Below are 144,179 nucleotides of genomic sequence, written 5' to 3'. Positions count from 1 at the left end.
TTGTATTTAAAACTGATTGGTCCACACCAGAGACCGCCTTCTTTATGGCCCAGTGTCAAACAGTGTTATGAGTTGAGTTGAGCTTGGTTGACCTTAAAACGGCAAATTTAGAGGATTATTTAGGATTTTAGCTCCTAGCCTTCTGCTTTGCTGTCATCGAATTCCTCTGATCCATCGCGATATTTAAGGCACTCTACACACATCCTATAGGAGCTTGAGAGCTTATCATCTCCCGAGTGGCCGCAGGTAAGAGAGATACCGTTTGTGGGTGCCACTTCGCGGCGGATACTCGCGGGGAACAGGAGCGAGTGCTTGAGTGCGGACTGCTGTTCCATCATCAACATCATTATCACCAGTGGCATCAACACCATCACCGTAGTCATCATCGCCATCGTCGATCCGCTGCTTGATAGACTGTGGCCACGGATAAAAGGAGTCACGGATGGTAATGTCACAGATAAGAGGAGATCAACGCTGTCATTCATAGGGACGCATTCCACGCGGGTGGAAATATTGATAGTGCGAATCTGCAAGGAATTTCACTTCACTAACTCAGGTAGTACGATAAGCAAAACCTGCTGCCGGCGGCACTTTGCCACTTCCCACGGCCTCACAGTGCACCTAGCCTGGCACAGGCTCTGCGGTGACACCGCCGTCGCCCTAAGTGGCGAATGACGGCCGTTGGTGTTGCACTTTTGTGAGACTCGAGTCCGTTGATCACAGCCGCTGACGGCAGCGCGTCCGTCCCATTGTGCGTTGCCCAGCGCTGTACACGCGGGTGCGTGGGTGGCGCGTGGCACGTGCGTCGGTGGCACGTGCGTGGGTCGCGCGTGGGTGGCGCGTGCGTGAGTCGCGCGTGGGTGGCGCGTGCATGAGTCGCGCGTGAGTCGCGCATGCGACTCAGAGCGAACTTCGTGGATTTAACGTCGTTCGCTCGTCGCGACACCACCGCCACCCTCACCGCCACCCTCACCGCCACCGCCGTGCGGGCCGCCGCCGACCGTAACGCGACACCCAGCTGACTCCGCTAATCGCCCCGTTTCTCGACTATTTTTGGCACCGGAATGAAATGTAGTTTTGACAAAACTCCCTAATTAATTTACCACACCGCATGCGCTCCTCTTCTTTAGTAATTAGGGCGCGCTTGTTGCGTGCTGATAACTCATTTAGATGATTCGTTACCCGCCGCCCCGCCACTTTGGTTTCGTGCATTCTCGAGGTGGCCGCAAAGCCCAACGCGAGACCCACAAACCTTGCCGCAGGCGGGGCAGGTGGTACCTGGCGGGTCGGGTGGGTTACAGGGTCGGTTCAGCCGCAGCACGCAGCTCGCTCGCTCGCTCCTTGCGCTGCCCAAGTTTCGCTCTCCCCGCCGGAGACGCTCGGAGCGCTGCACGTCCTCGCAGGCCGCGTGGTCTCGAAGCCAACGACGCTGCTCCACGTAGGGCAGCGGCGTTACCCTCCGATACGAATGTTCCACTTTCTTACCTATTTGAGTGTCACGCAGCCCTCCTCCCTCCTGCGCGCGGCTCTTCACGTTGCTACCCCGCCGCAGGCGTGAAGAATGTCTGCTTCACGGATTGGCCTCATGCGTCATGATTATTATAATTGTCGTAACGACAAGAGTTGCACGTTGTTTAGTCACCCTGTGAGGGCAGGGCTGTGCTTCAACCTGCCATAGGAATGTGGAATACACCCACCCCCCCACAAACGGCTGAAGAGCACCAACAGAGATGATAATCATTCAGCACTTTTAAAATAAATCTAACATTTAACCTTTTAAAACTGGCTTTTAATCAGGATTTTCTTAACGTGTTATTTCATTACGTCTTTGCTGGAAATTTGTCACGTAATTTCATTTTGCGTACAATTTCACTTGTATTGTGCATGCCTGTAAAGCACTATGTATTGCAGGTTTTTTTGTTGCAGGAACAGTGCTATAGAAATAAAGTTTGATTGATTGATTGATGAGAATGGGCCAACACTGGTCGTAGTCAGGCGACACGCGCACCGTGTGTTGCAGTGCTCACCTTGTCCCTTGAGTTCTGGGTGCCACTGATGAATCCTAAGCCACCACCAGGAGTGATGAAGATTGTGCCATGATTGGTCAGTATGGGGATACCATTGCTACACTGGGTTGCAGCGAAGCATCAGGGATTGACTAAGTGCCAGGATGTTGATTTTGTACAAGAGGCCACCACTCTGTTGAGGTTTAATGCAGTGACGTCACAAGGGGGTGCGAACCGCACCGAGTGACACCGTCAGAGGGAGTGACACCAAAATTACTGTCTATAACATTTTTGTTGCAGTGTTTCAGCAGACATTTTTTTATTTTAAAAATATTCCTGTAGTTATCACAACAAAAACATTTTTCGTAAGCCCTGCTTACATGTACCGTATCAATATACCTACAAGGCTAAAACTCTAATTTACTTTTTGAACCTTCGAATGCGCTCCGGTCAGAGCCGCCATTGTTACCCAACTGCAGTGACGCTTCGAGTCACGTGGTTTCGTCTGCACGCGCTACAAGCACGCGCTGTTGTGTTCGTCGATGCTCGTGTTTTTATAGTCGCTGATCTTGTAAAAAAAATGGGTGTTTTAGCTACAATATTGTGGTAATTAGTATTTGTGAACCTATATCAATAACTTTATGAAGAATGAAGTAGTCATTAAAGAAAAAGGAGACAAATAAAAAACAGGCTTCCACTCCGTTACTAATAATGTTGTAATTCAATGTAGAAAGATTTTACAAAACAATTATGTTGTTAGTATTCATATAATCTAAGAAATATTACATTTAAGCAATTTACAACTATATCACATATTATTCCATGATTAAAATTGATAATAAACTTACATGTAGAACAATTGTCTCCATATATATAAGGCTGAGTTGTGATTGTGTGTGTCTGTTCAAAATGTTTAGCGTACCTCCCGACATGCAACAAACTGGAAATTTGCCATATGGGTACTTTCCAGACTGTACACCATGCAAAAATTATAAAAATACACTTTTTTTGGGGAGGGGGGGGGAGCTCAATAATGCATAGATTTTTTGCACGGCAAGTGAGCTGTGACGTCAAATCTGTCACGTGACCCGCGCATGTGGAAGCGTAACGCATTGTAGTGTAGTGGTTAGCGCGCCGTGCTACGAACCCGGCTACCCGAGTTCGATTCCCACTCACGGCCACCACTGGTGACGATTATTTCAACCGCTTCTGGGCCTCCCCTAGGTCGACTCAGCCTCAAACGAGTAACTGCTGTGGTGTGTGAACATCGCCACTGGAGAGACAAAGGCGGCTGGGCGTGGTGGATCCAAGTCCCGAGCGAAGTCGGGTAGTACAGCTAGTTGATTCTATAACTCTTTGATAACTAAATAGAGAAATTGACAATTTAAAACAAGAAGTGGGAGGAAATGCTATGTTTCTTGATACATGTTTAGAAATATAACTTAAATCTTAAATTCAGTTTTTTTTCATTTGAGTCTTTTTTATTTTCTTGAAAAACATCATTGTCTTGCAAACATATATAGCTGATTTAATGTTTAAAAAAAACCTGATTTGAAGCTTTCGTGACTGCAGGAATTACTCTTTGAGTAAGTTAATGTAGTTCTTCAATGTTTTGACATTTTTTTTACTTCGAATTCGATTGTTTTCTTACCGAATTTTCACTTTAACCATATGAAACTGTGTAAAAGTACATTTAAGCTGTACGTATGATATTGTAATTTAAAGGTGTAATTTAAAATTTTGCTAGTTGTTTATGTCACTACTATTGCCATTACATGCATTGAAATACGGGAATTACGATTTAGAGTAACATTAGTACAAAACACATTACTAAGGTGAAAGGAACAAACCTGTCGGGACGACAGCTCTGTCGTCCCGACAGGTTTGTTCCTTGAAGAAGGCCACTTGTGTTGTGGCCGAAACGTCGTGAGAATTTTATTGTTTTATTTTATTATTTTATTCTCATTCTACGTGACTTTACCGAAAGAACCAAAGAAGATGGATCCTTGCAGTCACGAAAGCTTTAAATCGAAACATTACTAAGGATTCTGTATGGTCTGGTACAGGAGGAGGTCTATGGGGGGGTGACACCCTGAGTTACCACACTGGGTGACACCAACCCTTGTGACGCCACCGGTTGAATGTACTGGCTATTGCACCACTCCTCTGTGCCCCCAAGGAGTTCGATAAGTTGTAAGTTGTCGGTTCGGTGTACAACATTGTTCGTTGCCTTGTGTACAAACAAAATATTTAACCTCGTTATTTTTTGCATGGTAAAGAAAAATCACGACACCCATTTAAGATGTTAGCGTATTGATAAGGACAAACACATTTCTATCCATCAGAATCTGGCCATACATGAGCAGTCTTTGGTTAAAGCTTTGCACGTCACTGCCACTACTAAGTTGTATTCTGATTTGAAATATTTTTTTTCATAGTATTATATTTTGTTAAGTTCGATCAAAAATAAACACTGGATAAATAGAACAGGAATATTGATATGTATATATAGCCCTTTGCCAATCCACTGCTGGATGAAGGCCCCTCCAAGCTGCGTCAGTGAGGTGGGTTGTTTGACCATACTTCACCAACACTCCTCAGCACTGGGAACCCAGGACAAGTTCAGATAAGACTCATCACTGATGCTAGCCACAGGCTGGAGTTGAACTCAGGTGCCCTGGTTCATCGTGCAGTGAATTATTAACAGCTGCGCGAACGCCTCCGCCCTTTTCCTTGACAGGTCCTCTCGTGCCATTGGGTATATACTCTGCTCATCGGCCTCACTCGATATCCCAACTGATACGCAGTCTCTGCTAATGACCACCGCATTCATAACGTCTCGCTCCGAGCCAGCGATCCCAATCCACGGCAGCAGCTGCCTAACATGGCAGCACTGTACATCATCATACATGATTTGAAGCTTTCGTCACTTCGGGAATCCATACTCTCTGGCTCTTTCGGTAAAGTCATATAGATAGATAGAAAGAAAAAAAAAGAAAACACGACGTTTCGGTCGCAACACAAGCGTCCGTCTTCAGGTGAGGGTAAGGTAAGGTCCCCGTGCATTCTAGCGTGGAGGGCTGGGAGCGCTCCGGCTAAAGGGGTCTCAACGCCGCCTGCCGATCGTTGGTTATGGACACCCGCGAGGACTCTGTGTCCGTGCCAGATACGCGAGGTAATAATAGCGGCACGAGAGAACAGGGACCGTGCCAGTGAGACGGGAGGGGGGCGCAATGGGTCAGAGCAGAAATACACTGGCAAGACATCGGCACGTAGCCACGCAAAAAGGCTGTGGCGGTCAGCACTTTCAATTTCACAAGCGCAGCAGCGCTCCGTTGTCACTCAGAGGCGCGAGCGCGCTTGCTTTGTCACACGCACGGAGCAGAGGAGTCGTGGTGGAGAGGGCTGATGAGCGGATTCAACGATGGGAGAAGTTGATGCGAGTGAGCGGAAAGTCGCTCCTGGGAGAAGCGAGTTGGGTGTTGCTCCCATTGGTTTTTTGTTACCACTCGGCCACGCGCTCCGCGAATATTTATGGCGTTCAACAGTGTGCGTTGCTCGTATAACAACAACAATAACTATAACCTAGTCACAGCCGCAGGCCTTTGCCACGCCACTGCTGGATGAATGTCTCGCCCGTGTAATTTCGGTCACGGGGCTAGTTTAATCAAACCTCGCCTCTGCCCGTGAAACACTGCGCCCGCCGATGGATCCTGAATCCCGGAAGGCTCTCAATGTGCTGTTAAAGGCAACCATAATATTAAAACAAACCTCAACGTGACGAATACAAAATTGATAAATGAATGAGCTAAAACACGAGTTGCACAGACTTTGATGGCGGTGCGACACGTGCGCTGTTTGAACGCGACAGCGTCTTTGTGTTACCACGTAGCGTGACCACACCTCCATAAATGGGAAATTAAAGACGCCAAAGCAGGGGCGGTGTGACGGTGGCCACGCGAGTCAACTTTGGACCGCACAGGGAACCCAATGTGGGCCGCGCACCTTCAACGGAGGAGGAGGAGGAGCAGGGGGGAACAGCAAAAAACAAAACTCCGCGAACTCTCTGGTGAAGCCCTCTCGTCGTGGCGAGGAAAGCCCGCCCGACAATTGGCAAACTGCTGCCGTCGCACTCAAGAATAACATCGAGCCGCGTGGCCACCTACGAAGACAGCGGTCCGCAAACAGCCCGCATTCGCCTCTGAGAGGGCCGCTTCGTGACGTTATTTTTGTTTACCGAATTACAAAACAAATGTCTCCTTTTTTTAAAATTCTGGTCGCCCGACCCTTGTCCAGGGAGGGTGAATGGCAGCAGCTCGAGTCCGCTCATTCGTTTTAGGAACGTCACCGCTGCCTTTCTTTCGAGTGGCAGGACGAGGTGGCCTGCAACGTGAGAGCATCCACTTGAGCTCATATCCACCAACACCACCACCACCCCCGCCTCTCTGCCAGACATTTAGAAGCTATAATTAATGATGATGTCAAGTGCAGAGCCAATCGTCAATCAGCAGAGGCAGCTCGCTCGCAAGGCTAACGGGGAGACGTGAACTCTGCTGCACGACCAGCGGCATCAGCTGGTGGCATGACAGGGCCCGTCACGCGTCCCTGAGGAATGTCGCATACCCGTTTGTGCGCCGTGCGGTTAATGTCCGTAGCAGGGTGCGACGCGTGGATCAAGGAAGACGTTCTGTAACTGTTCTCTGGGTAACACACGTGGGGGGGGGGGGGGGGGGTGATGCAGTGCTCCGCGAAAGTTGCAAACAGACTTCGTGTTTGGAATAAAAATGGAGAAGTAAAAGAAACACCTTAAAAGATCACGAAGCTAAATTGTCACAAGGAGAGACGGAGAATAGTGCTCTCGTGAACAGTGCCGGATTATGCTTGTGCGGGGCCCGTAGCAAATGTTATATAGCGGTCCTAAATTAATATATATAAATATTAAAACACACATTTTTAACTTGCATAGTAAAGTAATTTGATTTTTTCATTTGCTATACAGCCAGATAATACGACAAATCGCTAACCTTAAAGACCCGGTCGTTCAAACAAGTTGAAGGCGGTATAGTACTATGGTAATAGAGCAAGTGCAGAATCACTGAACCGGAATTGATAGCTTGAAAGCATTTAGCGCGGGGGCCCTTGAAACTGCGGAGCCCCGGGCACATGTCGTTACTTTCGTTACGAGCATAATCCGGCACTGCTTGTGAACGCTGTGCAGCCTCCCTCGAGAACGGGCAGGGGGGCTCCGTGACGTTCACCGCGACATCGCTGGCGCCGCGGGATGGACGTGGAGGTCGTGGGGGGGGGGGGAGCGGAGGGGGCGGTGCCGTCAGTGCGCACAGTCCTTGCACGAGTCCCGCTCAGCGACGGTGAACCTCGTGTGGACACACGCGGCTACCCTCCACGTTGCTCGTTCCACAGCCGCACGGCCTACTGGCGTCCATCGCTTTTGTCTGGCACACAGCCCCGGCTCGCCTGTGTGCCGAATTTTTTTTGTCACAATCATCAACTCTGTGCAACACCACACGGACACACCGAGACCCGCTGAATCGAATACAGTCACTGTGCAAGTATCCATTGAGCATCCTGAAAATAATAATATTGAGCTCTTTGTCATTTGTGTCTCGGTCTAATCGACGTGCTCTGGGATGGGTAACTTCTAAATAACTGATAGCTGTGTTTTAAGGGTCACCTAGGTCACTCTTCCTTGGGGATATATTTTCTAAATTTATGACCTCATTCCTTCAACGTCACGTGGCCTTATCAATGTCCTTCTTACCCCATGGTGCTTGCATCGCATCTTGTAGCTCGCAATGTTTTATTTACGATTCGTCAACATTACATGCAAATGATGCACCAACGTGCCTTTATTATTCGCCAGGTGCGATGTCTTATCACACTGGCATTGCTGTCCAGAGGTCACCGGCTCGATCTCCGAGCGCGGCAGTTGAAGCAGTGGTTCGAGTTTCTTAAACCCAACCACCTCTGCTGTACCCCCCTCCCCGCACAAGCGGTGTCAATGGGTTCGCCCACAGTCCGTGGGCAGGTGGCACACTGCTCAACCCAACCACCTATGTCCCCCCCCCCCACCCAGCGGTGTAAATGGGTTCGACCGAAGTCCGAAGGTAGGTGGGGACGCTCTTAAATTAAACCACCTCTGTACCCCCCCCCCCCTTCCTCCAGAGGTGTAGATGGGTTCAACCGCAGTCCTGTGGGCAGGTGGTGGTGTACTTGTTGTGTTAAGAGAGTGTGGGGCCTCCCGAGGCCTTCTTCCAAGGCACCCCTTGCAAGCGTGCAAGAGAATTCCAAATAGCCAAATGCCCTATAGAGGGCGCTCTATCGCTCTAGCGCTCCCTCTGGCGGGAGGCCCTGCTAATAGCAGTGGCACCTCCGATTAGCACGGTTGGTGCGTAATAAGTTCAACAGTCTACACACATATATACCTTTAGCTTAATGGGGCAGATAAGATAGCACGTGCGAGCCCGTTGAATCAACAGTACTGCGTGACAATTAAGAATACATTTCTGAATCAAGGCGTGACCGAATATCATGAACATTCATGGAATGCTCTTGGGGTTGACTTGTTACACCTATGGCCTTTGGCAGCAGATGGCTAAGTCGGATCATTTCCCCAAGGGAGTGACGGCTGGGTTGCATGCGGGATCAAAACTGTCACCGCCACCGTGAAAAACGACCCAGCCGAGAATGCGCTGACGGACTTGGCCATCCCGCGGCCCGGTTATTCGTGTCCCGGTGTCTGTCACACGCACTGTCGCGCGGTACCGTGCTCTGAGAATTCCACCGCTGGATGAGGGCATCTACACGCCACGTTGCCCGCGCGGTACTTTCCTTTATCACACCTTCACCACGCTGCTCAGGCGGGCAACATAAACGTGGGCGCATAGAAGTATGGTGGAACAAAGGATGTTGCAGCATTGCTCTCCGTTACTCACTCCGTAGCCTATAGCGCATTCTGGGTGATCGGGTAATTGGTTTTTAATATCGAGGAACCACCTCTTATTTTATTTACACTGAGCTCTGCTGACCCTTTCCCTGCTTTGCTTTGTTGAGCAAGTGTCGGGCAGCGCGGGCAGCTGATACCGCTAGCATTCGCTCGATTTGGAAAGCTTCCCCTCTCCCCTAAACCCGGTCCTACGTGCTACCTTCAAAGCAAAACTGATCAGTGAACAACAGTTATCCCCCACTCGCAGCACATCAATGCAAGTCATCTGCAATGAACGCGGGTGTGGTGATTCAGCAGATGGGACACGTGCCAGGCATAAGGATTCGATTTTTAGACTTCTCAACTATTCCATTGCACAATGTCAGTCTGGCCAAGGGGACGCCAGTGGCATGTGTTTCGACGTGGGGCGCCGTGTTGAATGCGCATGGATGTAGTCTGCCAGTAGGGGGCGTTGTAACCACAGTGCAGCCCTTTATTTGGGTTTTCCCGATGAAGTCATTTCCAAAGTACGTGTGATTTTTTTCAAATTTGTCCAAAATTAATTTTACGGTGACAATTATCCACAAGATTGCAAACCGTAATCTGGATCTACCTGTTGCAACCCTAGAAGGACTGAAGGGACACCTCAAGGTACAGAGTGGAGACTATCACTGTGGAGGTGAAGATCAGGACCGGGTTTATGTGTGGGAGAGAATATATTGGCTCAGTTGAGATATTGAAGCCACTACAGCGATGCCACCTCGTGTGGCAGCGCCGAGCCGAGTGTCTGCTCTGGGATCATGGCCTGTGTGTGTCCTGGTGTGTGTGAAAGCATTGAGCGTGTGTGCATGTTGAGTAAAAGCGTTGTGTCTCGGTGTGTGTACAACATTGGGTGTATGTACATGTTGTGATAAAGATGCACGTCTTTGGTGGGTTGGAGTGTAATTGTAATACGTCTGGCCTCATGTTATGAGGTGAGGAATCTATTTGTTAATATCATAAGAGCAGTGCACCTCGTGTCGCCCAGGAAAGCGGTGGCACATTTTTACACAAGTTCTGTTGTGAGATTATTTTTATTTAATAATCTCACAACAGAGCTTACACACTAATAATTATTGTGCGAGTCAAACCAATATCGTTTTTTTAGTCTCAAAGCTGGAATCCAGCGAAATCGATGTGCCAAATCCAATTTAATGTTATGGTTGTTTTTGTGCACAGTCATTGGGCGACTATGATGAGACAAATGAATCAACTCAATAAATCGAGAACTCAGTTTAACCACGGGCAAATGCCCTAATTTGCTCAGAGAACAGTCCATGGGCGAAGTGCCATAATGTGATGTGATTCACCCTCGCTAAACATTACCCCAAAGGTGAACACTAGAGTTGATACAATGTCATTAGCGTGTGCTTAACAGATAAATAGTCATATATTTACCTACAATTTCTTATTCCATTTATTAGCAATTACAGTTGGTGTCATGGAAATTTCATAACCCTCTCGACCATTCGTGAACCTCACCACATATCTCACCAATAGCCTGGTGCGCAATGGCATGCTTACAGAAAATAAAATATCATTTTTTTCTATATTTAACAAATGTAACTTTACACTGCGTTGCCATGTGACCAGTGGGCGCATGGTAGGGTGTGTGTGAGCGTGCGTTGCTCTGAATGTGTGGCTCTAAGTGTGAGTGTGTGTGTGGCTCTGAGTGTGTGTGTGGCTCTGAGTGTGTGTGTGTGTGGCTCTGAGTGTGTGTGTGGCTCTGAGTGTGTGTGTGGCTCTAAGTGTGTGAGTGTGTGTGTGGCTCTGAGTGTGTGTGGCTCTGAGTGTGAGTGTGTGTGTGGCTCTGAGTGTGTGTGTGTGGCTCTGAGTGTGTGTGTGTGGCTCTGAGTGTGTGTGTGTGAGTGTGTGTGTGTCTGAGTGTGTGTGTGTGTGTGGCTCTGAGTGTGTGTGTGTCTCTGAGTGTGTGTGTGAGTGTGTGTGAGTGAGTGTGTGTGTGTGAGTGTGTGTATGAGTGTGTGTGTGAGTGAGTGTGTGTGTGTGAGTGTGTGTGTGTGAGTGTGTGTGTGTGGCTCTGAGTGTGTGTGTGTGTGTGGCTCTGAGTGTGTGTGTGTGGCTCTGAGTGTGTGTGTGTGGCTCTGAGTGTGTGTGTGTGGCTCTGAGTGTGTGTGTGTGTGTGGCTCTGAGTGTGTGTGTGTGGCTCTGAGTGTGTGTGTGTGTCTCTGAGTGTGTGTGTGAGTGTGTGTGTCTCTGAGTGTGAGTGTGTGTGAGTATGTGTGTGAGTGTGTGTGTGTGGCTCTGAGTGTGTGTGTGTGGCTCTAAGTGTGTGTGTGTGTGTGGCTCTGAGTGTGTGTGTGTGTGGCTCTGAGTGTGTGTGTGTGTCTCTGAGTGTGTGTGGCTCTGAGTGTGTGTGTGGCTCTGAGTGTGTGTGTGTGTGTCTCTGAGTGTGTGTGTGTGGCTCTAAGTGTGTGTGTGTGGCTCTGAGTGTGTGTGTGTGAGTGTGTGTGTGTCTCTGAGTGTGTGTGTGAGTGTGTGTGAGTGTGTGTGTGTCTCTGAGTGTGTGTGTGTGTCTCTGAGTGTGTGTGTGAGTGTGTGTGTGTGGCTCTGAGTGTGTGTGCGCCTTGTGCCACGAACTCTGCGACCCAACTTCGATTCCCGCTCACGGCCACCACTAGTGGCGATTATTTTAACTGGTTCTGGGCCTCCCCTAGGTCGATTCAGCCTAAAATGAGTGCATCGCTACTAGGGGACAAAGGCGGCCGGGCGTGGTGCTGGCCACCCACCCCCTCGTGTGCAGTGTCGGACTTCATAGGTTGCTCGCGAACAGCACTTGCCACAACAGTCTGTTAAGGCTATACGGGGAGATCTTTGTCTTTGTGACTCTCAGCAAGTAAGCCCGATCTGTACTCGTATTTGCATGTTTAATAGGGAATTCTTGCGTACGAAGAAATGTGAACGTTTCTAACAACACAGAGGCTTTCTTAATGGATTGGCTTTGCAGATTGTTAAATATAATGTGCAGGTTGTACTGCAGTTGATATTGAAAGCAAATATAATTTTGAAACATTTCAATACCACTTGTAAAGTAACATTACTTTATTGTTTTAACATTTATAATTTACAACGATTGACACTTGACCATTTTGTGATGTTTATGTGCTGTGTCACCCACAGTTGTGCTTCTCACCATTTTTTTTCTACGTGGGAATTTCCCCTCCACCCTTCCAGGTGTGCTTTGCCATACGGTTCAACATTCGCGCAAGCAGCTCATTTCACCTGAATACATCCATTCGCATTCTCGACAACCACACCCAACACGGGACATGCAGAGCTGCCCTGAACACTTTATTTACGATGTTGACTTGACAAGCGCTTGCTTTGTGGTCGTGAACACATATTTGTTCTCCTGTAGATGTTACCGAGTGCCCACGAGGCATTTTGGCACAAATCAAAAGTTACCCTTTTCTGAGCTGGCACAATGTAACGGCAGTGAAGTTGGTGTGGTTGTATACGTCATCCTGAAACCGGTGGCATCAGCAACCGGGGTTGTTGCATGGGTTCACACAGACAAGAGAGGGACTCATCAGACGGGGATTACAGGGGAAGGGGGTTCTGGGGAAGAGTCGGTCCACGGTCCACCTGATCAAGACGCAGCGATGCCCTCCATCATCTTCAGGAACTCTGCAAGCACAAGGCCACGAGGGTCGTCAGTCCACGCGTCCATCCGCTGCCGAACAAAGGCCTCCCCGTACAGCGGCGTTTGACCATACTTCACAGCGCTGGTCGGCGCAGGTTGGTGAAGAGTGTCCTTGGACCGGTTTAGATATATCTCGCCGATCGTGTCGGTCATGGCCGGGAATCAAACGCAGGTGTCTGGGTTCATAGTACAGGGCACTCCACCCCAGTTTTGCCTCTTGTTGTTTGAATTGCTAATTGTGTTTAATTGCCAAACGTATGCGTGCAGTGTGGGTCAATTATCATTCGCGCGTGTGTAAATGATCGTGCAACCCAATCGATGCATATGCAGCATCCTTATCTTTTAGACGCCTAGCTCGGGCTGCGTCCTAGGGTGCCCGATAAAATCATAAAAGTGGGGCGAGAACCAAGATTGTACCCGCGTCCTCCCGCATTCGCAGGAGACCGCACGAGAGGGAACGCGAGTGGCACCCCCCCCGCCGATGTGGACTGGGGCACTTTGCGGGTTGCGGCTCATCGTCAAGGTCCTCGTTCTCGTTCACGGAGCGACAACGTGTTCTCGTCCCGGCAGGCCGAGACGCAGGCGGGCAACACGCCTACGCGATAAGAGACTCGAGAGTTGTGATCGGTGGCACGTGGCACGTGGCACGTGGGGTTCCCCCTAGCTAATTTGATTCGCGAATGAGCTGGCCAAATTCGTGTCGTTAGCCTTAGGCAGACCAACATTGAGGAAAAAAAAAACAATGTGGCCATCCCAACATCCTATGATTATAATTTTAAACAAATCCAACAACAACAACAACCTCCCACACTTCGTCAAATAACGCTCTCGCGAAGTGGGGGAGCGGTGCAGAGCATCTCGCTCTGCACTCACCATCAAAGTCCAGACGCCCGTCGCAGTTCTTGTCGCCATCCTTCATCAGCTCATCCATCTCAAGGTCCGTGACGTTCTCGCCCGTGTTCAGCAGGATGTCCTTCAACTCATCCCGATCGATGTAGCCATCGCCGTTCCTGGAAACACGTTCGGGTGTGTGAGGTGTGTGGGTCCTAATCCGGGATTCGTTCGACGAGCTGGGGAGCCTGCGCTGCCACCCCGTGCACGCGAGGGGTTGGCGCGGCACCAATTCGCATCGCGCCAGAAGGTTATCTGTGCGATGTATTAAAAGTTAAATGTTTGCCAACGATGAACAGTACAGCACTCTGAAGGCATCAGTGAGGGGGTTCCTTCCCGTGTGCATCGTGGTGCCATGCCCTGGCTCGCCGACGGAATGCAGTCCAGCAAGTGTGAACTGATATGGTCCGTCCCATCTGTATGGGATAGAGTGTTGCCCCTCGCATGCGTGGGGTTTTCTCCGGGTTCTCCGGATTCCTTCCACTGGTATACATGCTCACCGATTGGCTGAAAAACAACTTAATATGTGGAGAACTACAGAGAAATTGGTGGTGTCGGCTCACCGCCTAGCAGCAGCCTTCCAGTCTGGTCTGTGTTTTTTTATTCAGCGACTGTGATATGCAATTTGGATGCACGAGGACACTCTCTAAAATTAATCGTTAAATTTTGATTGATCCCTTGACCGGTCCACTGGCCTGGCTTTAACATGCAAGAATCCCTTATATGCAGCCCAAACCCACAGGCTTTGCGGTTGCGCAGAGACATTTAGAAAGACAAGATTTGTCTGTGTAAATGCTTGTTTTATCCCAACTCGTGTCAATGGGCCTTGTACCTTGTGGTTTGAAAGGCGCTCTATAAATAAGGTTAATTATTTCATTATCATCACGAGTATTGTTGTCTAGAAATTTCCCAAGGGGAAGTGGGAACTATATTATTGGACATTGAATTGTGTTTGTGCAGTGTTTTTAATTTCCCCTGTGACGATGCAGTTGGTTGTCTTCGTGCTCATTTCTCTTTGCTTCATTGCTGTACTTTTACTTTATTGCTCATTTTGCTTTTGTCATTTTGGTGACCCCCAGGGTGGTCACTCTCGCGAATCAGAATCAGTATCTATACTGGAGGAATCCGATGAACTATAAAGCTCTTTTTCACAGCTGTCCACTTTGTTTCACAGATGTCCAGTAGAGAGTTCACAACCCTTTTGGTTAGTGCCGGATTATCCCAGTAGCAAAAGTAGCTACATATGTAGTGGCTGCATATGTAGTAGCTGTATATGTAGCTACGGGCCCCGCACTTTCAAGGGCCCCGCGCTAAACGCTTTCAAGCTATCAATTCCGGTTCAGTGATTCTGCACTTGCTCTATTACTATAGTACTATACCGCCTTCAACTTGTATGAACGACCGGGTGTTTACGGTTAGCGATTTGTCGTATTATCTGGCTGTATAGCAAATGAAAAAATACAATTACTTTACTATGCAAGTGCAAAATTTCGTGTTTTAAATTTTTTTTTTTTTTATTTAGGGCCCCTTTATAACATCACGCTACAGGCCCCGCAACTAGCTTAATCCGGCACTGCTTTTGTTCAAACAACATCGACGACGTGAGACTTTTCCGAGACGCGTGCGCGCGTCAATCGATGGCCCAGGTCGCATGACGCTCTGCACTCACGTGTCAAGGATGCGGAACGCCTCCGCCAGCTCCTCCTCCGTCTGACCGGCGGACTCCTCCTTCATCTGCCGCACCATCATCACCAGGAACTCCTCGAAGTCGATCGTGCCGCTGCCTGCCAGGGCGCGCGCGTGGGGAGACGGGGAGGCCAGTGTGCGTTCACTCTGCAGCACACAACCGGTGCGCTGGACGCGTAAGCAATTGGCTTGTTTTTTTTTACGTGTACAAACCTTACTAATTGGCTGCGTCGGGTGGCGGCGGGTTTTATGACACATTTATATTCATGCGCTCTAAGCCCCCCCCCCCCCAAATCAACTTCTGTTATGGAAAGGCCTTTGGTTAACGAGGGGGGGGGGGACATTCAGTGGGGTGGCTTCTTCACTCGCCACGGGAGTTTGACGTTTTGAAGGTTGGAGGTGAATTGGGCCGTTCGAATAGTGGAGATATGACGAGCACATCAACTTGACCTCGACGAATCGTTAAATATTAACTCGATATTGACATACAAATCAGTTTAAGTACGTTACACGCTAATTCACTCTTACACAAATGCAGTCCCACACTCTTTGTCTCTGTGAGTGTGTAGGGTCGGGAGCGGTAGTATAGCGGTTAGCGCGCTGCGCTATGAACCCGAGTTCGATTCCCGCTCACGGCCAACACCAGTAACGATTATCTGAACCGGTCCTGGTCCTCCCCTAGGTCGACTCAGCCTCAAATGAGCACCTGGTGCGGTGTGTAAACATCGCCACTGGGGAGACAAAGGCGGTCGGGCGTGGTGCTGGCCACCCACCCCCTCTTGTACCGTTCAGGCCTTCATAGGTGCTCGCTAACAGCACTTGCCCCTACAGTCTGTTAAGGCTACACGGGCGATCTTTGTTTCGTGTGTGCACCGTGTATTCGGTGGATGCACGAGGAGCGGTGAGCGCCCTTGGAGGAGAGGGTTGGAGGTTCGCCACGATGGCCAGATGTTAACTATCTCGCCTGGTACGCAGGAGTAAGGGTTGTCACGTAAGGAGGTTGTGTGTTCGATGCCAACCCTGACGCCTGCTGTATATTTGGAGTTTGCGCGTCTCTTTCTCTCCTCGGGGTCACGTGGATTTTTTTTCTCCAGGACCTCCGGTTTTCCCCTCTCTATATTTCTAATCAACATCACGCGTTTAGAGTTACGTATTTGGCTGCTATAAATATCCACACGATGAGCCACTTCCTTGAGCTATAATTTGCGAAAAGCCAGGTCGCTTCTGAAACAACTCGCTGCTCCCGTGCAATGCGCCTGCTCATGGCCAACCCATCCACCTGGCGACAAGGGCCAATGCTCGTCTCGTACACTAAAGCCTAGGCAGCGTGCCTTCAAATATATACATCTCTCGCCCAGTGGCGGAGGCAGTAGCAGCAGCAGCAGCAGCAAGGGAATAACTCTGTAGGCCACGGGTGGGGAACCTTTTTTCTGCCAAGGGCCATTTGGATATTTATAACATCATTCGCGGGCCATGCAAAATTATCAACTTAAAAATGAGCCAGTTATATTTGGTCAAACATTTAATTAACTCGCTCCTAATATGATGGCTGGAACTGCTTCTCATTGGTGAGGCGTGTGATGACGTTAGCTGGTATTGACGATGTTGCTGCGACTCGCAACTGCTTTTCCAGGTTTGCTCCCTAGATTTATTGAATTTCGAGTCCCGCCTGCGGTTGCCTTGGCAGGGTCAGAGACCCAAATGATTTCGCGGGGCTTACACGGCCCGCGGGCCGGACGTTCCCCACCCTTGCTGTAGGCCGTGTGGTGCGCAAAGGGGGGAGGGGGTGTGCTTGGGAGTGGTAGACTGGCACCGCGGTCTGCAAGTCTGCAGCCGCGCCACGCTGAAGACGTCGTCAGCGTGAGAAGACATCGTTTGGCGTACCATCCTCGTCCACCTCCTCAATGATGGCGTCCAGTTCCTCCTTGGTGGGGGTCTGTCCCAGCAGCTTCATCACCTTGCCCAACTCGCTGGTGCTGATGTCACCGCCACCGTCCGCGTCGAACATGTCGAAGGCCGCCTTGAACTCTGCTCGCGGAGAGGGGCAACGTGAGGGCGGCCCCGGTTATCGACGCGTGGGTGCATGGCGCCTGCTGACCACCTCCTCCCCAGCCTCCACCCCTCCGCCCCCAATGCGACATCGATAGTAGCGTAACGAGCGGGGGGGGCATGGGTGCCTTGCCCCCCCCCCCCGCCTGGTGGCCAAAGCCACGTAGTTGTGGGCCCTCTTAACAACCACCACGAGATATTTCGATTTAAAGCTTTCGTGACTGCAAGGATTCGTCTTCTTTGGTTCTTTCGGTAAAGTCACGTAGAATGAGAATAAAATAATAAAATAAAATGATGAAGGCCACTTGTGTTGTGGCCGAAACGTCGTGAGAATTTTATTGTGTCATTTTATTATTTTATTCTCATTCTACGTGACTTTACCGAAAGAACCAAAGAACACCACGAGATATGTTTTCAACAACAGTGTAAAAGACCAGCAACGCTTATTTAAATCGCGGTTACAAATGATTTTTTTGTTTTAATAAAAATGCTTTCATTTACGTTTCCACTTTCATTGTTATTTTATTGGAGAAATATTAGGGGGCGCCCACCACCTGACCGATTGCCGCACCCACGTGAGCTGATAACGTCGTTACTACGACACTGCCAAGAGGGTGCCGATTGCAACTCAAGCGATGAATATGGGGGGGTCACTCGCCCACTGCTGTGCAATAATGCGCGTGCGCCTCTACACTCAGCCGCCTTCTTCACTGCAAGGTCTCTCTCTCTCGATGTCACCGACACAATGTGTACTACACAGGCCAAGCTTTCTAGGTTACTGAACTCGACATGTACGGGACGCGGTGCAATTACAATGTTGTATTCTAATTGCGTCTAGATGCGGCCACATTTCAAGATACTTAGGCGGTTGCAAGTTCAACTATTGAGCCTCAGTACTCTGTCATACTACATTGATATTAGAAGAAGAAACGTTTTGATGGCTGGAGGGATGGACGAACAGATGGAGGTAACGTCCAAAGGACGTGCGTTTTTAATAACATGTATACTCGTATTTTACGTGGAAATCAACAGTGTCTTTCCTGAGGTGGCCGGGTGGCTCAGAGGTCAGTGCACAGAGCTGGTACTTATGAGAACATGGGTTAGATTCTGGGTTTCAGCGATCCTGTGGTTAAACCGAGATCTCGAGTGTAGCGAGTCGATGGTTTCGTCTCGGTCACCAATGATTGCACACACAAATTTTTTTTTAAAAAAATCCGAAACGCTAATTTGATTCTGCACTTCATTTTGCTAAATTCCCCTCCTGTGTGGACCAAAGTGCCGCAGGTGGCCCGGTGATATCTACTTCCGCGGGTCGTCCCTAATTCAAAAGGTTGCCCTCTGTGAGATTTCCAAAATGGGCACTTAATCTCATGGCAAATGCGAATCACACCATCGGTGTAGAACTGGAGGGACACGTAATGTATAACGGTGATTTTCCTATGGATATACTGGTCCTCGCCATGGTAATGTAGAATTGTCATCCCTGGCTTCAGGCTGCCAGTGGAGATGGGCATCAACACCGCAGCACATTTTCAGAGATACACTTTTGACTTTTGAGGCTTTTATGAGTTTTGAGTTGCGTTTAGATAGGACTATGTATTCTCTATAAACAACTCATTGCTAAATTATACCACTGTTCTGTATGCAGTACTCACCTGAACTCGGGTGGCGGGGAAAGGGTAACTTAACAGACAACACTCCCTCCCAAAACTGAACCCAAAGCTCAATTATTGTTATGTATGTCAGACAACGGCGATGTCAACTATTGCCATTCTCCCAGTATCTTCTGCATTTCCCCCCCCATTATCCGCGACCTCAACACCCGCGTCTTGCCACGTGCGAGCGCCCCAGCCTTACCAGCGATCTGTTCTTCGTTGAGGTAGGCACGTGCGTCATGCTGTGCCTCTGTCTGCAGGACGCACGCACGCACACACACACATCGCGATCTTCATTCTGCTTGTGAATCAATAACTTTGGCTCTGGCAACAAGCTGGGGTCATCGATACAATAAATAACTCAGTCATGCTGGTTGTTGTAGCACGTGCATTGCCTGCCATTGCAGCATCGTCATTTCATTTGATGCGACGAACTTGAACAAAAAAAAAACACACTTCACAAACTTTGTCGTTAAAGCTGAAATGAATGCAAATGGACTGATCGGAATGGCGATAGCGCTCAGTATAACCGAACGTTTGAAGCCACGGCTTACAGAACCGGATAGTAATTGCGTTTAAATATTGCCTTCAACGATCAAATTAGTAACCGGTCCAAGTGTTGATGAACGCGGCTCTGTTCGGCGCTTGTAAATATTCGTTGTCTCAGCTAACAGCAGGAAAAGCTCCTCGTAAAAAAAATTGAATTTCAAATGCCATGATAATTCCTATACAAACCCCCCCCAACCCATATATTATAAGCGCTGAAAAAGTTGTGTCATTGGCGGTGAAGGTGATTGCTTATTGACAACTCAAATGTCAAATGGAGTTTCCTCCCGGTCAGTGAACGCGTGCATTCTGAACTGAGAAGGCTTGTAACCCATTTCCACAGCGTATATTAAAATCTAAAGACATGCATGGATTGGTATATATATACGTGTACACGAGAACACGTGTACACGTATATAACCCAATGCTGCGCCGAAGCACGCTTGAACGTATCCCTGCTCAAGTGAGCAATGTGTTTGCGAAACCCATTGCTCACTGGTCATTATAATTAGCATTGCTCAGCCTACATTAAAAAAAAAAATAGTTATTTTACTCATGAATATTTTAGGTTAAAGCAAATGTGGTGTGTGTTTGTTATTTCTGAAATGTGAAATAATCAACACAAATTGTTGTTTCATAGCAAAAGATCAAATTATGGCGATATCGCGCATGCGTTACTGACAGCACGTGCGTTATAATGATTTAAAGTCGTGTTGTTGCAGTGACGAGAAGACTCGTCACAGACTTAGTTTGAGTGAAATGCAGTTGTACTGGAAGTACGGCAAAGCATAATAACAACACTGCACAGTAGAGAAAACAATATGTACCACATATACAGCTGCAAAAGAATGGCAAAACCAAAATCGCGATGATCGTCCTCTCGCGGAAATTGATATCGTATCGTGAAAAATGATATCGCGGCAACCCAAGCAGAGGAGGCGTGGAATGAGCCCATAGAAGGCGCTCCTCCATCTCCCGTCCGCCTGGACTTGCCAAAACGCATAGAGCCACTCACCGAGCTCCCACACTGTGCACGCATTGGCCATGCAGTCGCATGCAAGGCAGTGTACTGCTGGGTGTGTGACAAACCGCGCCCTCGTCTCCCTGCACGAGAGAGAGAGAGAGAGAAAAGAGAGGGAGAGACAAAAGGGACGGGAAATTAACGTCGAGCAGCAGCTTCATGAACAGCCCTGAAGAGCCACGCAGGTGGCACTCGAAGAGCACGCCTCCGATGAGCGCAGTTGGCCTACGTACGGTGCGAATAAAGTTCAACATGTACACAACACACATGGCATCGGTATATTACACTCACAGTTTTTTTTTTAGGATTGCGTATGATCTATGTTCAGCTCTGAAGTGGGATTGAACCGGTTCCCTTTCTGTGTAGAATTTCCATCCGTCATCCACCTGTGACGTTTTGCACGAGAGAAGTGTTCTCGGCGTCTGCTATAAATAAATAAAAAACTCTTTCATCTATGATGATGGCTTATCCGCAAACTTGCACCTGACGGGAACAATTTAGCCTGTAGCTCGTATCCAATTAAAAGTGGAAAGCCTTTCCTGTAATCCGTCGTGGTATCTTGTTGACAGCAACACAGCCAATGTACAAGATGCTCAGGAGGTACTTGCAACACATTTTCCTATCGTTATCTACCTTGCAAAACAGACACGTCTATTATATCCTACTTGATGCCGTCTTATCTAAAATTCGCTATAAATCAAATGTCCGCCTGCACGCTGGCATGTCTTCCATTGGAAGCAGCTCCGTGAGCGGTGCAGTGTGATAACCTCAGGGTCTATTTGATTGCTGAAATCACCAACACTGACTTTCACTCTGAGCATGCGGAGAGATATCATGGACGTCGGGATAAGGGCGGCACGCGCTGCATTTGTGTGTGTGTGTGTTTTTATTTATTTAAAACAATGTCGTTCACATCATCTTAACTTCAGCTTCTGATCGTGGGAAAACCGATGCCAACGTCGCCCCCCCCGCCCCCCTACTGGCAGAGTGGAATGCCCCCACTCGCCGGCCGGACGGCATTCGCCTTGTCCCGCGCAGGGACAGCTGCCACCAGGGGATTTCCCCTCTGGGCTAAAACTACAACTGGGCATTTGTATGAGTGCGAAGATAGGTTGGTGCAAGGTGCTTTTGGTTGCCGAGGCATTTAAGTGCCCAATGAATACAAAGCCTCATATTGGGCGGCTGTTGATTAGACGATGAACAAACCGGGCTTGCAAGTAACCAGCAAGCAGCCTGTATCACGCAGTGTTCAGGAGGCCCTCTTGCTGTGCACGTGCGTGCACCAACCCGGGGGAGGCTCCGTTATCTCTAAAGCCGTCACCTCCAGCGGTTGCGTTGTGAACAATGACAGATAAAGGGATGGGTATATCATGCCAATGCCTTGTATCCGCGTTACACAGTGTCCTTCCACAGCCTTTCTATTATCCAACATTTTTCGGACGTTAAGGAGGGACAACTGTTCATTGAGAACATGATGGATTGTGGATTTGCTTAATTCTGTGGTCAACTGGAGATGTGTAATTAGAGAGTTATGGATAAGGAGCTTACTGCAACGAGCGTTTGAGATAACGGACAGTTTTTTTTGTGAAGCTTTCCTTCTCAAAAAAAATGCACGGCGTATGTATGTGTACGGGAATGGAGTGCACAGTACGGTAGAAGGTTCTAGTAGCTGTGAAATACACAAAAAGGAACGCGATGCCCGTGAAGAGACGGAGCGCATCAACCGGCAGCGAGCGCTTTCCACGTTTTGTCTGCTCCTCATGTAGAGGTGGCGAGCTCCCCCAGGCGGTCACGGCTCATCAGCCACCAACATCGCTCCACACGATGGGAAATACAGAGAGCCATCTCAATTTACATTATGAGACCTCCTTTGCCAGTAACAAGATATAGGAATAGGTTTTACCCTTTTTAACTGGCACAAAAACTGACACCTTTATTCAAGGCATCATGTTTGCAAAAACCACAACACAAATTCAAGGACAGTGCATATTATTATCAGAGTTGTCTTTTTTGTTTGCATTTTGACTGCTTGTGTTGTTGTTATTGCAAACATGATGTCTTGAATAAAGGTGCCAGTTTTTGTGCCAGTTAAAAAGGGTAAAACCTATTCCTATAGCCATCTCAATGTTTTAACTTCCTGTCGTGTAAGTTTTTAACGTCTGATTAGCACGGTTGGCTACGTACGGTGCGACATAAGTTCAACATACATACAACCTCAACTTGGCGAAATGTTAATGTTTAAATATCAAGGGACCTCCCTTGCCAGTATCAAAATAAACCTTTTGCAAAAGGTTTCTGTTTGGTGTTTTAACATCTTAACACCTTTTGATTTAAAGCTTTCGTGACTGCAGTAATTCATATTCTTAGTTTTTTCGGTAAAGTCACGTTGAAGGGAAACAGCAAAATAATAAAGTATATATAAAACAATAAAAAAATTATCACGACGTTTCGACCATAACTCAAACGGTCGTCTTCAGGTGTGTTGGTTCGCATAAATTTATTTTTAAACGGCGCATTTATTTATTTATAAAAAAATTAAAATACATTTATGCGAACCAACACACCTGAAGACGACCGTTTGAGTTATGGTCGAAACGTCGTGAGAATTTTTTATTGTTTAATATATATTTTATTATTTTGTTGTTTCCCTTCAACGTGACTTTACCGAAAAAACTAAGCATATATCTTAACACCTGTTTTATTTCCAGAAAGGGTAAAACCTATTCTTATATCAAAGAAAATTAACAGCGAAATTAATCCACGAATTATGGATTTGTGTAAAAACTTAGAAGTTATACGTTGTCTTGAATTTTTTTGTTTTGCTCGGTTGATGCATAAATAATATGCCATGATCAAGTGTCAAATACATATCGCTGGGAGAGCCAGGCTAGGTGACACGCGTTTGCCAAAGTTATTCACAGCAACATGGGAAGATGCTTTGTCAAAGATTTGAACAAATTAAACATTCGCCATCTCAGATTTTGCCGACGAAGTACTGTAGTCATTCTATAGTCAATGCGAAATAACTACAGAAAAAAAATGTTTAAAGAACATAATAAAGAAGGCTGCAGAGTTTGTGTCGCACGTGGGTTTAGGCAGCTCTGCGTCGTGGCCATTGGAAGGGCTGATGACCGCCGGTTGGGCGAGAAAGAGTAAACACGGAGTGCGAGCCAAAGGAGGCAACGCGCCCACGAGGACGACCACCGTGGAGATGCAGTGAGTGATGAGATCTCCTGATCATGACACGTGGTGGCGGATTGAGGGTGCAGGGGGGAGGGGAGAGTGCCTTCATCCAGCAGTGGAATGATCCGTGACTGATGAATCTCACCGTTGTCGACACGAATATTTACTGTGGTGACTCATGCTTTATACTATATCTGAATGTTTATATATATGGAAATACGTCTTCGTTTGGCCCAACACAACATTCACCACAGTCAACACTTTGAATCCGCGGGGCCTTTTTTTATACGAACGTGCATATCTGCCTGCGTGTGCACATGTTGTATTTTTAGTGGGCGAATATGGGACCGCCTAATAAGGAGGCGCTGAGGGCTGGACGGGGGCGATACGGCTGCTGTGACAGCGGATCGGGTGTCGTGCTGAGACTGTGGTGAAGCTTTACCCCCCAGCCCCCCCCCCCCCCCAGAGCCCCCATCCCCCCACGCGTCTCAGCTTAGAGCAGCAGCAGCAGCAGCGTGTTATTCAGAACACGCCACCGAGTAGAAAACGCCATAAAGCGAAGAAGACTCAACGTAAATAGATTCTAGCATGTGCATTTTAATTAGGGCCCAGAAATACCAAACATGCACCCGAAGGCAATTGTTAATTTGACGTCGTGCAAAGTGACACGTGTTAATAATTGGAGCGTTTTGCGAAGAAGTTAAAAGCAAATACTTGTAAAGGTGGCAAATCATATTCTGATGTTATTAATCGGTATCATTATGGAACTCGTGTAATACAATCGGCCACAATAAATTTCAGCGTGTGGGCTTTTGCCTTAAGACTGAAAGCTATAAATAAGATGTTGATTATCTACTTACGGTCTAAATTGATCCTTTTACACAAATTAGATGTTATATTTAAGGAATACTTTAACTTGCTTGGACACACTTAATTTTATCTATAAATGTCATAATTCAGCATAATTTTTACGAAATGTATAGTTTGTATATTAAGAGTCATGCATCTGAACCCTGATGCTTTGTGGAGGTGCGTCATTATTTTAAGAGAAACATCAACCGATAGAGTTCTAAACGCAATACATCATAATATATTCTCAAACGTAATCATAAATGCCTTTTAAAATTTTAATACAATCATAACACATTCGTACAATTAACAAAAATAGTCTTAGCCAATACCTTGAATCTCACGTGTGCATGCATTAACATTTCTGAACATTTAAAATCTAATTACATCTCATTTCAGTTACGTAACCATGAGTTCGAAACTATGTAATTCGTGTAACCTTAAACAGTCACTCTTAAAACACAAACTATGCACGTGTTGTAATACGATTACGCGATCACAGAAACGCGGATGGAGCACTCACCATGATACTTGGTAAGGGGTTGTCTTGATTTCTACCAACACTCAGGGCCACCTAGCTGCTCAAACCTTCTTGCCTGAGTGCCGAGTCCAAGGAGATTCGCTCTTAAGTAACCTCTGCCACCTCCTTAATTGGGCTGCCCAAGTTAGCGCAGCTCCCTGTCCTATTATAAAAGCATGAGCTTGCAAGAAGCGGAGGCACGTGGCCCAACGTTGATGGGAGGCGACGTGCACACAGCACTCGGGAGTCGGAGTTTCCGTAACATCGCACTTCACCCATTAAAATTATCTTACAACTTTAAAGACTCGGTGGAAGTTTGAGTAGCACGTAAGTAGGATGCTTTGTTGCCTTATTTTTTTGAAACAAATGGGCACACGTATACCACAGCCAACTCCACACCTCTCCATTTGACAAACGCACAATTTATTTAGAAAGAAGCAAAATCAGCCGTTTGTTCGACGCAACGACACTTGGAAAAATAAAAATATACCGATCATAAAGTGATAAAAAATACAAACCAGACTGAAAAAAACTCACGTATCTTTTAACGTTAAACAACCGCTCTAGGTTTGCAAACTGAACATGTCAGTGGTTACTCCATTTGCCACTGCGATGTTGACTTATTAAAACCACGCACGCTTTATCATGGGACCTTATTTGCCAGTACCAAAATATGAAACATTGCCAGAAAAAAGGGGAAAACCTATTCTCACGCACGCTTTGTCAAATGAAACATTGTTTAGCCAAATGAGCTGTAACCAAATGATGAATCAAAACTGATCAACCAAATTCCCTCCACGTGTCAGCTTCTCCCGCTAAAGCCTTCATAGATCCTGCGGCTCAGACTAAATATATCGAAATGTGTGGATTATGGGAAGTTACAGTGGACCTGGCAGTTAAAGCGTATTCGTGCCTATTTTGTGCATCGGCAGTCATGATTGTAATGCAAACTCTATATGAAAATCGTGGCAAAAGGAGATTATAACGTGAGTAGATTCCATGAAATCCTGAAAATGGCTTTCCTAGTAAAAATGCTGCTCGTCATGCGCTGAGAATACAACTCTGTATACAACTTTCTATTCTCAGCAGCATGGCACGGGAAAGTGGCGGCGCCGAGATAGCCGCGGAGGGAGTGGAGGGTGAGAGGGCCACTAGCTTGCCCGCCCCGCCAGCCAGCCAGCAAAACTTTAAGAATTATATAGTATGACATATACTGTATATAAAATGTATGGACATTTTCCGTGACCTTTCCACAAATAATAGTTTTGTCCCTGCACCTTGGACATGAATTTCACGAAATATTACCGTTCTAAAATCAAAACTTATTCATGATAATAATTTACGCCATACATTTTTCGATTTAAAGCTTTCGTGACTGCAAGGATTAATTTTCTTTGGATCTTTCGGTAAAGTCACGTAGAATGAGAATAAAATAATAAAATAAAACAATGAAATTCTCACGACGTTTCGGCCACAACACAAGTGGCCTTCTTGAGGTGAAAGGAACAAACCTGTCGGGACGACAGAGCTTCAATGAACGCTGCTAAGATTCGCAGCGTCTTTTAAGCTGGTTGAGAGAAGTGAGGCACCTTGACAAAGGGGTTTACATATCAAACAGGAGAATTTAGCATTGAAATAGCTGAGGGATTAGCTTGTGACTGGTCACAGAAATAGCTATGATAAAGTCAAAGCCTACACATCCACAGAGGCACCTCGTACATGGACGCCAAAGGGGCTGCAACAACTCAACTATCATACAGCAAACCGATGTGAAAAGAACCTAAGTCTAAATTACATCAAAGCTACCCATACAGATGCTTACTTGAAACCGGATTCCCACCACCATCCATCCCAGAAGAACTCCCTCATCAAGACTCTATACCATAGAGCCCAATGCATTTCCGACCAGGAACACATTACCAGTGAACTCAAACACGTACACCAGGCTCTCAGGGCTAATGGTTACTCCGACTACACAATCCACAAAGCCATCACTCCAGTCATGAAGAAGGATCCTCTTGTGGAGCCACTCAAAACCATCACCTTACCCTACATTGCAGGGGTCATTAAAAAGATCTCCAAAATCCTGAATAAACACAAGATCCAGGTCCGATTCAACACAGTACATAAAATCCGTGATCTGGTTCCATCTGTAAAAGATGCTGTTCCAGACATACAGTACCCGGGCGTTTACAAACTAAATTGCCTCTGTGGTAGTAGCTACATTGGAGAAACCAAACGACATCTCGGACCGCATCCGCGAACATAACGCAGACTTGAAACACGGTAGAACGAACTCCTCCGCCGTGGCAGATCACTGTTTTAATTCAGTGGGCTCGCATGACATTGACTTCTCCAAGGCGGAGGTTCTTTGCAAGCCAACCGGCTACCATGAGAGATTCGTTCGTGAGGCTATCCACATATACAAGCACAGAGACAATTTCAACCGAGAAGATGGATTCTGGCTTAGTAACCATTGGAAAGATGTTTTAAACCATTTCGGTTCTTAATTAATTATTTCATGGTGACCTTCAGACCGCAGCTCTTTCGCTGGCATTGACTCTTAATACTTCTCACACCACGGTTAATGGTATGGTTTATAACATGATTATAACAGCGCCTCGCAGCTGTTTCTCTCCTCTGTTCCGACCATGATGGACTCGTCCGTCTGAACGGGGCTCGTAGCGGTCCGTGGTGCTGATGTGGAGGGTAAGAATCTACCCATTTTTTCGCCATATAGCATCGTGATATATAACGACTTATTATTGGTAGCTCAGCTGATTGGAGAATATATAGAGTTTATTGATAACATTGAGGTAAATTTTGATTTAAAGCTTTCGTGACTGCAGTAATTCATATTCTTTGTTTTTTCGGTAAAGTCACGTTGAAGAGAAACAACAAAATAACAAAATATATATAAAACAATAAAAAATTCTCACGACGTTTCGACCATAACTCAAACGGTCATCATCAGGTGTGTCGGTTTGCATAAATTTATTTTGAAAACGGCATATTTATTTATATATATAAAAATAACGTTTGCGTCACGCGCAACGATGGCAGTTTGCCAGGACTAGTCCATCTATTTTTTGAAAAGAGGAGGGGGGAGACGAAATTTGTTTTTATGTATGCTGTCTGAAAGGCACTGTAAGCGTGAACAATCAATCAAGAACTGAAATGATTTATCAAATCTTTCCAATGATTGCTAAGATAGAATCCATCTTCTCGGTTGAAATTGTCTCTGTGTTTGTATATGTGGATAGCCTCATGAACGAATCTCTCATGGAAGCCAGATGGCTTACAAAGAACCTCCGTCTTGGAAAAGTCAATGGCATGTGAGCCTACTGAATTAGAACAATGATCTGCTACGGCCGAGGTGTTGGTCCTACCGTGTTTAAGGTCTGCTTTATGTTCACGAATGCGGTCCGAGATATGGCGTTTGGTTTCTCCAATGTAACTACTACCACAGAGGCAACTTAGTTTGTAGACACCAGGGTATTGTATGTCCGGAATCACATCTTTTACAGACGGAACCAGATCACGGATTTTATGTAATGTGTTGAAACGGACCTGGATCTTGTGTTTATTCAAGATTTTGGAGATCTTTTTTGTGATCCCAGCAATGTAGGGTAAAGTGATGGTTTTGAAAGGCTCCTCAAGAGGGTTCTTCTTCATGGTTTGAGTGATAGCTTTGCGGATTGTATAGTCGGAGTAACCATTAGCCCTAAGAGCTTGGTGTATGTGCTTGAGTTCACTGCTTATGTGTTCCTGGTCGGATATGCATTGGGCTCTATGATACAGAGTCTTGATGAGAGAATTCTTCTGTGATGGATGGTGGTGGGAATCCGGTTTCAGATAAGCATCCGTATGGGTAGCTTTCCTGTAGACAGAGTGGCTCATTGAACCATCAGGTCTCTTTTTAATTAGGACATCCAAAAAAGGTATCTTGCCATCTATTTCGACTTCCATGGTAAATCTGATGGCTGGGTGTATGGAATTGATGTGGTCGAAGAATTGGTCTAGAGCAGGCCGGCCATGTGGCCAGATGACAAAAGTGTCATCCACGTACCTCTTCCATAAGGTTGGGCGCAGAGTGGCAGTCTGGATGGCGTCAGTCTCAAATTTCTCCATGAAAATGTTAGCTATAACTGGAGAAAGGGGGGAGCCCATTGGGGTGCCCTCAGTTTGTTTGTAGAAAGTTCCATTCCAAGTGAAGTATGTATTGGTTAAACAGTGTCTCACCAGGGGGGGTACCTCAGTGTTTAGTCCTTGATGAACCAAGTCTTCAATGATTGCAATGGTGTCAGGTACAGGAACCTTGGTGAATAAGGAAACTACATCAAAACTGACAAGCAGGTCGTCTGGGGACAGGGAAATACCCTTGATTGTTGATACCAGGTGAGTAGAATTTTGTACCGCAGAGGTGGTCTTTCCAGTGAAAGGACGCAGGATTTCAGACAAAAAACGAGCTAGTTTGTAGGTGGGGGAGCTGATAGTAGAGACTATGGGACGAAGAGGTGTATCAACTTTATGTATTTTTGGTAAGCCGTATAATCTTGGTGGCCTGGCAGCAGAAGGTTTCAACGAAAACTGTTTAGATTGATCAATTAATGCGGTTGAATCAGAAATTATTTTGTTGGTTTGTGTGACGAGGCTGTTGGTGGGATCTCTTTTTATTTTTGTATAACTACCATCGTCGAGTAATTCTTTAATTTTGTTGTTGTATTCTATTTTATCCATGATAACAGTAGCATTGCCTTTGTCAGCTGAGAGAACTACAATATCATTCCTCTTTTTTAATTTATATAATTCAAAACGCTCATCTTTGCTGAGGTTGCTAGCTGGCATCTTAGCGTTTTTGAGGGTTGCAGCGATTTCAGATCTTGCTACGTCTGCAGCGATGTGACCCAGGCCCCTGAGAGCAACGTCTACTTGGGCAATTATATCATTAACTGGTATGTGTTTAGGTGTGACTGCAAAGTTTAGACCTTTAGCTAAAACGGATTTCAGACCATCGGAAATAGAACTGTTACTGCGATTAATTACGACTTTATTAACGTCTAACTTTTTGGTGTGTGGGTCCGGTCTTTTGTTGAAGAGGAGGTTAAATTTGGAAATCAGGTTTTCCTTACATTTGGTCGACATAGTAGCAGCTGAAGAGGCAGTCATATTGTCTACATGTTCCCAATCCGATGTGGACATTATTGCCGTCAATGATAAGTGTGATTTGTAGAGTGTCTTGTCTAACTGATCTAGTTCTGTGCGTATAAGTCTGATTTTTTCTGAGATAAGAGCTAAGCTAGTTTTGAAAAGAATTCGTTTCGCATTCTATCTTAGCAATCATTGGAAAGATTTGATAAATCATTTCAGTTCTTGATTGATTGTTCACGCTTACAGTGCCTTTCAGACAGCATACATAAAAACAAATTTCGTCTCCCCCCTCCTCTTTTCAAAAAATAGATGGACTAGTCCTGGCAAACTGCCATCGTTGCGCGTGACGCAAACGTTATTTATATATATATAAATAAATATGCCGTTTTCAAAATAAATTTATGCAAACCGACACACCTGATGATGACCGTTTGAGTTATGGTCGAAACGTCGTGAGAATTTTTTATTGTTTTATATATATTTTGTTATTTTGTTGTTTCTCTTCAACGTGACTTTACCGAAAAAACTAAGAACATTGAGGTAGTTTACATTTTAGTTTTTTTTATCTGTTTACTATATGGTATTCATTCTATAGTGTAGTGTATACCCAGTTGCTGTTAATAGCTCTGCTTATTGAAGAATATATTGAGTACATTTATTATATTGATGTAATTTAGACTTAGGTTTTTTTCACATCGGTTTCCTGTATGATAGTTGAGTTGTTGCAGCCCCTTTGGCGTCCATGTACGAGGTCCCTCTGTGGATGTGTAGGCTTTGACTTTAACATAGCTATTTCTGTGACCAGTCACAAGCTAATCCCTCAGCTATTTCAATGCTAAATTCTCCTGTTTGATATGTAAACCCCTTTGTCAAGGTGCCTCACTTCTCTCAACCAGCTTAAAAGACGCTGCGAATCTTAGCAGCGTTCATTGTAGCTCTGTCGTCCCGACAGGTTTGTTCCTTTCACCTGAAGAAGGCCACTTGTGTTGTGGCCGAATAGTCGTGAGAATTTTATTGTTTTATTATTTTATTCTCATTATACGTGACTTTACCGAAAGAACCAAAGAAGATTACGCCATACAGTTATTTTACTAAAATTTGATTTAAAGCTTTCGTGACTGCAGGAATTCATATTCTTGGTTCTTTCGGTAAAGTCACGTAGAGGGGAAACAATAAAATAATATTGTTTTATATTTTTATTATTTGATTGTTTCCCTTCTACGTGACTTTATCGAAAGAACCAAGAATATATAGTTATTTTACTCTTAACAAATGTTTACTTTTTTTTTAATGGCTTGTTGACGATTTATTTACCGTAATGTTTATCATGTATTTTACTGCAAGGTTCGGGTTCACTTGGAACAAACTTTTGTCTCATTGTGGTCAGACCAGTAGGCACCAAATATATGTAGAGGTAATTGATTATTACCTTCTTAGATCTATGTCTGGTATAAAAGTTCATTGAAGTAACAGCTATATCTCTATTCTGATGCAAACACATATACATTGATGTGACCACGAACGTGTCTCTCATATTTATTTGATGCCATCCCAGTCAGTCAACCCATGGCACCTGGGTATGTTCCATGACCTCCTGCCAGCGGGCCTTCGACACCTCACGTGGCCTCAAAGTGCACCTAGCATGGCACAAGCGCCGTGGTGACGTCGCCACGACTTAGTGGTGAACGGCGGTTTTTGTTGTCTGTCATACTGACTTTGACAGCACTGATGGCAGATGGAACTGTCTTGCAACATGTTTAATTAATATTCTTAGTTTTTTCGGTAAAGTCACGTTGAAGAGAAACAACAAAATAACAAAATATATATAAAACAATAAAAAATTCTCACGACGTTTCGACCATAACTCAAACGGTCATCATCAGGTGTGTTATTTTGTTGTTTCTCTTCAACGTGACTTTACCGAAAAAACTAAGAATATGAATTACTGCAGTCACGAAAGCTTTAAATCAAAATGTTTAATTAACTTTGAGCATGAGAAAGTTGCACTACAGAATGGAGTGATGTTTACAGATGGGTCGAACACATCAGGACAGAGATTGATGGCATATATTTCAGAGAGTGGTGGCATATCGTTCATCACACTCTCTATGCTGGTGTGCCTGACCCCATCAGTACAACATTCCCACTCAATTCTACAGTGCAACTCAAGGGCCATCAGCACAGACAAGTCCAAACCACATGGCTTCCAGTACTCACAACTTGCCACCCACTTATGCAGCTTTCCCCAAAGACTGCCTGTCAACCCCTTGCAACACTGGCTTTTATCCCAACAAACACATTACAGTTTACCAATACACAATGTCAGAAATACTCACAATCAGAAGTTCAAAACCCAGTAAGGAGTCAACTTATACCATCATCTCTCCTGCGCAGGTGGTTTATTGTGGAGAGACTGGACCCTGCCACGTGTATGTGGAACTTCCACAAATCACTCGCGAGTGCCAAAAGAAAGGAGCATTCATTTGAGCAGGGAGACACGTAGCCTTGATTTCCCTGTGATCTTTATTTAATCTACAGTTCTGTGCCTGACTATTCCCTCACTGAAACGTCCCCAGAAGACCCATTACCATCCACGGGAAGCAGTCGGTTACATTCCACCCATGTCCATCAGCTGTGCTGTCCACCGCTCTCCTTAGGCTTGTAAAGATGTGAGGGCGGTATCGAGTAACCAGAGGGGAATGGGGCCAGGCAAGGTTGTAACACGTTGCTGAGATGCCTCCACTGTTCAGAAGCCTCCTGCACCCCAAACTATAGTGAACCACTGTGGTCTGCGCTCCTTCAACGGAGGAGGAACAGCAAAAGTACACGAACTCCCTACTGAAGCCCTCTCGTGGCTCACAGAACTCGTCGTTAGCAGTCAGCTTCCGAGCATATTGCCATCAAACGCAAGAATAGAACAGTGTGGAACCCTATAGTGGCATACAGTAGATGTTCTCCAAAATCCCTTACATTTAGTTAAATAAAAACATTAAATATCATTAATGTACATTTACTTTTATAAGGGGTTTGGCCTGCTTACTTAAATTACTGGAAACATTAAAAGTACTCTACTTGTATATTAAAACACAATGCAGTAAAACATTTACTGATTGTAGGGGCATAAGGTGTTTTTGGATACTTGCGATCATTATTTTTCATCAGGGCTTCTCGAGCTGACCTCCCTGTAGCAGTTATATCCATAATGCAATGTGCCACCAACCATTAATATTTGACTTTTAACAACAAATTAGTTGGTTTATTTAGTAATAAATGGATTGGTTACTGAACGAGTCGTCTGATACTTAATAGCCACTTATCACCTCATATTATAAAGTGCAGTCTGAAACTCTTATCATTCTACAGAGTTTCATATTCTTGGTTCTTTCGGTAAAGTCACGTAGAAGGGAAACAATAAAATAATAAAAATATAAAACAATAGTTTCCCTTCTACGTGACTTTACCGAAAGAACCAGGAATATGAATCCCTGCAGTCACGAAAGCTTTAAATCAAAATTCTACAGGGTGTTTTAAAAAATGGACCCAATTTCAAAGCAGCATATTTCACGATGGCAACATGTTACAATTACACAAAAAGTTACACACGGTTTAATAAGCTATAGAGTTTTACTAACCATTTTATAAATGATCTATGTGCCCTCCACCTGCTGTACGAACAACATCGAGACGATGTTGAATTCGTCCCAAACGCCTCTCTTCTCACGATTTCCTCTGAGGTGCAAGGTCGCCCTGTGCTCTTCCCCTTACATCAACAGCCACGTTTCCTCAAACTGTCGGCACCAACGACGAACGCTCTTTGACATTGGCGGATCAATGCCAAAACGCCGTTGAAACGCACGCTGCACCGCAATTACGGATTCAGTCTTGCCGAACTGCAGAACGCAAAACGCCCCTTGTGTTGCGGGGTCACCATATTCTGAATGACTGAGGCTAGGGGCTGTTTGTGTGCTGGGAGAGGCATCTAGCGGTGATCATTTTAAACTCGATGCCCCGCCCTCTCTATGCACTGCCCTTTCAAGTGGTAAGAGTTTCATTCATGGGCGGTTCGTGGTTGCAGAGATATAGCGATTTCAAAACGGGTCCATCTTTTTAAAACACTCTGTATATCTCTGGCCTCTCTTTTTGTGTCTTATGGAGAAGGGCCATTGCCTAAAACGTCGCCTATCATAGACGTTTATTTTCAAAGCCAAAGTGTTATTGACGATCGTGTTGAGTTTTTTTATATTTTTCGACATGAGGTTTCTGCATTCCCAGAAGGCCCTGTGGCTGATGTGATGCGTGACGGATATGTGGGGGGACATTGTTACTTATATTCTCCACAACGACACAAGTTATTATTACTATTGTAACAAGATAAAACATCAGACAATACGTCTTCGCGTATCCATTTCCGCGTGAAAAAATACCGTATAGATGCGTTTTACACATCCCATTGGCCGCAGGGCCTTCTGGAAGTGCACCATTTCAGCAGCATTGATTCAGGACAAGCAAAAACACATTCTTGCGGAGGGAGCTGGTAGGAACGTTGGGTTGCTCGGTCAATGGCCAGGGTCAACGGCGGCGTGGTGTAAATATGCCTGACTGTGAGGGCGGGCACAAGCCGGCGTTAGTAGGTTAAACGTTGAGTTTTATAAGGGCACCACGGGGTGACCAGCCCCTCCCCAACCCCTCCCCACCCACCCCTCTCCACCCAGCCCCACCCTCCCCACCCAGCCCCTCCCCAACCCCTCCCTCCCCAGCCCCTCCCTCCCCACCCAGCCCCTCCCCACCCTCCCCTCTCCACCCAGCCCCACCCCTCCAATTTTTGGATGCACGACGGATGGACGGACACAATTATCCCCTGTGGACTGGTGTTAGCAGGAAGGTTCCTACCAGTACTAAGCACCGGTGTAGACACTCAAGTGTCTCATCGGCATCAAAAGTCAGGCTTTGCTCGGACCAATGCCGATGACCTGCCAATCTTATAGGCAAGGATTCCATATCTACCCTAGGGGAGGGGTCCTAGTTCTATTACTAATCTCCTTGGTGAAGTAATTTCTCAGACGATGCTGCCATCAGTGCCGGATTAAACTCGTGCGGGGCCTGTATCATATGTTTTAAAGGGGCCCTAAATAAAAAAAAACATGAATATTTAAACACAAAATTTTTACTTGCACAGTAAAGTAATTGCATTTTTTCATTTGCTATACAGCCAGATACTACGACAAATCGCTAACCTTAAACACCCAGTCGTTCATAAAAGTTGAAGGCAGTATAGTACTATAGTAATAGAGCAAGTGCAGAATCACTGAACCGGAATTGATAGCTTGAAAGCATTTAGCGCGGGGCCCCTTGAAAGTGCGGGGTTCCGTAGCTGCTACATAAATTATGTAACTACATATGCTGCTACGATATATAATCCGGCACTGGCTGCGATTACGGTATATGCTGCGCCCTCTTGTGACAATTCGCTGTGGGTGTTGTTCAAGTGTCTGCGTGCCCTTCTCTCATCTGCAACCACCTGGCACCATTGGGTTGGCATCCGTCACTGGCTTTGGGCCGTGGCGACGTCTTCGTGTCGAGCGTGTGTACACGTGCAGTTATTGCATTCGCAATGCGCACATGTGCAGCGTGTACACGGGACGCATACGCACTGCAGTGGACACGTGCAGTAAGCACAGTTGCGTGTGCGCGCGTTAGCAAGTCGTGTGTAAATGTCGTGGGGAGCGGTGGTGTAGCGGTTAGCGCGCTGCGCTACGAACCCAGGCCACCCGAGTTCGATTCTCGCTCACGGCCAACACCGGTGACGGTTATCTGAAGGGCCGTCCATAAATGACGTCACGCGATTTTGGACGATTTTCGACACCCCCCCCCCCTCGTCACACGGCGTCACAAAAAGTCAGACCCCCCCCTCATATATGACGTCACAAAGCTCTGCACCCCCCCCAAAAAAATATAAAACATGCTTCAAATCGCTTTAAACTATTGTCATTGTAGTGCGTATTTAATGTGGCGCTGCACTCTGATGTTGTAGGAGAAAAAATTTATTAAAATTATATTTAATTAAGTAGAACGTGTTGTCTATATTTATTCAAAGTTGCGCATTTTGATGTGACGTCACATTTCTCAAACCCCCCCCCCCCTTCGTCATACATCGTCACAAATATCTGACCCCCCCCCCCCCCACCAGGTGCGTGACGTCATTTATGGACAGCCCCTGAACCGGTCCCGAGCCCTCTCCCCTAGGTCGACTCAGCCTCAAATGAGTGCCTGTTGCGATGTGTAAACATCGCCACTTAGGGACACAAAGGCGGCCGGGCGTGGTGCTGGCCACCCCGCCTCCCCCCCTGTCTAAACAGCAGTTACACGGGTCGGGGGCTCCTTCGACAGGCAAGGCTGCGTTGGCTAGGTCAAGCAGCACACACGTGCCCGGCCACCGCACGTGGCCGGTCACCGCACGTGCCCGGCCACCGCACGTGCCCAACCAAAGCAGCTTCTGTTTGTCCGGATCGAGGGGGGCTAAACGGGCACGACACGGGCTGGACAAGAGATGGAGCTGGTGCGGTTCGGGAGGATGTGGCGTTGAGTGGTCTTGCTGATGACCGCTACCAGCGGTGTCAAGATCGGCCTCTGTGGAGGAGGCTCGTGAAGGACGCTGCTGCTGCTACTGGACATTTGGAGGCAGTCGCCCTCCAACAACAACGGAGGGCAGAGGAGCGACGCTCACAACAATGAGCGGAGCGCCTGGCGGATAAAATACAGCGAGTTGGCACGGTAGGGGGGCACAGCTGGTGCATTTCCCAGTCATCTCAGTCACCAGCTGGGTCTGGTTCCGTGACCTCCTGCCAGCAGCGAGCCTTTGACACTTCACGTGGTAGCCTCAAAGTGCACCTAGCCTGGCACAGGTCGCCGCGGTGACGTCCCCGGCACTTAAGTGGCGAATGGCGACTTGTTGGTACAATATTGCCAGACAGGATCAACCCTATTCTTATTTTTCATACTTTAGTACTGGCAAAAAGGTCCCATGATATTGCTGCTCACCCAGAGCTGTAAACGCTCTGATAGTGCATGGTCTTTGTACTGTTCGCCTTTTAGCATTGCTCACTACTCTGACACTGGTAGTGAGCCTAGGCCCTCAAGAAGGCTTCTGCCTCTGGTGTAGGCCAATCAGTTTCAAAGACCATAGATCATATATTATCAGAGCATGTTTGTTTGCATGTTCACAAGTACTGTGTGGCTAATGCAGACTCGATTCCTTGTAAAAGGGTATCTATTTGGTTGTTTGCACATCTTAAACACCTGTTTCATATATAAGAATAGGTTTTATTGCCAGGAAGGGCAAAAACTTATTTTTGTTTTTCATACTTTGATTTTGAAGTGTAATGGCAAAAAAGGTCCCATGAGAATGAGATAGATTAATAAATAGTAATTACATTTTATACAGCGTCATTCATGCAATTGCATCCCATAACGCTTGCACATCGATTAAGCCAGTTACTCACACAGATTATGCAAAAGCAACAAAACCCCCAAACTACTTAGCGAATCAAAAACTAAAATGAAAAAAATAATATAAGAATAGGTTTTACCCTTTCTGGCAATAAAACAGTTGTGTTAAGATGTTACAGCATCAAACAGAAACCTTTTAGCAAGGAATCATGTCTGCATTAACCACATATATACTTGTGGCGAACATGCAAATAAAAAACGTGCTCTGATAGTATGTGCACTGTCTCTGAAACGGATAGGGGGCCGTCCATAAATGACGTCACGCACCTAGGGGGGGTGGGTCAGACATTTGTGACGATGTGTGACAAAGGGAAGTGGGTTCAGAAATGTGACGTCACATCAAAATGCGCAACTTTAAACAAATATAGACAATACGTTCTATTTTATTAAATAAACTTTTTTTAATAAATGTATTCTCCTACAACATCAGAGTGCAGCGGCACATTAAATACGCACTACAATGACAATAGTTTAAAGCGATTTGAAGCATGTTTTATTTTTTTTGGGGGGGGGGAGGAAAGAGCTTTGTGACGTCATATTTGAGGGGGGGGTAACTTTTTGTGACGTCGTGTGACTTTGAGTTTTCTTTCAGTTTTCATTTATTTGGTATAGCCCTGTGAGCCATTCGGCTCTTGAATCGGGTGCAACCGCAACAAACAAAAAACATGAACAATAAAACATCTTAAAGTGACTGTGCAAACAGAAAATCCAGGAAAAAACAGCAAAATATTCCTGAAAAAGCACCATACACCAACGCTGTGTGCAAAAAACCCAGTGGGATACATGTCAAACAACAACCACAGGACAACTTAGATTAAGGGCATCAGTCTAACTCCGTACTACAACAAACAAACATGGCCAAACCAAAAAACTTTTCGACATCACAAAAATAAAGCCATAAAAGCAATGTAACAGTGATCATAGGAACTGTGACCGAATTTTCACAATGAACGACATAAACAACATGTAGCACCAAACCCTAGAGCCATAGCTGGCTGCATGAGTCACTCCACAACAACAGGAGCATCAGTCGGAGTATAAATTTTTTCAATGCACCTTTAAGATCAGCACACTAAATCTAAATACAGATCATACTTTGCAGCGGTCATTCGGAGCGAAACATTTTATTTTATTTTAGGCCACTGAATAGCAGTGGCAGCTAGGGGTGTACAACTCCTCTAGAGCAGTTTTGAGTGAACATCGCATAGGTAGTGATTCAAGTTGCAGTTTATTGGTTTCTTCCCATCTGCTGCTGGCCTGTTAAACAAGGCCAAGGGCTAACACTGTTTTTAACATTTGATCTACATAACGACACGTTGCTGATATTAACTATGTTTCCCTATTTGTATTTTTAAATTATATCTTAAAGCCATTTTATATTCGATATTTATTTAATTTTATATACTTCAGCCCCTTAGTGTTAGACTTTTAACCCTTATTATAGTAAGACTTGTTTAAAACTTATTTAAGATTTTAGATTCCTATATGTTGAATGTATGCACCATCCTGCCAAAGTAAATTCCGTGTCGGTGTGAACTTACATGGCGAATAAAACCCTTTCTGATTCTGATTCTGATTCCAGACCCTGGGGGCATCAATAGCAAAGGCCCTTCCTCCAGTTTTTGTACGGCAATAGGGAATGTGAAAAAAGTGACGAGGGGGGGGCAAAAATCGTATAAAATCGCGTGACGTCATTTATGGACGGTCCCCGAGGTCGACACCAGAGACAGCCAGAAAGGGCAAACTCTACTCTTAGCTGTACATTGTTTTGACACTGGCAAGGGAGGTCCCATGATTTAAAAAAATGTTACAACTTAAATAACGAAGTCCATCAGCGACGCCTTCCCATTGGTCGACCCCCCCACCCCACCCCACCCACCTCCCCCCACCTCCCCACGCGACGCTGAACCAATGGGTAAGCTCTCGCTTGGGAACGCGGAAGCGATTGCCATGGCAACCAGGTACGCTCGTTACGGGGCTACGCATTCATTCATTCGTTCCTTCGTGGCGTTTCGTTCGCGATGGGACGACGACGACTGCGCGACTCGTTCGCTTCGCGTCCGTCTGGTTCGTAAGACGCTCGCCATGTTCTCCAAGGACAAAAGCAAGTGGGAGTTTGTAAGTCGCGTGCGGTTGTCAATGCGTTGATTATCGCTCGTCGTTGTCGTTGTTGTTGTTTACACATTCGCCGCGAAATTAACGTTCGCGCTGCGTTTACTTTCATTTCATTCGGTTAGAGAGAGAGAGTTGAAAAAACCCCCCCACAAACTTGTGCGAAGTCAGCAGTTGTTTGTCCCGTGGAAGGTCTGACTCGTCACTTGTCGAAATGTGGAATCATCTTCTTTGGTTCTTTCGGTAAAGTCACGTAGAATGAGAATAAAATAATAAATTGATAAAATAAAATAACACAATAATATTCTCACGACGTTTCGGCCACAACACAAGCGGCCTTCACGCTTTTCAGGTGAAAGGACGAGACGGCCTTCATCAGGCCGCTTGTGTTGTGGCCGAAACGTCGTGAGAATATTATTGTGTTATTTTATTTTATCAATGTATTATTTTATTCTCATTCTACGTGACTTTACCGAAAGAACCAAAGAAGATGAATCCTTGCAGTCACGAAAGCTTTAAATCGAAACGTGGAATGTCCGTCAGCGATGGATGATGAGCTATTGAGCGTTGAGGCACCGTCATTTGTTGACGTGACGCTCTTCGTGACACGAATTGAGCTTTTATGTTTTATTTTTGTATCGCAGTGTAGGAACAACAGTGCCTTTTAATTAGTCAATTATTCACGCTTTTCAGTCGCGGGAAAATTTGACCTATAACGTGAGCGATTAAAACCGCATTCTGAGAGCCCACGGTCCTTTAACCTCGTTCGTTTGCACAATAGTTGATGTTATGCCGTACTGTAGTGCTGTGCTCACGTCTTTTAAGGATGAATATGCCCAAGCCTTAGGGGCCGTCCATAAATGACGTCACGCACCTGGGGGTGTTTGAGAAATGTGACGTCACATCACAATGCGCAACTTTAAATAAATATAGACAACACGTTCTACTTAATTAAATAGACTTTTTAATAAATGTTTTCTCCTACAACATCAGAGTGCAGCGCCACATTAAATACGCACTACAGTGACAATAGTTTAAAGCGATTTGAAGCATGTTTTATTTTTTTTGGGGGGGGGGCAGAGCTTTGTGACGTCATATTTGAGGGGGGTCTGACTTTTTGTAACGCCGTGTGACGAGGGGGGGCGGGTGAAAAATCCAAAATCGCGTGACGTCATTTATGGACGGCCCCTTAGCCCTCTTTACACTTCACTGACGATTTGGGTGGAAACCTACCGTTGTGAATACGACTATTGGGAAACACTCAGTAAACAAAGTTGAGAAAGGTATCGCTGAGTACACACAGAATGATGCCACCACGCCCCAGCATCGCTTTCTTCAAGGTTGTCTTGTGGGTTTAAAATATTTACCCATCATCCAAGGTCTGCTCTTGCACCATCTATCTCACCATGGCATCTGTCTTTAAGTCTTCTCCTTGGAAGCCATCCTCTGGGTGTCACTCAAGTGCCAGCCTTGGTAACCTGTCATGTCCTGCTCCACCATTGCGCACATGCCTCACCCATATGTAACTTGAGTACAGTGATACACGTGTGTACCAGGGACGTGCGGTCAGGGGAGACAGAGCCTCACCTGTCATACTCCCAATGAAAATAGTTGTTACAAAAAGTAAAAAAAAGAGAATAATAAAATAAAATAATTATTAAGATTTTTTTCCCACTGATCTGTGTTATCAATGTCATTTCTGCTCGATTCCAATAATTTTTATAGTCAAAATCGCCAAATTTGCGGAGCTCCGCTGCAAATACAGGAAGAGACGAGAGGTGAGGCAGCGGCGAGCTCAGCCTCCCCTCTGATTGCGCAACCCCTCAGTAACTGGATGGAGCGTGGGCAGTAAGCGCGTGCCTGTTACTATCTCAGTATGTCACCAATGTAATGTTCGTAGACCCCTTCATTTCATGTCCTCGCCTTCCATACTCCAGGTAACTTATTTCACGTATGTGTATAATGATATTTAGGCTCGCTCGTCTCGTCATGAAACTGCAATGAAAAAGCACCAGAGGAGGCAGCTGTCGCATCTGCCTCACTGAGGAGGACGTGTCTAACACGCCCCCCTCCGTGAGGCCACGCCCCCTCCGCGAGGCCACGCCCCCTCCGTGAGACCACCCCCCCCCCCTCAGTGTGTGAATCTGGCTCTGACACTAGCCAGTGCCTCCCCAGCCATTGACCTCTCCGCACGTCACTGGTGTGTACATGTACAGCCTTTTTGTCAATCCACTGCTGGATGAGTACCTCCCCACACTGCGCGTGTCGTTGGGGTAGGCAGGGAGTATAATACAGTCCAACAATGGTGAATGCTGATAGTGTAGTCCTGCAACAGCCTAACAACACCTGTTCTATGCATGGTGGTCACCTGTCGAAGGACCATCTAAGCTCAACCCTGCTTCGCTTCTGAGGTTTAATGAGATCGGGAATATTCTGGGTGACTGGGTCATAGGCAATACATGATGAGTCAAAGACAGGCATCGTATTCCTTCTGTTACTTCCAGAAACGTAATATATCCGTGACAGCTTGGGGATACCTTTATCCGGCAATGTGTTGAACATAGCTGACAATGATGATTCCTTCTGTTACTTCCAGAAACATGTCTGTGCTGGGCTTGGTCCAGCACTCACGCTGGCTCCTCTCCCGGCCGTGCCCATCTCGCCGTCCCCACGCGTCCCAGAGAACATTCTTCGCCGCAAACCCCGGTACAACATGGCCAGCATTGAGGGCACACGAGCAGGGCACTTCTTGATGGCATTTAGTAACCGCACATTCATGGTGGTTCATGCAGCAGAATATGGGATTTGCCAGGGCTTCATTTCACATTGAACATTTTCTAAAGTGGACATTTAGACAGAACTGTGGTGGCCTGTAAGTAGCCACAGCCATATCGAAAGGTATACCGGATATGGTGTGCTGGGTGTGGAAATATCTTCCGCATGGCTCACTCAAATCGACTAGGCTGATATTAATCCCTAATGTGTGCACACTTTTATGGTTTACAAAACATTAAGCCATAATGCACTGGCACAATCTTTGCTTGTTCAAGAGTGTACATGCAGTTCAATTAAACACAACAAATTTACATTCTGATAAGCATGGATCCATTTTATCAGTAAACAATGTTTCAATTGTAATAAGCACTGCACAAAATGTGCATCTAAATAAAATCTAGTGTCTCCTAAATTTAATAAAATATCTTATGGTGTGTGCCCCATTAGTAATCTGAGCACACAATATTCTGTACTAAATGCCAAAAGAGTAATATGCATATAGATAACTGTACAATTTTGCTTTTTGTTCGATAAGCACATGCTAAATATATGATCTATGTAACAATATTCACCGCAGCACTGATATGAGGTCTATTTTTTTGTTGTCCTAACATCCGCATTTACATTTATTCTTACATATCACGAAGAGTACATTATAGAATGAAAATCAGTTTTAATTTATCAATCTATCAACTGTTGAATGCATGCATAATTATATTAACGTATGCTTTTTTTTACCGGAACAATATTTAAAGCAGTGGCCTATTTCAGAGCATTTGTCACGGTGGTTTTGTCGCCACCACCACCACCACCATTCAGCAGAAGATGGGCCATCCATCGCCAACTGTTAACCTGCACGGCCGTGTGTGTATCCCAGCTCTGCCCTGGCAGCGGCCGTGTTTGTGTCATCGATGACGGGCCGTGTCGTGGGCATGCCCCTGGCGAATCTGCAAAGTCAACGGCCTCGCTCCTGGTCCTTCTCGGACACGGACAGCATCGTGGAGCCGTACGGCCCTACTGGCCAGTAAGTTTGTTGCCCTTCTGATTTAGGGCTGGACCACGTGTTGCCCGGCGTGATGTTCGATGTTTCACTCCACATGCTGGGAGCTTCTTTAGGAACTGAATAGTTCCTGAGAGCGAAACGTAAAATTCGGTTTCATGGCACCTCCAGTTACAGTTTCTGAAGAAGCTTCCAGCAAATGGAGGGAAATGTCGAACATTATGCTGAGCAACATGTGATACAACGCAAGCACACATTGGAGAGCCAGATTCATGTTGAGTAGCCTTTTTTTAAACTATACTTTCAAAGCCACGGTGTTTAGACCAAATCACATAATTACAGTTTTATTGATTGTTTACAGACATTTTCAATCATTTTAAATGCAAATGTAACACATTTCCATAGTTTTCATTCCCATAAACAGGCATATCAAAATGTCCACTTTGATACAGTGTCTGCTCTTTTCATATGTTTCCAAAGATACCTGGACAGAGTTGAAGTTCCACTTTCTGATGGCGAGGAGACGTCCAGAAGTCAAGGTGCTTCAGCACAAAACACGTTTTGTACATGATCACCAAAACTACTAACTGAAATGTGACACGCACATGCTCTGGTCGGGAGCTGTCTGGGTGGAGGAATCCGATGAGCTATGAAGCTCTTTTTCACAAATGTCCAGTAGGGACTTGCAATCCAGAGGTTGCTGATTCGGTCACATAGCTCAGATCATATACAAAAAATCGTGTTCTAAACCAATATAATACTGACAATTACAGTTCATTAACTCAATATTCATATCATAAAACTTCACAATGGTAAAATAAATATGTGTTCGTAAATTAATTCATGACCTCTGCAGCTGCCATTAATTTTAATGTTCCACAGTGATAAAAAAGTAACGCTCGATTTGCAAGTCGTATTGTAACTCGTGTAGTAATTTACATTAAAAAAACACCATCTGCCAATCAGGACATAACCTCATGTTGCTTGAGTCACGTGGGCTCAGTCAAAGTATCCCATGGCATTCTGATTTTTGTAGTAAAAATCAGGTTGAACTGATGATAAACAGAACTGATGATATACCCTTACAAGGCATCGCAATTTAATAATTTAGAATTGTACTTATGCGTCGGGTTTAACGTCTTCTCTTCAGGATAGTGCAAGAAGGCAAATTACAGATGTGCGTCTTTGGAGTCATTGTGCGCAGAGGCATCATTTGATTCACGAGAATGTGCCCTTTTACATTTGTGTTACAACAGCAGTGGAGTCTCGTGCAGAGACAATGTCTCCAGACGTCGACTCACAAGGCAACCTGGGAGAGAGCTCAGCCATCCGCCAGGATTTGTCAGAGATGTACGCCCGGCCGAACAAGAATAAGCATGTACGTGCCAACGACCAGCACGTCTGAGCATTAATTCCTTCACAAGATTATAGAAAGCATTATTAAAGGAAAACACAAACCATAAATAGATAAAGAAGCAGTCAACACCTTCGCATATCTGCCCCTCCACATTTTACACATCTCATCAGCCACATGGCCTTCTGGGAATGCATAATTTCAACAACATCGGTCCAATTCCTGTTCTCTAGAAGCTCACCTTTGTGAACTAGTGTTACACATACCATATATTTATTTTGTTTATTCAAGTTTGAGTCTCCACGATAGAGGAGATTCATAGCAGAGGGAGCAGTGGTGCAACGGTTGGTGCACTGCGCTATGGACTGGCCACCTGAGTTCGATTCTCAGCCACAGGTGTCATCAGTGATGAGTGATATCTGAACCAATCCTGGGCCCTAGTTTCTTCCTTTAACCTTTTTTAAGGCAGTTTTAGTGAAGTTCATGACTTATTAAAGTTGGTCCACACTTTAGGGATATTAACCAAAAATGGCACAAAGGAAGAAAAAATAAGTTTAAATCTTTTAGTTTCCCTGTACCATTCTCAACATTCATATCAGTCTATAGCTGGCTATGAATTGCTGATGAGCCCTTATGAAGGTGAAACTATAATGGTAGCTCTATTGTGTTCTTTGGGCCTTTCGGTAAAGTCACGTAGATAGGTTCAAATTAATAAAAAGGAGGATGACGATTGCTTTGTGTTGTGATGGAAACGTCGAATTTTATTTTATTTGTATTAATTTGAACCAATCTACGTGACTTTACCGAAAGACCCAAATAATTTTAATTCCTGTAGTCACGAAAGCTTTAAGTCCAGCTCTATTGTGCTTACATATATATAATCTCGTTAATCAGTCTGATTTCTTCAATTACTCTGTTGCTGCTTGCAGGCTGAGGTTGCAGAAGTGACAGAAGCCATTTCAAGTGAAGGGCATTCAAACACTCAGCAGGCACAGAAACCCAAAAAGAGTAAGGTTGCACACCAACACAGCCATACTTTGTGTTGTTCTTGGTGGCTTTGTGGTACATTTACATAGTGTTAGTTAATAGTCATAGTCTGCCGAGGTGACCAATGGTTGTATTATATGACTCCCAGTTGAAAGTTTGCAAATAAAAACATCTCTCTCAGACATCTGCTCAACCCACCATATCTCATGGATAGCTCAAATGAGTACCACGTTACGGCTAAGCCAACAGTGTTCTTCCAATGGAGACCGGCTCTTGCCATGGTAATGAGGAATTCGACGACTGTCTTAGGATCATCAGCAAAGATGAGCACAGCTCAATGCTCATGTGGAAACACTTTGAGGTTAAACGCATAATCTGTTTCAATGTCATATTCTTGTAAGTGTACGCATGCAGTCATTTGTGTATTAATTTTATAAATGTTTCTCTTTCTGTAACAGAGCGACAGCCCGAAATGAATCCAAAGGTGTGATATGCTGCCACAATTTAACATTCTTGAATTTGCTGTAACGACTCAAGACCTGTGCATATTAATGTCAATTAAACTAGGGGTTGCGATTGAAGTTGGACATGATCACGTGAAACTATAATGGTAGCTAAGCTGTGTGTGTTGTGAGTAATCTTGATATTTTTGGAATGATCCTCAGGTGACTGTGAACACACCAAGGGATGAGGAACGTCCAGGTAAAAGCAAGCAGTAGCTCACTCACAACATGGGCACAGTTCAGAGGACTTAACAAAACATGCAGGCATGTGTTTGTGGCACAAACCTACACCTCAAAATATGTACATTGACATTTACGGCTCTGTGTTCATTCACCACTGGATGGGAGCCTCCCTGTGGCAATGTGGATTATGGCGGTTATTAGACCACCTTGGTTTAGTGTGTTGCAAATGGCACTGGTGTGATTTGTATCATGGGCATACATGCCTCATCTGCCATGCGTGTGCTGCTAAACTCTGGAGCTCATTGCCCACCTCTACCCACACAGTTATGATTTGCAAACGAAAGTTGACCACTGTTTATCCATGTGGACCACTTGCCACTCTCAGAACTTATTTTCTGACGTTGCTCTCTTCACATTGGGCCTAGAGTTCCTTGAGCCTCCGTGATATTAAAGCTGTAGAGGACATCTGAGTGGTGAAACCTCACAATCTTCTGTAGGTTTCCGTGTTTTTTCGTCACGGCTGACTACGTGTCTGTTTGCCTGCGGTCGCCAGCGGATGCGCTCAGTGGCTCTGTCCCAGACGACGTGGCCACTCTGAAGGGGATGGTGTACAGGCTCAACGTGCTGCTCAGTCGCTACCAAGCAACCTTCCGCCCTCTGACAAAAGAAGAGGTAACCCCCCTTGTGTATGTACATGCTTACGACCAGGAGGAAGTGCTCACGTTAGATTTTTTTCTGAACATCTCAGCTACATTTTCCTGAATGTAGAAAAGACTTAGGTCAATTCGAGGGTCAATTATGACAATGATACTGTGTGACCCGCACAACATTGTGGGTTGTTGGCTTTTTTTATTTGTGCACACACAGTGGACATGAACAGCCTTGGTGAAGGTACTTTACACTTATGAATGTTGATGTTGGAGATATGTAGGTAAAAACAAATGAATGTGTATTTATGTATTAATGGGTATTCTAATTTAACTATGGTAATGTGTACGTGTAATCATTTTCTAGAAACAATCTCAAAATGTTAACATCTTTTGCGATCATGTGAGAAACACGTGATTTGAATATATATTATGATATTTTTTTTATTAGGTGAAGCTCAGTATATTTACCATTCACACAGGAAAATGATTGCTGAAAATCTGAAATTTAATTTTTGTATGAGAATCCTAGAAAGTCCCTGGCATGCTCATTATAACAACGTTCACTGTTAACTTCTAAAAACAACACGAAATGCTTACCCAGGAAAGTGCTTCACTCAATTCTAAGATCATTAACTCAGATACCAGGTGAAATTGACTGAGCAGGTGGTCGCTAAAATAACTACTAACCCAGTGGTGTCTCATCATTAAAGGCCGCCAGAATCAGGCACCATCAATGAAAAAATAAAACACTATACTGACCTGCACAACTGGCGTTTACAAAATGTGTGTTAATTAACGTTTCACGCGAGCTAATGTTCAATTTCAGAACGGCGGCTGCTCATAGCTGAAACTAAATCCGCCATCTCTTACGGAAACTAAAGCTATTCTTATTTTACTAGGTAAGGCCCACTGAAGTATTTCATTGGGAGCCCAGGCTATGATGTCTGTGGCATGTGTGAATGATACCAGAATATGGTCCATGAGATATGGCGGTTTAAAATGGGAAATTGTGGGGAAGGAAAAGAGGAAGGATGGGGTGGCATGAATTGCTACACTGAGAACAAGAAATGTTTTTTTTTTATAGCCTACAGAGGGAGTTTGTTTGAAGAAGTATTACATTTTATTGGGGAGTGACGCTGAGCGGGAGTTTAAATGGATGGAAACCATAATCCCATTTTATTTAAGTGAATGAGAGTAGGGATAACTTACAGCCTTTGTTCACTATTGGATGAAGGCCTTCCCACTTTGTCTCAGTCATGGGGGTTGTTTGACCATACCTCACGTCATTGGTCAATGCAGGTTGGTGAATGGATGTGGAGCCCAGGACTGGTGCAGAAATCACTCACCACTGATGTTAGCCAGGAATTGAACTCGGTTAGTCGATTTCGTATCAGGGTACACTAACCACTGCGTCACAACTCCCTTGCTTATTGAAGTTACTGTGGCTTAAATGTTCTACGGATGCTCGACTGAAATAATGTGTTAGTTCACACGGACAATAATGGAAGTTCATGAATCTTCCAGGTGTACACAAATTAGTCCTCCTGGCCATTCCGTTAAATCTATGCAACAGAACTTGATGATTCCATGATAGGGGGACACGTGTGCATGCTGGAAAGCATGTTTCTCAGCTACTTGCCTAGCTAGGAATGTGGAATTGTGTCCACCTGCTCAGGCCCGTGGGGCATGCTACACTTTGAGCTTTCCTGCTGTGATTCATCACAGGGACATACGTTGTCCTTTTCCTTTAATCCCACAGAGGAAGAAGAAGGCAAATGGATTATGCTTCAAAGGGCCCCTCCCTCCATGGCTGGTAATCCTGTGGGCCGTTACCCATGCCTTTTTCATTGTTTCTCACAACCTGGCTTCAAGACGGTTCCATTCTAAATGGAAGTTATACAGCCTATCATCTTTTTCCAGTCGAAAGGTTCATTGGTTGTTTTGCAGTACAGTGTTGTGCCAATGAGTCTGCCACCGAGATGGAAAACTGCCTTCTTTTTTAAACTATAGCTACTTTTAGCGTCATGTCTTTGTGCTTATGTGGTAATTTCTGATGGGATATATTGATAATTGCAAACAATGTTTTTATATTGTGGATAAGAGGCTGAAATTCAAATTATCCACGTGTTTGCTTATCCAAGGAACTGTCAGCTTGTGTCATGAATAGGAGAAGATAAATACTGTACTGCAAACTTCTTAAAAACCTAGCATCAATGTATCACATATCATCTTGAAGCAGGGATAAAAACATTTAAATTAAAATAAGAACGATAGTAAAAGTAAGCACCAACTCGTTTACTCCTAAAAGTGTTGAATTGATGACTTGGAAAGAGTGCAATTCTATGACACCAACCCTGCCTCCACACACTTACGTGTCTATGCGTGAATACTTCATTTAGATGAGGTCATTAGGACATGAGTATCAGAATGAGGCTAACAGCAGGTTGTTATGACTTATTTTCATAGCTTGTACTTGAGATAGCTTGGGTCATATTCACATGTTGCAAAATAAATCACCTGTGGCGATTTGCCGCATTGTTGGTACGTGGAGAAATTGGAACGTCTCCCCCAATTATCAGCTGAAAAGGTACCTCAGCTAAAACATGAATAAAATACCATATTTTATTTACCAGGTACAATCCACTGAGCCATTATCTCTTTTGCACAGGTAAGCTGGCCACACATGATAGCTCATCGAAGTGGCTTATGCCATATGTGGGAATTTAGAGTGTAGTAGTTATGGTGCCAGTGAGGAGAACAGGTGGGAGAGGTTAAAGAGGGGTTGGCCCGGTCCTAGCTGGAGTCTTCTTCAACCGGTTAGGCCCAGGTTTTATGCTACAACGAGTTTCCTTGCCTCGAGCATCTGTCCTGTGCAGGTGGACGTGCAGCACATGCCCCCTCTTCTGCTGGAGTATGACAAGGAGCTTCAACAGAAGGAAGAGATGATACGCAATTACGAGGTACAGCTGATATGTACACTATATGGACAACCTTCTGAAAATCACATGATTGCTATAGCCCAATGGGTACGTGTAAATATTGTGCATTTTGTGATGCAAATATGACAATTGGAAAACATTTAGAGCTTAGTTTACTGACGATAAGATCTGTAAATTGGGTTCACATCTTATAACGTACAATATATTCAAACAAGTGCAATAATTGTGATAAAAAGTATGTTACGTATGCTAGTTATTACTTATCCAACGGTGTATATTTTAAACAGTGCAATATATAATCCAAAGGCAGGGCTTTTGTTACTTATCCACTGGGATCATTGCTCAAAACTAATTCTTGGTGAACTTCTTCAACCATGCTTAGTGTGTTCTGCACTCATCAGATGCCAGTGATGCACCCTATAGATATGCCAAATAACAACACACTTTAATAACGGAGAGCCATTTTGTTAAATGACAGTCTCTTCCACCACAAAGTTCTTCTCCTTCCAAGATTATTGCCCATTCGGCCACCTCATTCTCTGTGAATGATTCGAGCCATCTGTTTGCAGGAGGAACTGCATGCCCTGCGGGAACAGATGAAGGGGAACAGAAGGGTCGCAGGAAGAGGAGTTGGTAATGAGCGTTTGACTTCATCGCAATGGCAGCAACACACACACCATGACACAAGTCCTGAATGCTATGCTCGTTGTTGATCAGGGGAGAGGTGGCACAGTGGTTAGTACGCTGTGCTATAAACTTGACAACATGAGTTTGATTTTCGGCCATGGCTAATATCGGTGGCAAATGATACCTGAATCAGTCTTGGCTCCCCCTGTTTTGCTGTACTGATACAGCATGGGGAAGCCCACAATGAATGCCTGTATGTTTTTAATTATTTTGTTATGAATCAAATGCCTTGTATCAATTGATCCAGCGTGCTTGATTCCCGCTTGCAATTTGTGAGTTTTAATCACATTTAAAGTTTGATTCAGCCCATCATCCTCCTGCAGTCGATAAAATAAGTATAACTTTCTGGGGCATCAACAGCATTTGTCCCGTAGGGAAACCGGCCCCGTATATATGTGGAATGTTTACCATTCAGGAGGAGCACTGCCCAATGCTTATTGAACCATAGCCACAGCTTCAATATGATTTTATAGAAGGGACATTGTGCAATAATCCAAATCTAGGATCCTCATGATAAATAATCTTGAGACTCAATGAGTCCTAAGATACATATATAAAAACAACCTACTCTATATATCAGTGTTTCAACCATTGCTTGTTAATGATACAAGTGGATTTATTATTGACTGTGTTTTGTACTCCGTTGCCATTGCAGTTCCTGAAATATTCCCTTGTTTTGATTGTCTAAAATATACATAAAAGGGGCAACTTGTAATTGATCACCAGAATTTTTCAGAACCAATTATTACCCACCAGAGGCGCAAAAGCTTGCGCATCTCACCTTCATACATGCTGCTTTCTGGGCTAAGGACTGGCAGTCCCCTGCACATTGTGCGTCTCGCTTGATTGCTCACGGCTTGAGTGGGAATCTGCACAGGCGTGGGCCATTCACACTGGGTAGATATGATCAAGTACTCTTTTCGACTTGAACTGAGAAGGGCGTGCAGTTTGTGTACAACAGGTGTCGGATGCTTGAGGGCATATCTCCTATGGAGGAGGCTCGTGAAGGACGCTTCTGGGCAGTTGGATGCACTCGCCTTCCAGCAATAAAGGAGGGCAGAGGAGCGACGCTCACAACAACAGCAGAAAGTTGACACAGTAGGGGGCACAGGTGGTGCATCTGCCAGTCATCTCAGTAAGTCAACCCATGGCAGCTGGGTCTGTCCTGTAACCTCCTGCCAGCAGCGAGCCTTCGACACTTCACGTGGCCTCGAAGTGCACCTGGCCTGGCACAGGCACCATGGTGACATCACCGCCACTTAGTGGTGAATGGCGGCTGTTGGTGCTCTATAGGCGTGCTTGCCTGAGCAAGGAGACCTGCTCGTTCCTTTGTCAATTCCCACACGCGTGCTCGGCACTAACAGCTTGCCTATGGATATGCCGTCGGCAGGCGAGGAGTCGAATGACCGTGCCCAGGAGGAGGTGGTCTCCCTGAATGAGATGGTGCGCAGGCTGAACGTGCTGTTGAGCCGCTACCAGGCCACATTCCGCCCTCTCACGAGAGACGAGGTGACCCTTTGGCTCATTTGCCAATCTGGAATTTCCATCGCTGGCCATAAAACGTCCACGCGCTTATTTGAGCATAGAGACCCTTTGACTTGCTTGGCTAATCTAATAATGTGCCGCTGTATGACTAACATCTAGTAAACAGAATAGATAGTGTACTCGTGTTTATCTTGTACAAATTGCCTTTCATAAACTGCGGTCAATATTAATGTATTTGCTCTGGCAGCAACTCGCGTGCGATCCCTCCACCGTGGCCGTGTACACAGCAAGGCGCCCGTGTACACAGGGCCGCGCCACTTTGAGTTCCCCGGCTCAAAGCTGAACGATTGACAAACACCTCGCATTGCATCAATAAGTGTGTGGTGATGTCGATGATGAAAATACATATCTTTCAGTAGGTATTTTCATTATTGATATTTTAAGTTGACAGAATGATTATATGAAAAATAGTGTAATTCATCCATCCATAAATAAGTGTCTTTATTGAGCAAACACAACAATCCAAACACTGTATGAAATGTTTTTGCTCTCCAGGTCAAGTGGTGCGTTCTCAAATAAAACTAATTATAATTTTGATAGGAATGTTTTGCTGCTTTTTGGTATATTATTCATTCTTATACTATTTTTGGTTCTAAATTTATAAATGGAATGGAAAAACATACATTCATAGTTGTACAATTATTAAAGATCACAAATGTTGCAATCTTTAAATAATTAGAATTTTAATAATCGTTGTTGCTGTGGTGTAACCTATAATGCAATGGTGCCCTTTCATTTCACAGAATAAGACGCCAAATGTTCTGCGCTTCAAAGGACCAATCCCTCCCTGGCTGGTAATCCTTCTGCCTAGTTATTTTCTTTATAACAGAGTCCAGACCTACATTTGTAAATTAACATGACCCCCCTGAATTTTGAGGGAATGGGAGCTATTAAGATGATAAACGGACACATTTCTATACATTTCACCAATTTGGCTACAATTCTGCCATGAATTGGCAGAAGAATGATTTTCACATGTACAGAGGACAGGTTGAGTGATGTTTTATTATTTTTCCAATGTACTTGGGCTTTGTGTGTACAGGTGGATGTGAGGACGCTTTCTCCTCTCATCCTGGAGTATGACATTGTCCTTCAAGAGAAGGAAGAAATAATTTCCCTGTTCAAGGTAAAGTACTGTCTGACCACAATTAAAAGGCTCAATTAAAAATCCTGCATGTTGCTCATTCCTGTCAACTTCTTCTCTCTCATCTCACTTGGCTGTGTGCAGAGGTCTCTTCCTCAGCCGCCAGCTGCTCTCTCACAGTCGTGATTCTGTCGCCGTACCGGCTGACAATTCTTGCAGGAGGAGCTGCAGGCCCTACGCACGCGCACGGAGAAGCTGGCGGACGAGAACGAGGAGCTGCAGCTGAAGCTGCAGAAGTTGCTGGCGGAGAGCGAGGAGCGTGCTGAGGAGCGGTGAGGAGGAGGGAATCGCGAGCTCCCCCTGGTAGCAAGCTGAACCTCGGCCTGCCTTTGCTACACAAGTGGTCACTGGCCGGTGCTCATCCTGAGCCAGTTTTGTCTTCCCGCTTAGATACTCGGTTTAGTGACCCCTGAAGGATGATGAGCTGAATTTCTGATGACAATTTGAATTAAGAACGATTCCAAATGTGGGTCAAGGCTTCTGCCACTTTGCCACCTGTCCAGAAAATTACAATAACAGTATCGGAAAAATGTTGCTCACTTAAAAATTCGATTCTTCAGGTCAAATATTTTTTGTAATTTTTTTCTATATACATGATTATGTATACAGGACAGTCCTCGACTTACAAACACCTTTTTAGATAATCATCACAGGTCTGGGCCGTGAGTAGAAATCCAACTACGGTCGCCAGGTTTGTAGCGCCGCGCGCAAACTGCTACACTACTTTTACACACACACTTGTCGCGCATGCACACACACACACAAACACTCAATCCCTGCGAGGCTGACTCATTACATCTCACGGAGTATCCATCCGCTGAACAAAATGTTTCCGCAGTTCAGTTTGCAAGTGAGAGTGCGCGTTTTGTGTAACAAAAAAATATATTTCATGGAAGCCGGTTTGTAAGTGCAGGTGTTTGTAAGTTAGGTGTTTGGGCAACATGCGTAGGACCAATTCCTTTTAAGTTCCAGGTTGCAAAGCACTGGGTATTAGAGGCATAATTTATGAACACCTGACTGGATAAAAATACTCATAGATAATACAGGTTTTTTGGGTCAGATCACGTAAATATATAAATGTCTTGTTAAACCCGCCACCACCCGACACCGCCAATTAGTAAGGTTTGTCACGTAAGCAGAACGTGCCAATTCGTTACTAGCACAGCACACCGGTGTGTTGGAGAGTAAATCCACAACATTTACAATCTGAGTACGACGTTTCACCAGTAATTACAACCAGCGTCATCAGGCGACAGCCAGATTTGTGGAGAAATCCTTTTTCATTCCTTAAATAGAGGGATAGATGTAAAGTCGTCACTTGTGAGCCCTTCTTGTGCGAAGGCCAGAGTTCGGCGGGGGGTTAATGAATGCATATACATTAAAAATGGGTATCTATTACCTGTTGGGTTATTCATATGGTAATCATGAATGTACATTATGCATGCACATTATACATGCACGTTGTTCTTGTACATCATGTTGTTTGTGTGCACGGAAATAGCTAGCACTCCCTCCTCTTATTGTCTGCTCACAGGTCATCCCCATCGACGTATGGTGACCTGTATAGGCATTCAGTTAAACTGTATTACTTCCAAGCCTGTAACTATCCGAACGGTTACAATTATTTTTATTTCTCTCAATTTAGATCGATTCTCTAATTAGTCTTGGCCAGTAGTAACTAGTTTTGCACAGAACTTCAACGTTACTAAAAGTACTCTTTTTTGCCAATACACCTATGCGTTTATATAATGTTTAACTGTATACACAACCAAACACCCTAATCGCTTACAATGCCAATTTGTTTCCTGGACAAGATTTGGTCTCGGGAGACGGGAGTGAAACTCACGCGAGGGCTCGGAGGGTGGCGGTGAGTTTCACGCCGCTGTGACGGGTTGTGACCCCGTGACAGGCGGCTCATGCGGGAGCAGGCCCAGCTGGTGGTGGAGGAGAACAAGGTGCTGCTCGACCAGCTCGGCCTGCAGCGGAGAGCCCACGGGGAGGCGTGCGAGGACACACGCCGCAAGCACGAGAGCGCAAGTAAACGCAGCAAGCCCCTCGTCCGTCAACGGGAGGCGGTGGGGGGTGGGGAGGTTACGTTCTTGCAGATAGCCGCAATCGGCAAATCCGCGATCCGCAGACTCAAAAAGAAATGGGATGATGAGGGTTTGGTTCATGGTTCGTAATACGACGCCCCACCCCCTCCTTTTGTTTTATGTTACACTACATCAACCAAAACATTAAACGGGAAGTATTTTGAATGTAAAATATGATTGATATTTTCCCGCGTAAATACATAGAATTTAAAACATTAATGTAATGTACAATACTGTACACATGAGACCTCCATCATCACCTCTCACGATCCTGCGATGTAATATTTCACCCAGCACCTGTACATGAACTCATCTTATTCCTCAATCTCCTTCGCTGACGCCTTCTCCGACGCCTACCATTCCTTGGCTGCCACTCTGTCAAGCCTTACACACGTTTTCTGGTTGCCATGTTAAACCCCAGCTCTGCGATCCATGCAGTAATACAGACCTTCCTCTAGTGACGAACTGCTGTGCTGGCGCGATCTCCAGTGGGCGAGATGACGCGGCTCTTGGTGGCCAAGCAGGACGAGAGGGATGCGCTGGAGCAGGATCTGGCGAGCGAGCGGCGCTTGCGGGCCCAGCTCACCGAGCGACTCGCCGGCCGCATCAGCAAGGAGGAGCACGAGCACCTGGTCGCCTCCCTCACGCGGTACGCGGTGGGCGCGAGGAGGGGGCGGACAGCGGGACAAACCGACGGGGGCATAGGCAGCGCCGTCTCTACCTCCGCGCATCGCACGTCGTCAATTACCGATGCCGCACCTCCCATCTTACAAGCGTGCACGGAAACCCGCCGTGGTCGCGTCGCGCGGACACCCCATGACCACACCACTAGCGTCGAGCTGTCCCACTGGTGGGCTCGAGTGAGCTGCGGTTGCAATTTGTTACAGAGAGCTCAAGGAGGAGGTGGACCGGCACATGGCTGACGAGCAGCTGCTGAAGGAGCGGCTCGTGGAGGCTCAGGCCGAGGCGCGCAGACAGACGCTGGACAATGCCGAGCTGTCTGCCGACAATAAAGAGCTGACCAATGAGCTCAACCTGATCAAGAAGAACTTGAGGTGTGACAGCTCTGTGACCTTTCATAGGGGGCTAATGTGCAGTACATGCCAGTGTGAAGTACATGTATTACCGAGAATGCAGATAAAGATAAAGTTCTAAGTGGGATCGACATCAATTGGCACAAATTTGCAGAACTGGTTAAGAGGGGGAAGCTGCTCCTGCTAGGGGTATGGAACCTCAAAGGTTGGAGGAAGAAACCACCTCTCGTGAGTGGCTGGTTGATGTGCCTTCTGCACATTCACCACGTAAACACCTGGTGAGTATGAAGACATCTGATAATCCATGGATTTTATCGTCATTATTTTAGAGAGCATTTAAATTCAAACATCTTGCGTATTATAATTGGCCCTCGTCCCGGCAACCCTGTTATGACAACACCCTCGTGCAAGTTGAAACCTACAATGGTCATACCACCACATTCTCCCGATCCCTGCCTTAACTGTACCCCAACAATAAACATAACTGTAACCCTTCTTATCTGTCTATCCGTCTCCAACACTTGCGGTGTGCAGGTCTGTGCAGCAGGCGGCGAACACGCTGACTCGGCAAGTGGAGGAAGCGCGTGATGTAGATGAGACAGCCACTCTGCACCTCTCTGCCATGGTTCGTGTGGCCAAGAATGCCCGGAGAGAAAAATCCAAAGCCAAGCGCTTGGTAAGTCGTGAGTTGCGTGTTTTTACTCTCGCGCGCTCACGATCCCTCAAAAGTCTCACTCTTTAGAATGTACCGGTGTTTTTTTTTAATTCACACATTCGCTGAGCATGGGCCCAAAGACCCGAAATGTCAAGTGGCCAGCAACAAACAGCACTATCAAAATTCGTAATAAATATGCGTTAACACATGTCCTGAATTGAGCAAGGTTAAGAGAGGTTGGGAAATTTGAGCTTGGGATTGAACTCGGATACAAGTCCTGGCAGAAGGTGGAGTGGGGTACCTAATTGGTCTGGGTTCACGTCCCCTTATCATACTGGACATCTGTGAAAAATAGCTTCATTGCTCATCGGATTCCTCGAGTCTAAATAAAGATTCAGGTCTGATTCTGATAAAGATTCTGATTCTGAAGAGTTGCAATATTTTGATTTGTATCATCGTAGACCAGTGTATTATATTGAATGTCATGGTCGTCATGGTCAACACCTTCACTGACAACACTATCACTCAGCGTGAGTCTCACTTCTACCCTAAACCAGATCCTCTTGCTCACCCACACCCGAGCAACCCCTGTGCTCTCTCGGCAGGCAAAGACCATCGCTGATGAATACCGATTGACGCTGAAGGAATTGATAAAGAGGAGCAGCGATGACGGCGAACAGCCAGAGAAGCTACAGGTGAGGGCCGGCCCACACGCACTCACTTCCGCTTGAAATCACCGCTTTTCATGTGCGTTGATTAACATCTCTCAGCACAGATTACCGTGCCGTGGGTACTACGGCCACGGTTAAGTCGATCCCTAGGGGGAGAAATGTCACCGCGTGGTTTTCACCAATCAAGGAATTTGCAAGTAATTTATGAAATATTAAAATTGGCTCATATTTTGTGCATTAAAATAAATAGCCTTTTGGAAAAAAAGTTTCATATGATTTTAATTTTATTCTGCGGAGAGTAGAGTAATGAAAAAGGGTAACCTGAGTGATTCTCAGCTAACATCAGTTACAAGTGATATCTGATCTGGTCCTGGGTCCCCCTTCACCAACCCACACTGACAGCATGGTGAAGTATGGTCAAACAACCTCCATAACTGATACAGCATGGGGAGGTCTTCATCTAACTGTGGTTTAACAAAGGACTTTAAAAAATAACACTGTGGTATATACCTGTGATTTGAAAAATTGATGTGTGCTTGCATGTAAATGATTCGTATCCAAATTATATTCTGCATACTCATCAATGAACTATTATGCACATTAAAGTTTAAAAAAACAATGTATTTGCTGCATTCCCTTCGCTTTGAATAAATTACTTTCGCTCTAAAGGTAGTGTGCACCCATAACCATGATCACACATTTCGTAGTTTCTCAGCACACACGACAACCAGCGGGGAGGGGACCACTGAAAATTTCAGCAATGTGTGATAGAGCACACACGGACCTACACAATAATGATTCTTCTATTACCACCGGTCGAGTTTAACCATGCCTTTGGCATCAAGTAGCATCACGGACACCAAACATATCTTGTGTTCGGCAACGATTATTTTAACCTTATATTTTCGGCCGTTGTATATCTGTAGGGTCACGCTTTTTTAACCCCTTCTAGCAGTGGCGTTTTATCTTTAAGTGCCAGGGATGACCTACTCATTATAAAGATTATAAACTGTAAATACTCCCCCTCCTCCCCCGTGGGCTTCTGTGCCTCACCCATATATTTGCCAACCAGACACCACTACATGTTATGAATGGTGAATTTATGAACAAACAATGTCATGCACAGAGGGAGATTTATGACTGCAACATAGTGTCTGTTGAATATCAGAATCACATTATAACGTTAGGCTGGGCAACTCAGCTTCTAATACCAAATTAGAGCACTGAGCAAGCACTGCAGAGTTTCTGTGTTCAATACAGGGCATCCAGCCAATATAAAACCGGATTCTCACGGACAATGAGTTGATTGGCTCAGCCAAATCATCAATAACTGCATGCTTGTGCAGTGATTTTAGAAGTTTAAAAGTATTTCGGGAGCTCGTGTGAGATTGCCTTCTGGGGTCTGTTCTCTGGTACAAGGCAATGCACTTCTTACTGCGAGAGCTCTGAAATGGAGATGTCTTGATCTCGTGAAATGACACCCAGAGCACATTTGGCATATAATTTGGTGGGGAAAAAGTAAAAAGGCAATTGTTACAAAACTTGTCATGTGTCTGTTTTTGTGCAGGACTCCAATAAGCAGATGTTGGTAAGCATGGAGAAGCTCTCTCAGAGTCTGACGCAGCAGGAGAGGGACACGGCAGATAAGCGGCTGATATATGAACAGAAGATCCGCAAGCTGCAGTTTCTGCTGCAGCAGAGGCAATGTTCCCTGGATGAGGTCACGGCCCAAGAACGGTACGGACACCCTCCTGAGAAAGAGCCTCGCCATCCACAGAGGCTTTCCTGTTTATTTGTTAGACGGACAGTCCCATTTAGCCAGTTACCCAGCTATTTTGGCATGAGAGATCCACGGTGCAGTAGCAAGGAACAAGAACAAACAACGTCAGAGCGATGTGTGTGGTGAAACAGGCAACAGTGGGACAGAACGCATCTAGCTCAAGACAAAGTACCTCCTCCAAAGTACCTCCGCTGAATTACAACGAACAATCGCAATGACTCTTGTCTAAGGCTGCCTCAGTGAGTCCGGAGATTTGTTTTTCCATGATTATTTGCCTTGATTAAACCTAGCATTGCGTAGGGGTGACAATAACGTTAGAAGCCGAAATCCAACCTGCTGCACTGCTATATTCTGCCCATCTCACTGCCGAGCGTGTTTTTAATTTCACGGCGCACGATTAAATGTGCGTCACCCACCAACCCCTCCTCCAAAGCGCTGAAGTACAGGTGTGCGCTGCCACAGGTGGTATTTGCTTTATTCCAGCCACTGTGCTGATGTCCTCGGGTAGACTTGGCCTTCATTGAGCTCCCAGTGATGACGTTATGTGTTGCACTCCACATTTAAAACAAGTCTCATGGAGATCCATCATTCACATAAATATTATGTTTAGTGGTGTGTTGAGAAATAAATGCGTAAAACAAAGTCCTCCAATAACGAAATATTGTGACATTTAATTGTTAAAATTATTAATAAATGTTTGTTCTGCATTAAAAAAAAGTCCATGAAAATTATTTTCTAATTAGTAGGGACTGCCATTGGGGTGTCCAATTGAGAGTCGTGCACATAAATGCATAAGTTGCTTCTCAAAGGTACCATCTCACTTCCTTCAAACGTGCATGTGTGCCACTGCATAGCCCTCAAAACTCATTGGCTTGAGTAAACTGCATGGGAAACATCATAATAGAGTAACAGGGTCAAACAAAATCGGAATGAAGTATATTTAACTCTACTTTGGTTCTTTCGGTAAAGTCACGTAGAATGAGAATAAAATAATACATTAATAAAATAAAATAACACAATAATATTCTCACGACGTTTCGGCCACAACACAAGTGGCCTTCTTGTTGTGTCCAAAACGTCGTGAGAATTTTATTGTGTTATTTGATTAATTTATTATTTTATTCTCATTCTACGTGACTTTACCGAAAGAACCAAAGAAGATGAATCCTTGCAGTCACAAAAGCTTTAAATCGAAATGTATATTTAACTCAATAGACAAATCTCCTTGCGTAACGGCTGGCTTGCCTTCCATTGCAGACAGCTCCAAACCGACCTGGATGTAGTCTTCAAGATCAAGACCCGGGAGGATGCCCACCTCCAGAGCATTCTGTGGGACACTCTGGGCCAGGAGGCGTATGGTGACTCGCCGTCGCCCACACAGCGGAGCTAAGCATGAGCTCCGTGAGAACGCTCAAGAGCCAAAGGCCATCGTCGCCGTTGCAAATGATGTCACCACACTTCACCTTTGCTTCTTTCCTTCTGCATCGTCTACCTCTGACCTGTGACACTGTGACAGCGCCTCACCATGTAGCCCGGGCCTTCTGTTTGATCACTGGTCTCAGTGCATCCATTTGGTTACCTGAGCTCTTTCCTGCACTTTTACCCCAAATATTACTCTTCACACAGTTCTTGGCTGTCATCTCCTATTCTGAACTTCGATGGTACTTATCCGATCCTAACAGAAGATATTAAGCATCCTCTCCACATTTACCGATAAATTAAGTCCAATATTTATTTTCTAGTTACTTTGCTAAAGTCCTGCTGTTTAACCCGTACGATAACATCGACATCACTCACCCCTTACGTACCTTCAACATTTGCCTCAACATAAAATATTAAATATTGAATGTACTAAGGTGGTTTGTGTAGTAAATCAAAATATTGGTGATGACACCAATATTGGTGATGACACCAATATTTTTGCAGCATTCAAGCACCAATGATGAGTCTGCCGTTCAACACCCGTTATTGCCATGTTACGCTCAACGACAGATTGGTAACCAAGCGATGCTCCTCTTCATTACGTGTTGGGTGCTACAGCACAACAACTGGGCTGTTTCAAAAATATCAGAGATTTTATTCTAAAGTAAACTAAAAACTAAACTATTTTTTTCTTTTTGTAATAGGTTTTACCCTTTTAACTGGCACAAAACTGACACCTTTATTCAAGGCATCATGTTTGCAATAACCACAACACAAGCAGTCAAAATGCAAACAAAAGAGACAACTCTGATAATAATATGCACTGTCCTTGAATTTGATTGGTCCACACCCGAGACGGCTTTTCTTAGAGCCTAGTCTCCACTGGTGTTGGACCAGAAGACGCCAAAAGGCGTACAACTCAAAAAACAGCGCACTATCAGAGTATTGAGGGCTCGGGGCGAGCATTTACATTATGAGACCTCCTTTGCCAGTAACAAAGGAGGTCTCATAATGTAAATATTTTTTTTATTTTACCAGATAAGGCTCATAATTCGGGACAAATTATGGATCAGGGTTCATGTTAGGACACCGCTTTTGTTTAGAAAGTTAGCCATTGTGAAGAGTTTTATTAAATTGGTCTAGGTTACAATTTTAATTTAGATATGTTGCTGAATGATATACAACGTTTTAAAGCTTTCGTGACTACAGGGATTCATATTCTTGGTTCTTTTATATTTTTATTATTATTTTATTGTTTCCCTTCTACGTGACTTTACCGAAAGAACCAAGAATATGATATACAGGGTGTTAAAAAATGAGGGACCCAATTTCAAAGCAGTATATTTCACGATGGCAACATGTTACAATTACACAAAAAGTTACAAACGGTTTAATGAGCTATGGAGTTTTACTAACCATTTTATAAATGCTCTATGTGCCCTCCACCTGCTGTACGGACAACATCGAGACGATAGTTGAATTCATCCCAAACGCCTCTAAAAGTGTCTTCTTCCACTGAAGTCACCGCTGCCGTGATTCTGTTTTTGAGGTCATCCAGATTAGTCGCTAATGGTGGCACACAAAAACGTCCTTTTGTGCCACCATGCTCTTTGACATTGGCGGATCAATGCCAAAACGCCGTTGAAACGCACGCTGCACCGCAATAACGGATTCAGTCTTGCTGAACTGCAGAAGACAAAACGCCCCTTGTGTTGCAGGGTCGTCATCTTGCGAATGACTGAGGATAGGGGCTGTTTGTGCGCTGGGAGAGGCATCTAGTGGTAATCATTTGAAACTCTAAGCCCCGCCCTCTCTGTGCCCCGCCCTCTCTATGCCCCGCCCTCTCTATGCCCCGCCCTTTCAAGTGGTAAGAGTTTCATTCATGGGCGGATCGTGGTTGCAGAGATATAGCGATTTCAAATCGGGCCCATTGCTTTAAAACACCCTGTATTATTATATCTCTAAATCTAGGTCGATAAGTGTACTCGTTTATCTGAGGTCTACTTCCGTTCGTGACCAACAAAGGTCACACAAGAGAACAAGGTTACCTGACCCACAGATTAATACAAATATATTCAAAAGAAACACATTAAACTTAATTGTATTTGTGATCATTAAAAATGAATATGCTTGAATTGCACAACAATCAAAGAGAGCTGATTATCAATATTTATTAATGCTTATATATTTACGCCAAACACATTCATTGCATACCTTGCATTTTGAAATGTAAAACATCAAATTGAAGGAGAAAAATAATAAAAGTAGATTGTTACGTGCGACATTGTTTATTGTGATCAAAAATGGTTTTAATTGCAAATGAAATTGAGTCAAGTTGTTCCTTTTATTCATTTGACGTTAAAGGTTTGCGTGTAATGTGATGCACACTATGCTATGCCAATGAAATTTGGTGATTTTGCACCGGTGATTGAGAGTGATTTCATGTTCGTGTTTGTCTTTTTGCTTCACAAAATTGTTGATGTTAACTGTCATAATTGCATATCATGTTGTATGTGTGACAGTGCTTACACATATTTACAACCTAGCGCTTGTGGTTAGTAGTGACTGTTGATGTTGTTAAATGCAGTAACATTCATTGTTTCTGCCAGGAATAACTACCCATGGATATCCATGCCCCCAATAGGGTGGCCACCTCTTCAGATTTGACCCGGACAGCCCAGGAATTGGCATCTTTGTTCGGATGACTGGAATTGATTTGTACCGAGATCCAGTACCGGTATTGCGGTGAACTTTATTGAGGTAAATTTCACAGTTTTTAAAGACCAAGGCTGACTGAGAAATAACACCAGAATCACTTAAGCTTCTTTTGGTCTTCAAAACTCCAGCCACGTTTTCACTCACATGTGTATAGTAACTTTCATCCATGTTACACCAGGTGGTGCTGTTTTTATATCACTGAATTTGCAATCGGGTGCTTTCAATGTTAAATCTGGCGTGGTCGACTGAACCACTGTTCATAAAACTAGCTTCCGTCATAGAAATGTGGAATTTCCACTACTGGCACAAGTTCATCATGGAGATTAATACGGTCCCACAGTCGTATAAGCATGGAGGTATTATTACTTGAATGATAGGGAAAAAAATTACAGTAAATTTAACTGCTTTTGTCTGGAGCCAATCTATGAGGCCCCCCCCAGGAAAACCTGTCTTTTGGAAGTGTGAATAGAATTGCTGATAATGATGTTTCTCTCATTAAACTCATGCATTCATGCTCACAAAGAGCTTACACTTGACTTGGAACAAAATCAAGTGGCAGCCGTCTTTACCCCACACTTGGCTCTGCTCGAGTGTTCTCTCCTATGTGTGTCACTTTTGCTTGTCCTTCCTTGACACCCTCCAACTCAATAATAATTTGTAAAAAAAAGTAATTTCGCTGATGACTCCCCTCTGTGAGTTTTCACTGGTGAAACATTCCTTAGGCCCTTTGTAAAATGTTTGCTCTTGGTTCCCACAATTACCTGTACGCCGGCCTGGGTTGAAGTATTGTGTGAAGTGAAATACATCGACTGGCCATTACACATTCATGGCAATCAGGGGCTGCCTATATTGGGCAGCACATAGAGTAGGTATCAAACCGGTCTGTGTGGAGTTTGCGTGCCCACGTATGCACGTGTTTTTTTCCATTGTGTGTGAAATAAATACTCGGTGATGCTCTCTTTGTGTATATTTCTGGCTGCCTGATGTGAGTTTGAAGCTTCCTTAATGAAAAACTAATACAGAATAATATTAAATTACAGGCCATCACTTTGGCACTGCGGTGAAGTCACTGATTTCACTGCGATGTTTTAATATAAATGCAGTGACGTCACGAGCACCCTATAACAAGAGTGCCTGAGACTGATTTTAAAAGATGTGGTCTACCAGGTACAGGCTACGAGAGCTGTTTGCTTTTTAGGTTGTGTATTTAGACTAAAAATTGTGGAGGAAAAAAACTCAGCTGTTTGACACTGTGAGGTTACATTTCGGATGGAAGCTATTATTGGCAGATGGTGCTCACTTGCCTTGCGGTGCTAATTGGAGAGAGATATGATTGATGTAATTGCGTTTATGTGGCATTTTTAAATTTTCATCATCACATTTGTCCAGATTGTATCACCAATACTATTTGTAAATCACCCAGCGAGTGAAGTCACATTTGTGATACAAACACATCTTCTGCCACAAACGTTATCACCTCTATCGAATAAAAGTTGAATTCTAACAATTGCTGTCCTGGCAGACACGAAAAGTGTAAGCTCTGGCGTTAAAAAAAGAGATGATTACACTGTTCAGTATGACATTCAAACGCTTAAATTATTAATGTTTTGTTATTACTGCTGTTAAATGTTAATTGGTGTCTTGTATTGTTATACAGTTTTACTTGTGTGGTTTTTTTGTTAACAATAATTATTTGTGCCACGAAAAAAGTTCACTTTAAATAAATAAAATTAAGTTCATGTTTTGTGTGACGTTGCATCCCATTGACATGTGAATTAACACTACGAATCACAGCACTTCAGCAAGCGGCAGAGCCAGGCTATTAAGGGAGCCCAGATTCTACTGGAATATTTATTTGACTGTTAAAAACACGTGTGCACGGACCCATGCACACGTTGAGCGCATAGCTTACACCCAGGAGCAGACATTCTAACGCGCGCAATGTTGCACAGGTTAATGCTTTACAAATATATATAGAACTTGATTTGAAGTTTTCGTGACTGCAGGAAACCATACTCCTTGGTTCTTTCGGTAAAGTCACGTGGGTAGAAAAATAATAGATCGCGACGTTTCGATAGCAACATCGTCCTCAGGTGAAACGATACAGCAGGCAGTCTGCTGGGGCAAGAGAAAATGCCTCTTGCCTCAGCAGTCCGCCTTCTGTATTGTTTCACCTGATGACGATTGCTTGTGTTGCTATCGAAACGTCGTGATCTATTATTTTTCTACCCACGTGACTTTACCGAAATAACCAAGGAGTATATATACAACTTGAAAGGTATTTCATTAATCTTTCAGAAAAAATATATGATCCTCTGCACAATGACATTGGTAATGCGTGTGCTAAATGGTTTTACTGCAGGACTTTGTATTTGTTTAAAAAATATCAACAACACTTTTCCACGCTGGAAGGCACAGTATATTTACATTTCTGACAGACGGATAGATGGACGTGTTATTACCCAAGCAGAGCAATAAACATTCCCTCTTAAAAGCATTAAATCACTCAGACCGTGTCAGATCACGACGCCTTGGTGAGACCTTCATATAGCAGTGTCTTGATATGGCTGATGATTCAACGCAGGGGTGGGGAACGTCCGGCCCGCGGGCCGTGTGAGGCCCACGAAATCATTTGGTTTGGCCCTGCCAAGGCAACCGCAGGCGGGACTCGAAATTAATTAAATCTAGGGAGCAAACCTGGAAAAGCAGTTGCGAGTAGCAGCAACATCGTCAATACCAGCTAACGTCATCACACGCCTCGCCAAAGAGAAGCAGTTCCAGCCATCGCATTAGGGGCGAGTTCATTAAATGTTTGACCAAATATAACAGGCTTAAGTTGATAATTTTGTATGGCCCGCGAATGATGTTATAGATATCCAAATGGCCCTTGTCAGAAAAATAGGTTCCCCACCCGTGCATGCTCTCTGCTTCACGGGCTCCTCTTTCTACGTGTGGCGATGCAATGGGCTTTTCAGCCAGGAAAGCTAAAGCGACTGACTCAACAGTCCTTTGCCAATCCGCTGCTGGGTGAGTTGTCTTCCCATGCCGCATTGGTTGTTTGGCCATAATTCTCAGCACCGGTCAGTATGGGTTGGGTAGACGGGACCGGCTTAGACATCACCCACGCCACTGATGTCGGCTTCGGTTGAGACTCGAACCCGGGTGCGCTAAACCTTGTACCACGCCCTTCCCAAGAACACAGATTGTCGTGTTTAATGAATAGAACTAACCAGGTGGAAGAACATCTCAATTCCCACGCCCGATATCAAGCGGTGTGGGTAAGGTGACTTGAGTTTTTCTACCATGTGTTCGGGCCCCCCTTATCAGCTCGTTGAAGCACGTTGGGTATTTTTCGAGGGGAAAAGTCAACTCGGCGTGGTTTTAGACGTCAACGCGTCAAGGGACGTAATGGGAACAAACCTAACCCCGGGTCACTGACAGTGCCAACACACCAGTGCCGGATTAAGATAGTGCGGAGCCTGCAGCATATGTTATAAAGTGCCCATAAATAAAAAAAACATATGTATTAAACGTAATTTCTTTACTTGCATAGTAAAGTAATTGTGTTTTTTTAATTTGCTATACGGCCAGATAATACGACAAATCGCTAACCTTAAACACCCAATCGTTCGTAAAAGTTGAAGGCGGTATAGTACTATAGTAATAGAGCAAGTGCAGAATCACTGAACCGGAATTGATAGCTTGAAATCGTTTAGCGCGGGGCCCTTGAAAGTGCGGGGCCCCTAGCACATGTAGTATAGTACTATAGTAATAGAGCAAGTGCAGAATCACCGAACCGGAATTGATAGCTTGAAATCATTGAGCGCGGGGCCCTTGAAAGTGCGGGGCCCCTAGCACATGTAGCTACTTGTGCTGCTGGGATAATCCGGCACTGCAACACGCGCACAGCATTGCAGTCATGAACCTGGCACGGTAGTGCAAAGCCCCATCCTCCCACCCCCATTCCTTGCTCCAGAGAATCGTAATTGCAGACCGGATCTCATAGGAAGTCGTCAATAGACGCGCGTGTGTAACGACTCGGACGACAAAGAAATGAGAAGAGACAATTTTTTGTTTTATTAAACGTTTACAAAATAAATAAAAACTACTGACGACATTCCATAATGAGGGACCCTCGGCTTCGTTCTTGTCTTCCTCCTTGTATCTTCCTCCGAGCCTCTCCACTCCAAGTGCTCTCTCCTTATTTCTCACCCTCAGGCCCCCTTTGTCGAAACTTCTTCTCGTTGTGTTTTACCTCTAGCCAATCCCCGTCCTTTCCCTTGAACGTATCCTTTTTGTGTTCCCGTTCAACCCCCTTATTCTCAAATCCCTTTAAAAGTCTGCCCTTCCGAACCAATCGCCGTGGAGGCCTCTTTCTTCCAGTCGGAGAACCTTTCGTTCATGTCTAAGTGGCCGCTAGGCTGCATAGGTCTTTGGGGTCATTTTTCGGTCATTCCCCACGCATCGTCTTTCCCATTTGTCAACCCACTGCTGGATGAAGGACCTTTCCCCGGTGGAGGATTCAACAAGGGTGGCGGGGAAGATGTGGCCGAGGGGGGAGGGGGGCACGGGGGTCGATCTAGGGGAGATCCAGAACCGGTTCGGATCATCGTGAGCGAGGATCGAACCTCCGAGTGGCCGGTAACGTAGCGCGCGGGCACGCTAACCACTGCGCCACCGCTCCCCCGCACGCATCTTCGCCGTCACCCTGACGTTTTTGCGTTGAGCTAAATGCGACTTCCAAATGTACAGCGTACTTTATTGACGTTTTATTTTATGTATTTCTATTTTGTGTTATGTTTTTTTTGTATTGTTGTACAATTTAATAAAGCAATGCTGTACACGGATGTTATTTTCCTTGTACAGTACATGATTGATGTTATGAAACGCTTTAATTTTTCTCCTCCCGTACGTTCAATCTGACACGGGAACCAAACCCCCATCTCCCCATATTATTGACAGTATAATTGCACTAATGCAGGGCCTCTGTTTAAAAGGCTTCGGGAACACCCCTCCCTCCTTCCCTATGTTGGTCATGAGGGTAGTTTGACCATACTTCACCATGCTGGTCAGTGCTGATTGTTGACCATGGGTCTTGATATTAAAACCCATCTCGCCAGACTCGTTGTGCAGTGCGCTAACTACTGCGCCACCGCTCTACAAAACAAGATAGTAGACACTCTGACAGTACTGAATATACAAAATGAAAGTTAAAAAGTATCTACCCCAACGATCATTTAAGATTTAAGTAGTGGGGAGGGGTAATATTTGTCGGCAGCCCTTAGTTGTGTAAATTCCACATTCCTATGGCCGGGATCAGTCTCTCCACTGTCACCCCTGCTGTTTGTATACGAGGCACGTTGTACCTATTTGCAGAATCGTAATTAAGACTTTGCATTCGCAAAGAGCACTGCGTGTATAGTTGTTTAAATTTGTGTCTAACAGAATTAACCATTCCCATAAGAGACATTTTACAAAACTTCCGTGTATGATGATGAACCAGCTGTCTAATATTGTGCGCTTAGTGGTAACATTTGTGCATCACAGCAAGGGGAGCCAGGGTTCGATTCCCAACTCGGGTGACTTTCTGTGTGAACTCTGTTCTATCCTTCATCTCTGGTGGTTTTCTGTGAGTTTTCCGGTTTCCTCCCAGGATTAAAATAAAAAAAGCACACAATATATCTACAGGATACAATCGGTGAAAACAACACAGTGCTGAAAAGTGGCATACAAATGAACTCAAGTTGTATTGTACACAGCAACAGCAGCAGCAGCATCGCTCTCCTACTTCGAAAACTTGGCAGGACCCTCCTGACAACACATCTTGAGACTCAGAGAGACTTTCCTGGGTAAACTAGCGTGATAATAATAGTGATGGCATTGGCAGTATACAGCATACTGTAGGCGGCTGCATGTGCCGTACTAGATTCCAAGGCCGTAATTCTAATATATATTGGGGGGGACACATCCCCCCTAATATATATTATATTTACACATCCCCCAAATATGCTCAAAATGCTCCCCCCCCCACCTCAATGTATTGCTGTAAAAAATGTTTTGCTATGCTATGTAAATAAAAACAACAATTTGATAAACCTTTCTGTTTATATGATTGTGGTTATGGTTGTACTTTATTAATCCCTAACCTCGGCCATTACATACAATGAAACAAGAAATGGTAAAAAAGTAAAAACATAGCAATGTAATACAATACACTATTAGACATTATTGTAAAAAAAAATCAATAAAAAGTCCATCCCACGTGTTAGTGATTTTTTTTATATTTTAGGCAGGAAATTCGTTTTCAAATGTAGATATTTTTCTGGGTTGGGACCCCCAGACACCCTGAAAGATTTGGTCCCCCCCAACGTTGACTGCATGGCTACGGTCTTGCTAGATTCTATCCCTATCCCCCACAACTCATCTGAGAAAAAAAGAGAGCTTCATAGCTCATCGGATTCCCCCGGCATAAATAAAAATTCTGAATCTGGTGTGCGGTCCACCAACAATCTCAACACGTGCATATTCATCCCAACGCGACGTATTGGGCAAATGGCATATTTTTTCTGCGTTGCACACAACATGAAATACGCCGCACGGACTTGTGCCCTCTTTAGCCGAGTGTAATTAAGGGTTTGTTTATCATTTTTGTCCACTAGGGGCAGCTCGCACACACCCACACGCAGGGGGGAGGTTCAACGCTGCCCACAACACACAACGTACCCCCCACCCCCATCTCTCACGACGCCGCAGATCCCCCCCCTGCACGTGTTCGACTCCCGCTCACGGCCAACGTCAGCGACGATTATCTCTAAAACCGCTCCTGGTCGCCAACTCGAAACGTTCTGCTGCTGATAGAGGCGACAGACAAGGGCAGGGGGATCTTTCTTTGTGTGTGTGTGTGCCAAGGAGCGCACACACCCGTTTCGTGTGGCCAAATAGTTAATAGGCTCAGGGCAAGCAGGAAAGCAGCTCCCCCACCACCACCCCGCCTACCTCTCCCCTCCCCGCTCTCCACGGCTAGAGGGACGTGAGCGGGAGAGAGTCGATATAAAGCTGGGGTGGAAGGGAACCCTCCCTTCACCATCATCATCACCACCACCACCGCCGTCGGAGAGCGATCAACTCCACAACTGCTGGGCGCATCCATTCATCTCGTGGTGAGTCGTTGTCCGCTGCTGGTTTGCTGCTGATGATTATGATGATGATGCTGGTGGTTGTGGTGGTGTCATCGGATCGGAAACTATCGGCGCGTTGCATCGGTCATAATATTCCGTGTGTTAACACACCAAGTGCGTGTGTCTTGGTTGTGGTGGTGGTGTTGTAGTTGGGTGGAGACCGGCAACGTGGTGTGTGGGGAAGACGATCGCGGCCTGGGCTGTTGGTGCTGGCTACTACGGCCTTCATTCGGTGCTCGCAAACAGCACTTGCCCCAACAGTCTGTTCGTGCTGTTGGTGTGAACAAGGGGGGGGGGTGGTGGTGTCTGTCTGTGTGTGTGTGCGCCTTGTGTTTAGTCCATCCAGTGGTGATGATGATGACCACTTGGGCCTTCCGAAGCCACAGCGAGCGCGACACGTGGGGGTAGTGACCCCCGGGGCGTCTTCATCACGCAGGCGCGGTCATTTGCACAGCGTCTTGGGCGAATCCACGTGGCTATTTAATCGGGTGGAGTGGAGGGGGGGAGAGAAATGGTGAAGATTGTTGGAGCTGATGTTGGTGAGATGATGCAAGATGTATGAATTGTATCGTCACATCTTGCTTCCACGTGGCGGCAGCCACAGCACTGTGTCAGCATTGCCCATTGTGACCACGTGTATGTACAGTATGTAGTATACGCACGTGTGTGTGTGTGAGCAACTTCAGAACGAAACGATTTCTATTCGTGAAGGTGACGTTTCGTGCAATAACACTTATTCAGAGCAGATATGTGGGTGGTGGTGGTGGGGTGGTGGAAATAATTGCAAACAACTCGATTGGAACCTTACACTGAGCGTTCATTCATCGCCGCTGGCCTGCGAATGGCTTGACACGCAGGAGACCGGCTCCTAAGACTTGAGCGAAGCTTTCGCCGGGGGTTGAAAGAAGTGTGTACAAATGAAATGAAATGCATCGCAGTGCTGCTCTCTGCATGGCGTTCACTTGAATGAATCTGTCATGGATAATTTACGAGCCGATTATAGTCGTAAGAACTACAGGCCACCCGAACCAGCCCGAGTCAAGTGGCTTCTAGAGTGGTGCGAGTGTGTGTGTGTATACAGCCCTCGGAGATATTTATCTAATAGCGCAAACAGTGGGATTAAATCAACGTGTGTGTGTGTACATACAGGCTCTCATGCTCCCCGAACATAGTTTGATGTGTCGACGTGGTTGACAAACGCTGGGGATAATGGGTTTGTGTGTGGATGCCTGGTGAAGTTGTGTGTGTGTGTGGTGAAGTTCTGTGTGTGTGTGTGGTGAAGTTCTGTGTGTGTGTGGTGAAGTTCTGTGTGTGTGTGGTGAAGTTCTGTGTGTGTGTGGTGAAGTTCTGTGTGTGTGGTGAAGTTCTGTGTGTGTGTGTGTGTGGTGAAGTTCTGTGTGTGTGTGTGTGGTGAAGTTCTGTGTGTGTGTGTGTGGTGAAGTTCTGTGTGTGTGTGTGTGGTGAAGTTCTGTGTGTGTGTGTGTGGTGAAGTTCTGTGTGTGTGTGTGTGGTGAAGTTCTGTGTGTGTGTGTGTGGTGAAGTTCTGTGTGTGTGTGTGTGGTGAAGTTCTGTGTGTGTGTGTGGTGAAGTTCTGTGTGTGTGTGTGTGGTGAAGTTCTGTGTGTGTGTGTGTGTGGTGAAGTTCTGTGTGTGTGTGTGTGTGGTGAAGTTCTGTGTGTGTGTGGTGAAGTTCTGTGTGTGTGTGTGGTGAAGTTCTGTGTGTGTGTGATGAAGTTCTGTGTGTGTGTGTGTGATGAAGTTCTGTGTGTGTGTGTGTGGTGAAGTTCTGTGTGTGTGTGTGTGGTGAAGTTCTGTGTGTGTGTGTGTGGTGAAGTTCTGTGTGTGTGTGTGTGTGGTGAAGTTCTGTGTGTGTGTGCGTGGTGAAGTTCTGTGTGTGTGTGCGTGGTGAAGTTCTGTGTGTGTGTGCGTGGTGAAGTTCTGTGTGTGTGTGCGTGGTGAAGTTCTGTGTGTGTGTGCGTGGTGAAGTTCTGTGTGTGTGTGCCTTGTGTTTAGTCCATCCAGTGGTGGTGATGATGATGACCACTTGGGCCTTCCGAAGCCACAGCGAGCGCGACACGTGGGGGTAGTGACCCCCGGGGCGTCTTCATCACGCAGGCGCGGTCATTTGCACAGCGTCTTGGGCGAATCCACGTGGCTATTTAATCTGGGTGGGGCGGGGAGGTGGTGAAGATTGTTAGTGAGATGATGTAAGATGTATGAATTGTATCGTCACATCTTGCTTCCACGTGGCGGCAGCCACAGCGCTGTCAGCATTGTCCATTGTGACCACGTGTATGTACAGTATGTAGTATACGCACGTGTGTGTGAGCAACTTCAGAACGAAACGATTTCTATTCGTGAAGGTGACGTTTCGTGCAATAACACTTAGTCAGAGCAGATATTTGGGTGGTGGGGGCGGGGTGGTGGAATTAATTGCAAACAACTCGATTGGAATCTTACATTGAGCGTTCATTCATCGCCGCTGGACTGCGAATGGCTTGACACGGGGAAGTGTTGTTCTTGGGTTGATGTTTCACGCAGCAGTTGTTAGTTACATATCAGTGTGCGATGATTTCCCATGTTCGAACAATCACCTTTGGTAAGGTGCATGTCATCCGTAGATCCGAATGCGCCGTGTATGGAAATAAACAAACCTGAGTATACGTCCAGAACTGTGGGCTAAAGGGCAGTTTTAAAGAATTGAGTATTCAAAACTGGCTTAAATACAGTACACGGCGATGTATCGGCGTGGACAACAATAGGTCACAAAGGTGACCGTTGAACAATGCTGATTGTGGGGGCCCTACATCTGGGTAATTGGGAATTGCAATGTTTTCTCAAGGTGTAGTCCAAATCTGTTCTCCAACCCTAAGATCTCAATTGTGGTAGGCTCAATGCTGACTTTAATGTTGATTTTTAATCGAGCTGTTACCGTATAAATGGACTCGAACGCTTTTCCTCTTTTAATTACTGTAATTGTGAAGCAGTGCTGGGTAGGTGGTAGAAACTGCCACATTCTGATCAATTCGGACAAGGAATCATGACTACCCATAAAAGGGTACTTATTGTATCCGCCCCAAAGGGATGATGATCCGAGTCAATATCTAACTCTAATTCAGGGATTTAAAAAAATAGCACGAGTAACATATGCTATTGTTTCTATTACCCCGGTATATTTGAAAGCAAATATCAAGTCCCCATGGTGTGATAGTTATTATTTGACATTACTTTTATTCTCATCCCAGCCTGGGTCTCATTTCACTCTAAACTAAAAACGCTGACATTTACCCAACATCGCACAAGTGATCCTAGGGAATATGTGGTTGCCAGCTGAGCAAAGAACAACGTCCAGATTGCGTGCACTGAGGAGCGAGTCCAGTCCCGGTGTCCACGAGGTGCTTCGTGCCTGCCTGCTCCGTGCTGTTTGCCAAAACCGAGTCGTGCCTTTTCACGATCCAAGTGGAATCATTCCCCTCCTGTTAGATCGGCCACTCGCCACCTTCCTTTCCACACCCTCACCAGCTATACTTGAACTTTCTCTTCCGTGGCCTAGAGGTGCGGAGTTTTAAATGTCTGGGAGGGTTGGCTATCGTGAAGCTTATCTCGTGAGTTTTTCATAATGTTTGGTGGCGCATGCATAACAAAGTCAAATTTGTCTCTGCTCTATGGTGCGTCATTTCCATTGGCAGTCCTGAGAAGTGGTAGAAATTCCACATTCCTATGGTGGGGTGCAGTCCATAGTTAGGATAACCGCTATTAACGCTGCCATTTTATACGTGTTATAGTATTTCATTACATTATGGTTGACTGTCATGAAGAGTGGCAGCCAAGCAGGGGAATGCTTCTGAGAGGATGTCCACCGAAAGAGATGGAGTCATGAAATCTGCTCTTGTGCAGCAGGTGCTGGTTGGAACTTTTTTTTATCGCAGGATCGTGAGAGATGGCAACAACTTTGAGGCCTTCATCCAGCGGTGGATTGATCATGACTGATGATGATTCATTGTAATAAAGTGCCTTACTCGAATGAAGACTGTACATCTTTAGAAACCTGTTTTAGTATCCGGAACGCGTGCATGATTTGCCTTTTGAATCTCGTCTTGCACACAGCCATTCACGTGTGTGAAGGTTTATATTTTTTCCACTGATGGAACTTCTTTCCTCTTGGCTCTCCCGTTCGTAGTGGTGCACGCAGTAAAACCAACCACGTGTGTTTGTCGGCTTCACTCAACTCATGGCACTTGGGTCTGTCCCGTGACCTCGCGGAGTTGCTACTACGTTCTCAGATGCAGCAGCGGTAGCAGCAGCATCATCGGCATTGAAAGGACGCAGGCGGCAGTCTCAACGGATGGCCTCTGGAGTTGACAAAACCCCCTGCAGCTGATGCCAGCTGCCAGTAGAGCGCACGGAGTCTTGTTATTGCAAGCGTTAAGAATTGCAAGCGTTAAAAATGCAACTGACAGCGCCATTTAATGCCAGCACGTGGGTAAGGTCGCGTGCCTTGAAGATTTGGGCTTTTCGAGATTCGTTGAAAATTAAAGGTTAATTCGGGTTTTATTGAAATCCCCTCCTTCGCGACGAGTGGAAACGGGGTATTACGCACAGCGGTGGCTTTTGAGTTGAGCCCATTCGTAACATTTTCACCTGAGGTTGACCTTTGCGAGTTCCCAGGTCGAAGGGAATATTTTTTGTGAAAAATGTGACTGAAGCTATCGTTGAACTTGACAGGGCCCGAAAACCCCCAGGTAGTCCCCCCCCCCCCCCCCACTGCAAAGCGATCTGCCTATTGACCAACTGTGGTGCACCCATTTATCCTGCTGGGTATGGTGGGGGTGGGGGGGAGGATGGGGGGTGGGGGGGAGGGTGGGGGGTGGGGGGAATTTAAACTGCCGCGACGGGAGGTCGAACCAGCGACCTCTGCATTGCCTCGCGTCCTAACAATTGCACCATGACAGCAACCAAGGGCTCCTACCTTGTTACTCATCGTCAGCCATCATCAATGCACTGCTGGATGAAGGCCTCCACAAGCCGCCGCCACCAACCATCGCGATCCTGCGATGCAACAATAAAGTTGAGCGGTCGATCGATTATTTTCAAATCTTAACCGCATTCCTGTCGCTCCCACGCAGATCCTAAACGAGCGGCGCTCCTCCTCCTCCTCCTCGGCGCCATGACGGACGTGAAGAAGAGGGGCTCCTCCTCGTCGTCACCGTGCGACGACCCCCACGCCGGCAAGACGATGCTGCCGCACGAGGACGACGGCGGGGCGGCGGCGGTGTGCGGGTCGGGCGGCGATCCCACGGTGGAGCTCAAGCGCACCATCACGCTCACCAACGGCGTCGCCATCATCGTGGGCACCATTATCGGCTCGGGAATCTTCGTCACGCCCACGGGCGTGGTGAAGGAGGCGGGCTCGGTGGGCCTCTCGCTCATCGTGTGGGCCGTGTGCGGCCTCTTCTCTACGGTGGGCGCGCTCTGCTACGCCGAGCTGGGCACCACCATCAGCAAGTCGGGCGGTGACTATGCCTACATCCTGGAGGTGTACGGCCCGCTCGTCGCCTTCCTCAAGCTCTGGATCGAGCTGCTCATCATCCGGCCCTCGTCGCAGTACATCGTGGCGCTCGTCTTCGCCACCTACATCATCAAGCCGCTGTTTGCGTGCACCACGGTGCCCACCGTGGCCGCCAAGCTCGTGGCCTGCCTCTGCGTCAGTGAGTCCTCGCCCCCTCCCACCCCCTCTTCCCCCCCCCCCCCCCCCGTGTTTTCTCAGAGGCCGCCAGTTTCAATCTCCCTGCGCGAATGTTGGAACGACGGCGCAAGTTTCGAAATTCGGCCCCCACCCAAAAGTGTAGTTGGGGGGGGAAAATGGGTCCGCCGCAGTCGTCTGGCAAATCGCAGGCGGTGGGGTAAAGTGTGGGTAGTCCCACCTCTTTTTCAAGTCGTCTGGCCAGCGTAGAAGGGTCGGTGATATATACCCTAGAGCTCCCTTCTAGCAGCAGTGGCACGAGCAAGAAACGTCAGGGTTGTACCTGTACCCGTTATCTTCATATCCCAGCTCATCCCCTGCTGTACATCGCAAACGTTGCATCCCAAACTTCCGTTTGACCTCAAAAGTACTTGGTTATCATTATCGCGAGATCAAGTATTACCGAGTGCAAACGCGTGTTTGAAAGCGTTACCTAACCCACGCGTATGCACGGCTCCGTTCCATTTTTATGAAAAGCATTCGGACATGGCACGGGTAAAAGATTGCCGCTGTGTGACCGATGCCACGTGGTCTTTGCAGTCCACACGCCAGCAGCAGTGACCCTGTAGGTGTTCACGGAATTGCTTAACGTTGTTCCTGGAGTGTGTCGCTTGAGCCAACAACAAAAAAGGAAGACCCCTTCCCCCTCGGGGCTTCGAGACAAATTTTCTCGTGGACTGGATCCAGATATATATCCCGTACGGCCATAAACAGCTCCTGGTGCACGAAGGGAGCGGAGAGCGGATGAACCGAAAAGTATGGTAGATGTAAGCAAAAAAAATGGTAAAGGCACAGCCCTGCAATCGCTTGCTCACGCGCAATTGCTGGCAGAAGGGGGCCTCCGCTGGGGGGACCTCAAGAGAGCCACTCTGGAGGGTGTTTCGCCGATTTTTTTTTCCCACTGGCCTGACGTGTTGGAAGATGTGGAAGTAAACCACACTTTAACCCACCTCACGTGACCTTAAGATTGCCGAACGGCAGTTTTGCAATTGATGCTGCTGGGTGGTGGTGGACAGAGGCGGTGGGGGCGGGCGGAGGGGGGACTATTCGAGAAACGTTTCCGCATTGTTTCACCTGCAGAGCTGGGACATCAATAGACCTGGCGACTGCTGGTTTACAAACCCAGTGTGCAGGCCGATTCGCAAAAACAGCAGCAGCAGCACCCGAACACTGTCGAGTTCAAGTAAATGTGCGCGCGATATTGATACGCTGCTTTGGGCCGTTTAACACAGTACAGTGCTGCACTTATCTGGAATTTGTAGATCTTGAGATCTCATGGCCACATACCCAGCCACCGCGCGATTATCAGTGTCACCCTGCCCCTGGAGGGTGATGACACTAGCTCGCCGAGCTGCACGTCTCCACACCAATCAGTCTCTTGCTGTTCAAGTGACATCGCGGGGCAGCCTCGGCTTCTTTTGCAGCTGGCCTGACCGACAAGTCCAATTAAAGCCTCCGCTTTGGGTTGGCCGCATCGACGGACGCGTTTCATTTGTGCTATTTGCGCCCTGACAACAGGACCCGCAGTGTCTCGTGTGAATCCCGTAGAAATCTGTTGTGTTCCTTGTTGGTTGGATTTTTTTTTACTTTCCTGTTTTTGAGCAGCATTCCAACGTCTGTAACCTCCGCCCTCGACGGCCGCAGCTGGCCGAGTGAAGGACGTCACGAGAGGTTTCGTTCGCGCTCGAGTGGCACTTTAGTAATTTCCGATGGCAAGAAGAATCCGAGTTTGATAACGTCACCGTTGTCTCGCCACCTTTAAAGCAATTGTTTAACAATTGCTGCTGGGCCATGTCACGGCCCTGCTGCTGAGGTCTCAAATTACCAAAGCAAAAGGTATAGCCTGACAATGTAGGCTTTCGCAGATAAAATAATATCATTCATAATTTATTTTTGAATTACAATTGAAATCGGCTCTGCCATGAGTTGGCCTAATCAAAAATTCAATTGAGAATAGCTTCGCAATGAAATTACAATAATTATGAACCACAAAGCTATTTCGGTGGTTAAAGTGATGTCCAATAATGTTCTGAGGATCTTTTATTTTTTTAGAGGCTATTTTAACAGCACGGTGGTGTGACGTCTGGCCATGTAAGGGGATACACATCCTTGCTGTCAGCACGGAAGGATCATATGAATCCAAGTGCCCGGTGGCTCTCTGCAACACTTGGAATAGAACGCAGGGTCTCTGAATGGCCCTGCGAGGTGCCCTGATGGCAAAGCGAAACCTGTCATTTATTTGTCAATGTTGGCGCCTCGTCAGCCCCGTTTAATTACCGTCGCCGTGTTCCCACGGGCACTAATTGCCGCTCGACACCGAACGTTAAAACATAATTTTGAAACTTGGCAGCCTTGTCTTACGACCGCCCCGAATTCTCACTCGAGCCCTAGATTCGCAGATGCCGTTTTGGCGCAGTTGAAGGGATGTGATGCCCGACCCTGAAGGGCTGTTGACTGTGCCACCCTTGTTGCATCATTATCACACCGTGCAATCGGTCGTTAGGTAGTTGCTATCTGTTCCACCCAGCGAAAGTGTGCTTTGATTTTTTGTTTGTTTTACTATCGGGTGTGATCGCAACGAAATAATCATCCCGCCAGTGAGTGTGTCGGTCATGTCATCATGCAGATAGCGTGCGTATGAGTGCGTGCATGCATATGAGTGCGTGTAGTGTGGCGAAAGTGTAGTGATTTAGCACGCTGCACTACGAACCTAGTGACATGATTCTACTGGACATCTGTGAAAAGAGCTTTATAGCTCATCGGATTTCCTTCAGTATAAATAAATATTCTGATTTTGATTCCCCCTCACGACCAACATCAGTGACTATCTGAGCTAGTCCTGGGCTTCCCCTAGGTCGACTCGGCCTCAAATGAGTCCCGGTGCGATGTGTAAACATCGCCACTAGGGAGACAAAGACGGTCGGGCGTGGTGCTGGTCACCCACCCCCCCCTCGTGTGCCGCGCCGGCCTTCACGGGTTGCTCGCTAACGGCACTTGGCCCTAACAGTCCGGTAAAGGCTATACGGGGGGATGGGGGGGGGGGGTCTTTATATTTTTGTGACCATCAGAAGGGCCCCGGGGGAGCTTGGAGGATTATAGAAATAATAAGCAAGGGAGGGTCACGCGGTACGATGGCGTTGGTGCCTCGTGCGGTGGAACTCCGGTCATGCAGAGGCCGAGCATCGCCCATGGCCCCGAGATCCTCTTCGTGGTCTTGTCTTCACGTAGACTGCAGCGACGGCGAGCGTGCCAGTCACGATAATTGTTGTGCAGGCGGGATTAGCTTCTTAAATATCTCCCGGGCCGCTGGGAACACTGGAGCATGCGCTACGTGACTACCAGCCACGGACGATGGCGAGGGGCCAAATTGAATGTTGGTGTGCCAGGTACGGCTAAATAAGTCCCGGTTTTAACGGATAGTTTGCACATAAGTGAACGCAGTGTGTTGTATGGTACTAGCCTGCGTTGTGTTGATGAGCTCAACGGATTATTGCGTTTGACACGTTTCTCGCGGAGAGCCTCGCGGTTCACGTGCTGCTCGTGTGATTTCAGGACATGGTTGTCTGTGGATTTGTGGACAATTGGATGCTCTGAGTAGGGGGGGGGGGGCATCTGGCCGTGAGGTTCTGCTCGAGGACGTCCGAGAACAGAACGGCAGGTGCAGCGAAACGTCGGGACATCGTGCAGAACAACACGCGGCGCCATCCGAGAGGGCGTCGGAGACCTGCAAAGTGCCGTTGCGAGTGTCGCTGGCGGCGTGGGGCCGAGCGGGGTCTGCGTGCCGATCGGCGTTCACGGCGCGAGCGGTTGTCCCCCCCCCCCCCCCCGTCCCTTGTCCGCTCCGTGCTTGCGGCTGCAGTGACGCTGACGATCGTGAACAGCTACAGCGTGAAGGCGGCCACGCGAGTCCAAGATTTCTTTGCTGCGGCCAAGCTGCTGGCGCTCGGGGTCATCATCGTGCTGGGCTTCGTGCAGATCGGGCGTGGTGAGTCGTCCCCCCTCCCCACGGGCCGCTCCGTGGTGACGCGTGCTTCACGGGGGACGTGGTCGCGAACGTTGTCCTGTTTTGTTTACGAAAGTGACGAAAAGTGCACAGGCATCTTCTTGGTTCTTTCGGTAAAGTCACGTAGAATGGAAATAAAATATTAAAAATGAAACGTAATGATTGAAATTCTCACGACGTTTCGGCCACAACACAAGTGGCCTTCTTCAGGTGAAGGAACAGAACTGTCGGGACGACAGCGCTTCAATGAACGCTGCTGAGCTTGGCAGCGTCGTTTAAGCTGGGTGGGAGAAGTAAAGCACCTAGACAAAGGAGTTTACATATCAAACACGAGAATTTAGCATTTAAATAGCTGTGTTAAAGCGTTGGATTAGCAGGGTGTTAAAGTCAGAAATTGGCATGTAACTGGGGGATTAGCATGATGTTAATGTGAGGGATTAGCATGTAACTGGTCACGGAAATAACTTGTTAAAGTCAGAGTTTACATATTAACAGAGGCATTTAGTATATTGCTGCTAAAGAACTGCAATAAACCATTTCGGTTGTTGATTGATTGTATTTTACGGTGACTTTCAGACCGCAGTCCAATCGCTGGCACTGCCTCTTAATACCTTTCACACGACGGTCAATGGTATGGTTTATAGCATGTATAATAATAAATAGTATAACAGTGTAATGTTTAACATAATTCATAAGGCAATATATAGTATCGTAATTGTATAGTGACTATACAGCAGTATGGTATACAGTAGGGTTGAGCGGAATGTCGACGTCTTGCGGAACAGCTCGCCGAACTGCTAAAAGCCACTCATTGTTTTTTTTTGGTAAAGTCACGTATGTAGAAATACAATAAAATTATATTAAAACAAAAAAACAATCACGACGTTTCGATCACAACGCAAGCGTTCTTCATCAGGTGTCAAGAACAAATCACGGAGGTAAATAGAACAAAAAGATGAGAGACGAGAATTCAACAAACCTGAAAAAACATTATGTGAACCACATCCAGTCAGGCCAACAACACAGTTAGACACTTTCTGGCGGACCACGAATTTCAGAAGAGTGTTAAAGTTCGTGTTCAACCTTTGGATTGCACATACCAGCATAGGTAGAATGAAAAATACGAGGTACACGGTCAGTAGAAATACATATACAAGTCCACCAAGAGGTAAGGAGGGAGGAAAGACAGACAGGGAAGCAGAGAGAGAGGGGGGGGGGGCCGAGGGATGAATATAAGCTTAAATAGGAAATACGGTTGGAGGGGGGGAGGGGCCAGAGCGAGAGCGGCAGCTCAAACACGCACATCTTACACATACAAAACGGCAGCTCAAAAATGGACCGCCTCTTGTAAATACAAAACGGTATGTGCAATCCAAAGGTTGAACACGAAATTTAACACTTCTGAAATTCGTGGTCCGCCAGGAAGTGTCTAACTGTGTTGTTGGCCTGACTGGATGTGCTTCACATAATGTTTTTTCAGGTTTGTTGAATTCTCGTCTTATCTTTTTGTTGTATTTACCTCCGTGATTTGTTCTTGACACCTGATGAAGATCGCTTGCGTTGTGATCGAAACGTCGTGATTGTTTTTTGTTTTAATATAATTTTATTGTATTTCTACATACGTGACTTTACCAAAAAAAACAATGAGTCATTTTATGCAGTCACGAAAGCTTTAATACTTTGCTAAAAGCCACTCGGGCACAGGCTCATGTTCACCTGGCATGACGTTAGCTGGACCTGACTATGCAGTCGTATTGTGTACGGCATACATTACCATTATTATTATATAATCTGCAAAACACGGACGTGAATCCTTTTACTTTGATGTTAATACGAACAGGAGGATGGAAGAATGGTGCAGTGGTTCGCATACTGCACTATGAACCTGGCGACCTGGGTTAGATTCTTGATTACGTCTAATGTCGGTGGCGAGTGTAATATTTGAACTGGTCTTACCTCTCCCATCACTGACCAGCGTAGTGAAGTATATTTCAACAATTTCCACGTCTGACGCGGCGTGCGGAGGGAGGTCTTTATCCAGCAGTAGAGATTAACAAAGTTGCCGAAAATGCTTACTTTACAGTTTGTAATGCGCCGCTGTTCATCGTACAATGTGACGGCCTTCTTGCGTAACTTCTATCAGAATGTGGGCCAACTATATTTAAAAAAAGCGCATTGAAACATTTTCACACGCGGGATTCCTGGCGAGCTGTTGTGGGACAGCGAGCGGGGGCAGCTCATCCGTTGTCCCAGGACCGTGCTCGCACGGCGAGCTGGCAGCCAGCGACACAGACGCCATTGTTCACCGTGCACACAAGGACTTCGTTATAAGCACCACCAGCGGTCCAGTCGCAGTGCCCAGTTGGAGATGTAATGACTGCTGCCGTAAAAGGGAACAGGTAAATGCGCCAGCCATGCGAATTCCTTGGTCGTGCCTTCACGGGCAGAAGGGCCTCCACTGGCAGAAGGGCCTTCCGCTAAAGGGAGCCCTAAAGCCGCCCCTGGGTGTCTTTGGCCTACGCTGGGCTGACGTCGTGGAAGAGGTGACCATCGCGGACACGGGAAGGTGCAGAGGGATGCGACTCGCGTGACAGGATGTTCGTACGAGTGATGAAAGGAATGCTTCCGAGGGCGCTGTCCCGTCGGGAAGGGGATGAAGCGATGGAATCGGTTGGTGTGCGGGTGCTGGGCGGCTGGATGGATCGTTACATCATCGCAGAGCGATTGAAGGTGGCAGCGGCGGAGGATTGAGCGTGACTGATGATGATGGCCATCATCATCATCATGACTAGCAAGGGTGTGTGTGTGTGTTTAGAGGTTCTTAATCCTAGCTGAAACTCCCGTCTGATTATAATGCCTTAGTAGCGGGAAGTACCCAGGGTTGCCGAGGGGAAAAATATATTTCTAAACTTGTCTTCTCTTAAAAACATAACGTATACATACACAAATTTGAAGCTATTGTGAAAGCCAGGCGTTCCATTTGTCCATCTACAAAATTATAAGAGGCTTGCAGAGTGTCCCGAAGCAAAAAGTAATAGAAAGTGGGGGGTAAATAGTTGATCTAAAAGGTTTCCGAAAATTGTTGACTTCCCCCATTAATAAATATTTGTACCCCCCGTAGGGATATATTCCTACACACCCTACATACAATAGAGTGAGTAGTATCTAGTGACTCTATAGCAGTATCTGGCTTTACAGTAGTATCGACTGACTATAGTCGTATCTATTAACTCTTGTAGTATCTATCAATTCGATAGTAGTATCTCCCGACTCTACAGTAGTATCTCCCGACTCTACAGTAGTATCTCCCGACTCTACAGTAGTATCTCCCGACTTTACAGGAGCATCTACCGGCACTACAGTAGTATGTACCGACTCTATAGTCGTAACTACTGTCTCTATAGTAGTATCTACCGACTCTACAGTAGTAACTACCGTCTCCATAGTAGTATCTACCGACTCTATAGTAGTAACTACTGTCTCTACAGTAGTATCTCCCGACTTTACAGGAGCATCTACCGGCACTACAGTAGTATGTACCGACTCCATAGTCGTAACTACTGTCTCTATAGTAGTAACTACTGTCTCTATAGTAGTATCTACGGACGCTATAGTAGTATCTATCTACTCGATAGTAGTAACTACTGTCTCCTATAGTAGTATCTACTAACTCTACAGAGTGACGTGGTAAGGCCTAGTCCCGCGGAGTGTCGCCGGCCTCGGCTAGATTGCCCAGCTGGCCGAGGTGGCACCTTGCCCGGCTGGGGCTGGGCTGCTACCCCCCCCCACCATCCCCCGGCCGCTCTACAGTAGCATCTACGGACTCTACAGTAGTATCTACCGACTCTATAGTAGTAACTGCACACATTAGGGTGGGGGAAGGAGAAGAGGACATCACACTGTCAAGCATTTGCCTCGGTGTTGTGCTTCTGTTTTTTTGCATTTTTAACGTGAAGGAGATCTTCTTCCCCGTCGCCTCAGAGCTGGTGTGCATTGCAACCACGAATCGGCATTTCCACGCATGCGCAAATGCGTGCTTTGACGCCGCGATCAGCGTAGCACTAACAATTATAAATTGTTAATTTAACTACTTTACATTTTACGGATGGGAAAAACAAATGGCGCTTTTTTTTAAATCTTGTGGCTTATTGTGTCGTATCTGTGTACTTTGTTAAGACGTAAACCAACAGTTTGTCATATTCTTGGTTCTTTCGGTGAAGTCACGTAGAAGGAAAATAATATAATAATAAATAATCATCACGTGACTTTACCGAAAGAACCAAGAATATGAATCCCTGCAGTCACGAAAGCTTTAAATCGAAGTTTAAACAGTTTGTCAGTTAGATGCGTCACAAGGTGTATGCGCAGACACACAGACATACAGACAAAAAAAAATATTTGTGGATGGCAAGGTTTGGGTCACACTGTACATCACGATAACGCTGACGTGAACACATTCAAATAATTGGCCTAACACGGCACGCATGACCTGCCAGAGACAGTGTCTAGTAAGGCTTGGCATAGTTGATCTTGGTAGCTGTGGGAGCCGTGAACACCGAGGTCTCGTCTCGATGAGCCCCTTGTGAGATCGTACAACGAATCCAATAAAGTGAACTCACCTCCTTAAACTGGCCTTTACCCCGCCCCCACCACTTCTACCCGTTTACGCCGGTTTATTTTTTTATTTCCCTGCTTTCCATACACGGTGTTGTGTTGGGATCAACCGATGAAATATGCCACTTAAGATGTGTGAATTATTCTTTGTTAATAGAACAGCGTTTTGAACAGCGCATGCTTGGGTAGAAAGGTAGGTGCAAGTCGGTTTTTCTCGACCGGTATGCACGGTTAAAAACCTGCTCGCATACAGGTCAAGCGGCAGGCTCTGCTGTGTTCGAACATCGTGTTTCGCAATCTCGCGCTGCCCAGAACACAAGGGGCCCCTTCCACCCAAGGGTACCGAACGGAACGCTGTGCTTTCTATTCCATATCTACGGCAATATCTCCAAACACTTGAAGATATGCCTGTCGGAGGGATGCAACCGTAGAGTGCGTGAAAGCGCGTGTACGCAGGGTGGCTGTTGAGGGCCGACTGGGATGGCATGAGAGGCGGGGCACGCAGCAAGGGGGAGGAGCGGTGGCCGTGGTCGAGACGAGCGATGGAGCCGCACCGCCTGCTGCACCTTTTGGCAGCCTATGGCTCTGCATGGGGGGACTCTTGGCTGTGCCGCAGGTGGGCATCACGAGCCCTGGACGTTTGATCTGCGTCCAGATAACTCGGCCGAGTCGGTGCTTCAGGCTGCTTGGAAACTTCACCATGGAGGCGTGTGCGTGCGTGCGTGCGTACGCGACTGTGTGTGGGCTATAGGCCGACAACGCAGGCTACACGCAGACAGGAGTGGTTGGTGCACTGTGCTCCAAACCCGGCAACCAGAGTTCTATTCCCACTTCCGACCAATAACAAGATATAGGAATAGGTTTTACCCCTTTTAACTGGCACAAAAACTGACATCTTTATTAAAGGCATCATGTTTGCAATAACCACAACACAAGCAGTCAAAATGCAAACAAAAAAGACAACTCTGATAATACAAGCAGTCCCGAGCCCTCAATACTCTGATAGTGCGCTGTTTTTGAGTTGTACGCCTTTTGGCGTCTTCTGGTTCAACACCAATGGAGACTAGGCTCTTAGAAAAGCCGTCTCGGTTGTGGACCAATCAAATTCAAGGACAGTGGATATTATTATCAGAGTTGTCTTTTTTGTTTGCATTTTGACTGCTTGTGTTGTGGTTATTGCAAACATGATGCCTTGAATAAAGGTGTCAGTTTATGTGCCAGTTAAAATGGTAAAACCTATTCCTATATCTTGTTACTGGCAAAGGAGGTCTCATAATGTGAAAGTGGTACCTATTTTTTAAGACGCCCTCCGATCCGTGATCCGCTCGCTCTACCAGTGGAGCCGCCCGGCCGGTTCAGCATTATTCGCTCGGAGAGACAGATGTATGAAGTGGACGTTGTATGTCCGGTAGTGTTGTCAGCCGAGTCGTAAATGCCTCGCGCAGCCGTGGTGGATGCAGCCTGCGGTGCGCTCGCAGAGTATAAACCATCGTCACGCCAACTGCGGTCATCCTCGCAGCAGCGGCTTTTGGCTCGGCATCGAACCAAGACGGGTCGGTGCATTGCGCGCTGTCAGGTGCGCTTCTGCGGCCACATGGAACGCTCCTCCTAGGAAGCCACTGGAGCTATGCATTTTAAAATCTAGATTGAAAACTAATTTAATCTTGATTTGAGGCTTTTGTGTCTGCAGATAATGAATTGATCTATCTGCATGACTTTACCGAAAGAACCAAAGAGTATGAAAACTAATCAAGTATTAAAGCTTTCGTGACTGCATGAAATTACTCATTGGTTTTTTCGGTAAAGTCACGTATGTAGAAATACAATAAAATTATATTAAAACAAAAAACAATCACGACGTTTCGATCACAACGCAAGCGATCTTCATCAGGTGTCAAGAACAAATCACGGAGGTAAATACAACAAAAAGATGAGAGATGAGAATTCAACAAACCTGAAAAAACATTATGTGAAGCACATCCAGTCAGGCCAACAACACAGACACTTCCTGGTGGACCACGAATTTCAGGAGTGTTAAATTTCGTGTTCAACCTTTGGATTGCACATACCAGCATAGATAGAATGAAAAATACGAGGTACACGGTCAGTAGAAATACATATACAAGTCCACCAAGAGGTAAGGAGGGAGGAAAGACGGACAGGGAGGCAGAGAGAGGGGGGGGGGCCGGAGGGATGAACAGAAGCGTAATTTTATGCAGTCACGAAAGCTTTAATACTTTATTATCACACTTCTACGGGGAAGTTACCGTTGTAATTATGTGTAAGATGTGCCCTTTTTTGAGCTGCCGTTTTGTATTTACAAGAGGTGGTCATTTTTTGAGCTTCCATTTTGTATTTACAAGAGGTGGTCCTTTTTTGAGCTGTCGTTTTGTATGTGTAAGATGTGCGTGTTTGAGCTGCCGCTCTCACTCTGGCCCCTCCCCCCCTCCAACCTTATTTCCTATTTAAGCTTCTGTTCATCCCCCCCCCTCTCTCTCTGCCTGCCTGTCCGTCTTCCCTCCCTCCTTACCTCTTGGTGGACTTGTATATGTATTTCTACTGACCGTGTACCCCGTATTTTTCATTCTATCTATGCTGGTATGTGCAATCCAAAGGTTGAAGACGAAATTTAACACTCCTGAAATTCGTGGTCCGCCAGGAAGTGTCTAACTGTGTTGTTGGCCTGACTGGATGTGCTTCACATAATGTTTTTTCAGGTTTGTTTAATTCTCATCTCATCTTTTTGTTGTATTTACCTCCGTGATTTGTTCTTGACACCTGATGAAGATCGCTTGCGTTGTGATCGAAACGTCGTGATTGTTTTTTGTTTTAATATAATTTTATTGTATTTCTACATGCGTGACTTTGCCGAAAAAACCAATGAGTAATTTTATGCAGTCACGAAAGCTTTAATACTTTATTAGTTTTCATACTCTTTGGTTCTTTCGGTAAAGTCATGCAGATAGATCAATTCATTATCTGCAGACACAAAAGCCTCAAATCAAGATTAAATTAGTTTTCAATCTAGATTTAACACTCTTCTGAAATTCGTGGTCCGCCAGGAAGGTGGCACAAAGTCTGTGAACAAGAAACGCACACGGCCGCTCACGAGTGTGTGCGTGTGGGGTTGTCTCCAGGCACTGCCGATTTTCTCACTTCAGTTATCAAACAAAACTCGCAGCACTGATGCCTTTGAATAAAGGGATCCGTGGACTTGGTGAAAGATTTTGTTGGCGAAACAAAGAATGTTCCCTTAATTCATTCGTCACTTCTTTTTTTTTAATAACCGGTCAATAGCCCCCCCCCCCTACACGCTCCAGAGGCACCCGGGCACTGGGTCGTCCCCCCCCCTCCCCCCCCCCGTGTTGTTCCGTGCCAAGCGTCACCACGCGTGCTGACGAGACGAAGCGCACACGGAGGAATCGCGAGGGAGAGGTGGCGGAGGTGCCGCCGGCTTACTAAACTGCAACGTGAAATTAAATAAAGCGGATGAATGAACAGTCACCGCTCCATTGAGGCGTGGAGTTGGAGATAGCTTGGCACTTCTTAAAACAATGATAATGACGACCGTGCCCACGATGGAGAGCGGATAAAATGCTGCAGTCGGAGGCACCAAATCCATCGTCTCGGTTTGTGTGGAATGGGCTGCCGTGCCCCTGCGATTCTGCACAATGACGGAACATTTTTATTCCACAAATTTGTGGGGGCTTTCTGCCATCATTTCCTCCGCCCTGACCCCGCCCTCACTCCCGCGCTACACGCCTGGGCCCGTCCCGCATCGTCTGTGTGAGGAGCTTTGGCCGAACGGCTGCGTTATTATTATTGTACGTAACCCTCCGCACAGGAGTGGCACAGTTCGGAATTGGGTTGTTTCACCCCCACACCCTCCCCCCCCCAAACACGACGGTTGCTCTGCCAAAAAGTGGTGGTGGAAAGTTGGTGACCAAAACGGCGACGTGAATTGGACGCTCTGTCGATTGCTCTCTCTCTCTGGCCGTTCGAAACCGTATGGTGTGTGTGGGAGCACACACGTGCACACTGTGCAGCTGTTTAGGTGATGAATGAAAGAAAGCATTCTCTCTCAAAACTTTCATTTCTGCGGATGAAAATTTAGTTCTGCCTTGCAAACACGTCTCTCTGTCGCTATCACCTGGTTTACAAACAAGGGAACGGATTGATTGACTGGAGTGTAATCCGCTCAACATTAAATATAGCTCCTAATAAACGTTTTTGGGTTAGATCACGTTGTTTATAAATGTGTCGTAACCCTCCACCGCCCGGCATGGCCAATCAGCAAAAAAGTGTCACGTCGACAGACAAATAGTTCACTACTTTAGCCCACCGGTGTGTTGAAGAGTGAATCCACAACATTTACAATTTTTGAGTATGACGTTTCGCTGGTAATTACATCCAGCATCGTCGGGCAATTCGCCAGATTGGTTCTGGCGAATAATATTTGGTCGCGAAAGCCTACGTATTAACTATAGCGCTATGCGCAGGCAAGTGAAGCGATGCCTCTGACTTGGCAGAAGGCAAACTGCAGACATAAAACTGAGTCGCCGTGGCTTTCTGCTCGAACCAGCACGGAACCGGCGCCCGTTTCCATGGCGTTAGCGAGACGGCTCCAGATAACGCTCGCCGCTGATGTTTGCCGTGGTTGGGAATTTAATTTGGTTCGTAGCACAGTGCTCTAACCACAGCACACGCTCGCTGCTGAATGTGCGTTTGATGACGGAATGTAAGTTGCTGTCCAGGTGCGACACTACCGGTTGCCATTGTTCATGGACTTAGTCCATGGGCCTCGATGCTCCCTTGATGAACGTAGCTAGACTGGTTTTCGTCACTGAATGTCATCGCGTGGGGCTATTTTGGCAGCACGGTGACTATTTGCATTCACTGGCTCGGGTGTTGATGTAATGACTGTATGGATACCCATGCTAATGTGTGGTGTGTTGTGCAAGCGTCACCATTCACAACTCTCACCAGGCACCATTCACAACTCGGCACTCACCAGACACACCATTTTATAACTCGTCTCACCGGGCACTCGGCAATCACGGCTCGCCACACATCGGGCACTCGCCGCTCACCAAACACAACCCGCCATTCACTACTCACCAGACACTATTCACAACTCGCCAGTCATGAGACACTCAAAAGGCACAAATCACCTGACACTCACTTTCACCAGAAGAATCGCCAGTTACCGGACCCTCAACGCTCGGCAGAATACTCGCCAGAGACGCACACGCGCAAGGCAGATGCTGCACGCCACCAACGTGGCACTCGTACTCATTCGTCTCCCGCCACTCACTGGATACTCTGGATACTCGGCACTCACGAGACGACTCCACTGACCTGGCAGTTAACCTGCGGCTGGCAAATGAGGCGACCGGAGTGAGCGAGTGATAATATTTTGTATGTGGAGAGACCCGAGCGAGTGATAATATTTTGTATGTGGAGAGACCCAAGCGAATGGTGGTGGTGATGATATTTTGTATGCGGAGAGACCGATCTGTGAGAGGAGTCGAGTTGTCCGCTCGTCTCTTTTGCTCATGAGTGACGACGCATTGTGCTGTGTAGGTGCTTGCCCCCTCCCCCCTATTGACCCTTTGACCCTGCCCTTCCCCCCCCCTGCACTGTGCAACACCTGCTGGGTCAAGTTTCTTTTCGCTTAGGTCAGAGGTCGCGTATTTTTGTTGTTGCGGTCTGAACGAGCCTCGCGGGGGGGATCATGTACGACAGACGTGCCCGATGCGCTCGCTGTGGCTGACGGGTGGACAGACGCACACGCCGACAATCCAATAAGGCGGCTTGTTTGTTTTAGATTGGCTATTTCAAACAAATGATGTGAAATGTACCAGGAGCGATGGATTGTTACGAGAGACAAATGGCTTTCTTCTGCACTCATACGAGGGGGGAGGGGGGGTGCCTTTGTGATGGGCAAAAATTGCTTATCATTCTCCTCTTATCTCTAACCGGTTATACATGGCTTCACAGATAATACGATTGATTTGTCACGCGGATAATTAAATCTGCAAGAAAAAGATGACTCGTAGATTTAACATTTTTTTTTATTAACGCACAGAGTGTGTGCTTTCGCAGATGATGCTTAGGTGAAGGAGAAAGGTGCAGGCCTGCAATTGCTCACGCCACTGCTGGCTGAAGGGCCTCCACCATAGGAAGCTCCAGAGAGGCCCCTCTGGTGGGGGGGATGGGTCGACGTGTCCACGCTCGCCACACAGCTTGATAGAGCGAGGAAGTACCCACACCACGACTGACCAGGGTTAAAACTCAACGGTCTGCACGGATAGGTCGTCGGCCCACTTGCTGTGCTGCCATCTTATGGCCATTTTACAGTGGCCACGAGGTGGTGTTTACTCTGGACGTCAGACTTGTGTTCGGCTTTGCTGTGGAAAATCAACTTGTTTGATTGCTGTAGTGATCTCGCCGAGCCCAGCGACCAGGGTGGGAGATTGCTAGGGGGCAGATCTTGGAGGTTGCGAGTCAACTGTGCAGCAGTTGCAGAACCTGGCCGAGCGTCGTAGGCTTTCGGCAAGGCTCGGGCAATGGTGGCCTCTTGGTCCTCACTGTTTTGGCCGACACGGGTCTTCGGCGCGATGGCAACTGCGTTCCGGTACGGGTGGGGCCACGCTCCCATGTTGTGACGCAGCGCTGTGCGTTAGCAGTGGGTGGCCGGCCCTTGGCGACGCCTTCCTCGCTGAGCTGCGATGAGTGCTCTGTGCGTGTGACCGACTGGCGAGGTATTTGGCGCGCCCACAGTGAGCCCCGTTGTGCGACCCGTGTCGTGGATAGTGAATCGGCTCCGTCTGGGAGGGCATTTGGCTGCGGCGCTGTGTGCGCAGGTGAGGCGACGCAGACGCCAGCCCCCGTGGGGTTATGACGCAGGACAACGCGGCGTCCACGTGTAACGATGTCTGTACGCGCTGTACAGGTTGAGGTATGGGGGAAGCGGGCGAATTGTCGGCTTATGGTACAGTCTTGTGTTACCTGTAATCTCCACCACGAATCTAATGATTACTCTGTGTTGTCCTTTATAGAGATTTGCATCCAACTAGGACCCCATGTAACGGGGGGAAGGTCCTTGCCTATAAACATCTCGTGGTTCACCAGCATTGCTTCAAGCGAGCCTGACTGCTAATTGAGACCCCTGAATGTTAAATCCAATCCAAAGTTGATTTTTTTTCTGCACTCCCATAAGGCCCTGGGACTGACGGGTTGTGTAAAAATATACTAAAAATGTTTCATACGCAGAGGGAGACGTACAGTCTTTGACAATGTGGGGACGCACACGCAGTTGCACGGGCTACACACAGTAGCACATACATTAACATGCAGGAGCATGCGTGTGTAAAATACGGCTCGGATCGGCGTTGGCTATTGGAAGGTCAGCCTTCGCTTGCCTCCCTTCTGACCTGCCGTCAACTGAAAGTGGCGTCCTCGTGAAGTCCTCGTGGAGGAGTCCTCTGGACAAGACAAACTGTTGCGCTAACAAGAGGCTGTTCAGATTAAGAGTCACGTGCAATGAAATGACCTGCTCTTCTTGTGTCAGCCGTTGTTCAATTCTGAGAATGAAATGCCCAGGGCTTGTGGACATAAAGACCCTTTCAGATTTAGTGATGGTTGAAAAAAAACCGTACGATCACCCATTTTATATATATATATTTTGTTTTAATACTCTTTAAAAGTATCTGCCAAATCCAGCAATTGAGCCAGGGAAGTCTTGCAGCCACGGCTTGATTTATCACCGAATATGTTCAACATTGTGCGATATATCATAGTTTATATCTTAGTTTGTCTATATATACCCTAGTTTCACCGTATCTTCGCGATGGAGCCGAGCGTGCACAAACACGCTCTGCTGCGTATATGCATGCAGCCTCATCCCAGGGACGCCTGGCTGTCATAATCCGGTCGGGTCGCCAGTGGAGTCCGCCACTTCTCTCCAGGCTGCGGTGTATAATATAAACCTCATGGTCTGCGCACTGCTACGTTCCTTCAGTTACGGCTTACTCATCACCAGCTGTGATTTCGTCTCGCGTGTCTTCAGATTGAGTGACCGTTAAACTGAAAATACAATGATTAAAATAGGACTACCGCCTTGCGACAACCAATCACAACAACCCTTTTCTCGTTCAGTCCCAGGGATCAAATACTGTGGCAGCGGACACGAAGGAAGTAGAGGCAAAGGTTGCTCGCTGGTGCCACTGCCGGCGGATGGAGGGAGCTCTCGAGAGCCTCCATGGAGGGTATTTTTTTTGGCCTGCTGTTCCATCACGTTCCAAAAGAATCGAATCGAGGGGCCAGAGAGACATGATCACTGGAGGCTGCGCTTTACTCTGCCCGAGCCCCTGAGAAAAAAAGAAAAAACGTGGGGTCATTACGTGAAAAATACTCTTTGGTTCTTTCGGTAAAGTCACGTAGGTATAAAAATAAACTAAAAATAAAATGAATTAAATCGCGACGTTTCGGGGGCGCGACGCAAGCGTCCCCGTCATCAGGTGGGACAACCACAGCAAGAAACAATTTCCGAAGTGGGCAGAAGGGGTGCTTTGTATCAACAGGCTATGTAGAGTATGGATCCCTGCAGTCACGGAAACTTCAAATCTAGATTCATTACTTGAAAGTTTACAAAGCGGTTGTTGGGTATTGTATTGACATGCAGACGTTGCCCATGAGTACCCCGATAGGGATCGACCAAACTGCGTCCTGAAGTGATTCGATCGTATTGCACGTTTACCGCCACCAGCGCCACGCCAAGGTCCAAAGGACGGCAAGACCCGAGTGTAGATGCACACTTGTTGGCTAAACTTGTTGACGAAACGGCCACAGGACGCGTCTCCTTGGCGATTTCCACCCCCACCTCCCCCCCCCCATCGTTGGAAGGAAGATGGAGGCGCCACCAACTTTCACCAACAAGCAAAGAAATTTGGCGAAACGGAGGGCGCAGTGAACCTCCCTCGTTTCGGGGGGGGGGGGGGGTGTCGTTCCCTCGGAGCAGTTGTGGCAGTGGGCTTGTGGCACAGTGCTTGGAGCGCTCTGGGGTGTTGGTGTCGAGGGGCGGATCGTCGTGGGTCAACAATAGCCGTGCCCACCTGGTCTGTCCGTTGAAGGGCAGGAATTTTGCAAGCGGCGAAGTTTGTATAAAGTTTTTTTTTCTGAATGCGACCGTCATTGTTCAGTTAGGGCTTTTGTCAAAATAGTAGGCTAACTCGTTTAAAGAGTGCTGCTTGCTGACATGCATGTTGACTTGAACTCCCCGGTCTGTGGAGTTAAGAGGTGAGATTTATTTTTGAAGGTGGCCCTAAAAGCATGTTTTTTTTTAGGTGGTTTGCTTGGATCTCGGAACAGACGCGGGGGGGGGGGGAGGCATTCTTCTCTCGTGTGTTTTCGGGACGTGCAGCATTGTTGCCCTGCACGGTGTCTGCCGTTTTGCTCCACGTGCCTTTCCTGAACTGAATAATTTCAATGGAGCTGCTAGTGACAGAGCACGTGTCAGAGAGGAGCCCAGCACACGAACCACTCGCACGCGCCTCGCGCACACCCTTCTGAACAGACTGTTGGTAGAAGGTGCGCACACACACACCCCGACAAATGCACATCGTGTATAACACGCGTGAATACGAATGTAAATGCATGTTCTGTTCAAATATTGAATTCGGATGCCAACGTACAAATTAATCAGAATATTTATTTATACCAATCAATCGCTCGCACAACCACCTACCCACCCTCTCAAGTTCTCACACACACACACAATAACTCATTCACGATGCCGTGCTGGGCTTGACAGGTGCTCGCTGACAGCACCTGCCCCGACAGTCTGTTTAGGCTGTCGGGGTGGGTGCTGCGGGATATTTGTCTTTGCGGTGGTGTCGTGATGAACGCACTTCGCCACGAAGTCGGTCAACCAGTTAGATTCCCGCTCACGGCAAAGACCAGTGACGATTGTCTGAATCGGTTATGGCCTCGCCTAGGTCGATCACTGTTGTTACATTGTTTTTATCGCTTTATTCTGGTGATTTTGAAAACGTTTTTGGTTTAGCCATGTTTGTTTGTTGTAGTACAAAGTTAGCATGATAACTTTAATCTAAATTGTCTTTTAGTTATTGTTTGACTTGCATCCCACTGGGATTTTTGCACACAGCGTTGAAACACGGTGTTTTTTCTGGAAGACTTTTGCTGTTTTTCCCTGGCTTTTTCTGTTGCGTGTAGTCACTTTCAGATGCTTCTTGTTCATGTTTTTGTTGCGGTTGCACCCGAGTCAAGAGCCGCATGGCTCACAGGGTTATCTATACCTAATAAATGAGGCTGAAAAAAACTGAAACATTGAGCAAAATGTCGGAAAACAACCCGCGGTACAATCTGAAAACGCATCGGAGAGAGAGCGAGTCAGCAGATCCGCGAAATCCCACGCGTTGAGATTCCAGCCAGGGTCTGTGGTGGGTTGGGGGGGGGGGGTGCTCTGAAGGGGGAGGTGGGGATGTTGGGGGTGGGGGGCAGGGGGCATGGTTGAACGAGGGTAATTCGGTTCGTAACACCGGCGTAGTCTTACTAATAATAATACCCTTTATGCAGGGAAACCTCAATGAGTTGCAACACTTTTGTTCAGGAGGGGTCTTGCTTTTTGGATGCTTGGCTAATTTCGTTCCCGGCTATTGGCATGTGGGAGACCAGGGTACTAGACGAAAACCCAAGCAAACGAGAGGGTAACATTCAAAGCTTGGCATTGATGGATTGAATCGTCTGTTGCTGTACCACCATCTCTTAGTGACAGGAGCAGCCCAATCCAACATCGCCTGATTAGTTTCAGGCCGTCTCCCATCCGAATACTCACCAGGGTCAACTTTGCTTTGCTTCTGCGGTCTGACGAGATCGGGAGCATCACTGGGCATAGTCAATAAAACGTGGAGCTCTGCCTCAGGACTCCACCACCACATTCAGGATTTGGAATTAAGCCCCTTCGAACGTTTCCATCGCGTGAAAACAAACGGAGATCCATCAATTGTAATGTTTTACCCATTTCTCCTGCCTCTATGCCTCCAGAATATCCCTCAATAACATTTTTGCAACGATTTTTTACTTATTTATCTCAATACCTGCATTTAGAGTTGTTATTATTATTTTACATTGTTTTCGTTTGCTCGCTTTAAATAATGGGTAATTCAATACAAAACGAACGTTCTTTAAATATGCGATATTATTAAAGATATTGCATCTGCTTCATGCACCGTCTCTGTACAACTGTAGTGGGTAAGCAGGGAGAGTGAGACTTGCTGGAGGCAACACGTTTATTATATTTCGATTTAAAGCTTTCGTGACTGCAGGGATTCATGTTCTTGGGTTCTTTCGGTAAAGTCACGTCACTTTACCGAAAGAACCAAGAATACTTTTATTATAACTGAGGGTACATAACACAAAGGGGGGTGACGGCCACTTACACCCGATACTCTACGGAGGTAGCCCCACCGGGCTAATGTGCCCTCACTCTGGTTAGAGCTCTACCCGAGACTGGTGGTAAGCTCTGAACCCACACCCTAGCCAGGGGTTCGAGTTCTGCCCTTTGGGCTCTTCCCTTCAGTCTTCAGAGTGGTTCTTCAGATCCCCTAGCCACACATTCCTTCTTGAACTCTCTAGGGGGCCCTGGAATATACGGCATCCCCCCCCCCCAGCCCCCCTCTTGGGGTCTAGGGTCCTTGTTTGCCCAACGGCCCAACTCATCCCACCTATCCTGTCTACCACCCTCTGTTGGCACATGTCCGCTACTGCAGGTAAGAAGGGGGACCCCCCCAGACGCCCTGGAAGATTTGGTCCCCCACCCCCGCTCCATGTTGACTCCATGGCTACGGCCTTGGTTTAGACACAGCAGCATTTGTCTGACAAGCACACTGCCCTCACCATAGGAATGTGGAATTACCAACAGAAATAACCACTGCCATTGGTGTGATTTTTTTTTTTAAATTTCATCTCAACGACCCAGCTGTGTACTGCCATCGGCTGTCGTTGAGGTCTTCGTGGAGTACACATCCAGAGTCTGTGTACACTTTCGTGTGGGACCGCAGTCCTCGCACATGCGTGTGTGCTGCGTGTGCTGCGTGCGTTTGTGATTGTGTAGCGGTTAGTGCCTTGGACTTCGAACCCAGCGACCCGAGTTAGATTCCCGCTCATGGCCAACACCAGTGACGATTATCTGAACCGGTCCTGGACCTCCCCTCAGTCGACTCGGCCTCAAATGAGTACCTGGTGCGGTGTGTAAACATCGTCATTGGGGAGACAAAGGCGGCTGGGCGTGGTGCTGACCACTCACCTCCTCGTGTGCCGTTCCGGCCTTGATAGGTGCTCGGTAACAGCACTTTCCCCAAAAGTCTGTCAAGGCTATACGGGGGGTCTTTGTGTGCGTTCTCCTGCTGTGCGGCCTCATTGACTGCCCGCAGGAGTGGACTGGTCCCAGGTGGGGACGGCCGTGTCCACGGAGAAGGATGCGGCTTCCTCCAGCGGGTGCCGATTGCCTCGTGTTCCTAAACCGGTTTGCAGCCGGACTTAGCGGTGGCGCCGGCCTTGTGTTGTGGCCATAGTCGTGCAAGGTGGCTGCGCCCGTCTCGCGCAGCGCTTTGGAGACTGGGTTGGTGTTCCCGTAGACGCCGCTGTGTGTGACGGTACTCCCAGAGCCCCTGGGCTGTGAGCTGACAGTTTAGCAAGTAGGTTTATTGGCATGAACTTTGAACTGTTATCTCCTCCTATGCATGGGTTTCCTTCCCCAAGTAAAGTACAAAACAAGGGAATGGCCTAAACCTCGTAAATAAAAGACATGTCACATTGATTTTTTTTAAAAACGTATCAATGCTTTAGGGTTATTGCCGTGGTGTAATCTTCTTCCACGCGTTTGTTCCACTCATGAGATGTCCGCTGTCCTTGCCAACCTTCTCCACGCTGCCCCGTCCTGCGCCATCTCTCTCTCCGCACCTCGGGCCACCGTGTCCCATCGCCCCCCCCCCGCCCCCACCTCTTCTTCTGCCTTGCTCTTGATCTCTTTCCTTCCACTTGCATCACTTGCACCTTCCGACATGTTCCTGTCGTCTGCACATTGACCGAACCACACCAGAGCCTTTTCTCTCTCTCTCTCTCTCTCATCTTCTCTGTGATTTCTACCACCTCGAATCTTCCTCTCACTTCTTCATTTCTCACCCCTTGTCCTTCCTTGTTAAACCCAACATCCACCGCAACATCCTCATCTCTGTGACTGCCATAGCTTGGTCCTCCCTCTTTCTCGTGCCCCAGCACTCGGCCCCATACAACAGCACCGGGCCTCACCAACGTCTTGTGCACTTTTCCCTTCAACCAAACTCGGGGACCCTCTTATCGCTCACCACATCGGTCATCTCTCGCCATTTCAGCCATCCAGCAGCCCTTGTTCTTGTTCTCATCTCTCCTTCTTGTGATCCATCAGCACCACATCCTTGCACCCAGGTACCTTAAATTCGTTTCTTCTTCATTAACTGGTCACTTCTAATTTGCAATCCTCCTTTTCCATTATTTTCACTGAAATTTGCCACCATATATTCAGTTTTTTTTTGGCTGACCCTCAACCCATTCCCATCAATCTTTTGCACCCAGATCTTGAAATCGTCTTCAACTACCCCTCTGCTTTCACCGCATAGCCACAATGTCGTCGGCAAACAACGTCCACCAGGGGGGCTTCCTCTGAATATCTCTCGTGTGTCCAGCACCAAGATGAACAGGAAGGGGCTCAGGGCGGAACCTCGCTTCACTCCCGCTTTAAACTTGAAAGCTCTCCGACACCCCACAGCTGCTTCGCACTTGCATTATCCCTCATTCACACAGTTCCTGAATCAGCCGGACATATACCTCAGGGATACCTCTTCTTCTCATGCACCACCAGGTGAGCTCTCTAGGCGCCCTGTCGTACGCTTTCTCTAGATCAATAAACACCGATATGCAGGTCCCGTTTCTTCTCTCTGAACTTCTCCATCGATACTCTCGGTGAAAAGATTGCATCCATTGTGGACCTTCCGTGTCTGAATTCAAATTGAATCTCACCAATATCCACCAGCTTCCTCAGTCTTCCTTTCTTTGATCCTTTCCCAGAGTTTCACGGTGTGACTTATCAATGCTATTCCTCTGTAGTCCCCACACTCTTATACATCACCTTTACCTTTTAAAGATGGGAACCAATGTACTCTCTCTCTCTCTCCACGCATCTAAAATTTTCTTCTCCATCCAGATTTTTCCAAACAGCCCCATCAATATTTAAACACCCCTTTCTCCCATTAATTTAAACACATCACAATTGGAATCTCATCTGGCCCCACTGCCATTTGGTGTTTCATGTACCGCAGAGCCTCCACCAGAGTTTCTGCAACTACTTCAATTCTTTGTTCCTCAACCATTTCGCGTCTTGGGTTTTCCACATTCAGCAACTTCTCAAAGTGGGATTTCATCTTAAAGCGCCCTAGAAAGGGCGCTTTATAAATAGAATAGAATTAATTTCCATCTCTCTCTCTCTAAGCTTCATCTTATCCAAGATTGTTCGTTCTTCACTGTTCTTAACGACATCCACATGGTCTATGTTCCCTGGTCTTTCTCTGGCTCTTGCCAAACGGGATACCATCTTCTGGCCTTATTTGCCATCAAGCTTCTGGTAGAGTTGTGCAAATGCTGTTTTATTTTGTCACTGCTACCACCCCGCTTTGCCTCTCTTCTCGCTGCCAGGTATTCATTCAGATGGTCCTTCTCTCTCTCTCTTGTCTTCTGACACTTCTTAAACTCGGCCTTTTGCTCTCTCGTTGCCTTTGCACTCCATCACTCCACCACCACGTTTCCTTCTGTTGCATCTGTCTTCCTTTGCTCGCTCCCACTGTACTACCTGCTGCTTCTTCTTTGGTTGTTTCGGTAAAGTCACGTAGAATGAGAATAAAATAATAAATTGATAAAATAAAATAACACAATAATATTCTCACGACGTTTCGGCCACAACACAAGCGGCCTTCATCAGGTGAAGGGAGCGAGACTGTCTGGTAGGACAGCGCTGGAGTGAGAGAGCCACGTTCAGATCACGGCTTTTAAGCTGTGTGAGAGGAACAAAGAGCCTTGACGAAGGAATTAGCATAAAATTTAGCATTGAAAAGGCTGAATGATTAGCTTGTGACTGGTCACAGAAATAGCTATGTTAAAAGTTAAAGCATACACATCCGCAGAGGCACCCATTGTTAAAAGGAATTAGCATAGAATTTAGCATTGAAATAGCTAAATTAAGGCATTCGCTTGTAACTGCTACAGAAATAGTTACGTTGAAGTCAGAGCATACACATTCACCGAGGCACTTAGTACAAATCAAAACAGGAGAATTTAGCATTGAAATAACTAGGCGAATTTAGCATTGAAATAACTGGGTGATTTGCTGGTGACTGGTCACAGAATACTATATACTATATAGTGAACCAATAAAAACTAAAATTTAAATTACCTTCATGTTATCAATAAACTCTATATTCTCCAATCAGCTAAGCTACCAACCATAAGTCGTTATATATCACAATGCTATATGGCGAAAAAATGGGTGGATTCTTACCCTCAAATTTCCGTACCACGGATAGCTACGGGCCCCGTTCAGACGGACGAGTTCGTCCATGGTCGGAACAGAGGAGGGGGAGAGAGACAGCTGCGAAGCCCTAGTATACTCCATGTTGTAAACCATACCATTAACCGTGGTGTGAGAGGTATTAAGAGGCAATGCTCGTCCGTCTGAACGGGGCCCGTAGCTATCCGTGGTACGGAAATTTGAGGGTAAGAATCCACCCATTTTTTCGCCATATAGCATTGTGATATATAACGACTTATGGTTGGTAGCTTAGCTGATTGGAGAATATAGAGTTTATTGATAACATGAAGGTAATTTATATTTTAGTTTTTATTGGTTCACTATATAGTATATAGTATTCTGTGACCAGTCACCAGCAAATCACCCAGTTATTTCAATGCTAAATTCGCCTAGTTATTTCAATGCTAAATTCTCCTGTTTTGATTTGTACTAAGTGCCTCGGTGAATGTGTATGCTCTGACTTCAACGTAACTATTTCTGTAGCAGTTACAAGCGAATGCCTTAATTTAGCTATTTCAATGCTAAATTCTATGCTAATTCCTTTTAACAATGGGTGCCTCTGCGGATGTGTATGCTTTAACTTTTAACATAGCTATTTCTGTGACCAGTCACAAGCTAATCATTCAGCCTTTTCAATGCTAAATTTTATGCTAATTCCTTCGTCAAGGCTCTTTGTTCCTCTCACACAGCTTAAAAGCCGTGATCTGAACGTGGCTCTCTCACTCCAGCGCTGTCCTACCAGACAGTCTCGCTCCCTTCACCTGATGAAGGCCGCTTGTGTTGTGGCCGAAACGTCGTGAGAATATTATTGTGTTATTTTATTTTATCAATTTATTATTTTATTCTCATTCTACGTGACTTTACCGAAACAACCAAAGAAGATGAATCATTGCAGTCACGAAAGCTTTAAATCGAAATTTACCTGCTGCTTATTCTTTGGTTCTTTCGGTAAAGTCACGTCGGTGAAAAAATGAAACAAATTAAATCACAATACCTGCTGCTTTAAGTATTCCACTCGCAGGTCGTTCCCACATTTAATTCACGCTCCCACGAGGCCTTACGTTTTTTTAAGTTCTCCATAGCTTGCCTGCAGAAGTTTTCTTCCTCATTGTTTAGTTGCCACCACTTCACCCTACTACAGTTCTTTCGTCTCGCCTTCCTCTTTGTAACTTCTTTCACGACGCAATCTGCCACCAGTAGTCTATGGTGTCCAGTCGCACAAAACGCTCCATGGATCACTTAGCAGTTCTTCACTCCTTGCAGGTGCTTCCCCCTCCACCAAAATCAAATCTATCCGGCTCTTCACCTCTTCACTCTGCTAGGTCATCAAATGTCCCTCCTGCTTCTGAAAGGAGGTATTCACCACTGCAAGATCGTTTGCCCTGGGCCATTCGAAGAATGTCCTCTCCTGCCCCATTCCTACTGCCATATCCACATCCTCCATGGTTCTCTTCATATCCGTCCTTACCTCTTCCCACTCTTCCATTTAAGTCTGTGCCCATCACCACTGCTTCATCTACCGGTAAGCTCTGAAACTCCTGGTCTAAGCTCTCCCAAAGTTAATCTGTCTCTTGCCCACTGCAGCCCATTTGCGAGGCATACGCACACGCCACATTTAAAAACCCCCCACTGTCCAGTACTAGTCTGACGATCGTCAGTCTGTCATTCACTTGTCTGACTTCCACCAACTTTGTCTTCATCTCCTCACTCGGCACAACTCCAATCCCATTTCGCCTTGCTGTTGTTCCATGGTGTAGCAATTTAAAACTATAGCTCTGCTGCCTTTCCATTTTATTTTGTACACTTTCCTCCTTCTCAAGCAGTCCGCTAATTCCTCATCTTTTCCTGTCATCGTTCCAATATTCCATGTGGCCAACCTTATCTTCCTCCCAAACAACCTTCTGCTCTTTCCATTTCGTTTCTCCATCTTGATATGTGCAGACAACGTAACTACCACCGCCCGGGTCTGCAATCCCTGCAGCGGCGGAGTCATTGGGTCCTGAGATTCTTCGCACCCAATGCCCACTTAAGGGCTGCGGGGGACTGAGGGCCATTTGTTTGCAAGGACTTTGCATGTTTTGGCTTTAGGGTTTTATGGCTGGTTGCCACCAGATGCCAACCCTCCTCCTTTTATCCTGGCTTGCGATAGGCAGGAACAAATTTGGTTTGCCCATTTCAATCCGGAGGGCGCCGGTTCATTCTCCCAGCACAGCAGTTGAAGCAACAGTGCAAGTTTCTTAACCCCCTTCCCCCCTCCAACCGCCTCTGTCTGCTCAGCAATGTAAATGTGTACCACCACAGTCGATGGGCAGGTCGCGTGTGGTGTGGTAAAGTGTGGGTGCTGCCACCTCTTCCGAGTACGTCTGGCCGACGTGGAAGAGCTCCCTCGATCGGCCGTCCCGCGGCCGGCAGTGGCGGGAGCGAGCCATCGCAGGGCTGCACCTCAAACATTTTAATCTGTTGCCGTGATGAGGCCTCCGTGTCCCTGTGCGCACACGAGTGGCTCGGTACGATGCTCCAGCTGCACCGCCGTGCCCACGCGGGGCTTTTCCGCGCAGCTGAACGGCGACGGTGCCGCTCGTGGGCCCCGCGGGGCGAACGCCGAGAGGCCATGCGTGCTGCCGCCAGCCACTAGGGCTGCGTTGGGAACCGGCTTGTAGCCCGCGCCGGCATGGAAACGGCACGGTCTTCAGTCGAAGTAGTTTTGAGTTTTTGATTCGTTCGTCCGGCTCTGCTGTGCTGCAAGCGAGTTCTCGGCGGAGGGTGTTGATTTTGGCATGGATGATGTCGAGTGGATTCGGTACAATTAAAATATTCGTGTTGCTGACTTGCTGCTACGTGCGGTTTACTGTGTGCCAACATTCTGGAAATGTATAACATTCGCATGCGGTGGTCCTGCTGGCTTGGAGATCAGAGCGCTGAGCTGGCACCGCTGCGGTCCTGGGTTTGCATCCAGTCAGCTGCCTGTAATTAAACTGGGTTCCCAGGTGTAGCGAGATGATGGTCACCAATGATCGGGGGGAAAAAAAAGCATTACATTAAATTTGGTTCTGTTCTTAATTTGGCTACATAAAAAATATTGCTTTGTAATGTGACGAGCATTATTCCCCGTGGCAGGGAGGGTGGTAATGCGCTGTCCCCATAATGAGTGAAATGGAGATCGCTTTTGCAGGGATGTTGCAAGTAGTTCTAATGTTTACCAGTTCTGTGGTTCGTTTTCTAATGTGGAGAGTTGTGCCGCTCTGCGAGGGTTCCAAATGGATTATTTTACTCGCAACACTTGAGAGCACAATGGGGGATAAAAATACAAACACAATTAATAGAATGGAAAAAAAAATAATATGAAAAAAAAGAAATTAAAACTGTTGGGGCAAGTCCTGTTGGAGAGCACCTTAGAAGAGAGCACCACGCCGGGTCACCTTTTGTCGCCCCAGTGCCAACGTTTATTACACACCTGCACCAGGTAGTCATTTAAGGCCGAGTCGACCTAGGGGAGGCCCAGTACCCGTGCAGATATTCGCCACCCGTTGTTTGGCCGTGAGCAGGAATCGAGCCTCCGGTCGCCAAATTCGTAGCACGTTGCACTAACCGCTGCGATGCTGCTCCCGACATCGCGTACCCAGGCGTGCGCGAAGGCATGCTCGTCTGCATGTCCAAACCCATGGATCTCGCTCGCTCGCTCGATAGCACTTTATATTGTGTGGAGCACCCTTGAAATACACGGTGGGTCTTATGCACGACCATATTGTTGGCAAGGGTTCAACCTGGGCTATATCTGGGCACTGGCAGCTGTGCAAGTGGCCTGTGGTCCAGCACTGTGAAGGCAGCAGCAAGGGGTTGGTTGGTTGGATCGCCGAACAACTCTTATGAAACGCCAATCCTGTGGGCGTTGAGGTGCCCGTACGCCATGATAAGGCACTAGAGCGAGTGGTGGTGGACTAATCGCCATCGGTTTCCGTCTGTATGGGGATGGAGTGTTTGCCCCCCCCCCTCTTGCGCGAGGTGAGTTTTCTCCGGGAGCTCCAGTGCACTCCCGCACGTTGAAAGAAACTCGTCAATAATTTGCTGAAAAACATCTGAAAATAAAAAAACCCCTTCTGAAAAAGGAGTCTTACAACTCGGAGTGGTCCTCTTGGGTGAATGGGTAAATGATTACGAAGCTGCAGGCAATGTCCCCAGCAACGCACCGGATTAGCTTTGAATTTTTTTTCTTCCAGGAAAATTGTGAGAATTCCTCTTGTCCCCTCTGCTGGTACAAAGCAGCTTGAGCGGCTGTGCCGCTGCTTTATGAGATGTTTAACCTGGCCTCGGTTTGGAGTAGCGGGGTATTTTCTCGTTAAGTTGCCGGTGGGAGAATTCCATCACTGTGTGGGTGTTGGCCACGTGAACCGGGACTGGCTCCGCAGTTCCCAGGGCTTATCTGCTTTGGAGGACGGTGGACGTCGCTGGCGCGGCATCAGACACCCGCGGCATCGGACGAGACCTGCAGGGAATGTTAATAAAAGCGCGGCAGACATTGTTGCAATTTCCTCTGCCTCATTGTCTTGGAATAAACCCGTAAATAGTGGAAGGAAATGCCCATTCCAGCAAAACAAGATTCCTGTTATCCTTCTTTATGCTTTTTTTTTTAACAATACTTTGCTACTTTGTATCGTATATATCTTGCAACGGGCTGCCGTCTGCTGTGTCCAAGGACGGACAACAAGACCGTTGAGTTGGAGATTAATGGGCGGGTTTCACGACCTTGAGGTTTCTACGAAAATTACCAAGTTTGTCAAAAGACTTGCTTAACAGTTGCACACAATGAGCGAAAAACCGTTGTCGAATGGCTTGCGCAAGAGGAACAATAAACGTTCACCTCTGGCGGCGCACACTTTCTCCTAGAATAAAAATAAATATTGCCGCCGGACAGGCGCTGGTGATGCTGTGAACGACGGGGGAACTACGTGAGCACCGAGAGACGGCTGTGGAAGTCTCTTACCCACGCTTTGCCGTTCCGCTCGCATCCCGTTTGGACGGCCTCGTGCCTCGCGCCACTCTTCTTTGCTGGTCCTTTAGTTCAGCGCGGTGAAGTATGGTCAAATGACCTCCACACTTCTTGTGTGGTGTGGGAAGGCTCTCGTCCGTCATTGGCAAGGTAAATTGTGCCAGACTTAGAGTACGGGTCGGCAACCTGCGGGCTTCTTTTGATGAACCGCCTCATGACGTTATTATCAATGGCCACCGTATCTTGAAAAATTTAGATTTTTTTCCCGCTGAATTCGAAACCAATGCCCCCCCCCCCCCCCCCCAAAGACCATTGGCGACACGGCTGTCTCGTCTCCACGGCTCGTCGGCCAGCCCCCCGCCCCATGCCGCTGCCACGTGCGTGCTATACAACCGCTGGTGTAAAGGTTACCTTGAGACACTAGCCACTCTAGTGTCCAACGCTCTCGATTTGGTGGCCACATCCTCGAGGGCACCCTCAGGAACGCGAGCGCCCTCGAGGACGGCGGACAAACGATGTCACCTGCTGCTGCTGCTGCTGCCGCCGCTGCTGCTGCTGCTGCTGGAGCGGTGCTGGCCGATTTGATGTCGGCTCCACGTGACGTGGCTCGTACGGACGCCGCCGACTGGTAACAGCCCACGGCCACGCGTTCGACGGTAACCTGCACGCGTTTACCCTGTCGCTCGCAGCCAGAGTCAACATTCTTCACGAGCCAATGAGAAGCCTCTGGCGCTCTGTGTTATTGTACGACAGGAGCTGTAGGAGACGATGAGAGAGAGAGTGAGAGAGCCATCCTGTCGGTGTGTTTCGGTTGTCCAATGCCTCTCTCGATGGAGTGGTGGCGCAGTGGTTCGCACACTGCGCTATGAGCCTGGCTGGCAACCGGCCAACATCGGTGACGACATCTCAACTAGTATGGTCAAACATTGCCCCATCACCGCAATGGTGCGAGGAGTCCATGATCCAGCAGTGGACTAATAACCACAAACTTTATACATTTTATCATGTATGTGCACCGAACTTTTTTGTCACTCCGCTGCTGGACAAGGTTCTCTCCCCCACACTGTGCGCGTCGTGTGTGGTGGGGGGGGGGGGGGGGGTGTTATCTGACCATATTTCACAATCGTGCTCGGGTGTGTGAAGGTGGGCGAGTGCAGTTCGTCCCAGCGTAGGCGTACAGTACGGCGATGGAATTTTCCGCCGCCGCTCGCTGACTCTCGGCGTTCCCCTGCGTCTCACCTGCAGCAACCGCCGAGGTTGTACGAGCACGTTCCGTTGGCGGCGTGACACGCGCGCCCAGCTTCCTCGCCTCGCTCGCCTGTGACGGCGCGCGTCCGCGTTACGCGTGCCCCTAGTCGCCCCGCGCTCCAATCCCAACGAAATTTTGGGGGAGGGCGCCGAATGTTCGGCGAACTGTGTTGACGCCCGTGTTGACGCTCTCTCGGCGGCGAGGGATTATGAGCGTGCGCGAGTGGTGTTTGCAGGACAGCTCACGCTGGAGGAACGCGCCATGCCCGCTTGGAGATGGTGTGGAAGAGCGGGCACAGCACAGTTTGTTTTAGGGCGAGAATATTTTGCACACGGGGGGGGGGGGGATTGAATGGCCGCTTTTGTTCCACACTGGTGGAGCGGCGGGTGCAGTGGTTAGCGCAGAGAATGAAGGACGGTACAACGTGTGATTGTAATGGTGGAGATGAGGTGAAAAAAAATAAATGAGAGGGAGCAATGGGACGAATCTGTGCTGTGTGAATTTGGTGAAAGCGAAATTGATGACAGTAAATGACGACGAATGGATTGACTGAATGGGGGGAATGAGTGATAGCCATGTAATGAGAATATGAAGGGGTGGTGGTTATGAGGGGGAGATTAAGACGTCGTGGGGTGTGAGTTATGGAAATAAGTGAGTTTTGAGTGAAGAGCGGAAACTAAGTGAGCGAAGGTGACTGTTTAATGCAGTTATGCGAGGAGGGTCGAGATATTGGTAATTGCAGGGAAGATTTAATATGATATATACAGTGAGGGAAAAAAGTATTTGATCCCCTGCTGATTTTGTACGTTTGTCCACTGACAAAGAAATGATCAGTCTATAATTTTAAAGGTAGGTTTATTTGAACAGTGGGATTAAGGTCTGGAGACTGGCTAGGCCACTCCAGGACCTTAATCCCATAGAAAATCTGAGGGAGCTGAAGGTTCGAGTTGTCAAACGTCAGCCTCAACCTTAATGACCCAAAACACACGGCCAAGGCAACAAAAGAGTGGCTCAAGAAGAAGCACATTAAGGTCCTGGAGTGGCCTAGCCAGTCTCCAGACCTTAATCCCATAGAAAATCTGAGGGAGCTGAAGGTTCGAGTTGTCAAACGTCAGCCTCAAAACTTTAATGACTTGGAGAAGATCTGCAAAGAGGAGTGGGACAAAATCCCTCTTGAGATGTGTGCAAACCTGGTGGCCAACTACAAGAAACGTCTGACCTCTCTGATTTCCAACAAGGGTTGTGCCACCAAGTACGAAGTCATGTTTTGCAGAGGGGGTCAAATACTTATTTCCCTCATTAAAATGCAAATCAATTTATAACATTTTGACATGCGTTTTCTGGATGTTTTTGTTGTTATTCTGTCTCTCACTGTTCAAATAACGTACAAAATCAGCAGGGGATCAAATACTTTTTTCCCTCACTGTATATATGATATGTATACGTAATACCGTACATCTCTTGGGTTGGCCACATTTTTTTCAACTCTTTGAGTTGGCGGCCTTAAACTTGAAAATAGCCACACAGTTGTGTGGTTTCTGGCCACGAGAAGTATCCACACTCGCTGGCCAGGACGTAGCACGGCTCGCGAATGTGGACAGTGGAGTATCGTGGCTCGCGTATTCATCGCCTTGGTCCATTTGAAATTTCACACGATGTCCACAATGCGCGCCGTGGCATTTAACAACGACCCATGTTTCTCGGAATGACCAGCGATGCGTTAAAAAAGGCATCAAAAGCGGCGCCAATTCTATCCACCAGCGCGGCATTTGAGACATTGAGCACGTTTATGAAACCCCCCCTGACTCTCTCTGGACACCCAGCAGCATAAAGAGGTTCTTCACCACCGTTCGTCGATTGGCAGCTCTGACCAGCGTGGAAGAGTAGGCCAAAGTACCTTCTAGACGGGCTCTTGGTGACGCGAACGAGCGACGTTGCACCTTTACCTGGGTGGGGGGGGTGGGTGGCACGCGCCTCCAGCGCGATGCATGCAGCGCGATGCATGCGGCGGCACGCGTACTTTCGCGCGGTATTTGCCCCGTGCGTTTCGAGTACCAGGATAGATTTTAATCGGCGAGTCGCTGGATCGTTGCATTCCTGATGGCTGCGCAACGTGCCCGCCCAGGCAGCGCCCGCGAGCCGGCGGAGCTGCGGGTGCGGCAGGCGCGTCGTACGGACGTTGAGGAAGTGCGTAGCGGCGTCGGCGCGCACCGGAGCGCCGGCGCGCCGCGCTTGACCAGCCGTGGGTGGTGCCCGACGTGCCAGGTCGGCCTTCGTGGCGCCTAGCGGAGATGATGAGCGCCCGATTTTTTTTATTTTTTTTTGGAACGGTGGAAAAATGTTACAAAGCAACGTCTGGGTTCTTTCGTTCGTCGTTCGCACCGGATGCGAGATGATGAGCCATCTGGCTTCCATGAGAGATTTGTTCATGACGCTATCCACATATACAAGCACAGAGACAATTTCAACCGAGAAGATGGATTCTATCTTAGCAATCATTGGAAAGATTTGATAAACCATTTCAGGTCTTAATTGATTGTTCACGCTTACAGTGGCTTTCAGACAGCATACATTATACAAATTTCGTCTCCCCCCTCCTCTTTTCAGAATATAGATGGACTAGTCCTGGGCAAACTGCCAAATCGTTGCGCGTGGCGCTAACGTTTTTTATAAATAAATAAATGCGCCGTTTAAAAATAAATGTATGCAAACCAACACACCTGAAGACGACCGTTTGAGTTATGGTCGAAACGTCGTGAGAATTTTTTATTGTTTTATATATATTTTATTATTTTGTTGTTTCTCTTCAACGTGACTTTACCGAAAAAACTAAGAACATGATGAGCCCCTTTCGGCGTTGCTGGCTTGATAGACGGGAAGCCAATTGGCCACGTGCTCCATCGCACAGGTGTGGCGGTGTCTTTCATCTTTCACTTGCGCGGGGGTATGAGCTCGGTGGCCGGGAATGCGAGCGCGTCTCTCCTGCTGGAGTGTCCCGAGGAAGTGTGCAGAGCCACTCTCCGAAGGGTGCGGGTTGACATTCTAGTTCTAGGGTTCAACTCGAATTATTGTCCATGAGAATGTTGTGGACTTGCCGTCGCCGCTTATTTTTGTCATATTCCAAAAGTAGGACGAAGTACTCCCTCTGTCGGCGGAGGCCTTTCCACCGAACGGTGGCGTGAACGTGCTAATTGCAGGGCTGCACCGTTTTACATTGCCCTCCGAAAGCGCGTCGGCATTGAAGAGAGCGACAGTCGGCCCTTCGCAGATGGCTAGCCGTGACGAACCAGAGCATTTGCATGGAGGTGGCAATGCGCAAAAATGTCTTCTCGGAAGTTGTTGCACACTAAATGAAATTACATTCGTTGTATCACCGGCGCGTGTTTTAGATTTTAAAAATAAATCAATTCTCCCCTTCCCCTGGGCACGCCAGAAACCCACGTGTTTCAAATGCAGCCGGTGTTATTATTCTGCGCGCTTGAATCAAATTATCTCGTGCACCAGCTGCTGTTGGTTGTTGCGTCTCGTGGTCGACGTAATCGGACGGCCGGCTTCCTCCCACCACCTCGGTACCGTCGGGACTAACCGAGTTACGGCCGAGGGTGAAATCTCGCACGGGGGTACCCTCCCGGCCCAGCCGGGACCGCCAGCGCGCGCCAGTCCCTGGTCACGTGCGAGGGTGGCGAGGGTGGCGAGGGTGGCGACTTGTGGCGCCATAGGAGGAGAGCTCCCCTGGGGGTTTGGGGTGCGAGAGGGGGGAGAGGGGGGAAACAACGCGTGTCCGGTCGTCCGCAACGTTATCCAAAAGCACATACGATTCTTTGTTTGTGCATTAGTAATCTTTTGTTTGACTGACCCTGCTTTACAAATGCATCGCCTATTTATTTTAGAGACGTTGAACACTTGTCATGGAAATATATTCCGAGGGCGAAGTGTGAACGGTCGGTGGATCTCGCGCGCGGTGGGGTCAAATGCGTCTACGTCTGGCCAGCGTGGAGGAGAGTAAGGCAAATACTCTCCAGAGTAGCTCTCTGGAGCACCCTCCCCGCATACGGCCCTTCCACCAGCAGCGGCGTGAGCAGGCAATTGCAGGGCTGCGCCGTTACCTTCGATTTCATCATGTTTTTGAACATGTAATTGTTTTTGTCTGAATGAAATAAAAGTTTTAACTTATTGTAATTTTGCCTACATTCCGTACAGCTCTGCTCTCTGTCTCATTCGGCTGTGTTGTTGGTACTTTGTTTCTTGCCCGTGTTTCGTGTTTGCAATCGATCACTTTCAGCCCTTTATCATTCCGCTGATGGATGGAGACCTCCCTGCACTGTTACCAGTCATGGAGTCCGTCCGACCATACTTCACCACGCTGGGCGGTGTGGGTTGGATGAAGGTGGTAGTGCCCGGGGACCGGTTTTCGGATATCGCCGGCCACGAACGTTTTGCCGTGACCGGGAATCGAACTCGGGTTGCCGGGGTTCAAAGCGCAGCTCCCCCCACCCCGCAGCGGACGCTCCTCTACCTGTGAACGCTGCAAAGGCCTCGGCGGAAACGCGCTTTCAAATTGTGGCCGCCGGAGGAGAGCGCTACTCTGGACTGTGGCGCTTGGATGTCTTGGCTGCTTTACGAGCGTCGATACGTCGACACACGTCGGCATTAGCGCCCTGGTGCCGCCTCTCGTTTAAAGTGGCACAATTTGAAGCCACCACCGGGGCCCGCCTCAGGCTTGTACGGGCAGAGTCGGGTGCGGGATTACAAAAGCCACTTCGGTGAACCTGCGGTTATTTTCACGAGGGAATCGCGAACTCTGGTGGAGGATTAACATTCCATCTGCTGATCCCTTTATAATCTGCGCTATTAGGACACGGAGCATGTGATATGGACCTATGGCTGAATATTGAGGAATGTTCAGCCATTTTTGGACTTGTGTGTACAGTAAATGCATAACGGGTAAAGGTGCATCCCTGATGTTGCATTCTCACGCCAATGCTGGCAGAAGGGCCTTCTCAGTTTCAGTTTAATTTATTTGGTATAGCACTGTGAGCCATTCGGCTCTTGAATCGGGTGCAACCGCAACAAACAAAAAACAAAAACATGAACAAGAAAACATCTTAAAGTGACGATGTGACTGTGCAAACAGAAAAACCAGGAAAAAACAGCAAAATAAATATTTCATGAAATAGCACCGTACACCAACGCTGTGTGCAAAAATCCCAGTGGGATGCAAGTCAAACAACAACAACTACTTGGGGAAGTAGTAATAGGTTTTACCCTTTTAACTGGCACAAAAACTGACACCTTTATTCAAGGCATCATGTTTGCAATAACCACAACACAAGCAGTCAAAATGCAAACAAAAGAGACAACTCTGATAATAATATGCACTGTCCTTGAAATTGATTGGTTCACACCCGAGACGGCTTTCTTAGAGCCTAGTCTCCACTGGTGTTGGACCAGACGACGCCAAAAAGTGTCAATCAAATTCAAGGACAGTGCATATTATTATCAGAGTTGTCTCTTTTGTTTGAATTTTGACTGCTTGTGTTGTGGTTATTGCAAACATGATGCCTTGAATAAAGGTGTCAGTTTTTGTGCCAGTTAAAAGGGTAAAACCTATTACTATATCTTGTTACTGGCAAAGGAGGTCTCATAATGTAAATACTTGGGGAAGATCTACAGAGCCCCTGTCGAGGGTATTTTGTCCTACTCTTCCAAGCTGGACAAATGTTTTGGAAGTGGTGGGAGTACCCACACTGTATCCCACCACAGGTCCCCACGTGATCTGTGTGTTTTTATATTCAGTATATAATAACGTATACATTTTGTACGTAATCGGTTGTCACTTGAGCAGTCACGTTGGAACGTTATCACGTGCCGATCGGTTTGATCGTCACTCGGATTGAACTGGATTCTGCTATCGATTTTGACGACGTTGGGCTAATCGATTCTGTCGATAATTGATTAACAAACGCTACTTCCACCACACAAGGCGAGTCACTTTGGTGAAGGTGGGAGCCCAGGAACCGGTTTGAATATCGCTCATCACTGTTGTTACCCATGGCCGGGAGTCAAACTCGGGGGAAATCGGCGTTCGTAGCCATCGCTCCACCCACATTAACGCTGAAACCGAAGTCATTCGCATTCGCCGTCCTAAGTCTCTCCCGCGCCACAATTGGAGGGATGCCATCGGAGGCGCACGAGGTACGGCACTGCAGCGATGCTGCAGTGCCGAGGCCTCCTCAACCTGCTCCAGCAGTGCCCTGTAGGCTTGTAGTGGGGATGATGAATGGGGATTAAATCCATTCGCGACTCCTCCTCTCCTGCGACCAGGTACATAAGTGAAATGTCTGAATCGGTGTGGGTGCCACATTTTTCTTAGTCCAGCAAGTTTTAAAGAGTTCTAAGTCTGTCGCCACGCCGGTCAGTGAGGATCTGTGAAGGCTGCGGGGGGGCGGGGGGGGCGGGGGGGGGGGTGGCAGCCGCAGCCCCAGCCCCTCGGCGTGAACTCCCTTCCTGGCGTCGTTGATGCCTGCGTTATGCAACGACGGCGCGTTTGATGTGCACCCAGAGGAAGAAGCGAGGGGACCCTCAAACAAACTCGCCAAGTGTTTGTGTCCCCCCCGCTGCTCCTCTTTCTTATGTAACCACGTCCTGCGCCACCCCCCCCCCCCCCCCCCACAATGCCGCCTCGAGCCCCGTAGGGGTCCCCAGTTGTGAAATCGCCGCTCGGAATGTTTTGCCCCCTGTTTCACCTTTCCTTGGATTTATTTTTTAATCGAAATTTCTTCCGCCGCTGCGCGGTGGGGGGGGGAGGAGGAGGAAGGTCATTGTGTTGGATTGAGATAACGGCGGCGCGATAAAACCTCGTCGCATTGTGCGCGCAAACGCGCGTGAACCTTCCATTGTCAATATCGGCGGCGCTATAAACATCAACGGGAGGGCCCCAGTGTCAAAGCGGGGTCGGCGCACACTTGACGTTGCGCGAGGCTCGTCGCGCCGACGGTGACCGCCGTCCGCGGGATCGCTCGCGCCGAGCCGAGCGTCCACACGGCCCCTTCGCTTGCGACGGGGCCGTGCTGTGACGCTAGAGCCGTGCGCGCTCTCTCGCTGATGTTGTTGTTGTTGTTGCATCGGGGGAGAACTCGGAGTGGCAAGGGGAGGTCTCGTTCATTTCTGGCAGTCGCATGCTGGGGCATTATCGTGGCCAGCAAAGGGCGATGATCGCTGCTCTGTGTGTACCGCATAATCCCAAAGAGAGTACTTTGCGGGCAAGGAGTCAAAATTGTTTAAAATGTGCACCCAAGACAACTCTTGCGAATGATTCCAGGGGATCTTTAGCGTCCAGTCTTGAGCGGACGGCTTTTAATGGCTAGTAGTCCCACAGCGCCGCAGAGATAACAGAGGCGGCTGCCAGATTCAAACCGCAACCCCTGCAACAGGTAGCGAATGCACCACCCCTGAGTTGAGGCACCACCCCCTCTGGAAGTCGAGGTGGCTTGTAGCCTCACCAGGGATAACGAGGATGCCTTAACCATCGAACTAAGACGGTTACTGCATTGCTCACTTACGGTTGTGCTTCTGTGGCCGTCTGGAACGCTCTTCCTTTCGATGTTAGGAAAGCCATTGGAGCTATGCGCTTTTAAATCTAAATTGAAAACGATCTTCTTTTAGAACCTTTGTGATTAGTTTGTTGTCCTTCGCCTGCACCTCCGATTAGCACGGCTGACTACATAAGGTGCGAAAGAAGTTCAACGTACATACATCAGTTGACGGCCAATGACGAGCCGTGTTACGTATACTGTACACGCACAGGCCCTTTAGGTCATGTGAGGATGTTCTTTTTTGTAGTCTCGCTGACCTATTGAGGGGGGGGGGGGGCAGGGGGGTTAGCCTAGTCATTGAGCCTTGGGGTCAGGCGACTTGAGATCGCGTGACATTTTTCCCAGAAGCGCGCCCCGCTGTGCGTCCCGAGCTTGACCACATGACCCACGGTCGTAGTCTTGCGGCGCTGCCTTTCAACAAAAGGAAACATGTTTTTGCGCTCTTTCCTGTACGGCACGCTACAGACAAGACGGCCACGCGGGCCGAGGGACGGTCAGCCACTGGAGAGGCCTAGCCAGGTCCAAGAGGGTGCCAGTTTGCAACTGGGGACGAAAAATGGATACACAAGTGTTGTTGAAATTTTGTGTACACTGTGCAGTGAGCATTGTTGTGGTCACACACAGACTGGTTCCAACCATCATAATGTGGAGTTTCCGCCGGTGGCTCTGGTCCAGCAGTGGAGATGAGCACTGCCTCGTGCTCGCTTGAGCATGAGACACTTTAACATCTCTTCTTTTGTTGCTCTACACTATAATAGTTATTCTTATTATTATTATTTACAGCCCTTTGTCAAGCCATGGCTGGATGAAAGCCCTCCCCATGTAATCTCAGTCACGGGGAATGTTTTACCATACTTCACCACGCCGGTCAATGCGGGTTGGTGAAGGCTGAATAGCTGACCCCAGCTGCGGGTGCTGCTGTGCAGTAGAGTTGCTCAGGCCTACACGGCACTCAATCCTCCTCCGCCGCGCCCCACGGAGGAGCTCTGCTCGCTAACTTACCCGTGCCGCCGCTGTCTCTTCCCACGCCCCTATATTTGTGTCCTGCAGGTGACGTCCCCTACCTGGAGTCGGATAAGGTGTTTGACGGAACAAAAACGGACGTGGGCAGCATCGTGCTGGCTCTCTACAGCGGCCTCTTCGCTTACGGAGGATGGTGAGACCCACAGTCACCATCCATCTATCGTCCATCATCACCATCACCAGTAGCCATGATCAATCCACTGATGGGTGAGAGCCTCCCCAAGCAGTAGCTATCTACCACAATTCCACCCAGCGCCTACTGCATACAAGAGCTGATTTCATCGCTCCATCTCCTTGGCGGGCATTCATTGCACTGTCGGCTAGGGGGTAATGGGGAGGAGGACGTGGGACCGAGATAAAACAAAGATTCGCGTAATGCAAAACAAGTGTACATTAGGCTAAGACAACAGTCATTCTTAATGTACGTAGAATATGATGAGGATGGAGAATGTCTTATCTGTTGTTTTTTTGGTTATCGGTTTACCTGCCAACGGCGTTTGTGGTCCACGACCTTTGACAAGCGAGGAGCAGCTAATGGATTGAGAACCAGCATGCACCTGAGCAGCACGAATGAGCACGTTTGACCTGCGATCCGGATAATCTGCCCATGGATGAACAAGGGAAGCGCTCGGATATCCGATTATTTGGGCAATCGAATACTCGACGGATCATAAATTCGAATACTCGACTGGTTGGATAAACACGGATGGGGTTGGGGGGGAAAAAACTAATCTCAAATCTGTTGTCAAGTGCACCTCTGGGTGGGATCCTAACACGTTCCACTTATTCCGGCTCAGAGGAGTAATTTTCACGACGATGATGATGATTATCGCGGTGTTAGTTTGATCATTGTATTTCACGTTCCAATTGTACATTTGTCCACTTTGCTGTACTTCCAGTACCGATAGAGATCACCCTAAAAGGTCTTCAAATGCAGTTTGCTCGGCAAAAGCCTGCCACGAGCCTTCTAATCATTGCGACTTTACAATCTACAACGCTTTTAAACACTTGTGTTGTAAGATGCACGGTAGAAAAATAAATAAATCCACGATGAACATGATGATATCATGTTAATGCTCATGCCTTAAATTGCTCCCAAAACCATTTTGCAAAATACTAATTTAATCGTCAATGACTAGTTAATTAAAAGGTTAATTATTGCGCTTATGGCATTCCATAAATATTTTATTGGGAAATTAAATTAGATTTTTTTTTTAAAAATTATCACCGATAATCACGAGAGAACACTCTTTTGCCAAACGGATGACGCATATCACGGACCTTGTTTTGTACGACACGTATATATCGCCGTACCCCGGCAACACCGCTGACGCGCAGTGTGCATCGTGTACTTGTGTTACACGCAGTCGCAAACACCTCTTGCGCGGCACGTGTCCAGCGGGCACACGGCAGCGGGCACACGGCAGCGGGCACACGGCAGCGGGCACACGGAATCCGCCGCCACGCGTTCCCATGATGCGTCATCGCGTGGTTGGCAGCGTCTCCCACTCGCTCCGTTTCGCGACAGTGCTCCCTTTGTATTCACGGCGGCGGCGGCTGCATTGTGTTTCGAGCGTCCGTCACCGGGCGGACGAATCTTTAAGCATGCGTGAAATGGTTCGTGATGGCCCCTCTGCTGCGCTCGTTTAATCTGCGGACGAGAGCGCCGGCCACCGTGCCGCTATTGCTGCGCTCGCGCGTTTTCCCCCATTCACGCGTGCGCCGGTGTTGTGTTAGCGCTGCGCCCGGCACTCTGCCAGACGCGCGTTCCCATTTTAAGCCGTCGGGAATCAACCGCTGAGCGAGCGGCCGGGCCTAATCGTATTGTTTTATTGCGACGTTGTGTCTCCATACTCGATCAAATGCTGGGGCAGCGGTGAGCTACCGATGAAAAACAAGCCACACGGTATTGCGGTTGTGGCCATGCAACCTAAAACCACGGACCACACGGTTACACCGCCGTAGTCTGTGCTGATTTTAACGGAGGAGGAACAACAAAACAACATGAACTCTCACCTGAAGCCCTTTGGCCAGCAGCAGACCTCGACAACCAGCAATTTAGCTGCTGAAGATATTCCTGACATACGCAAGACTAGAGCTGCTGAAAATTCCACATTCCTATGGTAGAGGCGTTTCTTTCCATAACAAAACCACCGCTGTCTGTGCCACCAAGTGGCATACATTTTATTGACCCCCCCCCCCCCCCGGTGTGATGAGTCGACGTGCAACTTGGAAATTAACTCGCAACTTTCCGATGGTGAGCCAAGTGCTTGTATAACCACTGGGAATTTAACAATGCCATTTTTTATTTCTTTAGAAATTCCTCGCCGAGTTTCCAAGGCTTTTATTGTTTATATTTTTTTCCAGAGGTCCATTGGAAACGAGAGAAACCCACGCGCATTGCAAGGGCTGTGGGATGAGTCGTGAACCCGTTTGCTCGACTGCCATCTCCTGGCCATTTTGCCTCACCCAGCCACGGTCGGAATGCCACAACCCACGGGGAAGTTGTAACAAGATCCTCGCTCTGCAAACTAACCTTTCTGAGGGGAGATCCAGACAAGTGTGCGTTTTGGGAAGCCGTTTCATTCTCCCGCAACGCATAGGACCGCACGCACGGTCTTCCGTGATGATTTTTTTAAATTTACATTTTTTGTAATAGTATGTATGTCGTGTTGTCTCTTAAACTGTGATTCCTGTTATTGTTCGTTTTAACGTCTGCAGTTTTCCTGGGTGAAAAGTGGGCTTAATTTTTTTTTCCAATCTTGGCCAGCTGGCTCAACAACTTAATAAACAACAAAACCGCCACCATTCGGGGGCTGCCTCTCATCCCCTTCTCCCAGCCCTTTTCGAACTTTCTCCTCACCTCCTCCGTCCTCCACCATTCGCCTTTGCTTCCCTAACGACCCCTCATTTACATCTCCCCCCCCCTCACCACCCCGGGCTGTATCAAATCACTTCCTCTGCCTGCCAATCCAATACGAGTGTTTCACAACCCTCCAATCAGATTGCATGCTTGGCACATCAGCGCCCCCACGTGACAGCTCGTCAATGCGAAGCGAGGACCTTAACTTGAATCCGCAAAGCCATTCAGCTCGGGCGGTGTGAATGTTCATCATCGACTTGTCACAGGGCTTGCCCCCTCGGCGTCCCTTACATTTGCAAGGTTCGCCCCATCCAGAAGTATTTCCGCACCGCACGGAATTCGTGCCCCAGACAATGCTTTAAATGTTGATGTGTTTGCTGCGTTAAGATTGTTTTAAGGTAGCCGTGAATTTATGGCCACCTTTGAAAATATTTAGACCAACCCTGCCCTCGTGTTGACAGGGTTTGTTACTGTCTAGAAATATTTAACTGAGGCGGTTGCCTTGATGTTTATCTATCTCTGTTATTGAAAACAGAATATGATTCATATTATGAGCCGCTCACTTAAATTGATGCATGCCTAGCGGCATCGAGTGAAAGTGGTGTGACAGTGCGAGCGGGGAAAACATCACTTAAGTTACAGGATCGGCCACATTCCACAGGCGTTTATCTTCTCGTGATCCCACCTCTGTGGCTGTGGCTTTGGGAAGTTACTTCCTTTCACACCCTGGGCTGAAATCACAAAGGGACAACCGGATGTCCCCCCGGCCGGCACGTGTCAACGTGCGTTCAGCGAAGTGCAGCTCAAATTGCCCGTCCCAATTCAGTTAATCGTTTCGCTTTTGTTCGCTTATAACGCAGCCCAGAATAACAGTTTCACTTTGCATGCATTACTTCTAGTTGTCATTTACTACAAATTGTGACCGATAGTGTGTTCTTTTTAATTCCATATCTCTTTGCGAAAAGATTCGCTGACACGTGGCTTAAATGTGTAGTTTCATAGTTACATTTATTTGGTATAGCCCTGTGAGCCATTCGGCTCTTGAATCGGGTGCAACTGCAACAAACAAAAACATGAACAAGAAAACATCTTAAAGTGACTATGTGACTGTGCAAACAGAAAATACAGGTTAAAAACATCAAAATATTCCTGAAATAGCACCGTACACCAACGCTGTGTGCAAAAATCCCAGTGGGATGCAAGTCAAACAACAACAACAACCACAAGACAACTTAGATTAAGGGCATCAGTCTAACTCCGTACTACAATAAACAAAAACATGGCCAAACCAAAAAACGTTTTCGAAATCACCAAAATAAATCCATAAATGCAATGTGTGTAAACCGCTGAAGGACGAGTCCACAAAGGCAGCTGTGTCCTCGGGAGGGTTCGTGAGCTCGGCTTGAGAGTGTTCACGAGCCTGGCTCATGAACGTTGTTTTACAGATGTTGCACCAAAGATGGTCGTCGTGAATGCCGAGCGGAACGAACGCTGAAAATGACATGAACGCAGAGCGATGCATTCTGGGAATGTATGCTGAGAGACAGAGAGTAACGCATGGATCGGAGAACAAACTGAAATGAGAGACAAACTATTAACTATATATTCTTGGTTCTTTCGGTAAAGTCACGTAGAAGGGAAACAATAAAATAATAAAATATATAAAACATTTATATTTTATTGTTTCCCTTCAACGTGACTTTACCGAAAGAGCTAAGAATATGAATTACTGCAGTCACGAAAGCTTTAAATCAAAATTTATATTTTATTGTTTCCCTTCTACGTGACTTTACCGAAAGAACCAAGCATATGAATCCCTGCAGTCACGAAAGCTTTAAATAAAAAAAAAACTATTGACTGTTGAGCAAAATGGACTTGGGGACAGGGTGCACGTCCCTGAAAGGGCGATGGCCATTGGTCAAGATTAATGATGGAATAGCAGCCAAAGAAAGGAAACGCACCTGAAACAATAACGTCCACCACGGAGATGGAGGGATGAAATCAGATTGGGTGCTAGAGCTGGTTGTTGTGTCGCAAGAACGTGAGACGTGGTGGTGACTTGGGGACGCCTTCATCCAGCAGTGGATAGATCGTGGCTGGTGAGCTATAGAAAGCAATTGCAGTAAAACCTTGGATTGCGAGTAACTTGGTCTACGAGTGTTTTGCAAGACGAGCAGATTTTTAAAATAAATATAAATTTGATAAACGAGCGAGGTCTTGCAATACGGGTAGTGTACGTATACGCTTTGTACTGCCGAGCGTCACGTGATCACAACTGATGTACGGGTGCTTTGATACACGAGTGCTTTGGATTACAAACACGTTTCCGGAACGAATTATGCTCGCAATCCAAGGTATTACTGTACCTTGAGTGAGATGAGCCATACTTATAGGATGGCGGGAACGGACTCGTGGGTAACGTTGACGATGTTTTTATATGGGATGGACGATCATGTTCCTAAAGCTACTGTGTAAGTTCAGTGCCTCCCCGGGGTGGATCTGGAAGAACTTATCGCGTACAGTTTGCAGTCGTTTTTTTAACCCCAGGTCTAAAAATTCCTTTCGACTCAAAGTTTTCAATAAAATGACAACAAACACAGTTGACACGGAAGTGTCATTATTTATATTTTGTTGGGGAAAAAACTATGGTGAATGTTAATAGGCTGTGTTTTGGTTAAATATAGGGCGTTAATTTGCCTTTGCATCTGAATGTATGCGTGGTTAATCTAGGATAACCTATAGTCAGTCTCTCCTGTGACCTCCAACAAACCAGCCTTCGACACTTCACGTGGCTTCAAAATGCACTTTGGGGTGTGGTGACATCACCGCCACTCAATGCGAATGGCAGCTTTTGTTGTTCGAGTATTATAACTCTCGTTAATTGTCTGTAAACATCTTAATATATAGGGGACTGCAGAGCTTGAGGAAATGTTGGTACAGGCTCGCTGCGTGTCTTGCTGACCTCCCGGCTCTTCTGTGGTTCCTCAGCGACTGTGAGGTGCAGTCTGCATGAACGAAAGACGCCACGCTATGAAACTCTAAACGTGATCGTCAGCATTATTATAATCGCGTTGTTTGCGTTTTGTGAGTGGCCAGCTTGCCTGGCGCATCGATCACCGAACTTACCACGGGGTTGGCGTGTGTTTCCTCTCTAGGAATTACTTGAATTTTGTCACCGAAGAGATGATTGAGCCCTTCAAGTAAGTGGGCGCTATCCACGGTCCGCCAACACCAACGGAGTTCCGTCGACACTCTTTGACTTGCCAACTGACATCGGACTTTTGTCAGCGCACCACCACCGTAGCTTGATCGAAATATCGACAGATGGAACTCAACTGTCAGGCTGTCTGCTCTCATGAATGTTAATCGCTCGACTGTCAGCTGCTATCGTCTAATGGACGAGGCCGTGGCTATGGCCATGGTCAAGCATGTTCAGCCCGTTGCCTGTGTTTAACCAACACCTTGCAAGCGCGTAACTCGTAACTTCCTCTCTTCCGCGTTCTCTTTGCTCTGCTCGTCTGTGGAACTCCCTCCCATTGTGTCCTCGAGTTCATGTTGTAAGGTAAAGAAAGGTACTGCCCTTGAAGCGTACTCGCTTGCGCCACTGGTAGCAAAAATGCCTCCGCTAGAGGGGAGGTCTCGAGGCTATTTAGGCCCACTCTTCAACCGAGGTGGGAGCATGCATGTATGTTGAACTTCTTTCGCGCCGTACGTAGCCAACCGTGCCGATTGGACGTATAATTTCTGGCCTGGTCGCTTCTGATAAAGAGAGCTCTACAGCTCAGTGGGTCTTACCAGGTAAAATAAAAAAATAGTGGTGGGAGTACACACACTTTACCCCACCACACGCGACCTGCCGATAGACTAACTCCAGTTGTACCCATTTTTAGAGCCGGGTGGACAGTGGCGAGGTTTTTTGCGAAAGTGCCACCGTTGTTTCAATTGCCACGCCGTGCTCAGAAATGTAACCGGCAACCTCTGGATTGCAAATCCAGGTTTTAAAGCCCCGAGTGCGATGCAGTGCCATGGTAACGCACCACTTCGAACAATCGCCTGCAGCTCTCTCCCCTCCACCTGGAGCTGTGAGATGTTCTTCTTCCCATGGCTATGGGCCGCGGTGGCGAGATGTTAACCACCTCGCCTGGTATGCAGGAGATCGTGGGTTCGATTCCGACCCTATTTGAAGTTTGCATGTCTCTCTCCTCGTGGTCGCGTGGATTTTTCTCCGGGTCCTCCGGTTTTTCCCCTCCACGTCTAGAGTCAACGTCACGCGTTTTGGGGTATATTTGGCTGCTATACATTTCCACATGGTGATGATGATGATGATAACCCACTTTGTTGAGCCATCATTTTGGCGCCAGGTCGCTTCTGAAAAAGGGCTCGGTGGGCCTTCCCTGGTAAAATAAAAATAGTTTAGTTTATATTGTGGCTTACGGGTAGCGAGCCGAGGTCACCACCCCCCCCCCGGCATGGTTTCCCTGATGACTCGTGTGCCCCCCCCCACACAGAAACCTTCCCCGAGCCATCATCATCTCGCTGCCCATCGTCACCATCGTCTACGTGCTCACCAACCTGGCGTACTTCACCACGCTGTCCCCTCAGAGCATGCTGGACTCCCAGGCCGTCGCAGTGGTGAGCCCGATTAACCCGCTGGCCCGTTTCTGTTACTTTCTCCCCCCCCCCCCCCATATATATACACACAAACACGTGTACGTACGGACGGTGCTTTGGTCAATCCACTGCTTGATGCGCGGCTCCCGGTCCCCAGTACGTGCCATGGGGTATTTGACCGTACACCGATCGGTGCGAGTTCGTGAAGACGGGGAGCGTAGAAGTACAGTACAGCAATTTATTTTTGCTGCAACTCTGCCCCCTGCTGCCCTCGGCGTAGGCCCGCAACAGCCTACACACCGCCTCTATTTATTCATCTTGGATTCCCATTCTTCGAGCACTATCCTCAGCGCAGCGTCGCCTCCGGCTGCAAAACTGCTGCTGCACACCTCGCCCAGTGCAGCAACAGCCGCAGCTCCTGAGAGTCTCGCGTCTCCGCCAGACATTTTTCATATGTGGGGTGTTCATTGTGTTAATTAATACTAAATAAGATTTTTCAGGTGTTTTGTCAATCCACTGCTAGATGGATGACTTTCAACAATCGTGTAATCCATCCGGGTTGGTGGACCGGAGGGCTGGTTCAGATACCACTTGCTACTGATGTTAGTCTTGGCCTAGAATCAAACTCGGGTGGGCCGGGTTCACTGTGTAGTGTGCTAACCACTGCACATGGAACTTCTTGCTATAAGGTCTGTCCGCCTATTGACACAATCAATTTTATTTGGCCATGATAGGTAGGAGGACTACCTTCGTTTAATTCATACTGTAAAGTATTGCGATGCCCTCAATCAGTACTTAAATCTTGAGTCACATTAATCAAGCACTGTGGAGGCAACGAGGGTTTGTGGATGACCGCACAGATGTTGTTTTGAAACGCCCTTCCTATGGGCGTCAAGGGCGTGTGCCATACACTGGTTCTCCAGGATAAGTCGGTACAGCAAGTGGACTAATCGCCATAATTTCTCATCTGTTTGGGGATAGTGGTATATGTATGTATGTATGTCGATCTCCTTTCGCACCGTACGTAGCCAACCGGTGCTGATCTGTGTTTCTGTGATTTGCAATGGCGCCGTGCTGATTGGTTTTATGCGTGCCCAGGACTTTGGGAACTATCACCTGGGTGTGATGTCCTGGATCATTCCCGTGTTCGTCAGCCTTTCCTGCTTCGGCTCGGTCAATGGGTCCCTCTTCACCTCCTCCAGGTGCGACAGACCCCCACCCCTAATGCCAGTGTTACAATAAATAAAATAACCCGATGTGTGTCCTGGCGTTTGGGCCACTCTGTACATCTGAAGCGCCTTGTCTGTGTCTGTCCGCCGCTCGCTGCGCCGTGCCATGCAGGTTGTTCTTCGTGGGCGCTCGCGAAGGGCACCTGCCCAATTTGCTCTCGATGATTCACCGGCGCCTCTTCACTCCGGTGCCTTCCCTCCTCTTCACGGTACCTGCAGCACCCTCCACACTCCGTAAAAATAAAGATTCACACCCCCCCCCCCCGACCCCTGTATAACCTTATCAGAACTGTTGGGGAAAGTGCTGTTAGCGGGCGCCTAATGAAGGCCGTTACAGCACACGTGGGGGAGAGTGGCCAGCACCACGCCCGGGCTCTTCCCTCTCCCCAGTGGCGATGTTTACTACACTCCGAACCAGTTACTTATTTCAGGCCGAGTTGACCTAGGGGAGGCTCCATGCACTTGCCCTCCAGCATCTCACTCGCTCATCCATCCACCCACCCACCACCCATTCACCCACCAGCAATCTAGACCATTCACCATCCACCAGAAAATTACTTACCTAATCACCCACCTACAACCATTCACCCACACACCAGCATCTCATATTCACTCGTGTACTCAACCACCCAAACACGACGAATGGGACGATGCCTGTGTTCTACTGCACAAGCGAGCCAAGCCGCGACCGTGCCGAGACCAAGCCTGGCATGACTCGGGAGGCGCTAGATTGTTTTTCCATTGTGCAACGTGAGCCGTGCCGCTGACGTCATGCGGTTTGGTTCTGACCCAGCTCGGCAGATGGCCAGTGGAAAACCCATGATAGGTACATGCGACGCACGCGCCAGTGTGATTCGCATGTGCCGGTGGAAAAAGGGAGCGTTATCCGACTGTGTTTAGAACAGGCAGGGCCGTATTATACAATAGGCACTGTGCATATGCCGTATTATCCAATAGGCACTGTGCACAGGCCGTATTATCCAATAGGCACTGTGCATAGTGCCTATTATTCAATAGGCACTGTGCACAGGCCGTATTATCTAATAGGCACTGTGCATATGCCTATTATTTAATAGGCCTGTTAGGCACAATACACATTACCCAATTGGCACTGTGCCTAGGGCCTACAGAAACTGAAGGGCCTACAATAAAAACATGTAACCAAGATATCTTCTTGAATAAATATATTTATATAGCAAGGATAGGCAGAGTATTTCAAATAAGATCTGCTTATCTGCGGCACGCAGCATGCTCCCATCGAATTAGTGCACAGACTAAATAATGAACGTATCGGTAACGACGTGTGTGTAGCGGCTGGACGAAGTACGCGTGAAACAAGCGAGTGACAGCGGCTTTAGTAACATGGGCAGTACCGACTGCATAAAGTTATCACTGAAGGCCTACGAAACAGAAGTGCTTCGAGCCTCACGAGAACCTTAATCCGGCCCTGAGAACAGGTGGGCAAACGCACGCCGTGGAAAACCCCAAGTCGCTCATGCCCACCCGCCCACCCGCCCGCCCTCCACTCCCGCTTCCCCCAGTGCCTCATGACGCTGCTGTACGCCATCTCGGATGACATCTTCTCCGTCATCAACTTCTTCAGCTTCTTCAACTGGCTGTGCATCGCCATGGCCATCTGCGGCATGATGTGGCTGCGCTACAAGGAGCCGCAGAGAGATAGGCCCATCAAGGTGAGCGACTCCACCGTGTCGCTCCGCACCTCGATATCGGTTTCCGATAGCTGTGCAAGTTGTATTTCGCACGTTTAATAATGCATCGTTGTAGGTGTTGTTGAACTGCAGTTCACTCGGCCTGCTGTAAATGAATATAATCGGGGCAACTTTCCAATCTGTAATTATTATGTCTCTGCTGTTACATGACAGATGAAAAAAAAAATCATTCTCTGGCCATGATGGTGTTGTATGACCGCGATGTCGTCTGTGACGCTGGTAACGTTTGTCAACGCATCGAATTGGGTAATGGATGTGTATTTAGAACAGTTAATTATCGTGCTTGTTATTTCATGATATAATTTTGGGAAATAACACGTACATAAACGTGTGATGTTAATCACAGATATGATATTTTGCACACAGACATTACGATTATCGTGGACTTTGTCTCGTACGATACATCGCAGAGAATCTCCACATTGCGGTACTACTCTGTCGTGCAGTGTCTTGGGTGCGGGGTTTGTAGCTCGCGCAGAGATGCAGCCTGCGTGGCAAAAGACAAAGATCCCCCGTATAGCCTTAACAGGCTCTAGGGGCAAGTTCTGTTAGCGAGTAGCACCTATGAAGGCCGGCACGGCCCCACAGGGTGGGTAGCCAACACCACGCCCGGCCTCTACCGAGTGGTGATGTGTACTCACCGCAACAGATACTCATTTGAGGCCGAGTCGACCTAGGGGAGGCCCAAGACCGCTTCATATAATCGTGAGCGGGAATTTAAATTCGAGTCGCTCCCCACTGCCGCAGCCTGCGGCGAGGCCTCCCCTCGCATGCAGCTCAACAAGGCACCTGCAGGAGGCAGTTCAGCAAGTAGGTTCACGGTCTCCTCCATCCCAATCGATTTGTCCTCTCAGCTCTATCTGTGCCCCCCCCCCCCCCATGGCAGGTGAACATCCTGTTGCCGATCTCGTTCGTGCTGGCGTGCATCTTCCTCATCGTCGTGTCCGTGGTGGTGACGCCGGTCGAGTGCGGCATCGGCCTCGGCATCATCCTCACCGGGATCCCCGTCTACTTTGTGGGCGTGCGGTGGCAGAACAAGCCGCCGTCGCTGCTTAACCTCATCAGTGCGTGCCCTCCCCTCACCAGTCACGGGGTGGGGGGGTGCCAGCAGCTGCCACACCCACGGGGCCATGGGAGATCCGTCTTGCTTGCCTACGATTGCGCTTGTTTAGCCATGGAAGCCTCGCCGAGTCTCAAGACTCGTTTGCAGAGTTCGTCCTGTCAACTTGTTCGCAGTAGGAGTAGCGGGGGGGGGGGACCCAGCATGGCTGCTGCTGCTGCTTGTGATCCCAATGGACGCCACGGTGACGAGACATTAACTACCTCGCCTGGTATCCAGGATGTCGTGGTTTCGATTCCGCCCCTGAACGCCTGCTGCTGTATATTTGCAGCTCGCATGGTCTCTTGCCTTGTGGTCGCGTGGATTTTTCTCCGGGTCCTCCGGTTTTTCCCTCATTTAGAAACACGCGTTTAAGAGTATCTGGCTGCTGTAAATTTCCACCTGATAAGCCACTTCATTGGTGGGCCAGGTCGCGTCTGAAAAACAGCTATATAGCTCAGTGGGACTGACCTGGTGAAATAAAAATAGTTTAGTTTAAGTACTCTCTGGTTCTTTCGGTAAAGTCACGTAGAAAGAAAATAAATTAAATACTAATAGAATACGACGTTTCGATTGCAACACAAGCCACCATTATCAGGTAAGAATGAATGAGAAAACAAGCCTAGTAAACTTAGCAATATAATGCAAAACAACACAGAGAGTCGGCTAACAACACAACAGTCAACACCCTACATGGTTCATTACGTTCTTCCAAAGATTGCTAAATTTGAGAGAGAGACAAAACACAGAGACACACAGACACACAAGCAGAGAGATGCTGGTTACATACACTGTGTGTGTGTTTGCTGGCGAGCAGTGGTACAGCGGTTAGCGCGCTGCGCTACGAACTCGGCGACCCGAGTTTGATTCTCGCTCACGGCCAACATCGGTGACGATTATCTTAACCGGTTCTGGGCCTCCCCTAGGTCGCCTCACCCTCAAATGAGTACCTGGTGCGGTGTGTAAAATCATCGTCACTGGGGAGACAAAGGTGCCCAGGGCATGGTGCTGGCCACCCCAGCCCCTCGTGTGCCGTGTCGGCGTTCATAGCTGCACGCTAACAGCACTTGCCCCAACAGTATGTTAAGGCTTTGCGGGGGATCTTTGTCTTTGCGTTTGCTGGGGGGGATGGCCAGCAGGGGGGTGTGCAGCATGTGGCAGGGGGCCCCTTGGGGTGGTGGGTGGGGTACAGCTCGAGGTTTTCCACCGGCTATTTACCGGGCCGAGGTGAGAACCTGAAGAAGCTCCCAGCATGTGGAGCGAAACGTGCCTCCCTTGTTGAGGCGGCACTGCTTCAAGATGAATGTGGTCACGAGCAGAGTGCTCCCTTTCTCTTGCAGGCTCCATGACGATCCTATCGCAGAAGGTTTTGGAGGTGATCCCGCAAGAGTCGTGACCCTTCTTGCTCCAACGAAGCCGAAATCTCTCCACAGCAAAACCACATTCTCTACTGTGTTTGGGTGGGGTGGGAGATGGGGGAGGGTTAGGGGGGAGGGTTAGGGGGGGGGGGGTTGCCAATTTGTTACCAGACTTGATTTCGAAATGTTTTGCTCCTACACACCCATACAAACAGAAACTTCTGTGCCACACAAGCCATCACACATTTGCCGCTTATTAAGTTCTCTTAGCTGTCCGTGTGAGAAAGTATTCGGCAGGAGGCCTTCGAAGCTCTGTTTTTCTTCGAGTCCTATTACACGCCAACGTTACAAATCTTATCAACTCGTTCTTGTGGGCACTTTTTTTTTTAAACAACTAATTTATTACTGTACTTCATTCCCTTTTTTTTGCATTTACATCTCCTAGTGTTTTTTTTGTGCCAGAAAAAGTCCTTAAGACACTGTTTACATATAGCGTCGTGAAACGGAAACACCGCGGGTGGTCAGTTCAGCCTCGACCACAATATGAATTCACGTGGGGAACAAGGAGAGCTCTTTCGAGTATTCATTAAAGCTGAGTATTTTGCAGCAGCCGTTGCATTTACAAATATCGGGAAGTTTTGTCCTCGTTTCAAACTTTACAGCCTCGCCCCTCGACTTGTCTGTTATGGGCACAGTCCAGAGGGGCTGGCTGCCTGCCTGCCTGGTGGGGCAGGGCCGGCAAAGACCGGGCGGGGCGGGGCCTGTGAGCAGTGGGCAGGTCCAACGTGTGAGCGAGCGAGCGAGAGAGATACAGCAGGAGGGAGGCCGCCGCTCACTGTGTGGGCAGTGCTAGTGGTGGAGTGGGCGTGGCTTCGTGAGTGGGCGGGGCTGTTGGAGGAAAGGGGCCGTCCAGGTCGCCCGCCAGCAGGCGTCACGTGTCCTGGTCAAGCCCCACTGGAAGTTTGGTGGCCATGCGTAAACAGAAAAGGGGTCCTGAAAATTTTCAGCGTTTTATAACTTCGGCTGCCGTTGTACGTGGCTGTTTTTTTTCTGGAGCTCTTTTTTTTTCCCCTCTCTCTTCCCCCCCGTGTGCTTAAAAAGGAAGGCTATTTTAAATGGCGACGTGGAAAGGCCGTAAAGTATTTGTCCCATGAGTTTTTGTACACTTTAATGCGTACATGTAAGGAAGTGTGTCATTTGTAAAAGCAATTAATTTGTGTTTGAAGTCATACTTTATTTAAAAGAGTTGTGGGCGGCATTACGAAAGACTGAGGCTGTTGATACTTTTATCAAAGTGACGTGTGCCATTGGGTGCAAACAGATTCCCAAAGGAGCTTGCATAACAACGACTGAACATCTATTAAAAAAGAGCATCATAGCTCATTGGATTCCTCCAGTCTGAAGATTCTGACTATGGTGAAGTATGTTTAATGTGTGACCACATCATCCATCGTGCACTTGCACGTTGACTAATGCACACATGAAACCGAATAAAACGATACTACGCTTACGAGTCTCTTGCCATACTGTTTTTTGAGAGCTTACACGAAATATATTTTAATCCGGCCAAGCCAAGCTGCAGCTCTGAAATTTATTTCGCACGCCAATGGCTCGATGGTATTTGGCCTACTCTTCCACACTGGCCAGAGTTTTCGCGCAAGAGGTGTGGGTACCCACACTTTTCCCCCACCACAATTGACCTGCCTGTCGATCGACTCTCAGCAATTTGATGCGTAATCAATGAGGCCTTCTGGCTGAGCTCTGTTCGATGAAATGGACACGTGTTTTACAATCCAAAGTCACACTGGAGAGAGATGTAATTATCCCTTGAACGGTGACCAATATCTGTGCCTCCCAAGAGGTCGAGTCGGCCCCCGGCCATGGTTTGACTGGCATGCTTCTAGCTGCGAGTCAAACGCTCCCATCGAGTTGCCACCTGGCTTCCCGGGTAGCTCGGATGACAGTGATACCTGAAACGGCGCATACTTTACTAATAAAAAAAAACACATCACAACCCGATCTAGCCGGGTCGCGACGTTGTTTCACGCGCACGCCTTGGCGGTTCTCAACACCCTGACGTGGCCTCGACTCGTCATTAGCCGTGAACTGGAATGACCATTTCACGAGAGACATAAATAGCAGAGGGCCAGTTTGAGACTGGTCGAAAGCTGAGCACTTCTGAGATGGAGAATGAGCTATTTCTCGTTCGCAGCGATCCGCCTTGAACACGGAATGTCTTCTCGCGTCGTGCTGGCAATGCTGGCTGTGTGTGTGTGGGTGAATGTTAATTCACCACGCCGGAATTCCGATGTGTCATACCTCGCTCTATCCGCGAGCGTTTGAACCGACGCGGTATGAGATTCCATTTCCGATAAGATGGACAATTTTGGAACATTGGGTACAAAATTTTACGCAGTAATTCGTTGGAAGGCTGAATTTGGGAGCTGTTTACAGGCGGTGCTTGTTTAAGTGTAATTGCCTCTTGTTTCGGCACACAAATAGACAAACTCGTGATTGTAGTCATTGGCACGACTTAATCGGGAAATGGATAGCTAAATCCGTAAATGATGAGCAAGTTCCATCATCGCAAAATAACAGCGCAGGCTGCTGGAAAACCGTAGATTTAAATGTACACACGACAGCACCATTATGCAAAAAACAGCAGTTCATGAAGAAGTGCATTGTGGTCCTTTTTATCTTCGACCACGTGAAGGTTCGGCGAAACCGGGCTGGGATTTGAATACGCGGTCCCTCGACTTTGTGAAGCAAGCGATCTAACGCGACTGCACACAATAAAAATGAGGGGGCAATAACACTACCTTCACATATCTGTCCCTCCGCATTAGAAATGCCAAAACAATCGTCCCATCAGCTTTCGTAGAATGCACAATTTCAGCAACAAGCAAACACTGGTCCGGTTCGACATTCAGTGTCTCATCAGCAGTCGGGCTCGCCTGAAACCAATGCTGGTGAACTGCCTAAATGTTTATAGGCAAGGACACTGTTAGATGTGGATCCTAGTTCGACGAAAACATGTAGAATACATAACACAAAATAACCTGCTAAGAAGGCCATGTGGCTGATAGGATGTGTTGAAAAGATATGTATTGTCTACGTGTCTTTTTCATCACAATCATCAAATCATCAGCAGCAACTATCCATAAATCATCAGCGTCACACGTGGTTTTGCCGTCGGAGTTTCTGAACTCCCAACAACTGAAGTCGACAAGCGCAGCCGGGCTGTCGCTCTGAAGTGCCCAGAACGACAATGGCACTTTAGTTATAATAACACACACACACACAATGTTGTGCTTACAATGTACAAAGCTCCTCAGCCTTCTGCAGACCACCAACTCAATAGAACGTGCATGTGTGCCCAGTTTGTCGATTTGATAGACGTATGCAGACCACCAACTCAATTTGATAGACGTATGCAGACCACTAACTCAATAGAACTTGCATGTGTGCCCAGTTTGTCGATTTGATAGACCACCAATTCCCCCCAAAAAATGTAAAATGCGCCCAACGATAAGGCAGCAGGCAATGCCACAAACACAACTGTCGACCGGTTTCAATCTGATTAGGGTTCATCAGCACAGTGCAATCTGCAATGTTCGCTGCTGGCTTATGCCTCTGCGAGCTTTTTTTATATGGAGAGGACATTACGCCTGTACTCTATGAGGGCCCCAGTAAGCACTTGCCTGAGGAGTCGCTCATTCGAGTCTGTCAACGAACGATGGCGCGCCGTGAACTCTGCGATCACCCCGCATGCCCCGGATGGGGGGGAGGGGGGTCGAGTGACCTTTGCGGATGATGAATCCTGCTGGGGCAGCTCGAGGCAGAGCGAGGCCAACGAGGACACGGCCTCATCTCACCAGTTCGACTCCAGCCCTGGCCAGCAGGGCCCGAGCGCGAATGAGCAAAATATCAACATTCTCACGTAGACCCCCCCCCCCATCTCCCCCTGTCCGCCCCCCCTCCCCGCTACTCTCCAGGATAGAAAGCGAGCAGCGGAAGGAACGGGAAACGACTCCTTTGTTCGTCGAGTTGCTGGATGGCGCAACAGTTGCATTCGGCTGCACGACATACTCAACAAACTGAACTATTTTTGTTTATTTACCGGGTTAAGGGCCGACTGAGCTATGAAGCTCTTTTTCAGAAGCGACCTCGCCACAAATGATAGCTCAACGAAGTGGCTTATCGCGTGGGAATACGTAGCTGCCGAAACACTCTGAACACGTGTTTCTCAATGTGGAGGGTCGGAAAACCGGAGGACTCGGAGAAAAATCGAGGCGCGAATGTGCGGAACACGTAAACTCCAAATACACCAAGCGTCAAGGTACGGGATCGAATCCACCACCTCCCGTTTACCAGGCGAGGTAGTTAACATCTCGCCACCGTGGCAAGGACACATTTATTATTTATTAAAGCTGTCGCAATACTGTACTATTTCGTGAATGTAAACAAACTTAGTGCGATTCTTTGCTGATCCTCGTGGGGCTTGCTTCCTGTCCCCTGAGCTCCGTGCCACCACTCCTGGCTGGCAGCGTGACCACCGAATGTAGGTCCACCGGGAGTAGCTGCATCAGCCACGTGTGACGGGGACAAATTAGGCGTTGCGTTGGCAACGTCGCAGAGTGGAACAACGCCGACGTCCGGAATAGACGTCTCATTCGAGAACCAAACATCATCGTTTTGACATTCCTCCTCGAAGGCGCTGGTGATGGAGCCATCAACCGCAACAGAACAGAACATCACCAGGCCCGATGCGCTGACATCTCCTTTATAAATGAAACATATGAAGTCACGAGTCACAGCCGTGCGATTGTGGCCATGCACCCCCCCCCCCCCCCAAACTATGGGCCACATAGTAAACCCATAGAGATACACAGAGACCCTTAGAGATGCATAGGGACACAGATATACAGAGACTTACAGAGATACATTAAAGACAAGCCACAGTCGTGAAATTGCGGCCGTAGAACCCAAACAATGGACCGTGCAGTAACCCACTGTAGTCTGCGCTCCTTCAACGGATGAGGGATCCCAAACCGACACGAAACTCTCTCCTGAAGCCCTCTCGTCGTGGCCAAGCACGCCTCGTCATCGCCGTTTAGCTCCTGACCGTTTTGCCGTGCGCAACGTTTAACAACATCGCGTGACAATGTGTTCTCAAGTTCATCTTCTTTGGTTCTTTCGGTAAAGTCACGTAGAATGAGAATAAAATAATAAAATAAGACAATAAAATTCTCACGACGTTTTCGGCCACAACACAATTGAAGCTCTGTCGTCCCGACAGTTCTGTTCTTTCACCTGAAGAAGGCCACCTGTGTTGTGGCCGAAACGTCGTGAGAATTTTATTGTCTTATTTTATTTTATTATTTTATTCTCATTCTACGTTACTTTACCGAAAGAACCAAAGAAGATTAATCCTTGCAGTCACGAAAGCTTTAAATCGAAAAATGTTCCCAAGTTGTCCACGCTCATTGTGAATGTCACCTCGAAGCTCAGTGGCTCTGTCGAGAACTCTCCTGCATTGCACGCGTGCTGGCCTAGGACGAATAGGACGACAGTGCACTTCTTCAGGAACTGCTAATGGTTTTTTACGTCCGTATGTTGAACTTCTTTCGAGCCGTACGTAACCAACCGTGCTAATCGGAGGTGCGGGGAAAGACAACAAACTGAACACGTTGTTTGCGCGTGTTTTTTGAAGACCCAGCATCGACTTAGACCCTGAGTCAGTCGCGGAAATTCCACGTTCCTATGGCGGTCGTGAATTTATCCCATAGGGGTAAACATTATTGACCTTCCGCCAAGCGGGTACCTATTTTACCGACCATGGAGAGGTGATGGACTCAGACATGGTCGGGAATCACTGTAATTCGCTGCTCTTACAGGCTGATCTATATATGGCATATATATAAAAATATATCCCAGCCAAATGTAACTTCTGAAATAATATCATATTCGTATTTAAACCTTTGTTTTAATAAGCGTAATCGCCAGACTACTCATTCAACAACAACAACAACACGCCTCATCAAACAGCGGTACGAACATGATCACCAACAAACACAAGCGCAGTCGCTATAACGACAGCAAATCCGTTCGCTTCAAACTCACAGCGCCGTCGTCGAAACCAGCACGAGGCTGCCTTCAACAGAGGCTCGAAGCGACCTGCGTCACGTGGGGCGCGCACGCCGTTATGACGTCAACTCCACTAGGCGACGTTCTTCGTTCTCCGGGGTGTTGATGAGCACGCAAGGCTGAGGTCCACCAGCAGTAAACATGTTTGTGTCCCGTCGAGGGTTCGCGTGCGGTCTTTTTTTTTGTGCGTTCAAGCAGGCGAGAACTCCAGTAGACTAGGTGGGCCCTCTCCCGGGGACACCGACTATGAATTTCCGTGCTGACGTGTGTGTGTGTGGAGGGGCGAGTGGTGTTCGTAAACATGCTTTGTCGCGGCGAATAAATAACCAGCGGTGGCGCAGCAGTTCGCGCTCTGCGCTCCGAACCCGGGCAACGCGGGTTCGATTACCGCTCACGCGCATTCCCCCGAGGCCGACTCAGCCTCGGGCCTGCCCTAGGTCGACTCAGCCTCAAACTGGTACCTGCTGCGGTGTCTCATCATCGCCATTAAAGAGACAAAGGCGGCCGGGGCGTGGTGCTGGCCACCCACCCCCTCGTGTGCCGTGGCGGGCCTTCATCGGTGATCACTAACAGCACTTGCCCCAACAGTCTGTTTAGGCTATACGGGGGTGAGAGAGGCGGGGGGGGGGATATGTCTTTATATTGAGAACATTTGTGAGGCTTCACTCATGGACTGGCAGACAGTTGACAGCTCTGGTGGTGCTACTCAGTGGACGGGGGCTGCAAGGGGGGGGGGCACGCGACATGAAGAACGTTTGGCAGCCGCTGCTGTGAAGCGTAGAGATGAGGTCCTCGCGTATTCGGAGCGACCCATCTGGTCGAATATTTGTCGACGCCGCGTTCGTGCTCGCCTGCCGACGCGGCCGTGGGATGCCGGCGAAGTTTTGGTTTGTTTGTTTGCAGGCGCATTCCTCCAGCAGGCACACAAAAAAAATCACCCCGTGTTCTCTCTGGAACTGGCCCGTACCAGGCTCGCCAGCGCCACAATCTTGCACCGACACTTCAGAAGTCAGCGCGTGGAAAATTCTGTTCACGCGCTTCGGCAGCGTCGGCGGACGAGTGGGCGCTCACCCCTCGAGTGCCGACGCGTGGACACCCCCCCCACCCCCATTCCAACACCCCCCCCACACACACCCACCCGGTGTAACGATGGCTGTTGAAATATTCATGCTATTGACAAACAAGTGCATGAGTCACACTCTCCCGTGGCCTTAAATGTCCACGGGTCCTTGTTTGAAATGTTGTACCCAGAAGCCGTCCCGCCAGGGTATGGCGAATCGTGGTGACCGGCCCGGGCCCCGCGCTTTGGGGAGGGAGGGGGGGGGCGCTTCCACGTCACGGCGTCAGATGTAATTCCGCCGCTTTAGTTTGAAGGCGTCGTGGCGGGTGGCCCACAAAGTGGGATTATTTGACTCGGGGCCCCGCACTCCAAAGGGATGGGCCCTGGTGGATACCCATCACAATAAAAGCCGAGCCGGTTTTTCGAGCCAAGCATTGACACACCTTCCCTGCTAGATGCAGTGCGTGCTCACGACGACAAATGATTCTGTATAATAATGGATCTTGAGAAACATAAATGAGCAAAGCTACCGTAGTTCCCATTCCGTTTTATGACGAGACCCACCGCCCTTTCATCTACAGAACATTACAACTGCTGCCACTTGACTGAGCGTTCGAGGTATACATGTGACAAATTGTATTGTGTGTGTGCTTCTACACGATGATGGACTGCACTTTTGTTGTAACTTCCCACTGCTGGGCTGTGTAACGGGCTCTACCATTCCTTTCCCTGTCCAGAAGTGACCTACGAACTCCCCTGTGACGTTGCCTGCTCACAGCGTGGCCATCCATCGGTTATCCAATGAGAGGGAGGAGGAAAAATAACTCCATTTGCGGCCCGTTATGGGGATCGAACCCACGACCTTGGCGTTATTAGCACCTCGCTCTAACCAGCTGAGCTAACCGGCCAACCTGCACGGCGTTCGGGGAAAATCAATTATATAGCGCGAATCATATGTGCCTCTGATGGCTCAACACGCGTCTCAAGCAGTTACAGTGAAGGAAAAAAGTATTTGATCCCCTGCTGATTTTGTACGTTTGCCCACTGACCACTGACAAAGAAATGACCAGTCTATAATTTTATTGGTAGGTTTATTTGAACAGTGAGAGACAGAATAACAACAACAAAATCCAAAAAACGCATGTCAAAAATGTTATAAATTGATTTGCATTTTAATGAGGGAAATAAGTATTTGACCCCCTCCCAATCAGAAAGATTTCTGGCTCCCAGGTGTCTTTTATACAGGTAACGAGCTGAGATTAGGAGCACACTCTTAAAGGGAGGGCTCCTAATCTCAGCTTGTTACCTGTATAAAAGGCACCTGTTCACAGAAGCAATCAATCAATCAGATTCCAAACTCTCCACCATGGCCAACACCAAAGAGCTCTCCAAGAATGTCAGGGACAAGATTGTAGACCTACACAAGTCTGGAATGGGCTACAAGATCATTGCCAAGCAGCTTGGTGAGAAGGTGACAGCAGTTAGTGCGATTATTCGCAAATTTAAGAAACACAAAAGAACTGTCAATCTCCCTCGGCCTGGGGCTCCATGCAAGATCTCACCTCGTGGAGTTGCAATGATCATGAGAACGGTGAGGAATCAGCTCAGAACTACACGGGAGGATCTTGTCAATGATCTCAAGGCAGCTGGGACCATAGTCACCAAGAAAACAATTGGTAACACACTACGCCGTGAAGGACTGAAATCCTGCAGTGCCCGCAAGGTCCCCCTGCTCAAGAAAGCACATATACATGCCCATCTGAAGTTTGCCAATTAACATCTGAATGATTCAGAGGACAACTGGGTGAAAGTGTTGTGGTCAGATGAGACCAAAATGGAGCTCTTTGGCATCAACTCAACTCGCCGTGCTTGGAGGAGGAGGAATGCTGCCTATGACCCCAAGAACACCATCCCCACTGTCAAACATGGAGGTGGAAACATTATGCTTTGGGGGTGTTTTTCTGCTAAGGGGACAGGACAACTTCACCGCATCAAAGGGACGATGGACGGGGCCATGTACCGTCAAATCTTGGGTGAGAACCTCCTTCCCTCAGCCACGGCATTGAAATGGGTCGTGGATGGGTATTCCAGCATGACAATGACCCAAAACACACGGCCAAGGCTACAAAGGAGTGGCTCAAGAAGAACCACATTTAGGTCCTGGAGTGGCCTAGCCAGCCTCTAGACCTTAATCCCATAGAAAATCTGTGGAGGGAGCTGAAGGTTCGAGTTGACAAACGTCAGCCTCGAAACCTTAATGACTTGGAGAAGATCTGCAAAGAGGAGTGTGACAAAATCCCTCCTGAGATGTGTGCAAACCTGGTGGCCAACTACAAGAAACGTCTGACCTCTGTGATTGCCAACAAGGGTTTTGCCACCAAATACTAAGTCATGTTTTGCAGAGGGGTCAAATACTATTTCCCTCATTAAAATGCAAATAAATTTATAACATTTTTGACATGCGTTTTTCTGGATTTGTTATTGTTGTTATTCTGTCTCTCACTGTTCAAATAAACCTACCATTAAAATTATAGACTGGTTATTTCTTTGTCAGTGGGCAAACGTACAAAATCAGCAGGGGATAAAATCTTTTTTTCCCTCACTGTAAGTACGTGTCTATGCCAAAAATATTATTGAGCGTCGAGGTGATATTAACCTTTTTTAAATATATACATATATAGTAGCGCGTGGAAGATATGGATAATACTGGAGCTCTGAGAGAGCACCGTATGATTCTTACTATTCTGTTCAAATACGGGTTCACCGCTCAGGCTGATGCAGGACATCACACGAGCCTTTGATGGCCTTTGACACAGCCAGCACAGATGGAAATCTGCACGTTTCCTTACGTAACAAAGCGTGAGGGCCACCCGCCCTCCCCATAGCGTTTTGTGTCTAAGTTTCCGGCACCACGTATTTGTGCCGTGTTGCCCAGCTTGTAGCGAATGCTGTTGTTGACTTGTGTGGGGTGGAGCGGTGGCGCAGTGGTTAGCGCACCGCGAAACGAAGACGTCAAACCTCACCCTGACTCCGCCGGGGTTCAGCGAACATCAGCGGCTCAGAGTGAAATCTGAACCTGTACCGGGGCTTCCCACCCTTCAACAAACATGCACTTACCAGCGCGGTTAAGTATGGTTAAACAATCTCCCGTGACCAAAATAAAATTGTCGTAAATTATGGATTAGATTATATTGTGCAACGAGGCCAGCCTCATCGCCTAGAATTCTGCAAATGTATTTGGTTCAGCGACTAAATTGACAGCTACCAGCTTAGAACACGAAACCAGCTCGCCTTACTGTGTACATGATATGTATGTATACACGCACATGTACTTTACATTTTATTCGGGGTGTAACGATGCATCGATTCAACGATTAATATCGATGTTAAGACTCACGATTTACGCGTGGCATATCTCGTGTGTGTGTGTGTGTCTGTGCAACGATCGATGTTTTATAGCGATGTCAATTATATGCGGGCTACGCTGACTTTACTCTAACACCAACGAGGACGAACTGCAGAGTGACAGGCCAGAAACTAAAATAAAACATCGCGAACGAGGTAGGCGGGATCATAACGCGCTGATCTTAAATTGCTGGGTTTACAAGAATGGTTTAAAACACGTGTCGCAAGTCGTTAGACGAAGAAAATTGATTAAATCTAGAAATAAAATTTATTTTTATCATTCAACTTCTCCAAGAAATGAGGCTGAACTTGTGCCTGCACGTTCTTGAGTGGAATCAATGAAACGAATCAAATAGCCCCAGCTCTCCTCTGACAGACACGTGGCCTCAATGGATAATTATTTGTCTCCTTTTAAGTGAAGTTAATCCACCTCAACATTAAACAATAGATAGGCAGTGTACATGCTGTGCGCCACATCGACATTCGTTAAACACAATAACGGTGTTTGCACATCCTCCGTGTAGAACTTCTCTAGCGCCATACGTTCGTGACATCAGCCCACGTGTTCTCCGGACGTAGAGTTTTGCAGCAGCAACGTGTTCACGCGGGGGGACTCTGGACCGGTTCCCAGATACGGGCCGGTGGAGTTTGTTACAGGCCATCAGAGTCCTTTACGAGCCCCGTGCTCAGGAAATCCAGACTTGGAGCATCTCATGACAATGTCTGTGCATAACATCGTATAGAAATCCCTTCTACACATGGCCTTTGCTTATCCAGAAAAAAAACCTTCCAAAGACTCATTATCAGCAGTCCTACATCATGATACAATGCCCGAGTACAATGTGGAATTACACACACAATCTAAATGCGATACACACGCATTTGAAGACGCTGTACAGAGACAGTGGGCAAATTTATTTTGTAAAGGCTGCAGTCGTAGGCCTAGGCACAGACGGAGAAATGCCCATGATTCTGGACTGAAACGAGGGGCTTGACAGCGCAGATCGCCGTGAGAAGGGAGTTCCAGATTGTGGTTGGTGGCAACCCAGGAAAATGAGTGCACGCAACTGCTGGTTCGCAACACCGTTACCTGCGGCTCTTTAAAGGACTGCTTTTTAACGTTGTTTTTTTTTTTACCAGGTAAGGCCCACTGACCTATATGGGTCTTTTTCAGAAGCGACCTGGCCACAAATGATGGCTCAACGAAGCTGCTTATCACGTGGCAATGTATAGAGGCCAAATACTCTAAACGCGTGTGTCTAAATGTGGAGGGGAAAACCGGAAAAATCCACGCGATCGCGGAGAGATAGAACCCGCACACTCCAAATATACGAGCGTCAGGGCCGGAATCACACCCACGACCTCCTGTATACCAGGCGAGGGAGTTAACATCTTCACATGCATTGTGGCTCTTGAAATATTTCGTTTTTTTAATATATCCAATTGGAAAAATGATATATTCTTGTTACTTTGATTGTCGACCCCGAATTAAACATTTCCTCCAGTTCCACACTCTAACGGCTATGTGATGGTCAGCAATCCTGGGATGCGTCACATTTTCTCCACGTGTGTTCGTGCCGTGAAATTTATTTTCCCCACTCCAAGTCTCCGAAAACGTCTGCTAATGTCACAGACGTAAACCCTGTGGAATAACCTAATTTGTCCCTGGATATATCTTAAAACCAAACCACCCCAAAGTGCATTGTCGAGGAACTGTGGTTGTATTTTATCATTTTATAATTAAACGATCGAAGGAATCTTTATGTATGGCAGTATATTTAATGCTATACGAGTTAACGTTTCCCGACTAATGTTAAGAGCGCGTGTACATTAGCTCCGTCCGTCCGTGTGTCTGTTCGTCTGTCCGTCTTGTTTGGCTGTGACGGGGGAGGCGAAATAACTCGTAAATATCGTTCGACTTCAACGAAACCCTCCTAACGTGGTTGCGCTGTCATTGGGAACTTACCCTATTCAACATGGGCCGCAATGGTCAAAGGCTTGCCCGAGGCATCCCAGGCGGTGCCGTTATTCCCAGGCCTCGCGGGGTTCTCCACACGTGGCCACACCGCGCCTTGAGCGCCTGGCCGAGGGGGGCCACCGTTATAAATCGCTCATTAAATACTTCCAAAGGCAAACCTCGTGGATGGAAAGCGTTACAGAATCCACGCACCACTCTTCTTTCCTGGTTTAAAATATAACGTGTGCACAAAGTTAGCCGTGAAGACTTCTCTAACACGAGATAAGGGGTGTGATGTTTACGTTCGGCCGCATTTCCCACCAATACACACACGCACACGTGTGCGCGTTTTAGTCAAAATCTAGGACTCCTTTTTTTCCTATCGCTGCTACTATACAACCTTGTGCCTCTTATGTCACCGGTCATCTAACACGCACCACTTGAAGTCGCCGACTCATGTTGACGTTCGCAAGTTGAAGCCGAGACGCGGGGCGTGCGCGCAATGTCACAACTATTTCAAAGTCTTCGACCCCTGTCTTTTTTTTTGACACGCGGTCAATGCACTGTGCAGATAGCAATCGTTCTTCCACCGATAACTGTCCCATCCGCTATGAGATGAGTATCTGCGCTCGGGGCACCTGTCCCGTGACCAGGGCAATCAATGGGCGATCGGGTACGATCCGGCCATCACACGCGAGTCTTGCGTGAGTTTCGTTCCATTCCATTCTCATGCAAATCGCTGGAGCTTATAAAGTGAGCGGCACCGGACTCGCGCCTCAAGCCACACGAGGGCTTCGTCCAGGTCACCACCTTTCACCCCCCCCTTCCCTCGCCACCCCGATACGTGGATTCACGCGCTCGGGCAAACATCACGTGCACCGCTACCCCGCCACGACCCCAACGAGACATCATCGAGCAGCAGCCGGCATGGAGGAAGCCGGGAACGACAAGGGCCGCTTCCAAGTGAGCGTACAGCCCGGCGAGGATGGGGAGAACTACGCGTACACGGACACGCACACCAACACCTACTACTCGCGCACGTTCGGCCACAACACCCTGGACCCGGTGCCCAACTACAACTACTACTGCCGCACGGGCACCATCCACGGCAAGAAGCTGCCCAGGCCCAGCATTCACGAGCTGCACGCCACCTACATCCCGGTAGGTCGGGTTGCAAGTGTCTCGGTATTCGTGTCTCGGTGTGCGTGTGTGTGTGTCGGTGTGCGTGTGTGTGTCTCTGTGTGTGTGTCTCGGTGTGTGTGTCTCTGTGTCTGTGTGTGTTTTGGTGTCATCGTGCCTGCAACCCTTTTCCCCAGCAGCCTGTGAAGACTGTTGAGGGCATCTTTGTATTTGTGTAACCTCGGTGGAGAGATGGGCAGGAGTAGCAGACTGCGCTTTAAAACATGAGACCCAGCGACCCACTTGGGTCCCGTCTATCCGAAACGTCGTCAATTATGGCGGGGTGTTTTTTTCCTCTTCAGGGCAGCGTTATTGACGAACGCGTTGAAATGTTATTTGCTCGGGGAGCACACGCATTTGTCCGCTTGAATGGTTGAGTGCGGTGTTCCGTATTCCACTCGGTCCTGGGTCTAGCGCATGCGTTTGATGCCCTCTAAGGAACGTGCAACCCAAACTATGGACCACTGCGATCTGCGCTCCTCCAAGACGAGGAGGGAATAGCAACACGACACCAACTTGTCGTGCCCAGCAAGATCCCAACATCTAGCTCCTAAACGTATCGCCGTGCACAAGCGTAGATAGATTCGTCTCGTTAATAAATGTCTCGTTTCGTTAATAGACGTAGACTTCGCTTTGGTTTTCAGATTTTTGATCGAGAGGCCAGTGCTGAAATTGACTCCACTTCATGGTAGTGGCCCCGTACAAATACAACGCGTGATGAGCTCTCCAGTGTGGCTATTACATGTAACTAGCCTCCAAATATAGCCATTTCTAAACAGCAATGTAGTTTTTTTTGCGAGCGGTAAAGGCGAGTGGCACGCTTGATCTGAGCCCGTGGACCAGAGCAGTTGATGACATTTCTCATGATGCCATGGTCACAGCTACCACTGCACGGCGTTCACGCGTTGATATCATTCGGTGCTAGGAATCCAGCCGCAGGGGGCTTTCAAATGACCTCTGCATTGTTGGTTTGCTTGTCCCAAGGCCGTAGCCATGGAGTCAACATTGGGGGGGGGGGGGACCAAATCTTCCAGGGGGTCTGGGGGTCCCCCCCCTCAGAAAAGAAATCTAAATTTGAAAACAAATTTCCTGCCTAAAATATTAAAAAAAACTTCACTAACACATAGGATGGAGTTTTTCTTTATTTTTTACAATAATGTCTAATGGTGTATTTATTACATTGCTCTGTTTTTATTTTATTTTATACCTTTTCTAGTTTCATTGTATGTAATGGCAGAGATTCGGAATTAATAAAGTACAACCATAACCACAATCGTATAAACAGAAATCTGTTTTATAGCAATATATTGGGGGGGGGGAAATTTTGATGTGTCCCCCCCCCCCCCAATATATATTGTGCCCCCCCCCCCCCCCAATATATATTATAATTACGGCCTTGTCTTGTCCTGTAAAAATGTGAAAGGAGCCGCATTCGCGCGTGTAGTCCTGTGCTTGACGAAGCTCTACCGCATGCATCCACAGCTGGACGAGGGCCTCCACCGTGCGGGTAGTCGGGGATGATTTGGCCATACTTCGCCACGCTGGTCAGCGC

General features: G+C 47.4%; 3 protein-coding genes and 1 non-coding gene across 5 annotated transcripts; 2 read left to right on the top strand and 2 right to left on the bottom strand.

Annotated features, from left to right (window-relative positions):
• Positions 1 to 12,276: 12,276 nt before the first annotated feature.
• On the bottom strand, positions 12,277 to 25,191 carry LOC116945774 (troponin C, skeletal muscle-like). The gene is made up of 7 exons (XM_076069565.1): positions 25,053 to 25,191; positions 20,566 to 20,580; positions 19,133 to 19,184; positions 17,111 to 17,254; positions 15,210 to 15,324; positions 13,523 to 13,659; positions 12,277 to 12,633 (listed from the first exon to the last, which is right to left on the bottom strand). Exons 1-7 carry the CDS (start codon positions 25,053 to 25,055, stop codon positions 12,596 to 12,598), a joined length of 504 nt encoding a protein of 167 aa, XP_075925680.1. The 5' UTR covers positions 25,056 to 25,191; the 3' UTR covers positions 12,277 to 12,595.
• A 14,465-nt stretch (positions 25,192 to 39,656) lies between these two features.
• On the top strand, positions 39,657 to 65,716 carry LOC116945755 (centrosomal protein of 89 kDa-like). Its single transcript, XM_032960277.2, has 23 exons — positions 39,657 to 39,824; positions 42,415 to 42,524; positions 43,471 to 43,617; positions 44,074 to 44,132; positions 44,850 to 44,971; positions 45,877 to 45,955; positions 46,393 to 46,418; positions 46,600 to 46,636; positions 47,174 to 47,292; positions 49,030 to 49,083; positions 50,147 to 50,230; positions 50,779 to 50,842; positions 52,287 to 52,405; positions 53,185 to 53,235; positions 53,484 to 53,567; positions 53,745 to 53,857; positions 55,495 to 55,622; positions 56,168 to 56,327; positions 56,566 to 56,733; positions 57,247 to 57,388; positions 57,973 to 58,062; positions 59,606 to 59,775; positions 61,076 to 65,716. Exons 1-23 carry the CDS (start codon positions 39,657 to 39,659, stop codon positions 61,206 to 61,208), a joined length of 2,427 nt encoding a protein of 808 aa, XP_032816168.1. The 3' UTR covers positions 61,209 to 65,716.
• Positions 65,717 to 70,690: 4,974 nt separating this feature from the next.
• On the top strand, positions 70,691 to 130,389 carry LOC116945763 (large neutral amino acids transporter small subunit 1). Of its 2 annotated transcripts, none has more exons than XM_032960292.2 (11): positions 70,691 to 71,118; positions 76,262 to 76,843; positions 80,738 to 80,863; positions 116,017 to 116,122; positions 122,008 to 122,052; positions 123,361 to 123,484; positions 124,562 to 124,665; positions 124,805 to 124,901; positions 126,234 to 126,383; positions 127,309 to 127,486; positions 128,862 to 130,389. In XM_032960292.2, the coding sequence occupies exons 2-11, from the start codon at positions 76,303 to 76,305 to the stop codon at positions 128,915 to 128,917; spliced, it is 1,527 nt and encodes a 508-aa protein (XP_032816183.1). In that variant the 5' UTR covers positions 70,691 to 71,118; positions 76,262 to 76,302; the 3' UTR covers positions 128,918 to 130,389. The 2 variants fall into 2 exon arrangements, with proteins under 2 accessions (XP_032816183.1, XP_075925670.1); XM_076069555.1 differs by lacking the exon at positions 70,691 to 71,118 and adding an exon at positions 71,633 to 71,675.
• A 6,530-nt stretch (positions 130,390 to 136,919) lies between these two features.
• On the bottom strand, positions 136,920 to 136,994 carry TRNAI-AAU (transfer RNA isoleucine (anticodon AAU)). Its single transcript has one exon. It is a non-coding gene; the product is annotated as a tRNA-Ile (tRNA).
• Positions 136,995 to 144,179: the final 7,185 nt, after the last annotated feature.

Source organism: Petromyzon marinus, chromosome 25 (genome assembly GCF_048934315.1).
Source record: "Petromyzon marinus isolate PM22_M1 ecotype Great Lakes invasive population chromosome 25, UKy_Petmar_22M1.pri1.0, whole genome shotgun sequence".
NCBI lineage: Eukaryota > Metazoa > Chordata > Hyperoartia > Petromyzontiformes > Petromyzontidae > Petromyzon > Petromyzon marinus.
This window is presented reverse-complemented; position numbering and strand designations above follow the sequence as displayed.

Bases quoted from the DNA above. Each gene is read 5' to 3' on its own strand.
- LOC116945755 (XM_032960277.2), top strand. From the start codon at position 39,657: ATGGCAACCAGGTACGCTCGTTACGGGGCTACGCATTCATTCATTCGT. The intron at 44,133-44,849 runs GTGCTTCAGCAC...GTGTTACAACAG, and splicing joins GGAGACGTCCAGAAGTCAAG to CAGTGGAGTCTCGTGCAGAG. The intron at 56,328-56,565 runs GTACGCGGTGGG...AATTTGTTACAG, and splicing joins CTGGTCGCCTCCCTCACGCG to AGAGCTCAAGGAGGAGGTGG.
- LOC116945763 (XM_076069555.1), top strand. From the start codon at position 71,648: ATGGTGAAGATTGTTGGAGCTGATGTTG. The intron at 126,384-127,308 runs GTGAGCGACTCC...CCCCCATGGCAG, and splicing joins AGAGAGATAGGCCCATCAAG to GTGAACATCCTGTTGCCGAT. The intron at 127,487-128,861 runs GTGCGTGCCCTC...TTTCTCTTGCAG, and splicing joins GTCGCTGCTTAACCTCATCA to GCTCCATGACGATCCTATCG.
- LOC116945774 (XM_076069565.1), bottom strand. The intron at 15,325-17,110 runs GTACGCCAAACG...GCGCCCTGGCAG, and splicing joins TGAGGAGGTGGACGAGGATG to GCAGCGGCACGATCGACTTC. The intron at 12,634-13,522 runs GTGAGTGCAGAG...TTGTGCTTGCAG, and splicing joins CGGGCGTCTGGACTTTGATG to AGTTCCTGAAGATGATGGAG.